General features: G+C 49.4%; 2 protein-coding genes, 1 long non-coding RNA gene and 1 pseudogene across 7 annotated transcripts; 3 read left to right on the top strand and 1 right to left on the bottom strand.

The window, feature by feature from the left end:
• The first annotated feature begins 20,487 nt into the window (after positions 1 to 20,487).
• On the top strand, positions 20,488 to 23,174 carry LOC103629103 (uncharacterized). Of its 2 annotated transcripts, none has more exons than XM_023300613.1 (2): positions 20,488 to 21,135; positions 22,942 to 23,174. In XM_023300613.1, the coding sequence occupies exons 1-2, from the start codon at positions 20,730 to 20,732 to the stop codon at positions 23,001 to 23,003; spliced, it is 468 nt and encodes a 155-aa protein (XP_023156381.1). In that variant the 5' UTR covers positions 20,488 to 20,729; the 3' UTR covers positions 23,004 to 23,174. The 2 variants fall into 2 exon arrangements, with proteins under 2 accessions (XP_023156381.1, XP_008648525.1); XM_008650303.2 differs by lacking the exon at positions 22,942 to 23,174 and adding an exon at positions 21,220 to 21,449.
• A 46,214-nt stretch (positions 23,175 to 69,388) lies between these two features.
• LOC103632318 (uncharacterized) lies at positions 69,389 to 75,304 on the top strand. The gene is made up of 3 exons (XR_555823.3): positions 69,389 to 69,924; positions 70,009 to 70,095; positions 71,760 to 75,304. It is a non-coding gene; the product is annotated as an uncharacterized lncRNA (long non-coding RNA).
• Positions 75,305 to 88,403: 13,099 nt separating this feature from the next.
• Positions 88,404 to 126,482, bottom strand: LOC103632317 (ABC transporter B family member 28). 2 transcript variants are annotated; one of them, XM_008654139.4, is made up of 16 exons: positions 126,015 to 126,480; positions 125,713 to 125,900; positions 125,041 to 125,064; positions 123,990 to 124,091; positions 123,659 to 123,749; positions 122,765 to 122,865; positions 122,544 to 122,594; positions 110,924 to 111,052; positions 93,489 to 93,551; positions 93,153 to 93,408; positions 92,572 to 92,720; positions 92,410 to 92,499; positions 89,796 to 89,930; positions 89,647 to 89,703; positions 89,494 to 89,550; positions 88,404 to 88,930 (listed from the first exon to the last, which is right to left on the bottom strand). In XM_008654139.4, exons 1-16 carry the CDS (start codon positions 126,394 to 126,396, stop codon positions 88,694 to 88,696), a joined length of 2,112 nt encoding a protein of 703 aa, XP_008652361.1. In that variant the 5' UTR covers positions 126,397 to 126,480; the 3' UTR covers positions 88,404 to 88,693. The 2 variants fall into 2 exon arrangements, with proteins under 2 accessions (XP_008652361.1, XP_008652362.1); XM_008654140.4 differs by lacking the exon at positions 110,924 to 111,052 and having other exon boundaries at positions 126,015 to 126,482.
• Positions 126,483 to 128,956: 2,474 nt separating this feature from the next.
• LOC100272677 (hemK methyltransferase - RHOMBOID protein pseudogene) lies at positions 128,957 to 131,708 on the top strand (annotated as a pseudogene). 2 transcript variants are annotated; one of them, NR_158705.1, is made up of 5 exons: positions 128,957 to 129,342; positions 129,471 to 130,217; positions 130,568 to 130,770; positions 131,116 to 131,257; positions 131,411 to 131,708. The product of NR_158705.1 is annotated as a hemK methyltransferase - RHOMBOID protein pseudogene, transcript variant 1 (transcript). The 2 variants fall into 2 exon arrangements; NR_158706.1 differs by having other exon boundaries at positions 129,471 to 130,770.
• The last annotated feature ends 11,814 nt before the right edge of the window (positions 131,709 to 143,522 follow it).

Raw genomic sequence — 143,522 nt, 5'->3', positions numbered from 1 at the left:
TATTTCTTTGTTGTCCGGGAGATAGTACAGAAAATCATCTTCATTACTTCCGTTAAATACTAAGGTTCCTTTCGAATATTTCAGCTTTTGAGCATAATGCCTTGCTTCCGCGATTTCATCTTCGGACAATTTCTTCCCTGAAGCATGTCGATAAATGTAATCAGCAGCTTCGGCCTGCGCTTCAGAGGCAGGAGATCTTGCCCTTTCTGCCATATCTTGCCCGGCCATTTTTTCCTCAGGCGCGGCAGGCTTTGCCGCGACGGGCGCTGGAGGCCCAGCTTCGGCTTCAGCCTGAATTTTTGTAGCTTCGGCTTCTGCTTGTCCAGTTTCGGTTTCGGCTTGCGCTTTGGTAGCTTCAACAATTTTCTTTGTAGGAGCAGGGCTCAAGGCCTTTGTAGTCTCTAGCACATCATCCAGCACGTTGGCCATCCTCCTCCTTTTGGGAGTTGCAATAGGAGCTCTATGCATCTTCGGCAAATCTGCCGCTGCCAGTGGGCTCAGGATTTCTGGCATTTCTATCACTCTTTCCACCTGTGGCTCCTTGGCCATATCATCTTTAGCCTCGGATGGCCCAAATGTAGGTACCTTCGGCACTACAGTCGGCTCATCAGTGCTCTGCACAATCGGAACAACTTCTTTTACTTCGACAACTGAAGAGGTCCCTTTGCCAAATTCAAGTATCACGGTCGGTTCAATATAACGTGGCCGGTGAGTCAGAACCTTCATCTTCGGCCTTCGGAGGAACACACAGTGCTAAAGGCCTTCTGACACTCTTCAACGCCGCTATCAATTTCCACCTTCGGCCTTCGAAGGCCGAAGGTGGACCAGATGGGGCGTTGGATAACTTCCTTGATATCTTCTCTTTTCTTTAAATCATTCTTAACATAAAACCACTCCTCCATCCAGGCCCTGGGCCATCTCTTCTGGAATGTTGGCACCGGGTGGCTTGCATTGGGGCGAGCAATAAATCCATAACAATCGAAGTTGTTGTGGTACTGTTCTTTGTCAGTAGCCTTCGTCTCATACAAAAGCTCGTGCATACTACAGAAACATTTTGCACTTGGCTCTAGCCCCTGTCTCCTTGCAGCCCAGACAAAAATCCCCATCCTTATTATGGCTTCGGGGGTGATCTGATGAAGGAAGATCTGGTATATCTTCAGCACTTCAACCACAAACTAGCTCAAAGGGAACCGAAGACCTGCCTTTAAGAAGCTTCGGTATATAACAACTTCGTTTTCCTCTGGAGCAGGGGCAGCACTGTCTCCTCCAACTCTGACAATAGACATGTCGTGAAAATATCTCCCCCTAATGGCATCAATGTGACTTTGCTTGATAGTTGATTTTCCGAAGATAGTATGGCTTGGGCGCCACGACCGATCCTCAGAGTCTTCACCCCCACTTTCCAGGTCATAACTATCACTGTCATCAGAATCTTTGGATAAACCCTCCAGAATCTCCTTAGCGATTTTCTTTGTATTTGTTTTTGCCATGGACTCAATAAATCCAGCAACGTAAGGATCCACAACTTTCTTTTCTTCAAACAACTTTGTTTCCTCAGTTAGCTTCGTCTCCGTAGTCACCTTCTTTTCCTCAGTCATCTTTTCCCCAGACATGGTGAAAACGCGTCCTTAAACTGAAGCTCGAAAAGCTTGAAAATCATGCGAGAGCTAGAGAGAAAGAGCTAAAAAGTTTGAGAAAATAACGCGAATGCTAGAAGTGGCGTATCAAATGTTGTCGGTGTGGGTTCATATTTATACGCCCAGTGCGTTGCAACTTGGAGGGCCCTATCTATCATTCACCATTGCTATTCTAGCAAAGGGAAGGTGTTTTTTCGAACCTTCGGCTTAAGGCCTTCGTTCATGTCGCAGTCTGAATTCGTTGTTATAACGAATTAATACTTTGAGGGGCTACTGTTGGGGGCCTTCGTCTTCTGAAGGTCCTCAAAAACATGATTTAACAATGTTTTCCAAGTGAAATATATGTACAGGAACCTTCGGATTTGGAATGAAGCTGTCCATAATATGGAAAGCATGATCGAGACGAAGGACGATCGGGACGAAGGTTGAATTAATTCCAAAGCTATGCGCAAGGAAGCTTTGGCTCAGTAGCAGAAAAAGGAACCGACTTAAAGAGGAAAAGGCTATTTAGTCCTCGATAGATTGTCCTTAAGTCAATTGTATACATGAAGGGTATGAATGTAATTTTATACAGGTTGTGCCCTGTGCCTATAAATAGATGAACAGTACCCCCGTACTGTTCACGCTGACTTGTATTCATTCGTGCGTCACGCTTGGACTTTTGCCTTCTGTCAAGCCGAAGGTATAAATGTAATTCAATATTGTTCTTATTAATCCAGAATGATATAATAAAGATATATTCATGATGTCATATGATTATTCATGTTATCTCTCATGTTTCATATGCTTCTTCTTCCATTAACATATACTGTGATGATGAAGGTACGTCCTTCATTACCTTCGTTCGAAGACCGTTATATCCTAAGGGAAATAATGCTTCAAAGGACGAAGGACATTAACCATTAACCTCTTTTTGTGTTGCTTTGTTCTTAATTCATAGCATTTGAGAACAAGTCCCCAACAATAACATCCTGTAGAGGTTGCACACTTTACCCACGAGTCGTGATCCCTTTTTTGCCTTCGGTCGATCAAACCCTCAAACACTACCACGGTGAGTCGACAAGGTTTCACTACATAGCCTTTACAAAGACTCCCTTGGTGCATAGCTCCTCGTTAGGTTTCGCCAGTTGTACAAACGCAGTACACCCCCCCAAGGTGGGTGACTAACAAAACCAAATCGAATGAACCTCTGCAACCCCCTTAGCAGAGCGAGCACTACGCCCTAACCCCCATTGACGGCCCTCCGACAAAGCCAACTACACCCCTAGGTTCATCTAATTATGCAGCTAAGGGCGTCCCATTCCACCCTCATGGTTGCACTGTTATCCCGGGTGGTCACTCAATGAATAGGTCCTTACGGAGAGGTACTTAGGAAAATAGCCTGAGTCCCCTAAAGTATCATAAGATCATCATCAGGATAACATCATTGTATCATAAATATCCGCATCATGTTCGTTGATTAAGTTAAAGCAATAGCATAAAGCGAACCCTGATAACCCAAAAAGGTAAACAAGGATAAGTTAAATACAAGCTAGTCAATCCTTAGGTTTCCATAAAGTAATGCGGGACGGTGAATTATAAAGTAAGTAGGACATAATAGGTCAGAGGACACTTGCCTTCACCAGGTTGTTGCTCAGGAAGATCTTCAGCAACACACATAGGAACCATGGGTTGCTCGTTGTCTAAATAAAGCGATCATACATTCAATACATTTGGAAAATGGCAAATGAACAACACACCAATCATATACAAACAATGGAACACATCTCAAAAGGAAAAGTATAAACTAAAAAGGGAGTGTAGGGTATAGGGTGAACTGATCACACTTAGTAGTTTGTTATTCTCTAAGTGTTATCTATCTCCATGATTACATAATCTGATTCTACTCATTTTAATGAGACATAAAAGTTAAACTAGGGATAAATTCATATACTACATTTTATTAATCTCACAAGATTAAATATCCATTTAAAACTAGGGTTTTCCTTTTTATTCATCTTATTAAACAAATAAATGAACACATAAACTAACATATAGCTTAGACATAAAATTAGAGTGCACAGACTGTGGATGAACATAATTTATTTGAACAGAGAATATTCCTATGAACATTTTGCAATTTGAATCACTAAATTTGGAGTTCATATGAAAAAGATCTGAAATAAACAAGTTTTTAAGTTTGAAATACAAAATTAGGTCCAATTATGTGATTATTTAAAAGGTCGGGGTTCTGTTTATAAGAATCCAGGGGCCTGCGCGCAAAATCAAAGGATGATGGGTTGATTCTCATAAACCCGAGGGGTTTCTTAACAAAATAACCATATCAGGATTCCTCGGCCGCTAGATCCCGGATCGATGGTCGAGATTAGATCTATCCTATTTAACCCTAGACCGCCAGATCTCGGATGTACGTTTGGGATCCAACGGCCAGCGCGGTCGGGGCGGCCGGGCCTATGTGCGGCGGCGCCGCTTGTTCCCGCGGTGTGGTCTCGTTAGAGATGAGGACACGGCCACAGCAAGGCCCCTAGGGGAGTGGGGAAGAACTCGGGCGCACTAAGGGCGACATGGCAGACTCAGTCGTGGGCACGACACCGGCGCAGGGGCACCAGAAGGCACATACCACGGTGGAGCGGCTCAACGGCAGCGTAAACTTGCTCTGGCGAGCAATTACGCGGATACTAGGGTAGTAACTAGGGAAATAAGGGCATGGGAGGGTTGCTCACCTTGAGTACAGACTCAGGAGCGCTTGATCAACGACAGGGACGCAGGGAAACCTCGGGTCGACGGAGGCGGGGCTTCGGCTGCACGGAGAGGACACCCATGAGCACGGACCGGGCAAACCGAGGGGTGTCCCGGGTTGCGGGTGATAAGGCGAAGCTTACCGAGGCAACGAACGCGGCGAGTGCTCGATGGAGATCGCAGAACGACCGCGAGACCACGTCTAGCGGCGGCAGAACTCCCTGGACGCGCGTGCGGTGCGAGGCGAGTGCTGAGGGCTGCGAGTGTGCGAGTGAGGGAAGAGGAGGGCGAGCGGGTGTTTGGCAGCTAGATAAGGGCCAAGATGGGGATGGGCACGGCCTCAGCGTGCGTCGTGGGTGAGGAGTCCACGAGGACGCGCGGGTCGTGCGCGGGCGGTTCGAAGGGGAAAGGTCCAACAAACGAGACCCACCGGTCAGCGAGAGTAGGGGAGTAAATGGGCGGCCGAGCTGATGAGCGGGGCCCGTGGGATAGTGAGGGAAGGGACGCGCACGCGGAGGAGATCGGCACCGACAAGTCGGCCCCACTGGCAGCGAGAGGGTGAGGGGGAAGAGAGAGGGCGCGAGAAGGCGCTGACTGGCGGGGTCCGCCCGTTAGGGAATGCTGGCCCGCGGGCACGGGCGCGCGCGTGGGGCTGGGCCGGATGGGCTGATTGGGGCAAATTGGGGTTTTCTATTTTTCTGGAATTTCTAATTGCTTTTCCATTTTATTTTCTCTAGGGTTTTTAATTGAAATTCAATCCAAGTTTCAAGTTCAAACCAATTCAAACATGTGCATCAATTTAAAGGGTAATTTAGGCTCAGCATGATGCAACAATTCATGACTGTCATAGTTCTGACAAAACTAAATAATTAAACCCTCACCAAATTAAGCTAATTCTACTCAAAATAAAAAGGGAGAGAGAGACTAGAGAGAGACAAAAGGTAACACCTGAATTTGCTAGGTATTTAGAAAGAAATTTTATACCCCCAAATTTAGGGTGTTACAAACTATTGCTAAAGACTTGTTTATATGCCAAATTTATGTTGATGATATTATATTTGGGTCTACTAATAAGTCATCTTGTGAAGAGTTTAGTAGGATTATGATATAGAAATTTGAGATGTCAATGATTGGAGAGTTGAAGTATTTCCTTGGATTCCAGATCAAGCAACTCTAAGAGGGCACCTTCATGTGCCAAACTAAGTACATTTAAGACATACTCAAGAAGTTTGGAATGAAGAATGACAAACCCATCAAGACTCCCATGGGAACCAATGGGCATCTCGACCTCGACACGGGAGGAAAATCTGTAGATCAAAAGGTATACCAGTCGATTATAGGTTCTTTACTCTATTTATGTGCTTCACGACCGGATATAATGCTTTCTGTATGCATGTGTGCAAGGTTCCAGGCAAATCGTAAGGTAGTTCACCTTAGGGCCGTGAAAAGAATCATGAGATACTTAGTTTACACTACTAAGTTTGGGCTATGGTACCCCAAGGGATCTACCTTTAATTTAATTGGGTACCCCAAGGGATCTATTTTTAAGGGGGTAGAATTTGTGACACCCTAAAAAAAATCCTATTTTGGCATTTAAGAAAATCCTCTAAAGATTTAAAATCTAAAAGAGACCATAATAAGGATTTCCTCACCTTTTAGATTATTCTCCTAAGACAAACTAATGTGAAATTTAGATTTTTGAATTCTAAAACTAGAATTGAATTTAAGTAAACAAATAAATATATATATATATATATATATATATTATCCTTTATTGAGTAAAAGTGTTTATTAGATAAAACTATTAGTAATGAATTACATATAGAGTTAGAAGCATTTATGTGCATGAGCAAGACAATAAATAAATTAAAATAAAAACATTTGCGTTCATGTTGAGTTTTATAATCTTCAAATCTGAACTCTGAATAAAATTTGAACTTGAATTAGAATTTGAAAACTGAAATTTGGAAAGGAAAATCAAAATAGAAATAGGAAATCAGAAAGGAAAAAGAGAAGATCTGCCACTACCTGGGTCGAATCCCTCATTTGGCCAAGCCCAGTAATATTTCTCCACCGACCCGGCGTAGGAAACCCATGCTCGCTAGCAAAATCCAAGCGCCGATGGGCAGACCCCGTCTGCCAGCCTCACTCCGCGCCCACGGGTTCACCTATCACTAACGTCGCTGGCCCGCCCCAGTCTCTCTATGTGTAGCTGTCGCTGGTGTCACCGATCTGTGGGCCCCTTCTGTCAGCATGCCTCTTCCACCTCAATTCTGTTATGGTTGGGTTGTGGCCGCAGAGGATCCCGGCGGGGCCCGCGCCATGCACCCGGGGTCGCCCATCTCCTCGCGAAACCCCCCACCATACCACCTCTGGCTATAAAGCCACGAACCCTCGTGCATGCATCGAGCGCTGATCTAGCGGGGGATGGAAGAAAAGGCCAAGGGCCGCCATGGCCACCTTGTCGCCGTGAGCGGAATGATGTGTGTGCGCCGCCGTGCCAGGGTTCCATCCACACCATGCCTCAGCCTGCAATAGATGGACAAGGAGAATTAGCAAGACACGAGTAATGTTGGTGCACCATTTTCAAGCATAGTGGGGCAATCGAGCTAAAGGAATTCATCGCTGGACCTAGCGTCGTCGCGGTACCATGCCTCACCGTGGGCCGAATTCCCCACAGCACCATAGCAGGTAAGAAGTACTCCTCTAGGCCCGCCTAGACTGTCATACCCGCGTTTTACAGACCCGGGCGCGAACCAATCATCAAGTGTGCTGGGACCAAGTCTTACACATATGATGACTCATGGTACAGAAACGGATGTCACAACATTAATATATAACGGAGTTCTGTACAAAATAGTTAAATAATTACATCATATGAACACAATGATCCAGCAACCCAAAGTTGACTCGGAGACGATGGTCTAGACCTCTCACGAACACATCGCGTCATCCTTCATGTTCCTCATCCTGGGGTACCTGTTCTTGACCTGGGGGATGTGAGTATAGCAAGGGTGAGCTCACATACATTCATCACTCAACAAGTTGTGGGGAATAATGTGCATAAACTCACCAAATGTGCGAGCCCATGTGAACTGTAAGGCTTACCAAAAATGATGGTTAAATTTAAAGTTAAGGATTGCTTTTAAAGTTGGTCAAAATTTTATTAGCAGTTACTAAGTGTAAGATACCAACCTAAGTAAGTAATAGATCAAAATTGATAACAACACCCCCAATGCAATGCATATGACAAATTAAGTTTAATTCCATAAGTTAATCATGTGAGGGCCCGAGCCACTCATGACCGTGAGCACGCTGATATACCAGTTTTACACTCTGCAGAGGTTGCGCATCTTTACCCACAAGTCGTGTTACCCATTTGCCATGGAATTGATCAGACCCCATACACCTCTACCAAGGAAGCGAGGCAGGGTACCACTACGGGTACCACTACGAGGCCTTTACAAAGTTCCACTAGCTTCAGAAAACCCACTACAGTTTCTAGGAAGGGCAATATAGGAACCCTCATCCGAAAAGCCATCGCTGCATGATCGACCCGAGAACCTCCCTATACTCAACTCCCCTACTAGCCTTGCCCCTTTTGGGTAAGGTAGTCATCCACTAGCTTTTCTAATTAGTCAGCCAAGGGCGTCCCATACCACCCTTGTGGTAGCACTGTTTTCCCGAGTGGTTCTCCATGTTCTAATTAACAATATGATCTTATCATGAACAATAACTAAACAACAACATAATTGGAACATGATCATAATGAAACATTAGTTTCCCAAAATCAGGTAGAGCAATAGCAAATCTACCCGATAATTTATCTGTTTGCAAGTTGGGGGATAAACAATGCTTAGGAAACCTATTGGGTCCCATCAAAATTAACCTGAGCATGTCACAGTGATTAACAACGAACATTATTAGGTAAAAGGAGTGATCAAGGGCACAACTTGCTTGGGTCTCGAGATTCCAGGTACCAGGATGATCTTCAGATTCTCATGACCTCAGTGCTATTCATAGCAATACAACAAACATGGTATAGGAAAAATTAACATCATAACAAACATAATCACAAACTGCATAATATTATTCTACGTGCCGTAACGAGATCGTAGCTTCGAGAATCACTAAATTCAGAGTTACAGTTAAAGAGGTATGATTTTCTGAAGATTTAAATGTTGGGTACAAAAGAAATTAAGTGCAAATTTTATCCTAGATTTCATAATAGTATAAAGTTAGTAGATGATAAACAATATTAATATGAGATTAATGCAACTGGAATGGATCAAAAAAGAATTAAGATGAATTAATTATGAATTAAACAAGTTTCTAGAATTATTTATATACTAGAAAAAAATTTGAATTATTTAATCCCCTTTTATCCACCTATTGGACTGCGGCCACAATTTCTGAGAAGCTCAGGGTTGTTTTTACAAAGGAATGGGCCTTTCTATGATGATTCCTGAATGGAATAGGAGCGCGTGTTAGTTTGTATTTTCCCCGGGGGTTCATAAGCAAAACTGCGACAGTCAAGGTCTACGGAAGTAGATCAACCGTTCGATCTACTCGGGACGCTCCAGATTAGTCGCGTATTAGGCCGAACCGGTATGCGGCAATGACCATCGGATCGAGTTCGAATGGCCTAGATATTATGAAGAGCGATGTAATCTTATTCCTCCATTCCAAATTGGATGGCCCAGATTCATGTTATCCCATAGTCTACTGAGATCTAATCTGCACCGCTATCCCATGATCCAACGCTTCACCTTCCTTCCCCAGCCCGTCAGCAGAGCACGGCGGCGCCGCCCGCGAGACAAGGCGGCGAACGGTCGGAGTCGGTCGATCTGGCGCCCCGATGGGGCAACCCGAGCGCGGATGGGTCTAATTCATGTAGAACGATGAGCCGAATTGGTTGGAGTGCTTACCAAGGGTTTCTATGGTGAAGAGTTGGTCGGCCACGACGTGCTGTGGATTCTGCGGCGGCAATGAATGAAGGCGAGCAATTGGTGGTGTTGGGGGCCTTCGTCTTCCGAAGGTCCTCAAAAACACGACTAACATATTTTCCAAGTATAATATATGTACAGGAACCTTCGGACATGGGATGAAGTTGTACATAATATGAAAAGCGTGGTTCAGGAGAAGGATGAACCAGTTCCGAAGCTACCCGTGGAAAAGCTTCGGCTTAGCGGTGAAAAATGAAACCGACTTATAGGGGAAAAGGCTATCTAGTCCTCGATAGATTATCCCTAAGTCAATAGTAAATGTTAAGGGCATGAATGTAATTTTACACATGCTGTGTTCTGTGCCTATAAATAGATGAACAGTAGCACCGTACTGTTCACGCTGACTTGTATTCACTCGCACGTCACACCTGGATTTTTACCTTCTGTCAAGCCGAAGGTATAAATGTAATTCAATATTGTTCATATTTATTCATGATGATATAATAAAAATATTCTAATGATGTCATATGATTATTCATGTTGTCTTTCATGTTTCATATGCTTCTACTTTCATTATTATGTACTGAGATGATGAAGGTACGTCCTTCATAACCTTCGTCTGAAGATCATTATATCCTAAGGGAGATAATGCTTCGAAGGACGAAGGTCTTTATTTATTAACATTTTGTGTTGTCTTGTTCTTAACTCATAGCATTTGAGAACAAGTCCCCAACATTGGCATCCACCTCCGGTGAACTCATTCGACCACCTTCGGCAAGCCGTGACCTTCGTCATGCCACCTTCGGCAAGTCGGGACGCTCCAGATTAGTCGCGTATTAGGCCGAACCGGTATGCGGCAATGACCATCGGATCGAGTTCGAATGGCCTAGATATTATGAAGAGCGATGTAATCTTATTCCTCCATTCCAAATTGGATGGCCCAGATTCATGTTATCCCATAGTCTACTGAGATCTAATCTGCACCGCTATCCCATGATCCAACGCTTCACCTTCCTTCCCCAGCCCGTCAGCAGAGCACGGCGGCGCCGCCCGCGAGACAAGGCGGCGAACGGTCGGAGTCGGTCGATCTGGCGCCCCGATGGGGCAACCCGAGCGCGGATGGGTCTAATTCATGTAGAACGATGAGCCGAATTGGTTGGAGTGCTTACCAAGGGTTTCTATGGTGAAGAGTTGGTCGGCCACGACGTGCTGTGGATTCTGCGGCGGCAATGAATGAAGGCGAGCAATTGGTGGTGTTGGGGGCCTTCGTCTTCCGAAGGTCCTCAAAAACACGACTAACATATTTTCCAAGTATAATATATGTACAGGAACCTTCGGACATGGGATGAAGTTGTACATAATATGAAAAGCGTGGTTCAGGAGAAGGATGAACCAGTTCCGAAGCTACCCGTGGAAAAGCTTCGGCTTAGCGGTGAAAAATGAAACCGACTTATAGGGGAAAAGGCTATCTAGTCCTCGATAGATTATCCCTAAGTCAATAGTAAATGTTAAGGGCATGAATGTAATTTTACACATGCTGTGTTCTGTGCCTATAAATAGATGAACAGTAGCACCGTACTGTTCACGCTGACTTGTATTCACTCGCACGTCACACCTGGATTTTTACCTTCTGTCAAGCCGAAGGTATAAATGTAATTCAATATTGTTCATATTTATTCATGATGATATAATAAAAATATTCTAATGATGTCATATGATTATTCATGTTGTCTTTCATGTTTCATATGCTTCTACTTTCATTATTATGTACTGAGATGATGAAGGTACGTCCTTCATAACCTTCGTCTGAAGATCATTATATCCTAAGGGAGATAATGCTTCGAAGGACGAAGGTCTTTATTTATTAACATTTTGTGTTGTCTTGTTCTTAACTCATAGCATTTGAGAACAAGTCCCCAACATTGGCATCCACCTCCGGTGAACTCATTCGACCACCTTCGGCAAGCCGTGACCTTCGTCATGCCACCGAAGAAAGCTTCTTCAGGACTAGGGGCTGCACTGCAGCCACTGGACATCAACCAGGAAACACTGCGTGAAGCCAGAACTCAAAAAAGGAAGGCTACAAGTCCAACGCCTCAGGAGGAGGAGCTGGACCAAGAAATAAGGGACCTCGAAGCCATCCATCAACAGGTCCAGAGAAAGAAGGAGAAGATGCTTCGCCTCTCTGATCTACAGAAGAAGATCAACGAAGCTGCTGAGGAAATGTGTCATCTCACTCAAGATGACCAGGACCGACGACCTCAATGCAGAGAGCTTCGTCAGGACAATTCCTATGATGATGATGAGTGGTATGATGATTTCCACCATGGAAATTTTGCTCTTGATGATGCTTCTCCTATGTCAGCAGAACTGCAGGCTACCCTATGACCCCCATCATACAAGCCACCCTAGCTCCCCATGTATGATGGGCACTCAGATCCGAAGCAGTTTCTGATGAGCTACGAAGCAACCATATCTTCGTATGGGGGCAATACCGCAGTCATGGCGAAATCCTTCGTCATGGCAGTCAAGAATGTTGCACAAACTTGGTACTCCTCCCTTCAGCCAGGAACAATTACATCATGGCAGAAGCTGAAGGACATGCTGATCACTAGTTTCCAAGGGTTTCAGACGAAGCCGTTTACTGCACAAGCTTTGTTCTAGTGCACGCAAGACCACGAAGAATACCTCCAGGCGTATGTCCGAAGGTTCTTGCGTCTGAGAGCACAAGCGCCCACAGTGCCCAATGAAATCGTCATTGAGGCCATGATCAAGGGTCTTCAGCCAGGACCTATGGCTCAATACTTCGCAAGGAAACCCCCTTAGACTCTGGAGAAGCTGCTTCAAAAAATGGATGAATACATCCGGGCCGATAATGATTTCTGCCAAAGAAGGGAGGAAGCTTATAGGTTTTCTGAGATGACTAGGGGCTTCTAAGGACGAATCCACCCTAGGCATGTCAGATCAATCCACAACTCCAGTCAGAGTGATGATAGAGGAAGCCAGTTTCAGAGGCCACAGCAAAGCTCACAGTCTTCAGGGCAGCAGCAGAGCTCTTTCAGGCCACCAGCTCCAAGGGGTAGAGGTGGCAGGGGCTTTGGAGGAAGATATGGAGATCAACCTAGGAAACTCTACTGCTTATTCTGTGGTGAGGACAAGGGCCATACTACAAGAACATGCCAGGTCACCATCCAGAAGCAAAAAGAGATTGTCGAAGTAGAAGCGCGGCAGAATCAGCCTAAACAGGTTTTACACACAGCTTCGTGCTATTCTCCCTATATACCAGAATACGTGGGCAATCAACCTGCAGCTTCTATTGCTTCGGCAAGTCATTCACAAGCTTCCTGGCCTCAGCTCCCACTACCACCACCAGTGCCACCTACTCATACCCGAAGCCAGCAGACAGAAGGGCACCAGCACGCCCAACAACAGCGCAACTTCAGGGAGGAGTCCGAAGCTCGTACAGTCAACAGCACTATACCAGAGTCGAAGCATATATACTTAGAAATATCCCACTTTTGATGTACATTTATCTTTTATGCCATTTTATTTTCTGTGTGAGAAATAAGTAATGAAGAACGTAATTTCAATTTCTTGTAATAATTGTGCCTACACCAGAGTGAAATATATCTTCCTCATGGATTTACGAAGCTCGAAAGACGTTTCTAAGGGAACAAAGTGAATTTCGAAGCTCAAAAGTCGTTCCTAAGGGAATGCAGAGCCAAAAATTATGATCTGAAGCTTCAAAAGTCGTTCTTAAGAGAGCGCAGTCTAAGTTTTCTGCTCAAAAGTCGTTCCTAAGGGAATGCAGTGCCAAAAAATTACAATCCGAAGTTTCAAAAGTCGTTCCTAAGGGAGCACAACATAAGTTTTCTGCTCAAAAGTCGTTCCTAAGGGGATGCAGAGCTTAAATGCCACCGAAATAGAAGGTGAAGAAGCTCAAAAGTCGTTCCTAAGGGGATGCAGAGCTTAAAGACTCAAAAGACGTTCCTAAGGGGATGCAGAGTCTTGTGTTTTCCAGTGTGGGCGCGTGGGTGTGTATCTTCTGCATTCTCATCATTTTGCATCATATCACCATATCATTTCGCATAACATTACATCATACGTCATATTGCATCGACTGCACAAGAATTGAATACAAAGCCAATCTTCAGCAAATGCTTCGTCAAAATGAAAATGTGTTGAGGCACGAAGCAAGCTTCAGGAAATACAGTTTTATCAGAGAAGCCAATCTATAGTTTTATCTCTTTCTTTACGAAGCATGAAAAGAAGGGAAGGTGTTTTTTCGCCGAAGGCTCAAAAACGGTATGTGTGTAAATTTCATGCATCGTAAAGAAATATATTACAGTAGTTCACATGTCTCATCAATTATTTCATACACCAAATGTCACCAAGTATTTTTACAATAAAGTTACGAAGTATTATTACATCAAAGTCTACTCTTCACTAAGGATCTTTTTGCAGCTTCGTTTAATAATTTGTCGACAACTTCGTCGATAATAGAATTTGCAAGGCTCATAACGTCCAATGCTTCCTTCATTTCTGGGTCAGCCATGGGATTGAACGGCTCTGGCAGCGGTGATAGCTCAGCTGTAATAGAAAAAACTATTAGTTCGAAGCCATAAAGCATGTACCGAAGTTAAAATTCAACAAACAATACCTATGCGCCTTTCGCGTTCAGCAGCCTCTTCAGTTCGCCTAACTTCTTCTCGGGCGTCATGGGTGTCTTTTTCATTCTTTTTTATAATTTCGTGGGCCAATTCTTGGCCACCGTTTACCCAGACATCAGAGTAAAACTTTCCGCCCATTAAAGTTGCTTCGGCTGAAGGGTCCTTCGTGTCGCTTAAGGAGAAGGCGGCTTCGGCTTGAGCTACAGCTTTCACGTGTTCGCATCCAGCCTTCTCTAGAATGGCTGTGATTCCTCGGGCGCCGGAGAAAGCACAAATATCGCCGCGGTCATTCAAAATTTCCTCAAAAGCTTTGGCTTCCCCGCTTATCCACTCAATGACACCTTCGGGGTTGCCTCGAATAAACTTCTCCTCAGAGGAGTAGGCACCAACTTTTGCAAAACTATTTTTCAAATTTTTCACACAGTCCAAGGATTTTTCGAAGCATCTTTCCTTGGACTCGCGAAGCTCCTCAATATTTTTCTCTAGCCTAGCCTTCCACCATTCACTTATCTCTTGGCTGGCCTTCACGACTTCACAATTTTCTTTAGCTTCGGCCAGTTGTTTTTGAAGGTCTTCAACTTCAGCTTTTTGGGCTTCGGCCTGAGCATTGTACTCAGCTTCGTCTTCTTTTATTTTACTCACCAATGAAATTAAAATTTTGTCTTTTTCTAGACCTTCGTTTCTTAGCTCAATTACCTCTGAGCGAAGGTTACTAAGAGCTATTGTACAGCTTTCATCTTCGGCGCTCTTTTGTGCCATCAAGGCATTGCTTAGAATCAAGCCCTACAAAGAAAAAGAAAGAATTAAGCATGACAATAAAATACTTCATTTCCAACTTTAAAGTCGACTTATATACCTTTATACTTTTGTATGCAAGGCTATCAACAAGATCATCCTTCGACATAGCCGAAAGGCCTTCCTCAAGCTTTGGAAATCCCATACTTTTAGCTATCTCCCAGCAAACTGATATTTCTTTGTTGTCCGGGAGACAGTATAAGAAATCATCTGCGTTAGTGCAATTGAACACTAAGGCCCCTTTCGGATATTTTAATTTCTGGGCGTAGTGTCTGGCCTCTAAGATTGCTTCTTCGGATAATTTTTCCCCGAAGCATGTCGAACAATGTAATCAACATCTTCGGCTGGGGCTTCGGGGATAGGAGATTTTGCTTTTTCTGTCATACCTTGCTCTGCTGCCATGCCGGTATCTGAAGTTTGCTGATCAGCTTTATCTTCAGGCACGGCAGTCTTTGTCTCAATGGGCGCTAAAGGCCCAGCTTCGGCTTCGGCCTGGACTTTGACAGCTTCGGCAATTTTCTTCATAGGAGCAGGGCTCAAGGCCTTTGTGGTCTCCAAAACAGCGTCTAGCATGCTGGCCATCCTCCTTCTTTTGGGAGTTGCGGCATGAGCCTTTTGCACTTTCAGCAATTCTGCCTTTGATGGTGGGCTCAGAATTTCTGGCATTTTCACTATTTTTTCCAATTTTGGTTCTTCGGCCGCATCATCTTTGGCTTCGGCTGGCCCAACTGTAGGCACCTTCGGCACTACAATCGATTCTTCAGCGCTCTGCACGATGGGAGCAGTTTGTTTTGCTTCGGCAGTTGAAGAGGTCCCTTCGCCAAATTCAGGCACTATGGCCGGTTCAATATACCGTGGCCGGTGGGTCAGAACCTTCACTTTTTTGCCCTTTGGCACAACAGTGGTGGTCGAAGCGGCAGTCTTTCTCTTCTTTCCTTGCCTTCGTAGTGGGTAGTGATAATCAAGGTATACGAAGCCAATCGCATCAAACACCCTGTTCAATCTTTTCTTGCCTCGACCCCCGAAGGCTGCGGACAAGGCATCATCTTCGGCCTTGGAATATGTCCTAAGCAGCTCGTCGCTGGTAGCTTCAATACATTTCAACCAATCATCATTTGGTTCATCAAACTTCTCTATAAATCTGAAGGTATATTTCAATAGAACGAGTCCACCTTCACTGGATTCGGTAGTAGTCTCCTTCGGCATATCCCAGCTTTCCACAAGTGGCCACACTCTAAAGGCTATGTGCTCTTGAATTATATACCTTGTGCCAATGAAGGCACAAACATTGCTAAAGGCCTTCTGGCATGCTTCGACGTCACTTTCAATAGTGACCTTCGGCCTTCGAAGGCCGAAGCAAGACCAGATGGGGCGCTGGATAATCTCCTTGATGTCTTCTTTTTTAATTAGATCATTTTAACATAAAACCACTCCTCATCCAGGCCCCGGGCCATCTTTCCGGAATGTTGGCACCGGGTAACTTGCATTGGAGCGGGCAATGAACCCGTAGCAACCGAACTTGTTGTGGTATTGTTCTTTGCCGATAGCCTTCATCTCGTATAACAGCTCGTGCATATTGCAGAAGCATTTCGCGCTCGGCTCCAGCCCCTGGCTTCTTACAGCCCAGACAAACACCCCCATCCTAATTATAACTTTGGGGGTAATCTGATGAAGAAAGATCTGGAATATCTTTAATACCTCAACCACAAATTTACTCAGTGGGAACCGAAGGCCTGCCTTCAAGAAGCTTCGGTAAATAACAACTTCATTTTCCTCAGGAGCAGGGGCAGTGCTGTCTCCTCCAACTTTGACAATAGACATTTCGCGAAAATATCTTCCTCTCATGGCATCAATATGACTTTGTTTGATAGTCGATTTTCCGAAGATGGTGTGGCTTGGCCGCTAGGGCTGGTCCTCTGAATCTTCATCCCCACTTTCCACATCATAACTATCACTGTCATCAGAATCTTTGGACAAACCCTCCATTATCTCCTGAGTAATTTTCTCTGTATTCATTTTTGCCATAGACTCATAAAACCCAGCGATGAAAGGATCCGCAACTTTCTTCTCTTCATACAACTTCTTCTCCTCAGTTATTTTCTTCTCTTCAGTCATCTTCTTCTCCTCACTCATCTTCTCCTCAGATTTGGAGCAAACACGCCTTTAAACCAAAGCTCAAAAACCAAGCAAGGGCTGGTGAGCAAGAGTTACAAATTTGAGAAAAAAGCGCAAATAGCAGAAATGGTGTATCAAATGCTGCCGTTGTGTGTTCCTATTTATATGCCTAGCGCTTTGCAACTTGGCGGGCCCCGTCTGTCATTGACTGTCGCTATTCTAGCGAAGGGAAGGTGTTTTTTGGACCTTCGGCTTAAGGCCTTCGTTCACGTTGCAGTCTGAATTCGTTGTTATAACAAATTAATACTGCGAGGGGCTACTGTTGAAGGCCTTCGTCTTCTGAAGGTTCTCAAAGACACGACTAACATATTTTCCAAGTATAATATATGTACAGGAACCTTCGAACATGGGATGAAGTTGTACATGATATGAAAAGCGCGGTTCGGGAGAAGAATGAACCAGTTCCGAAGCTACTCGTGGAAAAGCTTCGGCTTAGCGGTGAAAAACGAAACCGACTTAAAGGGGAAAAGGTTGTCTAGTCCTCGATAGATTATCCCTAAGTCAATAGTAAATGTCAAGGGCATGAATGCAATTTTACACATGCTGTGTTCTGTGCCTATAAATAGATGAACAGTAGCACCGTACTGTTCACGCTGACTTGTATTCACTCGCACGTCACACCTGGATTTTTACCTTCTAACAAGCCGAAGGTATAAATGTAATTCAATATTGTTCATATTTGTTCATGATGATAAAATAAAATATTCTAATGATGTCATATGATTATTCATGTTGTCTTTCATGTTTCGTATGCTTCTCTTTTCATTATTATGTACTGAGATGATGAAGGTACGTCCTTCATAACCTTCGTCTGAAGATCATTATATCCTAAGGGATATAATGCTTCGAAGGACGAAGGTCTTTATTTATTAACATTTTGTATTGCCTTGTTCTTAACTCATAGCATTTGAGAACAAGTCCCCAACAGGTGGCGCATCGGTCGATGATTTCACCCGAGGAGGCCACAGATAGGTGCGGGGTCCCCATTTATATAAGCCTGAGGCCAAGAACGAAAGTTTCGCGAGGTTGTTGAGATTGAATACTGGATTCCGTGGCGGTCTGTTGCGGTCGATGCGAGGTCCGGGGGAGGGAAGGAGAGTCCGACGCCATGCGCCCACACGACGGTGATGGTGAGGGGGGGGGGGGAACTTGAGACGCGGGTGTGGGGCTACCGCGAGGGCCCACCTAGTCGGCGCCAAGTGAACACGCGCGCCCGAGAGTCCGAGTGATCGACATGACGACCCCACATGTCAGTGTGTACACGGCTGGGTTATGCGGCAGAGGGGCTGAGGCAGGGATTTACTTGTCCGCGGGATAGAATTCTAGCCCAGCCAAGGCACTTATTCCAATAGAATATTATTTTATGTAATACTTTCAACATGAGATACACACCATATTTATTCCAATAGAATATTATTTTGGGTGTGTAGTCAAATTAAAGGTATATTCCAATGTTCATAACCCTTTGTTTTGATAGAAAACATTTTCCAATGTCTTATCTTCATTAGGTTATGATTTAGCTAATAATATTCTATTATGAGCATCTACTTTATAAAGAGTGAATTCTAAAGTTAAATCATTTATCAAGGGCACTTATTGTGATGACTTTATTTATTATTATTATTTTTTATCCAATTTTGGGCTTTACAAATCCTACCCCTTAAAAGAAATCTCGTTCTCGAGATTCGTAAAAAAGGATGTATCCCAATTTTGCCTCAAAACATCTGCGCAAACAAAAATCTCAGCATGATGCACCACTCATTAGTAAAACGTAGGGTCATATAAACATTATTATTATTATTCCTACAATAGTAAATACTAGCTACTAACTAAAGTAATATTTAGGTCTTACAAATACTTAAAAACATATAAATATATATATGGATATATACTCTAATCTTGTTGTTCGTTGACTTCTTCACCGGCTTCTTCACCTTCAACCGGCACCTCTTCTTGGTTTTCATGTTCACCAGGTTTAGCTTGTACTTCTGCATGGTTGACCTGCCCCCGGTTGACAGATAAGGGCTGACTCTTGCCTGCCGAGGCTTGACCCTGCTTCATCGGAGCCGAAGTAGTGTAGGTAGCCCTGTTGGGACAATAATTGGCATAATGTCCAGCCTATCCACACTTGAAGCATAACCTGTTTGTGGATGTATTAGGAGCAACAGGTCCCGCTGGGGTGCTTGCTTGAGGAGGAGCAGTTTGTGTCTGTTGAGTTTGCTACCTGGAACTGCCACGAGCAGGTGTACTTTGAGTAGTAGTATAACGGGGATGGGAACTACTTCCAGCATGTCCCTGGTTAATAGCCCTTCTCTCCAAATTCAACCCTCTTGTTTTCCAGAGCAATAGCTTTGTCCAGTAGTCTCTGGAAAGACGAGAATGTGTGTGATATCAGCTGGTATTGTAATGGCCCAATCAAACCTTCTAGAAAGAGTGTCTACTTCTCTTCGTCATCAACTTCCCCATGAGCATATCGAGATGACTGGATAAATTTGTCCATGTATTCGCTTACGGATGTAACACCCCAGGTGTTTATCGTCTGCTCGACCATGAGTGCGGACTTTAACACGTGATAGCGGTGAATAAAATGGACACTAAATTTTAATCATCTTCGTCTATCACGATTTTGATATCGTGTCTGTCTCCATCTGTCTAAATTGTCACTAATTTATTTTTGCAAAATTCAGACTTTAGTAATCTTTCGAAACATCGAATCCAATATCGTTTGGGTTGAGCCATCGATGTCTTGCCAAACTCTAATCCTTGACATCAGATCTTGTTCCTTAAACTTCGTTTGAAATTCTTTCACGCTTGCATTGCACGTGTCTCTCTGTGGCCTGGCATCATGGCGCGTGGCAGGTGCTAACCGGTGTCTAGACAACGCACAGCCTTTCGCCCACGTGAACGTTGCGTGACGTTGATTCCGAAATTATCACAATTTTGATGTTGTATCGATTTCGCATATTTATTTCGCGAAATGTCGAGTCTTGTGTATGTTTAAAATTTATGGATTAAGAGAACATGAATTTGGAGTGTCGACCACTCTTGTGATTTTTGACCCAAGTGAATTTTATTAGAAGCTCGGCGACAAGAGTGTTGATGCGAGATTAAATTGGAGCGAGATAATTAGAGCTGATATTGAGTATTCATAATTAATCTGTTTCGTTGTTCAGACTACAGATAAAATTATCGGGTTTCGAATCGAATCAAATTAAGCACAGTCTTAATATATTGAAGTTGATATCGTTTGGTTTGGTCCCTGTGTTCCTCGCCCAGATCCAAATTTTCGAATATAGATAACGGGTAGTAGTTATCTGACACTAAGAATATTCACCAAGTCGAACACTGTCCAAATATTGTCATCGATCTTGTCTTCGTTCGAACAGTTTCTACATCTTTTAAACTCTAAATCCTGAAACTATGTTTACCTGTACGTATTTGTTTAGAAAATGAAGAAGTAAATTTCATTTTCCCTTACGTCGACCACCAGGCTTCTAGCCTCTTCTTACTCCATTCCTATCTCCTTGTGGTCAAATCCTTATCACCAGCTATGGCCGTCAAAACCCACCTGCCCTCTCCATCTCGGCACCTGGGCATCAGCCCCTACGCCAGAAGCTAGGACACTGTCCCCTTGATGTTTCCCATGGCCGCCTCCAGCTCCTCCCATGGCGCCTCTCCTGTATCTCGGCACCTGGGCATCAGCCCCTACGCCAGAAGCTAGGACACTGTCCCCTTGATGTTTCCCATGGCCGCCTCCAGCTCCTCCCATGGCGCCTCCTGTATTTCTCTGGCCGTCAGCTGTGGCGCTCGTCGTGGGCGCTGCCTGCCGTGCCCCTGTCCAGTTCTCCACGTCGTCGCTGAGCTCGCCCCTGCCCAAGTACGGTCGCCTCTGTTCCCTCCTCTCTGTCCGTCTGGTGGCAAGTCATCGTCGACCCTGCCATGGTGCTGGCTGCCGCAGCACCTGCGTCCTTGCTTCACCGGTCCGCCTAGGTCCGACCATGGAGCTCGCCCAACTCCTTAGCCACCTCTACTCGTCTCTCTCTATCTCAGTTCGAGCAGCAGCACGCTGGGGCAGACATATGTCCGCGACGCTCGCCAAGTGCTCGATGAAATACCGCAGCGAGCTCCACCTCGATCTGTGCAGCCCCAACCCGCGACGTCACAATACCCTTGGTGAGCCCTCTCTGTCCTGCACCCCTCGATTCGTTAAATATCAAATCAATAAAATGTGCATTTAAATATGTTTGTAAATCGCAGCCCTCTGTCGATGTCGCGCATCGCGAGCTTGACAAAAATCCCAAGCCCGTGGACAGCACACGCGCGACCCGAATTTTATTCTGCCAGGTTGTTTAATGTGATTTTCTATCCATTCGATTTGTCGATGTTGTGTATATGTGTGGTTGAACGGAGTACGCGAAAGATGAATTAGTAGAATCCGTCGGTGGCACTTGTTAATTTGAAATACAAGCGAGTACATATGCGTGTTACATGTGTGTTTATAATTATAGTGCTCCAAATAATTTGAATGTAGTTAGTAAATCGATTGTTGGTCTAATGAATTATAAAATGATGAAGCATTTCTAAGTATCAAGAACATGATACTATAGAGCCTAATTAGGAGCTAAAATTGCATGCTCACAGTTTTATACTGCATGTACAGTTTCTGCCGTGCTATTTGTTTGACAAACTAAAGTGCATTTTCTGTAGAAATATACTATAGAAAAGTTGTAGATAACTTATTTATATTGGTTGTGTTAAATTTCATGACAATAGGTCTAGTAGTTTAGGAGTTATGATTTTACCAAGTCCAGTTTCAGATCCTGTCCAAATTCTGTACTGATTTCGAAATTTGCCTTGTTTGACTAAATTAAACTGAGAATCAGCTCTTAGTAATTATAGAAGAATTTTAGTACTGTTTCTAATCTTTCTAAAAAGTCTTAGATCACCCTTTTTAGTGGTCTAGAGACCAAGTTACATCTGTTTGAACTATAGAGTCTGAATCTGTCCAAATCTGGAAAGAGAAGTCTGTTTGTATTAACTGACTTTTATATGTATTGAATTAACCTAAGATGATTATAAATGAGTTGTAGACAATTTTATTAGCTTTCTAAAAAGTCTAGAATCACATGTTTTGGATGTCTAAATCTCTAGTTATGGATTTTTAAAGTGAGTAGTCGAAATCTACCCCTATCTGGATAACATTGTCGTTTTAATACTGTTTGGCCTAGCTAAGTATTGAATCACTTTGAGATGATAATATCAAAGTTGTAGAGGACTTCCTAAGCTTTCTAGAAAGTCCTTGTTCACCACTTTTGGATGAATATTTTGTGAGTTATGAGCAAAACCGTTGACTGTTGTGCTGCTGTCCAGAAAAATCTACATGTGGTAAATTGATTGTTTGGCGTCATTCTTGTTTGGCTTGATAGAATTAGTTAATTTTTTATTATTGAAGACTGGTTGAATATAGTGGTTATAGTAATCCATGCTATGCTTTAGTAGTATGATATTCTTTGTTAATGACCGGTTAAATACCTTAGATAAATATTTATTAGTGCAACATAATTCATCTTCATGTGGGGTAGTAATAATGTGTTTCAAATTTTGGTCGGTTATCTAATTGTATGTATTGTATAGCAGTAGTAATCTGTTTGCATAGGTAATTTTTATGGAAACCCAATACGGTTATTTAAATAACTCATATTCCAAGTTTGAGTATCCTAGGATAGCAAGTCTAAATGTATGATCTATCAATGTTATGCTCTAAAACTTAAGATCTGTGTTTAATTATTGTTGCTTGCTGTTTGAGTTAAGTCCGATTATCTCGATGATTATGATTACTGTAAAGTCATAGTTATCTAGTGTGCGCTCATAGTAGATGTGATGCATCGTCACTAAGTGTTTAGTTCGCTTTCATGAAGCATTATTTAGTCCTGCTATTCCTTCTTATGTTCATACATGCACATTATGTATTTCATTTAGGTACGTTAATTAATCACGTAAGGCGGAGGACCAGAGCTGAGTCGACCACAAGATGCTGTTAAGCATGGGCTACTCCGCATGATGATGCTGATGGACAACCCTAGAGATGGAAAATCTAAACAAGTGCCAAAACAAAAGGATGGTCGTCAAGTGATCGTCGGCTAACAAACACTAACGTAGTGTTTATTCTAGGCAAGCCCCGGTGCATGGATCCTGCTGACGTTTGCTTGCTTCCGTAGGGGGTTTGAGAGCAGCCGACGTCATGGGCGCACGCGGGGAACCATCATTACCTGTTGTCGAAGTAACCTTAGATGGGACACCGGTCTTGTTCCTTCATAGCCTGAGGCAGCTAGCTAGGAGTGGGGTAATGATGTATCCCCTGTAGCGTAATCGGTCCGAGGCCGAGGTCGGGCGAGGACGTGACTCCTCCCGAGGCCGAAACTGAGGCCGAGGCTTGGGGTCGGGTGAGGCGGAGACCTTCTCCCGAGGCCGAGGCTGAGGCCGAGGCCTGAGGTCGGGCGAGGCGGAGACCTTCTCCGGAGGCCGAGGCTGAGGCCGAGGCCTGAGGTCGAGCGAGGCGGAGCTCCCTGTTGCGCCCGAGGCCGAACTCGTGGGAGATCGTGACTCAGTTTTGTCCTGGTGGTTGGCACAGTAGCCGGAGCGGGGCGAACAGTGCTGTTTTCCTGTTAGATTGGTCAGTAAAGGGGCGAAGTGACTGCGGTCACTTCGACCTTGCCAACTGAGGCACGCGTGTCAGGATAAGGTGTCAGGCGATCCCCGCATTGAATGCGCATGCGATACGGTCGGCTGGTAAGGCGATTTGGCCAAGGTCGCTGTACGACAAAGTTTGCCCGAGCTTAGCCTCGGGTGAGACGGGGGTGCGTCTGCCGACTGAGGGGACCCTCAGGTGAGGCGTGAATCCGTCCGGGACTACTGTTCCCGCCCGAGGCTGGGCTCGGATGAGGTCGCGTCCCTTGGTAGACGTGGCCTTGACTTGAACCGTGCTTTAACAGCCGTGCATGGTTGGTTCTGAAGATGTTTCCTAGCCGGATTAAGGAGCATTGGGGGTACCCCTAATTATGGTACCCGACAGTAGCTCCCGAGCCTCGAAGGGAGTGCGGGCACTCGCTTGGAGGTTCTGCCGGACTTTTGCGAGGGGACCAACCCTTCTCGGTCATGTTTTGTTCCGATGGGTGCGCGCGAGTGCACCCGTCGGGTGTAGCCCCCGAGGCCTCGGAGGAGTGGTTTGACTCCTCTGAGGTCTTAATTCTTTTTTGTGATGCCTCGGTCGGCCTTGTTGCTCCCTCATGCGGCCTGGCCGTAGCCCGGGTGCACGGTCAGGCTCCGAGTTTTCACGCTGGTTTGTTGACGTGGTCAACAGTTCGGCCGTAGCCTGGTGCGAGAGCGGCCCCCGAGCCTCTGCACGGAGCGAGAGGACGATCAAGGACCGTCTCGACTTTTATTGTACGCCCCTTCGTCGCCTTTCCACAAGGAGGAAGGGGGGAAAGCGCCATGTTACCCTCGGAGGGCACTGAACATGGTGTCTCCAGTGAGTTGCTAGCGGGTTATCCGAGTGGACGCCCGAGCCCCGTTCAATAAGGGTCCGCTAGTGGCCCAGAGGCGCGCTCCAAAAGTACCTGCAGGTGATTTGCCGGGCCCGGACCCATTCGATAGGGTCTGAGGGCTCGATGCCTCCCTCTGGTGGGATTCCGTTACAAATCGTTCCCGCTGGTCTCGGAAATGTCCTAGGGTACCTCGGGAGCATAGCCCGAGCCTCGGCCATGTAACGGACGTACCCAGGGTCATCCCTGACTCTGCGTGCTCTGGGGCGGCTGTCGAACCCTTCCGAGGGGCCAACCTTCGAACCCCTGATCAGTAAAGGGCACGGAGCCCGAGTGCTCTGGGGCGGTTGCCAAACCCCGGAGGGCACAACCTTCGAACCCCTGATCAGTAGGAGGGCTCGGGGCCCGTTTCCTTCGCTGGGAAGGTTCCTTTTTCGAAATATCCCCTTTCCCGGTCTCTGTGGCAAGAGAGAGAGAGGGAAAGAAAAAGGACATGAATTTAAATAATGTGGCGCACCTTTTCTGACGCAGTCATTATGACGTAGGTGAAACGACGCCCGCTTCGCCTACCGGAGGTGTCGCTTGCCCTGCTAAGGAGTTAATGCGACGGGACGGGCGATTCGCAGGACGTCTGTTGCGCGTGCGCGAGCCGTTCGAGGAACAGAGCACGGGTGCGTCGTCTTTACTCCGTGGGAGAGGGCTCCCCTACCGTTTCAGGAGAGGGTGCGAGCCTGTAGGTGATTGGACCGCTGCTTCCGCCCGTCTGTTGCTGCAATTACTGCCGGCCCGCCTCCGATCATATCAGTCGTCGTGCCTATCCCCGCGACTGACTGACCCGTGATCGTTGCACTCAATTGACACTGTTGGGTCACGCGCAGGGCTGCCTTAAGTCGCGGCACTGGTTCTACAGTCGAGTAGACGCGACATTGGCGTGAGTGGCAGTGCGGTTTCCTTGCACGTAGTAACCGGCGCGCTGGTTACATGACATGCGGGCCCGGGCCTCCATGCTGGACCGCCGGATGCGACGAAGCCGAAAGGGTGCACAACCGTGGTGCGGTTGCATGCTTCCTGCGTGGCGGTCTGCCGTTTCGACCACTAGTTTCGGCGAGGATGGGGGAATGCTTATAACTGCGGGGCGGTTACATGCTTCGTGTGCGGCAATTTGGCTTCTTCCGTTTCGGGTCAGCTCGCATGCATGTTGGACCCAGCCTCCGTGTCGGGGGGGGGGGGGTGAGAACCTGGAGTGCGTCGGTGGAGACTTTGCCCGTGACGCTTGGGGGTGCGAGTGAGGAGATCTGCCTTTAAAAAGGGGTCAATCCCCCGGGTAGTAGCCATGCCTTCGCACTCTTCGCATTCATCGTGCCCTTCCACCTTCCGAGCCCCCAGTTGAGGTGCACCTGCGTTGCTTTCTTTTTGCTGCTGTTTGAGGAGCGTGACCCCATGGGGGTTGGCACTCTTCAGTCACCGCTCGGCTTCAAGGATTTTCATCACGCAGCCCGGCTGCAGTCCCTCACCAATGGTCACCCGTAGGGATGATCACTAGCCTTGTGGTGGGGAGAAGCAAGTCGGGCTGCGGCCTCTGCCCCGCCCTTAGCTTCAAGGATGTTCATCATCCGGGCTGGGGAGGAGGGCACGTTGAGTCGGGGCCTGCTCTCGCGTGGGCCGGTGACCCGCTTCTTCCTCCAACATTTGGGGGAGAAGGGCATCCTCCATCCCTGCGAAGGAGACATCCTCCGGCCATGCGGGGGAAGGCGAACTGCTGCTGCCTGGTCAGGGTGTAGCTATCCGTCCTCCACCCGGGCGACGGTCGTGCCGTGCGCAGGTGGCTGCTGTCGCCGGTGCTGAAGTGGTGGCCGCCGCTGGGGAGGCTTCCCCTTGCCGAAGCGGTTGCCTCTGCCGACGAGACCGTTAGTGCCACCTGCGCTCTGGACCTCCGGCTCTTTGGCTTTAATGGCTGGTTCTCGTCCCCCGTGAGGGGATGTGAACGAGGGCTTTTCAGTAGTAGCGTTTGCCCTGAGGCCATCGCTGCTGCTGTCTAGCCGCCCGAGGTGGAGGTCGTTGTCGCACTGCTGGTGGAGTGGTCGCCGACGAGCCACCCGGAGTTTGTTATCCCGCAGGCCTTCTGGTGTGGAGGTTGTTCATTCCTGCAGGAATGGACCCGGAGTCCCGTTTGTAATGGTACCCTCTTGAGAGCAAGATGTAATAGCTTTAAGTACTAGACATCTCCCGTAGGTCGGGACAACCGCCGAGGGCGCTGGCGACGTCTAAGTCTAGGTACCATCGTTACCCCAAGTACGCGTGTTTGTTCTTTGTGGCTGCTGAGGCCTGAACATTTTGGGTATAAAGCCGTGTTTCTTTCCTCTTGTTTCGAGCATTAGGACTTGTTCGTTGGTACCAGACTCACTTATCCGAGTGTGAGCTACCTTTCGCGGAAGGTGACGAGTGAGGTATCCGTATCCTGGAGGCGTAGGAGTCCCTCGGCCTTGCCGCTCAAGGTCTCTCTCGCTCGTCATTAAGATTCCGCTATCGACGCAGTCGAAAGGCACGAAAGTCGTTTTGGCGGAAAACTTTTCCGAGGAAAATTTTGACGCAGAGGGGGCTTCTCCTTTTCTAGACACGAGGCGACCGTTCGGGCCAGGGCCCTTGCGGAGGGCCTGGCTGTGGTCGTCGGGTCTGCCCGAGCCATGGCCTCACAGCAGCGTGCCTGGACCGAAGATATGTTTTGGCCGCTCTGTGACTTTGTTTTTGTCTCCATTCTTCTCCTTGCATCTGAAGAAGGTTGTCCTGCTATCTGCAGGGTTCGAGACGGCTCTTAACAAGTCCATCAAGAACTGCAAAGCGCTTGCCGAGGCGACTGAGCAGAAGGAGGCCGACCGTGTGGCCATGTCCGAGACCATCTCGGCTTTTTGCTTAGCCTTCAGCCTCAACGGCGTCCCCTCGGGTAGCTCCCCCTAGAGTCATCTGTGGGCCATGGGCGGCCATGTGCGCAACAGACTCCACGAGGTGCTGCACCACGGCGTTAGGCGGGCCTTCGCCGTGCTCGCTTCCCACTACGACGTGGATCTGGAGCGGGTCAGCGAGGGGTACTGCTTACCCGACGAAGAGGAGGCTGCCTTAGCTGAGGTCTAGAGGCTTGACGCGGCTGTCGAGGGCCCAAGAGCGGCGCTGGCTTCCTCCTTTGAGGTGGAGGTCCTTCCGCCTGTGTCGCCGTCTGAGGCCGTGCCAGATTCTGCCGAGGGTGGAAACGACGCCGTGGGTGCCGCTCCTCCCCCTGCCGATGTCTGAGCCTGCAAGAACAGTTTGTTCTAAGTATGCCCATGTTTTTTATGGCCGCTGAGGCCTAAACATTTTAATTGTCGAATTATAAAGCTGTGTTTTCTTTCCTCTCGTTTCGAGCGTTAAGACTTGTTTGGTAGCAAAATCCCTTGTCTGAGCGTGAGTTACTTTTCGCGGAAAGTGATGAGTGAGGTATCCGTATCCCGAAGGCGTAGGAGTCCCTCGGCTCGGTCGGCCTTGCCGCTTACGTGTTCTCTCGTTGTTTTTAGGATTCCGTTATCGATATAGTCGAACAGCACGAAAGTCGTTTTGGTAGAAAGGTTTTCGAGCGTTAGGACTTGTTCGGTAGCAGAATCGCTTATCCGAGCGTGAGTTACTTTTCGCGGAAGGTGATGAGTGAGGTATCCGTATCCCGGAGGCGTAGGAACCCCTCGGCTCGGTCGGCCTTGCCGTTCAAGGTCTCTCTCGCTCGTGTTTAGGATTCTATTATCGATGCAGTCGAAAAGCACGAAAGACGTTTTAGTAAAAGACTTTTCCGAGGAAAATTTTGACGCAGAGGGGGTTCCCCCCTTCTAGCCCCCGAGGGAAGGTCGGGCTTTGCCGAGGCAAGGCTGATTCTTCCTTGATGGTTAGACTTTATTTACGCATGTAAAGAAAAGCGAGATACATGAACGACTTGAAACATTTTAAGGGTAAAAGCGACGTAGCTGTTGGATGTTCCAAGCGTTGCTGTAGACCTCGCCTTGATCGTTGGCCAGCTTGTATGTCCCAGGCTTCAAAATCTTGGCGATGATGAAGGGCCCTTCCCAGGGAGGAGTAAGCTTGTGGCGCCCTCGGGCGTCTTGTCACAGCTGAAGTACCAAGTCTCCCACTTGGAAGCCTCGGGGCCGAACCCTTCGGGCGTGGTAGCGTCGCAGAGACTGCTGATACCGCGCCGAGTGTAGTAAGGCCACGTCCCGAGCCTCTTCCAGCTGGTCCAACGAATCTTCTTGGTTGGTCTGGTTGCTTTGGTCGTTGTAAGCCTTTGTCCTCGGGGAACCGTATTCTAAGTCCGTGGGTAGGATGGCCTCGGCCCCATAGACTAGAAAGAACGACGAGAAACCCGTGGCCCGGCTCGGCGTCGTCCTCAGACTCCAAACCACCGAGGGTAGTTCTTTTATCCACCGCTTGCCGAACTTGTTGAGGTCGTTGTAGATCCTCGGTTTTAGTCCCTGCAAAATCATACCATTGGCGCGCTCCACCTGCCCATTTGTCATTGGGTGAGCTACGGCGGCCTAGTCCACACGGATGTGGTGGTCTTCGCAGAAGTCCAGGAACTTCTTCCCAGTGAACTGCGTGCCATTGTCGGTGATGATGGAGTTTGGGACCCCAAAGAGATGGATGATATTTGTAAAGAACGCCACCACCTACTCGGACCCGATGCTGGTTAAGGGTCGGACCTCGATCCACTTGGAGAATTTGTCGATGGCGACCAGCAGGTGATTGAAGCCCCCGGGTGCCTTCTGCAAGGGACCGATGAGGTCCAGACCCCATACGACAAACAACCAAGTGATGGGTATTCTTTGCAGGGTCTGAGCGGGCAGGTGCGTCTGTCTCGCGTAGAATTGACACCCTCGGTAGGAGCGTACAATCCTAGTGGCATCGGCCACCGCAGTTGGCCAGTAGAAACCTTGTCGGAAAGCATTTCTGACGAGGGTCCGAGGTGCTGCATGGTGACCGCAAGCCCCGAGTGTATCTCTTGTAACAACTCTTATCCTTGGTCGACGGATATGCATCGTTGGAGAATGCCTGAGGGGCCGCGGTGGTACAACTCTTTTTCATCACCCAGTAAAACGAACGACGTGGCGCGCCGAGCCAGTCGCCGAGCTTCGGCCTTGTCGAGGGGCAGCTCTCCTCGGAGGAGATATTGTAGGTACGGGGTCTGCCGATTTTGGTTTGGCGCAACCCCATTCGCTCTCCCTCGATGCGCAAGGCCTCACCCTTGGCGGCCGAGGGTACCTCGGGCTGGGCCGAGGTCTCATCGGGTTCGGGTGCGTCGTCGAGTTTCACGGATGGTTGATATATGTCCCTGGAGAAGACGTCCGGGGGAACCGTCGTTCGCCTCGAGGCTATTTTAGCCAGCTCATCCGCAGTCTCGTTGTACTGCCGAGCAACATGGTTGAGTTCCAGCCTGTGGAACTTATCTTCCAAGCGCCGAACTTCGTCGCAATAGGCCTCCATTTTTTGATCACGGCAGTGGGAGTTTTTCATGACTTGGTCAATGACAAGCTGTGAGTCGCCTCGAGCGTCGAGGCGCCGAACCCCTAGCTCGACGGCGATGCGCAACCCGTTAACCAAATCCTCGTACTCGGCCACGTTGTTTGACGCCGGAAAATGGAGGCGCAGCACGTAGCGCGCATGTTTCCCGAGGGGTGAGATGAAGAGCAAGCCAGCACCTGCTCCTGTTTTCATCAGCGACCCATCGAAGTACATGGTCCAAAGTTCGGGCTGGATTGGAGCTGTCGGCAATTGGGTGTCGACCCATTCAGCCAGGAAGTCTGCCAAGACTTGAGATTTTATGGCCTTCCGAGGGGCGAATGAAAGTGTTTCGCCCATGAGCTCCACTGCCCATTTTGCTATCCTACCCGAGGCCTCTCGGCACTGGATGATCTCTCCCTGGGGGAAGGATGACACCACAGTCACCGGATGAGACTCGAAGTAGTGTCGCAACTTTCACCGTGTCAGAATTACTGCGTACAGTAGCTTCTAGATTTGTGGGTAGCGGATCTTGGTCTCGGATAGCACCTCACTGATGAAGTAGACCGGCCTCTAGACGAGCAGTGCATGCCCTTCCTCCCGTCTCTCTACTATGATCGCGGCGCTGACCACCTGAGTGGTTGCGGCTACGTAGATCAAGAGGGCTTCTCCCGCAGCGGGGGGCACCAAGATGGGCGCGTTAGTAAGGAGTGCCTTTATGTTTCCGAGGGCTTCCTCGGCCTCGAGGGTCCAAGTGAAGCGCTCGGCCTTCCTTAAGAGGCGGTACAAGGGTAATCCTTTCTCGCCAAGGCGCGAGATGAAGCGGCTCAGAGCCGCAAGGCATCCCATGACCCTTTGTACTCCTTTTAAATCTTTGATGGGTCCCATGTTGGTGATGGCCGCGATTTTCTCCGGGTTGGCCTCGATGCCTCGCTCGGAGACGATGAACCCTAGGAGCATGCCTCGGGGGACTCCGAAGACACACTTCTCGGGATTGAGTTTTACGACTTTTGCACGCAGGCACCCGAAAGTCACTTCGAGGTCGGAGTGGAGGTCAGAGGCTTTTCTTGTCTTGACAACGATGTCATCGACGTAAGCATCGACCGTTCTGCCGATGTGCTCTCCGAACACGTGGTTCATGCACCTTTGGTAGGTTGCACCTGCATTCCTCAAGCCAAATGGCATAGTAGTGTAACAATACATGCCAAAGGGTGTGATGAAAGAGGTCGCGAGCTGGTCGGACTCTTTCATCTTGATTTGGTGATAGCCTGAATAGGCATCAAGGAAAGACAGGGTTTCGCACCCAGCAGTGGAGTCCATAATTTGATCGATGCGAGGTAGAGGGTAGGCAACCTTTGGACATGCTTTATTTAAACCAGTGTAGTCTATGCACATCCTCCATTTCCCACCCTTTTTCTTTACAAGCACAGGGTTAGCTAGCCATTCGGGATGGAATACTCTTTGATGAACCCTGCAGCCATCAGCTTGTGGACCTCCTCGCCTATGGCCCTGCGCTTCTCTTCATCAAAACAGCGCAGGTGCTGCTTCACGGGTCGGGCACCGGCTCGGATATCCAGCGAGTGCTCGGCGACATCCCTCGGTATGCCTGGCATGTTCGAGGGACTCCACGCAAAAATTTCAGTGTTTGCGCGGAGGAAGTCGACAAGCACTGCTTCCTATTTGGGGTCGAGCTCGGAGCCGACCCTGACGTGCTTGCAGGCGTCGTTGCTAGGGTCGAGGGCGATGGTCTTAACCGCCTCGGCTGGTTCGAAGTTGCCGGCGTGGCACTTCGCATCAGGCGCCTCCTTGGAGAGGCAATCCAGGTCGGCGATGAGGGCCTCGGACTCGGCGATGGCCTCAGTGTACTCCACGCATTCCACGTCGCACTCGTAAGCATGGCGGTACGTGGATTCGACGGTGATGGTTCCGTTGGGGCCTGGCATTTTGAGCTTGAGGTACGTGTAGTTGGGGACGGCCATGAACTTGGCGTAGCACGGTCTTCCCAACACCGCGTAATAGGTTCCTCGGAAACCGACCACCTCAAACGTGAGGTTTTCCCTGCGGAAATTGGAGGGAGTTACGAAGCAGACGGGCAAATCAAGTTGCCCAGGGGGCAGGACGCGCTTACCGGGGACGATCCCGTGAAAGGGTGCTGCACCGGCCCGGATCCTGGACAGATCTATCCCCAAGAGCCCTAGGGTCTCGGCGTAGAAGATGTTGAGGTTGCTGCCTCCATCCATGAGGACCTTGGTGAGCCTAGCATTGCCGATGACGAGGTCGACGATGAGCGTGTACCTTCCTGGGCTCGGCACATAGTCGGGGTGGTCGCCTTGGTCGAAGGTTATGGGCTTGTCGGACCAGTCTAGGTAGACCGGCGCCGCTACCTTCACCGAGCAGACATCCCGGCGCTCCTACTTGCGGTGCCGAGCCGAGGCGTTCGCCACCTGTCCGCCGTAGATCATGAAGTAGTCGTGGACCTCCGGGAACTCATATTCCTTGTCGCCCCCCTTCTTGTTGTTGCCTTGGTCCTTGCCACCTTCTGCCGAGGGTCCCGCCTTGATGAAGTAACGCCGGAGCATGTCGCACTCCTCAAGGGTGTGCTTGACGGGACCCCTGTGATAGGGGCACGACTCCTTGAGCATCTTGTCAAACGTGTTGACTCCTCCGGGAGGCTTCCGAGGATTCCTGTGCTCGGCAGCAGCGACGAGATCCGCGTCAACGGCGTCGCGCTTTGCTTGCGCCTTCTTCTTGGCCTTCTTTTTCGAGCCACGCTGGACGGACGCCTCGGGGGCGTCTTCCTTCTGTCTTCCCTGAGACTGCTTGTCCTTCCGGAAGATGGCTTCGACCGCCTCCTGACCAGAGGCAAACTTGGTGGTGATGTCCATCAATTCGCTCGCCTTGGTGGGAGTCTTGCGCCCCAGTTTGCTCACCAGGTCCCGGCACGTGATGCCGGCGAGGAATGCCTCGATGATGTCCGAGTCGGTGATGTTGGGCAGCTCGGTGCTCTGCTTCGAAAACCGCCGGATGTACTCTCGCAGGGATTCCCCTGGCTGCTGGCGGCAGCTTCAGAGATCCCATGAGTTCCTAGGGCGCACGTACGTACCTTGAAAGTTTCCCACGAAGGCCTTGACCAGGTCATCCCAGTCGGAGATCTGCGCAGGAGGCAGATGCTCCAGCCATGCCCGGGCAGCGTCGGAGAAGAAAAGGGGGAGGTTGCGGATGATGAGGTTGTCGTCATTCGTCCCTCCCAACTGGCATCCCAGTCGGTAATCTGCAAGCCACAACTCTGGCCTTGTCTCCCCTGAGTACTTGGTGATGGTAGTCGGAGCTCGGAACCGGGCCGGGAACGACGCCCGTCGTATGGCCCGGCTGAAGACCCTCGGACCTGGCGGTTCGGGCGAGGGGCTCCGGTCCTCCTCACTGTCGTAGCGTCCTCCGCGCCTGGGGTGGTAGCCTCGGCGCACCCTCTCTTCGAGGCGGGCTCGACGGTCGCGGTGGTGCTGCTCGTCGCCGAGGTGATCCGGGGCTGCGGGCGTCCCGTCCCGTGTGCGCTCGGTGCAGACCGAGGCCTCCCGCACGCGTCGGGAGGGCGTTGCGTGATGCTCTGAGGGGCACCCTTGCCTTCGAGAGGCAGAGCACTCGGCTCGTCGAACTGTGGCATCTTCCAGAAGATCCTTGAGTTCGCCCTGGATACGCCGTCCCTCGGTGGTGGATGGCTCCGGCATTGTTCGGAGTAGCATCGCCGCTGCAGCTAGACTCTGGGGGAGCCCTGCCCTGGCATCGTCAATGATACGGCGCTGGACGTCTCAGGCCCGATCACGCGCTCCTCCTGCAAGTGCTCAGCATGCCCACTTCTGCTCTATGTTTTGTCGGAGCTGCACAAGCCGCCCCGCTTCTTCATCGAGCTTGGCCTACATCTCGCGGAATTGCTCGAGCTGTGTGTCCTGACCCCCGCAGGGACTGGGACCACAGCTAGCTCCCGCGGGATGTCAACGCGAGACGCAGGCACAGGGGCGTTGTCATCTTGCGGCATGCCGAGGTGGTTGTTTTCGCCGTGATCCCCCTGATCGATGTGGAAACACTCGCGACTTGGGTCGCAACCCTCGTCGTCGAGGCTGTGGTCATCGTCGGAGCAGCCAGAGAGGCAGTAGTCACATGCGGACATGAAGTCTCGTATGGCACTGGGATCACTGAGTCCGGAGAAATCCCAGCCGAAGTCGAAGTCGTCGTCTTCCTCGGAACCCGCGGGTTCGGAGGTTGAGACAGCCATCAGTCGGTCCCAAGATGACCACATATGATACCCTAGGGGTCGCTTGGTGGATCGAAGCTGAATCTAAAAGGGATAGGGTGGAAAACGGACGGTACCTTTTGGTCGATGGATGGTGGTGAAGTCGCGTCAGGGACGGAATGCACTGTTATCTCAGGTACGAGGCTGACGCCGAGCAGGTCCCTCGCAAGGGTGCTGGCATCATCAGTCCGCTTGGGGTTGGCACGTTGCAGGGAAGCGACACCCGTCGTTGTCTTAGGTGCGAGGACAACAACCGACATGTCCCCCACAGGGGTGCCGGCGTCGTCGACTCGCTCTGGTCCGGCAGCCGACGAGGTGCCGCCTCCTGCATGGCCACGGTTGCCCCGTCTCCTCCTCCGGCGAGGAGGGTGGCGGGACAAACCCGGGTGTTCCTCTTCTACCACGGGGGAAGTCGTCGGCGAGTTCGCCGCCGCCGGGCGAGCCGACGACCGTCGTTGCTGTGGCGCTGCGAGGGGAGCAGTGCCATGTCATAGCTGCCATCGCGGGACATGAACTCGAGACCCCCGAAGCGGAGCACCGTCCCCGGCTGAAGAGGCTGCTGGAGGCTACCCATCTGGAACTCAACGGGAAAGTGTTCGTTAACACGCAGCGAGCCCCTACCTGGCGCACCAACTGTCGGCGTTTCGGACCCGCGAGGACCATCAACCGACCAGTGAATTTGTTGCTGTGTGTCCCTGCCCAGATGGGTTGATGCAAGATGGAACACAAGAGGTAAATGAGGCTTATGTTATCTCGCACCAGGGTGCTCGTAGTAGGGGTTACAAGCGTCGCGAGAGAGCGAGGGCGAGAGCGAGAGAGAGAGAGTCCCTGCGTGCGTCCGTCTCTGCCCGTCTCGTCTGCCCCGCCTCCCTCTATGTCAACGTGTGTCCATGTGAGCGTCTGCCCACCTGAACGTGCCTTAGGAAGGCCCTGGACATCCCCTTTTATAGATACAAGGATATGCCCAGCTGTACAATGGGGTGTAGCTATGTGCTAACGTGGCTAGCGGAGAGGCGCCTTGAGCCCTGTACGCGTGTTAACGTGGTTGTCGAAGAAGTGCCTTGAGCCCTGTAAAAGCATAGCTGGCGGTACGGCATGGATCCTCCTGACGTTTGCTTGCTTCCGTACGGGGTTTGAGAGCAGCCGACGTCATCGGCGCACGCGGGGAACCATCATTACCTGTTGCCGGAGTAACCTTAGATGGGACACCGGTCTTGTTCCTTCATAGCCTGAGGCAGCTAGCTAGGAGTAGGGTAATGATGTATCCCCTGTAGTGTAGTCGGTCCGAGGCCGAGGTCGGGCGAGGACGTGACTCCTCCCGAGGCCGAGGCTGAGGCCGAGGCTTGGGGTCGGGCGAGGCGGAGACCTTCTCCCGAGGCCGAGGCTGAGGCTAAGGCCTAAGGTCGGGCGAGGCAGAGACCTTCTCCCAAGGCCGAGGCCTGAGGTCGAGCAAGGCGGAGCTCCCTGTTGCGCCCGAGGCCGAACTCGTGGGAGATCGTGACTCAGTTCTATCCTGGTGGTTGGCACAGTAGCCGGAGCGGGGCGAACAGTGTTGTTTTCCTGTCAGATTGGTCAGTAAAGGGGCGAAGTGTTTGCGGTCACTTCGACCTTGCCGACTGAGGCACGCGTGTCAGGATAAGGTGTCAGGCGATCCCCGCATTGAATGCGCATGCGATACGGTCGGTTGGTAAGGCGATTTGGCCAAGGTTGCTGTACGACAAAGTTTGCCCGAGCTTAGCCTCGGCCGAGACGGGGGTGCGTCTGCCGACCGAGGGGACCCTCAGGCGAGGCATGAATCCGTTTGGGACTACTGTTCCCGCTCAAGGCTGGGCTCGGATGAGGTCGCGTCCCTTGGTATATGTGGCCTTGACTTGAACCACGCTTTATCAGCCATGCATGGTTTGTTCTGAAGATGTTTCCTAGCCGGATTAAGGAGCATTGGGGGTACCCCTAATTATGGTACCCGACAATGGGTAAGCTTTGCCTCGGTCGGACCAATACCAGAAAGGCCACCACACAATGGGAGTGGAGAGATGGTGAGAGTAGCGTGTACCCTCCATGGCAAGAGGCTGGACGGTGGTGTATTTGTGCTCTCGGTTGGCGTGAACCCGTTCTGGTCTTGAAAAACCCGGTGGCGAGTTGACATATGCAAGGGTTAAGTGCTACATATGTCGTGTGGTTGGAGATCCCCAGCTGGGTATTAATCGATTTGGATTGCTGCTACTTCTCGGATATGAAGACTTGGTCACTGCCCTGCAATCTAAGTCATGGATGCAATCATAATGAGCAAAAAGTCATGTTGTATTGATTAATGTGATGATGAAATTAGACTAGATGCAAACAAGGTCTATTAATACATAATCTAGCATTAAAATGTTGAAAGTAAAGACTCATTTTAGTAAGCTTTCTGCAAACTATTAATGTTGATTCTTGCTAAAAGCCTTTCCTTGATTCCGAATCCAGCATATCCTTGAGAGTCTTTTTCCTTAGTCGGGTAAGACTTGTGAAAGTACACTTCTGTCGGCGTTTCGACCCCGAGGGGTCCCTGGACCGACGAGTAAATTGTCGTTGCGTGCCCCAGCCCAGATGGGTTGGCGCGAGACGGGACACGAAGGGGGGAAAAACCTCGGCTCCGTGTTATCCTGCGCCAGAGTGGGTGCGCTTGCAGTAGGGGTTACAAGCGTTCGCAAGGGAGAGAGGGAGTCCCGCGTGACCACCCTCCCGTATGAGGGCCCTGGCCCTTCCTTTTATAGATGCAAGGAGAGGGTCCAGGTGTACAATGGGGGTGTAGCAATATGCTAACGTGTCCGGTAGAGAGGAGCCAGAGCCCTATGTACATGCCAATGTGGCTGTCGGAGAGGTGCTAGAGCCCTGTGTACGCGGTGTCGTGGCCGTCGGAGGAGCGTTTGAGCCCTGTAGAAGCACAGCTGTCGGGGCTGTTGGGACCTTGCTGACGTCTCCTTGCTTCCGTAAGGGGCTGAGAGCCACCGTCGTCATGGACGCACGAGGGGAGCCATCATTACTTGTTACCGGGGCGAGCCTGGATGGGACGCCGGTCTTGTTCCCCCGTAGGCTAAGCTAGCTAGGGGTAGGGTAATGATGTACCCCCTGCGGCGTGGTCGGTCCGAGCCCAAGGTCGAGCGAGGCGGAGACCACCTCCTGAGGCCAAGGTCGGGGTTGGGCGTGGACGCGATTCCTTCCGAGGTCGAGGTTGAGGCCGGGCCCTGGGGTCGGGCGAGGCGGAGACCACCTTCCGAGGTCGAGGTTGAGGCCAAGCCTTGGGGTCGGGCGAGGCAGAGACCACCTTCCGAGGTCGAGGTTGAGGCCGAGCCTTTGGGTCGGGCGAGGCGGAGACCACCTTCCGAGGACGAGGCGGGGGCCGAGCCCTAGGGTCGGGCGAGGCGGAGACTTCTCCTGAGGCCGAGGCCCAAGGTCGAGCGAGGCAGAGCTTCCTGTGGCGCCTGAGGCTGTACTCAGCTGCTGTCAGCCTCACCCTGGCGGGTGGCACAGCAGTCGGAGTGGGGCAGGCGGTGCTGCTTTCCTGTCAGGTCGGTCAGTGGAAGGGCGAAGTGACTGCGGTCACTTCAGCCCTATCGACTGAGGACAACGTGTCAGGATAAGGTGTCAGGCGATCCTCACATTGAATGCTTCTGCGATACGGTCGGTTAGCGAGGCGATCTGGCCAAGGTTGCTTCACTGCGAAGCCTGCCCGAGCTGGGCCTCGGGCGAGTCGAGGGTGCGCCCGTTGCTTGAGGAGGTCCTCGGACGAGGTGTGGATTCGTCTAGGAGTACTGTTCCTGCCCGAGGTTGGGCTCGGGCGAGGCGAGATCACATCCCTTGAGTGGACAAAGCTTTGACCTGGATCATTCCCATCAGTCTCTGCGGCTTGCGCTGATGGTGATTACCAGCCGAGTTTAGGAGTGTTGGGGGTACCCCTAATTATGGTACCCGACAGTAGCCCCCAAGCCTCAAAGGGAGTGTTGGTACTCGCTTGGAGGCTTTGTCGCACTTTTTTGCAAGGAGACCGGCCTTCCTCGGTTACATTTTGTTCTGGCGGGTGCGCGCGAGCGCACCCGCCGGGTGTAGCCCCCGAGGCCTCAGAGGAGTGGTTTGACTCCTCCAAGGTCTTAATGCTTTTTGTGATGCCTTGGCCGGTCTGGTTGTTCCCTCATGCGATCTGATCGTAGTCCGGGTGCATGGTCAGGTTCCGAGTTTTCAGGCTGGTCGGTTGACGCTGTCAACGGTTTGGCCGGAGCCGGGTTTGCGAAAGCAGCCCCCGAGCCTCTGCACAGAGCGAGAGGACGATCAAGGACTGACTCGGCTTTTATCATACGCCCCTTCGTCGCCTTTCCGCAAGGAGGAGGGGGGAAAGCGCCATGTTGCCCTCGGAGGGCGTCGAACATGGTGTCCCCAGTGAGTTGCTAACGGGTGATCCGAGTGGACGCCCGTGCCCCATTCGATAAGGGTTGGCTAGTGGCCCAGAGGCGCGCTCCAAAAGTACCTGCAGGTGATTTGCCGGACCCGGTCCCGTTCGATAGGGTCGGAGGGCTCGATGCCTCCCTATGATGGGATTCCGTTACAAAATCGATCCTGTTGGTCTCGGAAATGTGCTAGGGTACCTCGACAGCGTAGCCCGAGCCTCGGCCATGTATCGGACGTACCCAGAGTCATCCCTCGCTCTGCGTGCTCTGGGGCGGCTGTCGAACCCTTCGAGGGGCCAGCCTTCGAACCCCTGATCAGTAGTGGGCGCGGAGCCCGAGTGCTCTGAGGCGGCTGTCGAACCCTTCCGAGGGGCCAGCCTTCAAACCTCTGATCAGTAATGAGCCTGAAGCCCGAGTGCTCTGGGGCGGCTGTCGAACCCTTCCGAGGGGCCAGCCTTCGAACCCCTGATCAGTAGGAGGGCTCGGGGCCCGCTTCCTTCGCGGAGAAGGATCCCTTTCGAAATATCCCCTTTCTCGGTCCCTAAAGCAAGAGAGAGAAAGGGGAAGAAGAAAAGGATACGAATTTAAATGATGTGGCGCACCTTTTTTGACGCGGTCATCATGGCGGAGGTGAAACGTCGCCCGCTTCGCCTGCCAAAGGTGTCGCTTGCCCTGCCGTGAAGTTAATGAGACAGGACGGGTGGTTCGCGGGGCAGCCGTTGTGCGAGCCGTTCGAGAGACGGAACATGGGTGCGTCGTCTTCGCGCCGTGGGAGAGGGCTCCCCTGCTGCTCCTGGAGGGGACGTGAGCCTCCAGACGATTTGACTGCTGCTTCCGCTCGCCTGCTGCCGCCATTACTGCCGGCCCACTTTTGGCCATATCGACCGTCACGCCTCCTCCCGCGGCTGACTGACCCATGACCGATGTGCTCGGTTGGCACTGTTGGGCCATGCGCAGGGTTGCCTCGAGTCGCGGCACCGGTTCCGTAGTCGAGAAGGCGCGGCATTGGCGCAAGTGGCGGTGCAGTTTCTCGCACGTAGTAACCGGCACGCCGGTTACATGACGTGTGGGCCTGGGCCTCCATGCTGGATGCGTCGAAGTCGAAGGGGTGCGTCTCCGTGGTGCGGTTGCACGCCACCTGCATGGCGGTCCGCCCTTTCAACCGTTGGTTTCGGCGAGAGTGGAGGAGTGCTTGTAACCGCGGGGCGGTTACACGCTCTGCGCGTGGCGGTTTGGCTTCTTCTGTTTCGGGCCAGCTTGTATGACGTGTGGGACCCAGCCCCGTGTCGTAGGGGGAGGACCCTGGGGCACGTCAGTGAAGACTTAGTCCGCGACGCCTGAGGACGCGAGTGGGGAGAGCCACCTTTTAAAAAGGGATCGACCCCCCGGGTGGTAGCCATGTCTTCGCACTCTCCTCATTCATCGCATCCTTCCACCTTCCGAGCCCCCGGATGGGGAGCGCCCGCGTTGCCTTCGTCTTGTTGTTGGAGGAGCGCAACCTTACGGAGGTGGGCACCCTTCAGCCATCGCTCGGCTTCAAGGATTTTCATCAGGCAGCCCAGCTGCATTCCCTCACCGATGGTCACCCAGGATGGTGACCACCAGTTCGATGGTGGGGAGAAGCAAGCCGGGCTGCGGCCTCTGCCCCGCCCTCAGCTTTAAGGATCTTCATCATCCTTGCTGTGGCGGGGGGCGAGCTGAGCTGGGGTTCCACCTCCCGCATGGGCCGGCGGGCCACCTCCTCCTTCAGCATTCAGGGGAGAGGGCGCTCACCGGCCTAGCGGAGGGGGCGAACTTTGGCAACGCGGGGCCGTTCGGCCGCAAGCGTCGTCAGCTCCAACGTGCCTGGCTTGCTGGCTCAGCTGGCTCTAGCGCTGCTTCCGGTGCCACCTCCCACCGCTAGGGCGGAGCGTGGCTGTCCGCTCACCGTGGGGCGGCTGTTGCGCCGTGCGCACCGGAGGACCGTCCAGGACGTCGCACGCCGCTAGGGCGGCGTTCGTGTTCTTGGATTGTCATGTCCCCACTCCGGCACGACGCCTCCCCGCGGAGGTCGGTGCCTGCCCGTCTAGGAGGACTTGAGTGGGGATCCGCCAGTGCACTTTGGGGCGGTGCTGGTGGGCAGGTGGCTGCCGTCGTTGGTGCTGAGGTGGTGGCAGCCGGAGAAGGTTTCTCCGTCGACGAGACCGTCGGCGCCACCCACGGACTGACCTCCGGCTCTTTGGCTTTGACAGCTTGTCCTCGCCCCTCGAGTGGGGACGTGGACGAGGGCCTTGTCGCAGCAACGTCTGCCCTAAGGTCATCGCTGCTGCTGTTTAGCCGCCTGGAGCGGAGGTCGTTGTCGCTGCTGTTGCAGTGGTCGGCGGCGAGCCACCTGGAGTTTGTCGTCCCACAGGCCCTCCGATGTGGAGGTTGTTCATACCCGCGGGAGTGGAACCGGAGTTCCGTTAGTAATGGCACCTTGAGTGCTGGTGTGTGTTCATTGTGGCTGTCGAGGCCTGAACATCTAGGTATTTGAGTGTAATACCGTGTTTCTTCCTCATTTCGAGCGCTAGGACTCGCCTGTCGGCTGGCTGGACCGCTTAACCAAGTGTGAGTTGCCCTGTGCGGAAGGTGACGAGTGAGGTATCTATATCCCGGAGGCGTAGGAGTCCCTCGGCTCGGTCGGCCTTGCCACCCAAGGCTTCTCTTGCTCAGTTAAAGAACCCTCGGCTGCTCTGCGATGAGCCGGAGCCAGAGGCAGCGGTGTCAGCGTGGACAGAGGCGGAGCCAGCTCGAGAAGAAGCTTCGTTGGCCCGAGAGCACGTGGCCTCCCTGGACGAAGAGGTGCAGCAGCGGCGGCTGGAGCTTGGCCAGGTCGTCCGCTGGTGAGACCAACCCCGGAGTCAGGCTGCCGAGGCCATGAGCCGGGCTGATGTCCTCGGGGGACAGCTGGCTGAGGCTACGGAGCGGCTGGTCGAGGTGTTTGCCCGGGCCGGGACCCTTACAGAGACCTTGGCTATGATGGCCCGAGCTTGGTGCTGGCTTCCTCCTTCGAGGTGGAGATCCTTCCACCCGCGTCGCCGTCCGAGGCCGGGCCAGATTCCTCCAAAGGTGGAGACGACGCCGAGGGTGTTGCTGCTCCCTCTGTTGATGTCTGAACCTGCAGGGAGAGTTTGTCTGTAGTGTGTGTATGTTTTTCGCGGCCGCCGAGGCCCAAACATATCATTGTCGTGTTGTAAAGCTGTGTTTCCTTTCCTCTTGTTTCGAGTATCAGGACTTGTTCGTCGGTAACAGAATCATTTATCCGAGCGAGAGTTACTTTTCACGGAAGGTGATGAGTGAGGTATCCGTATCCTGGAGGCGTAGGAGTCCCTCGGCTCGGTTGACCTCGCCGCTTACGTGTACTCTTACTCGTTCGTAGGATTCTGTTATCGATATAGTCGAGAAGGCACAAAAATCGTTCTGGCAGAAAAGTTTTTGAGCGTTAAGACTTATTCGGTTAGCAGAATCGCTTATCCGAGCATGAGTTACTTATCGCAGAAGGTGATGAGTGAGGTATTCGTATCACGGAGGCGTAGGAGTCCCTCGGCTCGGTCGGCCTTGCCGCTTACGTGTACTCCGTCGTTTTTAGGATCCCGCTATCGAAGCAGTCGAAAAGCGCGAAAGATGTTCTGGCATAAAGACTTTTTCCGAGGAAAATTTTGACGCAGAGGGGGTTCCCCCTTCTAGCCCCCGAGGGAGGGTCGGGCTTTGCCGAGGCAAGGCTGACCCTTCCTTGACGGTTAGACTTTATTTGTGTATGTATAGAAAACGAGGTATATGAACGACTTGAAAACATCTTAAGGGTAAAAGCGACGTAGATGTCGGATGTTCCAAGCGTTGCTGTAGACCTCGCCTTGATCGTTGGCCAGCTTGTATGTCCTGGGCTTCAAAATCTTGGTGATGATGAATGGCCCCTCCCAAGGAGGAGTAAGCTTGTGGCACCCTCGGGCGTCTTGCCGCAGCCGAAGCACCAAGTCTCCCACTTGGAGGTCTCGGGGCCGAACCCCTCGGGCGTGGTAGCGTCACAGAGACTGCTGATATCGTGCCGAGTGTAGCAAGGCCACGTCCCGAGCCTCTTCCAGCTGGTCCAGCGAGTCTTCTCGGCTGGTTTGGTTGCTTTGGTCGTCGTACGCCCTTGTCCTCGGGAAACCATATTCTAAGTTTGTGGGCAAGATAGCCTCGGCCCCATAGACTAGAAAAAACGGTGAGAAACTCGTGGCTCGGCTTGGCATCGTCCCCAGACTCCAGACCACCGAGGGTAGTTCCTTCATCCACCGCTTGCCGAACTTGTTGAGGTCGTTGTAGATCCTCGGTTTAAGTCCCTGCAGAATCATGTCGTTGGCACGCTCCACCTGCCCATTTGTCATGGGGTGAGCCACGGCGGCCAGTCCACCCGAATGTGGTGGTCCTCGCAGAAGTCCAGGAACTTCTTGCCAGTGAACTGGGTGCCATTGTCGGTGATGATGGAGTTCGGGACCCCGAAGCGATGGATGATGTTGGTGAAGAACGCCACCACCTGCTCGGACCTGATGCTGGTTAGGAGTCGGACCTTGATCCACTTGGAGAATTTGTTGATGGCGACCAGCAGGTGCGAGAAGCCCCCGGGTGCCTTCTGCAAGGGACTGACGAGGTCCAGACCCCACACAGCAAACAACCATGTGATGGGTATTGTCTACAGGGCCTGAGCGGGCAGGTGCGTCTGTTTTGCGTAGAATTGACACCCCTGGCAGGAGCGTACAATCCTAGTGGCGTCGGCCACCGCGGTGGGCCAGTAGAAACCTTATCGGAAGGCGTTCCCAACGAGGGCTCGAGGTGCTGCGTGGTGACCGCAAGCCCCGAGTGTATCTCTTGCAATAGCTCCTGCCCTTCGGCGATGGATATGCATCGTTGGAGAATGCCCGAGGGGCTGAGGCGGTAGAGCTCCTTTTCATCGCCCAGTAAGACGAACGACTTGGCGCGCCGTGCCAGTCACCGAGCTTCGGCTTTGTCGAGGGGGAACTCTCCTCGGTGGAGATATTGCAGGTACGGGGTCTGCCAGTTTCGATTAGGCGTGACCCCATTCCGCTCTCCCTCGACACGCAGTGCCTCACCCTTGGCGGCCGAGGGTGCCTCAAGCTGGGCCGAGGCTTCCCCGGGCTCGGGCGTGTCGTCGGTCTTGACGGAGGGTTGACGTATGTCTCTGGAGAAGACATCCGGGGGAACCGTTGTCCGCCCCGAGGCTATCTTAGCCAGCTCGTCCGCAGTCTCGTTGTACCGTCAGGCGACGTGGTTGAGCTCGAGTCCGTAGAACTTGTCTTCCAGGCGCCGAACCTCATCGCAGTAGGCCTCCATCTTCCGGTCGCGGCAGTGGGAGTTCTTCATGACTTGGTTGATGACAAGATGCGAGTCGCCACGAGCGTCGAGGCGCCGAACCCCTAGCTCGATGGCGATGTGCAACCCGTTAACCAGAGCCTCGTACTCGGCCACGTTGTTTGACGCCGGGAAATGGAGGCGCAGCACGTAGCGGAGGTGCTTCCCGAGGGGCGAGATGAAGAGCAGGCCCGCACCTGCTCCTGTTTTCATCAGCGACCCATCGAAGTACATGGTCCAGAGTTCCGGTTGGATCGGAGCTGTTGGTAGCTGGGTGTCGACCCATTCAGCCACGAAGTCTGCCAAGACTTGGGACTTGATGGCCTTCCGAGGAGCGAACGAGATTGTCTCGCCCATGATCTCCACCTCCCATTTTGCTATCCTACCCGAGGCCTCTCGGCACTGGATGAACTCCCCCAGGGGGAAGGATGACACCACAGTCACCGGATGAGACTCAAAGTAGTGTCGCAACTTTCGCCGCGTCAGAATTACTGCGTACAGTAGCTTCTGAATTTGCGGGTAGCGGGTCTTGGTCTCGGATAGCACTTCGCTGATGAAGTAGACCGGCCTCTGAACGAGCAGTGCATGCCCTTCTTCTCGTCTCTCGACTACAATCGCGGCGCTGACCACCTGAGTGGTTGCGGCTACGTAGATCAAGAGGGCTTCTCCTGCAGCGGGGGAACCAAGATGGGCGCACTTGTGAGGAGTGCCTTTAAGTTTTCGAGGGCTTCCTCGGCCTCGGGGTTCCAAGAGAAGCGCTCGGTCTTCCTTGAGAGGCGATACAAGGGTAGGCCTCTTTCGCCGAGGCGGGAGATGAAGCGGCTCAGAGCCGCAAGGCATCCCATGACCCTTTGTACTCCTTTCAAGTCTTTGATAGGCCCCATGTTGGTGATGGCCGCGATTTTCTCCGGGTTGGCCTCGATGCCCCGCTCGGAGACGATGAACCCCAGGAGCATGCCTCGGGGGACTCCGAAGACACATTTCTCGGGGTTGAGTTTCACGCCCTTCGCCCTCAGACACTTGAATGTCGTTTCAAGGTCAGAGAGGAGGTCAGAGGCTTGTCTCGTCTTGACTACAATGTCATCGACGTAGGCCTCGACCGTTCGGCCGATGTGCTCTCCGAACACGTGGTTCATGCACCTTTGGTATGTCGCACCTGCATTCCTCAAACCAAATGGCATAGTAATATAGCAGTACATGCCAAAGGGTGTGATGAAAGAAGTCGCGAGCTGGTCGGACTCTTTCATCCTGATTTGGTGATACCCTGAGTAGGCGTCGAGGAATGACAGGGTTTCACACCCAGCAGTGGAATCCACGATTTGATCGATGCGAGGCAGAGGGTAGGGAACCTTCGGACATGCTTTGTTTAGACCAGTGTAGTCTACACACATCCTCCATTTCCCACCTTTCTTTTTCACAAGCACAGGGTTGGCTAACCATTCGGGATGGAATACCTCTTTGATGAACCCCGCAGCCATCAGCTTATGGATCTCCTCGCCTATGGCTCTGCGCTTTTCTTCGTCGAAACGGAGCAGAGGCTGATTCACGGGTCGGGCTCTAGCTTGGATATCCAGCGAGTGCTCGGCGACATCCCTCGGTATGCCAGGCATGTCCGAGGGACTCCACGCAAAAACCTCGGCGTTCGCGCGGAGAAAGTCGACGAGCACTGCTTCCTATTTGGGGTCAAGCTTGGAGCCGATCCGGACTTGTTTGGAGGCATCGTTGCTGGGGTCAAGAGGGACGGACTTAACCGCCTCCGCTGGCTCGAAGTTGCCAGCGTGGCGCTTCGCATCTGGCACCTGCTTGGAGAGGCACTCCAGGTCGGCGATGAGGGCCTCGGACTTGGCGAGGGCCCCAGCGTACTCCACACACTCCATGTGGCATTCGTACGCGTGTCGGTATGTGGATCCGACGGTGATGACCCCGTTGGGGCCCGGCATCTTGAGCTTGAGGTAGGTATAGTTGGGGACGGACATGAACTTGGCGTAGCACGGTCTCCCCAGCACCGCGTGGTAGGTTCCTCGGAACCCGACCACCTCGAACATGAGGGTTTCCTTTCGGAAGCTGGAGGGAGTCCCGAAGCAGACGGGCAGATCGAGTTGTCCAAGGGGCTGGACGCGCTTCCCGAGGATGATCCCCGTGAAAAGGCGCCGCACCGGCCCGGATTGTGGACAGATCGATCTGCAAGAGCCCGAGGGTCTCGGTGTAGATGATGCTGAGGCTGCTGCCTCCGTCCATGAGGACCTTGGTGAGCCTAACATTGCCGATGACGGGGTCGACAACGAGCGGGTACTTTCCAGGGCTCGGCACATGGTCGGGGTGGTCGCCTCGGTCGAAGGTGATGGGCTTGTCGGGCCAGTCTAGGTAGACTAGTGCCGCCACCTTTACCGAGCAGACCTCCCGGCGCTCCTGCTTGTGGTGCCGAGGCGTTCGCCAGTTGCCCACCGTAGATCATGAAACAGTCGTGGACCTCGGGGAACTCCTCTGCCTTGTTGCCCTCCTTCTTGTCGTTGTCATGTCCTTTGCTACCTTCCGCCCGGGGCCCGGCCTTATGGAAGTAGCGCCGAAGCATGACGCATTCCTCAAGGGTGTGCTTGACGGGACCCTGATGATAGGGGCACGACTCCTTGAGCATCTTGTCGAACAGGTTGGCCCCTCCGGGAGGCTTCCGAAGGTTCCTGTGCTCGGCGGCAGTGACAAGATCTGCGTCGGCAGCGTCGCGTTTCGCTTGTGACTTCTTGCCCTTTTTCTTCATGCCGCGCTGGGCGGACGCCTCGGGGACGTCTTCCTGCTGGCGTCCCTAAGGGTGCTTGTCCTTCCGGAAGATGGCCTCGACCGCCTCCTGACCAGAGGCGAACTTGGTGGCGATGTCCATCAACTCGCTCGCCCTGGTGGGAGTCTTGCGACCCAGTTTGCTCACCAGGTCATGGCAAGTGGTGCCGGCAAGGAACGTGCCGATGACATCCGAGTCGGTGATGTTGGGCAGCTCGGTGCGCTGCTTCGAAAACCACCGGATGTAGTCCCGTAGGGATTCCCCTGGCTGCTGGCGGTAGCTTTGGAGATCCCAGGAGTTCCCAGGGCGCACGTATGTGCCCTGGAAGTTTCCAGCGAAGGCTTTGACCAGATCGTCCCAGTTGGAGATCTGCGCAGGAGGCAGATGCTCCAGCCAGGCTCGGGCGGCGTCAGAGAGGAACAGGGGGAGGTTGCGGATGATGAGGTTGTCATCATCCGTTCCACCTAGCTGGCAGGCCAGCCGGTAGTCCGCAAGCCATAGTTCTGACCTTGTTTCCCCCGAGTACTTGGTGATGGTAGTCAGGGCTCAGAACCGGGTCGGGAACGGCGCCCGTCGTATGGCCCGGCTGAAGGCTTGCGGACTAGGTGGTTCGGGCGAGGGGCTCCGATCCTCCCCACTGTCGTAGCGTCCCCCACGCCTGGGGTGGTAGCCTCGGCGCACCTTTTCGTCGAGGCGGGCTCGATGGTCGTGGCGGCGGTGCTCGTTGCCGAGGCGACCCAGGGCCGCAGGCGTCGCGTCCCGCGTGCGCCCGGTGTGGACCGAGGTTTCCTGCATGAATCGGGAAGTCGCGGCGCGATGCTCCGGGGGGTACCCTTGCCTTCGGGAGGCAGAGCTCTCGGCCCGTCGGACCGCGGCATCCTCCAGGAGATTCTTGAGTTCTCCCTGGATACGCCGCCCCTCATTGGTGGATGGCTCCGACATCGCTTGGAGTAGTATTGCCGCTGCAGCCAGGTTCTGGCCGACTCCACTGGAAGCCGGGGGCAGCCTTGCCCTGGCATCGTCAGTGATACGACGCTGGACGTCCTGGGCCTGATGACGCGATTCTCCGGCTAGTGCTCGGCCTGCCCACTCCTGCTCGATGTTTTGCCAGAGCTGCACAAGTTGTCCTGCTTCCTTGTCGAGCTTGGCCTGCATCTCGCAGATTTGCTCGAGCTGTGTGTCCTGACCCCCCGCAGGGACTGGGACCACAGCTAGCTCCCGCAGGATGTCAACGCGAGGCGCAGGCCCAGGGGGATCATCGTCCTCCGGCATACCAAGGTGGTTGCCTTCGTCGTGACCCCCTAGATCGACACGGAAACATTCGCGACTTGGGCCACAACCTTCGTCGTCAAGGCTGTGGCCATCATCGGAGCAATCGGAGAGGCAGTAGTCACACGCGGTCATGAAGTCTCGCATGGCGCTAGGATTACCGAGCCCGGAGAAATCCCAACCAGAGTCGGGCTCGTCGTCTTCCTCAGAGCCCGGGGGCCCGTAGGTCGAGACGGCCGTCAGTCGGTCCCAGGTTGACCACATATGGTACCCCGGAAGGTTAGGATATGCCTTTATGAAAGCGCTCACCGAAGCAGGGTCGCTTGGTGGATCAAAGCTGAATCTAAAAGGCACAGGGTGGAAAACGGACGGTACCTCTCGATCGATGGACGATGACGAAGTCACATCGGGGACGGACTGCACCGTTATCTCAGGTACAAGGCTAACGCCCAGCAGGCCCTTCGTGAGCGTGCTGGCATCATCTGTCTGCTTGGGGTTGGCGTGTTGCGGGGAAACGACGCTCGTCGTCGTCTAAGGTGTGAGGTCAACGCCCGACGTGTCCCCCGCTGGGGTGTCGGCGTCGTCGACTCGCTCGACAGCCGATGAGGTGCCGCCTCCTGCTTGGCCATGGTTGCCCTGCCTCCTTCTCCTGCGGCGAGGAAGGCGACGGGACAAACCCGGATGCTGCTCTTCCGCCATGGGGGGAAGACGTCGCTGAGTCTGCCGCCGCCGGGCGGGCTGACGGCCATCGTTGTCGTTGTCACGCTGCGGGGGAAGGAGTACCATGTCGTAGCTGCCGTCGAGGGACATGAACTCGAGACTCCCGAAACAGAGCAGCGTCCCGGGCTGAAGAGGTTGCTGGAGACTACCCATCTGGAACTCGACGGGAAGCTATTTGTCAACACGCAGCAAGCCCCTACCTGGCGTGCCAACTGTCGGCGTTTCGACCCCAGGGGGTCCTTGGACCGATGAGTAAATTGTCGTTGCGTGCCCCAGCCCAGGTGGGTTGGCGCGAGACGGGACACGAAGGGGGAAAAACCTCGGCTCCGTGTTATCCTGCGCCAGAGTGGGTGCGCTTGCAGTAGAGGTTACAAGCGTTCGCGAGGGAGAGAGGGAGTCCCGCGCGACCACCCTCCCGTATGAGGGCTGTTGGGGACCTTCGGCATCCGAAGGTCCTCAAAAACAGGATTTAATAGCGTTTCTGGAGTATAATGTGTGAACAGGTATCTTCGGACTCAAGTCAGGCATCACAGTAGACCAGAATAATACGAAGGTTAGTGAAGCGCCGAAGGTGTAAGCAGGAAAGCTTCGGCGAGACAGCAGCAGTTGAAACCGACTTAAAGATGAAAAGGCTATTTAGACCTCGACAGATTACTATAGGATTATTATTAAGTGTAAAGGGCATTAATGTAATTTTGTGCGGGCTGCGTCCCGTGCCTATAAATAGGTGAACAGTACTCCCGTACTGTTCACGCTGATTTGGCATTCGCTTTTTGCGTCACGCTTGTACTGTCATCTCATTCCGATTGAAGGTACACTTGTGATTCAATGGTATTTCTGTTTATACCTAATAATAATATATAATTGTTCATGTTGTTTTTTACATCCTTTATATTTCATCCTTCGTCATTGTTTAATGAATTTATGAAGGTACGTCCTTCATAACCTTCGTCCGTAAACCATTATATCCTAAGGGAAATAATGCTTCGGAGGACGAAGGACCTTAACGATTAACATTTTCTATGTTGCCTTGTTCTTAACTCATAGCACTTGAGAACAAGTCCCCAACATTGGCGCCCACCTCCGGTGAACTCACTTCCACTCTCAGTTTTTTGAACACCTTCGGCGATCATAAACCTTCGTCATGGCGCCGAAGAAGGCTTCAGCGACTGGGGCTGCAGCTCTGCAACCACTGGACCACAATCAGGAGACAGTCTCCCTGCGGGAGGCCCGAAGCCAGAAAAGGAAGGCTGTCAGCCCGACACCACCAAAAGACGAGATAGATCAAGAAATCAGAGATTTGGAGATGCTTCATCAACAAGTACAGAGGAAGAAAGAAAAGATGGCCATGCTAGCTGAACTGCAGAGGCAGATAGACGAAGCCTCTGAAGAAGTTCGTCATCTTACCCAGGATGAGCAGCACCGAAGGCCTCAACACCAAGATCTTTATCAGGAGGGTTTCCCCAACGAAGATGACTGGTATGACAATTTCCATCATGGGAATTTTGTTTTTGATGATGCTTCTCCTCTGTCCGCTGAGCTGCAGGCTACACCTTGGCCTCCGTCCTACAAGCCACCCCAGCTCCCTGTATTCGATGGCCACTCAGACCCGAAGCAGTTTTTGATGAGCTACGAAGCAACAGTATCTTCGTATGGTGGCAATGCTTCAGTCATGGCCAAATCTTTCGTTATGGCTGTCAGGAGTGTGGCTCAAACCTGGTATTCCTCCCTTCGACCAGGAACGATCACTTCGTGGCAGAAGCTGAAGGACTTGTTGTTAACTAGCTTCCAAGGATTTCAGACGAAGCCGGTCACTGCTCAGGCTCTGTTCCAGTGCACCCAAGATCACGAAGAATACCTTCAGGCGTATGTCCGAAGGTTCTTGCGTTTGAGGGCACAGGCACCAACGGTGCCCAATGAAATTGTCATTGAGGCCATGATCAAGGGGCTTCGGCCAGGACCATCAGCTCAGTACTTCGCTCGGAAGCCTCCTCAAACTTTGGAGAAGCTGCTCCAGAAGATGGACGAGTACATTCGGGCCGATAATGATTTTCGCCAAAGAAGGGAGGAGGCTTTCAGGTTTTCTGAAATGACCAGGGGCTTCGGAGGGAGGTTCTACCCGAGGCACGTGAGGTCAATTCATAACTCTACACAAAATGATGATAGAGGAAGCCAACAGCAAAGGCCACAATGTTCCTCACAGGCTTCGGGGCAACAACAAAGCTCCTTCCGACCACCAGCTCCAAGAGGCAGAGGCGCCAGGGGCTTTGGAGGAAGATTTGGCGATCAACCAAGAAGAATCTTTTGCTTATTCTGTGGTGAGAACAAAGGCCATACTACCAGGATGTGCCATGTTACTATTCAGAAGCAAAAGGAAATAGCTGAAGCAGCAGCACAACAAGCTCAGCCGAAGCAGGTCATGCATACAGCTTCGTATCATTCGCCCTACATCCCAGAATATGTGGGCAATCATCCTGCAGTTTCTGTCGCTTCGGCAAGTCAGCCTCAAGTTTCCTGGCAACAGCCTCCGCCTCCACCTCCGTTGCAACAAGGCCAGCAGCCAGAAGGGAGCCAGTATGCTCCACACCAGAGGGACTTCAGAGAGCAGTCTGAAGCTCGTACAGTCAATAGCACTGTGCCAGAGTCAAAGCACATCTATTGACGAATATCCTACCTTAATAGCAATCTTTTTCATTCAGTTTTATTTTCTGTAATAAAGGACATTGTTTAGGTTTCATGTAATTAGTTTCGTTGATTCCTACAAGGAAAATATATTTTCTTCACAGGCATATATTGATTAAAATTCAAAGACGTGATGACAAAGACGACCTTCGAACTATCGAAAATTCTTCGAAGCAACAAAAAGTCGTTCTAAGGAACGCAGAGTAAGTTTACCGAAGTCACAAAAAGTCGTTCCAAAGGGAGCGCAGTGTAAGTTTTCTGCTCCAAAGTCGTTCCAAAGGGAATGCAGAGCATACAGCGAAAAGTCAACGCTGATACCGCCTAAGTAAAAGGCGAAGCGCGAAAAGTCAACGCGAATACCGCTGAAAGTAAAAGGCGAAGAAGCTCCTAAGGGAGGCTTACAGCGAAAAATAAACGCTGATTCCGCTGAAGTAGAAGGCGAAGAAGCTCCTAAGGGAGGCTTATAAAAGATTGTGTTTTATTACAGGGATGCGTATGTATCTTCGGAGTAAACATCATCTCACATAACATAACATCATCGCATCATTTCGCATAGCATAAGCATCATACATCATTTTGCACATGGCACAAGAGGTGGACACATTATCAATCTACGGAAGAACGCTTTGAAAAAAGAGAGAAATCAGTCACAAAAAGATACATCATTGATCTTCGGAAGGGTAGCTTCGGAAAATATTTTTACGAAGCTTGGATATTATTCATCAGAACATTGGATATTGTTGTGACAATGAAAAATTCTTCTTCACGAAGCATGAAAAGAAGGGAAGGTGTTTTTTCGTCAAAGACTCAAAAAGCGGTACGTGTAAAGTTTCATGCATCGTAAAGAATTGACTAACAAAAATAGGTATATTACATTTGCGGTTACAAAATGTTACAGTATATTACATTTCAGAAGTTTTCACAAAAATATTTAATCTTCTCTCAAAACGACTTCTGCAGCCTCATTCAGGAGCCGATTGACGACTTCGTCCATAATATCTTCGGCCATCTTTTTAATTTCGTCGTCTCCTTTCGGCTGAGGGCCCGAAGACGTTTTAGCAGGATCTGAAGTAAGACAGGAAACGGCTACATTGTTATTACAAATCGCAAACAAATTTTAAAGGCTAAAGATTACAACACAATAAAAACTATTAGTTAGTACCTAATTGACCTTCGGCCTCTGCGCTCTTTTCAGCAGCCTCAGCTACTTCTCTAGCATCATGAATGCCCTTTTCACTTCTTCGAATAATTTCTCCGGCCATTTCTCGGCCACCATTATCCCAGATATCAGTAAAAAATTTTCCACCAATTATACTAGCTTCGGCCGAAGGATCTTTTGTATCTTCAAAGGACAAAGCAGCCTCGGACTGTGCTAAAATTTTCACATGTTCGCAGCCCTTCTTCTCTAAGATGGTGGCAATCCCTCTGGCACCATAGAAGGCACATATATCTCCTCGGCTATTTAGAATTTCTTCGAAGGCCTCAGCTTCGTGGTCGATCCACTCGATGGGACCTTCGGGATTGCCTCTCGTAAAGTTTTCTTCGCTTGAGAAGGCGCCAACCCTGGCGAAGCTAGCTTTTAACTTTTTAACACATTCTATAGATTTGTTATAGCACCTCTTTCTGGACGAACGAAGCTCTTCAACAGTTATTTCTAGGTGATCGGCCCATTGGTCGCTGAGTTCTCGCTTTGTTTCTTCAAGTATGCGTTCTTCCTTGGCTCTGGCCAGTTGTTTCCGAAGATCTTCAATTTCCCGCTTTTGAGCTTCAGCTTGACCTTTAAAAGCAGCTTCGTCTTCCTTTATTTTATTTATCAATGAGTGCAACATTTTATCTTTTTCGAGACCTTCGTTCCTCAGTTCAATAACTTCGGAACGAAGGTTGCTCAGGGCTATAGAACACCCTTCGTCTTCAGCATCTTTCTGTGCCCTGAGGGCATTGCTAAGTATCAGGCCCTGCAAAGAGAAATGTGTCTGCGTCAATAGGTTTAAACAAACGAAAAATTTTGGACTCAACAAAAAGTACAAAGATTTCATTTGTCGCACCTTTAAGCTATTGTAAGCTAGGCTGTCGGCCAGATCGTTCTTCGATAGCACCGAGAGCCCATCTTCTAAAGTTGGGAATCCGAAGCTCCTGCTCATCTCCCGACAGACAGAAATTTCCTTGCTGTCGGGGAGACAATACAAGAAGTCTTCTTCTCCACTGCCATTGAATATTAACGCCCCCTTTGGATATTTCAGTTTTTGGGCGTAGTGCTGGGCCTCTTGCTCTTCTTTTTCTGATAGTTTTTTCCCCGAAGCATGACGAACAATATAATCACGAACTTTGGGGGATGCTTCGGGGGCAATGACACCGGTTTCTTCAACTAAAGTTGGCTTTGTTATTTTTTCTGCCTCACTTTCCAAGGATTTTATCTTTACAGGCTCCGAGGGCCCAGCTTCGGCTTCAGTCTCTTGCCCTGGAGCTTTAGAACCAGAAATTTCAGTTGTTATTTCAGGGATGACAGCAGTCCTCTTCGGAGGTGTGCTTGAAGATTTGATCGTTTCCAGTACATCTAGCACATTAGCCATTCTCTTTCTTTTTGGAGTCACTGCTGGCACTTTTTGATTTTTTACTGTCTCAATGTTTGCTGCAGGACTCAAAACTTCTGATGTTTTGGATCCCTCAGTTGCTTCTTTTACCTCTTCCATTTTTTCTGTGGACGGCGCTTCGGCCTTCTCTTTCGTTTCTGATAACAAAATCTTTGATTGTTCCAATTCTATCTTTGTTGGCACTTCGGCCGTTTCTGCGACTTCTGGCAGCATGGTTGGCTCGGCTGGTTTTTCGGCTTCGGTGGCCGAAGAAGTTTCTCCGGTAAACTCAGGCACCGAAGCTGGTTCAATATAGCGCGGCTGATGTGTAAGGACCTTTAACTTCTTTCTTTTCGGTTCTGGCTCGCTAGGAGCAGTTGCAGCTTCTTCTTTTGCAGAGGTTGTGTTTTTTCTCTTCTGCCTTCGAATGGGATAGCAATAGTCAGGGTAGACAAACCCGATTGCATCAAATACCCGATTTAGCCTCTTCTTTTTTCGGCCTCCGAAGGCTGCTGACATTGCAGTGTCTTCGGCCTTCGAATAAGCCCCAAGCAGTTCATCACTTAAATTTTCAATACTTTTTAACCAGTCATCATCTGGCTCAACAAACTTATCTCCAAATTTAAAAGTGTACTTCAACCTGATAAGCCCACCTTCGTCGGCCTCTTTTACGGTTTCTTGAGGCATTTCCCATTTCTCCGCGAGCGGCCATACCCTGAAGGCAATATGCTCTTGCACTAAGTCTCTCGTTCCAATGAAAGAGCAGACTGCGCCGAAGGCTCTCTGGCATTCTTCGGCAGCTTCATTCATTTCAACCTTCGGCCTCCGAAGGCCGAAGCTTTGCCAGATAGGGCGCATAATTATACCTTTGATATCTTCTCGTATTGTCAGATCATTCTTCACATAAAACCATTTTGTCATCCAGTCGCCGGGCCATCTCTTTCGAAAGGTTGGCACGGGGCAGCTTGACCCGGACCGAGAAACAAAACTGTAGCAACCAAAATTATTGTGATACTGTTCCTTACCCCAAGGTTTTGTCTCATATGATAATTCATGTATATTACAGAAGCTTTTTGCATCAGGCTTCAGACCTTGGCTTCTCACGGCCCACACGAAGATGTTCAGCTTTATAATTGCCTCGGGGGTAAGTTGATGGAGATAGATTTCGAATATTTTCAGCACCTCCACAACGAAGCTGCTCAAGGGAAATCGCAGTCCAGCTTTCAAAAAGCTTCGGTACACTACAACTTCATTCTCTTCGGGATGTGGGCAAGTTTTTTCCCCTTCGTCCGCCCTCACAATGGATAAATCCCGGAAATACCTTCCTCTCATATTAACAAGATGATTTTCTTTGATAGTTGATTTACCATAAACTGAATGGCTTGGTCGCCAGGGACGATCTTCGGAGTCTTCCCCACCACTGTCCACATCATAGCTGTCACTGTCACCAGTATCCTCAGACAAGCCTTCCAGAATCTCCTTGGTGATTTTTTCTGTGTTGGTCTTTGACATCGCTATAAGAAACCCCATATTTTTTTCTTCGTCGAGGCTCAGTTTCGTCTCAGCAGCAGTCTTCCTATCTTCGGACATCTTCGGAGACACTAAAAAACTATTTTCAAAGCCGAAGCTTCAAAACTAAAAGCTTAGCAAATCGTAGTGCACAAGAGCTAAAATTTGAGTGAGCGGAAGCAGTTGGCCAGAGAGCGTGTCAAATGCGTTTGCGGTGTGGCCGTATTTATACGCCAAGTGCGTTGAAAATTGAAAGACCCCGCTTGTCAGTGAATGTTGCTATTCTAGCAAAGGGAAGGTGTTTTTTCGGACCTTCGGCGTAAAGCCTTCGTCCAGATCGCAATCTAAATTTATCATTTTGAACAAATTAATATTGCGAGGGGCTACTGTTGGGGACCTTCGGCATCCGAAGGTCCTCAAAAACAGGATTTAATAGCGTTTCTGGAGTATAATGTGTGAACAGGTATCTTCGTACTCAAGTCAGGCATCACAGTAGACCAGAATAATACGAAGGTTAGTGAAGCGCCGAAGGTGTAAGCAGGAAAGCTTCGGCGAGACAGCAGCAGTTGAAACCGACTTAAAGATGAAAAGGCTATTTAGACCTCGACAGATTACTATAGGATTATTATTAAGTGTAAAGGGCATTAATGTAATTTTGTGCGGGCTGCGTCCCGTGCCTATAAATAGGTGAACAGTACTCCCGTACTGTTCACGCTGACTTGGCATTCGCTTTTTGCGTCACGCTTGTACTGTCATCTCATTCCGATTGAAGGTACACTTGTGATTCAATGGTATTTCTGTTTATACCTAATAATAATATATAATTGTTCATGTTGTTTTTTACATCCTTTATATTTCATCCTTCGTCATTGTTTAATGAATTTATGAAGGTACGTCCTTCATAACCTTCGTCCGTAAACCATTATATCCTAAGGGAAATAATGCTTCGGAGGACGAAGGACCTTAACGATTAACATTTTCTATGTTGCCTTGTTCTTAACTCATAGCACTTGAGAACAAGTCCCCAACAAGGGCCCTGGCCCTTCCTTTTATAGATGCAAGGATAGGGTCCAGGTGTACAATGGGGATGTAGCAATATGCTAATGTGTCCGGCAGAGAGGAGCCAGAGCCCTATGTACATGCCAACGTGGCTGTCGGAGAGGTGCTAGAGCCCTGTGTACGTGGTGTCATGGCTGTCGGAGGAGCGTTTGAGCCCTGTAGAAGCATAGCTGTCGGGGCTGTTGGGACCTTGTTGACGTCTCCTTGCTTCCGTAAGGGGCTGAGAGCCACCGCCGTCATGGACGCACGAGGGGAGCCATCATTATTTGTTACCGGGGCGAGCCTGGATGGGACGCCGGTCTTGTTCCCCCATAGCTTGAGCTAGCTAGGGGTAGGGTAATGATGTACCCCCTGCGGCGTGGTCGGTCCGAACCCAAGGTCGGGCGAGGCGGAGACCACCTCCCGAGGCCGAGGTCGGGGTCGGGCGTGGACGCGATTCCTTCCGAGGTCGAGGTTGAGGCTGGGTCGGGCGAGGCGGAGACCACCTTCCGAGGTTGAGGTTGAGGCCGAGCCTTAGGGTCGGGCGAGGTGGAGACCACCTTCCGAGGTCGAGGTTGAGGCCGAGCCTTTGGGTCGGGCGAGGCGGAGACCACCTTCCGAGGCTGAGGCGGGGGCTGAGCCCTGGGGTCGGGCGAGGCAGAGACTTCTCCTGAGGCCGAGGCCCAAGGTCGGGCGAGGCGGAGCTTCCTGTGGCGCCTGAGGCTGGACTCAGCTGCTGTCAGCCTCACCCTGGCGGGTGGCACAACTGTCGGAGCAGGGCACGCGGCGCTGCTTTCATGTCAGGTCGGTCAGTGGAAGGGCGAAGTGACTGCGGTCACTTCGGCCCTGTCGAGTGAGGACCACGCGTCAGTATAAGGTGTCAGGCGATCCTCGCATTGAATGCTCCTGCGATACAGTCGGTTGGCGAGGCGATCTGGCCAAGGTTGCTTCACTGCGAAGCCTGCCCGAGCTGGGCCTCGGGCGAGTCGAGGGTGCGCCCGTTGCTTGAGGAGGTCCTCGGACGAGGTGTGGATTCGTCTAGGAGTACTGTTCCTGCCCGTGGCTGGGCTCGGGCGAGGCGAGATCGCATCCCTTGAGTGGACAAAGCTTTGACCTCGATCATGCCCATCAGTCTCTGCGGCTTGCGCTGATGGTGATTACCAGCCCAGTTTAGGAGTGTTAGGGGTACCCCTAATTATGGTACCCGACAACTTCGTACTCAGGGTTTTCGAACCCATGTTGTTGCAGGTACTAGATTTGGGCTGCTGTTGATGGTGCTAAGTGCCGGTGGGCTCGGCCTTCTATAGGTTAAAGTAGCTCTTCTATGCTTCTTATTGAGGATTGTCATTGAGCTAGCATATATTTCAAACTTATAAATAATTTATAACATTTCAAAGTTTATTTCTGTTGGGGGCCTTCGGCTTCCAAAGGTCCTCAAAAACAAGATTTAACAGTGTTTCTGGAGTATAATGTGTGAACAGGTATCTTCGGGCTCGAGTCGATATCACAGTAGGAGAAGCCCAAATAATACGAAGGTTGATACAGCGCCGAAGATGTGAGCAGGAAAGCTTCGGCGTGGTAGCAGAAAAGGAAACCGACTTAAAGATGAAAAGGCTATTCAGACCTCGGTGGATTACTATAGAATTACTACCAAATGTAAAGGGCATGGATGTAATTTTATATGGGCTGTGTCCCGTGCCTATAAATAGGTGAACAGTACCCCCGTACTGCTCACACTGATTTGGCATTTGCTTTTGCGTCACGCTTGTACTTTCACCTTCTTTCAAGCCGAAGGTACATTTGTAATTTGATATTATTTCTACTTTTCTATAATAATAATACAGAAATGAATTGATAATAATACATAATGGTTTATGCTATCTTTTGTGTCTCATATGATTCCTTCTTCATTATTATATGTTGAATTTATGAAGGTATGTCCTTCATAACCTTCGTCCGAAAATCATTATGTCCTAAGGGAAATAATGCTTCGAAGGACGAAGGGCTTTAACATTTAACATTTCTTGTGTTGCCTCGTTCTTAATTCATAGCATTTGAGAACAAGTCCCCAACATTGGCGCCCACCTCCGGTGAACTCACTTCCACTCTTTGAGTTTTGAACACCTTCGGCGATCATAAACCTTCGCTATGGCGCCGAAGAAAGCTTCAGCAACTGGGGCTGCAGCTCTGCAACCGCTAGACCCCAATCAGGAGACTTTCTCCCTTCGGGAGGCCCGAAGCCAGAAGAGGAAGGCTGTCAGCCTGACACCGCCAGAGGATGAGCTAGACCAAGAAATCAGAGACATGGAGATGCTTCATCAACAGGTGCAGAGGAAGAAGGAAAAGATGGCCAGACTAGCTGAACTGCAAAGGCAGATAGACGAAGCCTCTGAAGAAGTTCGTCATCTTACTCAGGATGAGCAGAACCGAAGGCCTCAGAATAAAGACCTTCATCAGGAGGGTTTCCTCAACGAAGATGACTGGTATGAGAATTTTCACCATGGAAATTTTGCTTTTGATGATGCTTCTCCTATGTCCGCTGAGCTGCAGGCTACACCTTGGACTCCGTCCTACAAGCCGCCTCAGCTTCCCGTATTCGACGGCCATTCAGACCCGAAGCAGTTTCTGATGAGCTACGAAGCAACAGTATCTTCGTATGGTGGCAATACTGCAGTCATGGCAAAATCTTTTGTTATGGCTGTCAGGAGTGTTGCTCAAACCTGGTATTCCTCCCTTCGGCCAGGAACGATCACTTCATGGCAAAAGCTGAAGGACATGTTGTTAACCAGCTTCCAAGGGTTTCAGACGAAGTCGGTCACTGCTCAAGCTCTATTCCAGTGCACCCAAGATCACGAAGAATACCTTCAGGCGTATGTCCGGAGGTTCTTGTGTTTGAGGGCACAGGCACCAACAGTGCCCAATGAAATTGTCATTGAGGCCATGATCAAGGGACTTCGGCTAGGACCTTCAGCTCAGTACTTTGCTAGGAAGCCTCCTCAAACTTTGGAGAAGCTGCTCCAGAAGATGGACGAGTATATTCGCACCGACAATGATTTTCGTCAAAGAAGGGAGGAGGCTTTCAGGTTTTCTGAAATGACTAGCGGCTTCGGAGGAAGATTTTATCTGAGGCATGTTAGGTCAATTCACAACTCTACTCAAAATGATGATAAGGGAAGTCAGCAGCAAAGGCCACAGTGCTCCTCACAGGCTTCGGGGCAACAGCAAAGCTCCTTCCGGCCGCCAGCTCCAAGAGGCAGAGGCGCCAGGGGCTTCGGCGGAAGGTTTGGAGATCAACCAAGGAGAATATTTTGCTTGTTCTGTGGTGAAAACAAGGGCCATACCACCAGGATGTGCCATGTTACCATCCAGAAGCAAAAGGAGATAGCCGAAGCTGCAGCACAACAGGCTCAGCCGAAGCAAATCATGCACACTGCTTCGTATCATTCGCCTTACATCCCAGAATATGTAGGCAACCACCCTGCAGTTTCTGTTGCTTCGGCGAGTCAACCTCAAGCTTCCTGGCAACAGCCTCCGCCTCCACCACCGCTGCAACAAGGCCAACAGCCAGAAGGGGGCCAATATGCTCAATACCAAAGGGACTTCAGAGAACAGTCCGAAGCTCGCACAGTCAATAGCACTGTGCCAGATTCGAAGCACATCTATTGACAAATATCCTACCTTGATAGTAGTCTTTTCCATTCAGTTTTATTTTCTGTGTAATGAAGGACATTTTTTAAAATTTCATGTAATACTTTCGTTGTTTGCCACAAGGAAAATATATTTTCTCCACAGGCTTAAGTTGTTGAAGCTTAAAGATTTGCGATAACAAGGAGGACCTTCGAATTATCAAAAATTCTTCGAAGCAACAAAAAGTCGTTCTAAGGAACGCAGAGTAAGTTTGTTGAAGTTACAAAAAGCCGTTCCAAAGGGAGCGCAGTGTAAGTTTTCTGCTCCAAAGTCGTTCCAAAGGGAATGCAGAGCTTACAGCGAAAAATAAACGCTGATACCGCCTAAGTAAAAGGCGAAGCGCGAAAAGTCAACGCGAATACCGCTGAAAGTAAAAGGCGAAGAAGCTCCTAAGGGAGGCTTACAGCGAAAAATAAACGCTGATTCCGCTGAAGTAAAAGGCGAAGAAGCTCCTAAGGGAGGCTTACAGCGAAAAGTCAACGCTGATTTAAAAAGATTATGTGTTTTATTACAGGGATGTGCGTGTATCTTCGAAATAAATACCATTTTACATAGCATAACATCATCACATCATTTCGCATGGCATAAGCATCATACATCATGCTGCATATGGCACAAGAAGGGGACACAATATCGATCTTCAGAAGAATGTTTTGAAAAAGGGGAAAATCATGCTAAGTCACAAGGAGATACACTATTGATCTTCGGAAGTGTAGCTTCGGAAAATATCTTCACGAAGCTTGGATATTCTTCATCAGAACACTATGGATATTGTTGTGATAAATGAAAATTCTTCTTCACGAAGCATGAAAAGAAGGGAAGGTGTTTTTTCGTCAAAGACTTAAAAACGGTACGTATGTAAAATTTCATGCATCGTAAAGAATTGAACCATAAAAACAAGTATATTATATTCAGGGTTACAAGATGTTACACATATTACATTTCAGAAGTTTTTACAATAGCACTTAATCTTCTCTAAGTATAACTTTCGCAGCTTCGTTCAGGAGCCGATTAACAACTTCATCCATGATAGCTTCAGCCATCTTTTTAATTTCGTCGTCTCCTTTTGGGTGAGGGCCCGGAGACGCTTTAGTAGGATCTGAAGGAGGACAGGATACGGCTACATTGCTATTACAAATTGCGAACGAAGTTTAAAACCAAAAATTACAACACAATAAAAACCATTAGTTAATATCTATTTGCCCTTCGGGCTCTGCGCTTTTCTCAGCAGCCTCTGCTACTTTTCTAGCATCATGGATGCCCTTTTCGCTTTTTTGGATAATTTCTCGGGCCACTTCTCGACCACCATTATCCCAGACATCGGTGAAAAATTTTCCACCAACCATGCTAGCTTCGGTTGAAGGATCTTTTGCATCTTCGAAGGACAAGGTAGCTTCGGATTGCGCTAAAATCTTTACATGCTCGCAGCCCTTTTTCTCCAAAATGGTGGCAATCCCCCTGGCACCCGAGAAAGCGCATATGTCTCCGCGGCTATTTAAAATTTCCTCAAAGGCCTCAGCTTCGTGATTAATCCATTCGATGGGACCTTCGGGGTTGCCTCTTGTAAAGTTTTCTTCGCTCGAGAATGCGCCGACGCTGGTGAAGCTAGCTTTCATCTTCTTAACACACTCCATAGATTTGTCATAGCATCTTTTCTTGGACGAACGAAGCTCTTCAACAGTTCCTTCTAAATGATTTGCCCATTGGTCGCTAAGTTCTCGCTTCGTTTCTTCAAGTATGCGTTCCTCTTTAGCTCTGGCCAGTTGTTTTCGAAGATCTTCAATTTCACGCTTATGAGCCTCAGCTTGACCTTTAAAAGTAGTTTCGTCTTCTTTTATTCTATTTATCAATGAATGTAATATTTTATCTTTTTCGAGACCTTCGTTCCTTAGTTCAATTACTTCGGAACGAAGGTTGCTCAGGGCTATAACGCACCCTTCGTCTTTGGCATCTTTTTGGGCCCTGAGGGTATTGCTAAGTATAAGGCCCTGCAAAGAAAAATGTGTGTGCGTCAATAAATTTAAGCAAACGAAAAATTTTGGTCTCAAGAAAAAATACAAAGATCTCATTTTTTGCACCTTTAAGCTATTGTACGCCAGGCTGTCGGCCAGTTCGTTTTTCGACAGCACCGAGAGCCCGTCTTCTAGTGTTGGGAATCCGAAGCTCTTGCTCATCTCCCGACAGACAGAAATCTCCTTGCTGTCAGGGAGACAATACAAGAAGTCTTCTTCTCCGCTGCCGTTGAATATTAACGCCCCCTTTGGATATTTCAGTTTTTGGGCGTAAAGCTGGGCCTCTTGCTTTTCTTTTTCTGATAATTTTTTCCCCGAAGCATGTCGAATAATATAATCAAGGACTTTGGGGGATGCTTCGGGGGCAACAGCACTGATTTCTTCAACAAGAATTGGCTCCGTCATTTTTTCTTCCTCGGTTTCCAAGGATTTTACCTTCGTGGGCTCTGAGGGCCCAGCTTCAGCCTCAGTTTCTTGCTTTGGAGCCTTAGTATCAAAAATTTCAGTTTTCGCTTCGAAAGTTTCAACAGTCTTCTTCGGAGTTGTGCTTGAGGACTTAATTGTCTCCAGAACATCTAGCACATTGACCATTCTTTTTCTTTTTGGAGTCACCGCTGTACCCTTTTGGTTTTTTATTGTCTCAACATTTGCTGAAGGACTTAAAACTTCTGATATTTTTGATCCCTCAGTTGATCCTTTTGCTTCTTCCATTTTTTCTGTCGATGGCGCTTCGGCCATCTCTTTGGTTTCTGGTAACAAAATCTTTGGTTCTTCCAATTCTGTTCTTGTTGGCGCTTCGGCCATTTCTGCGACTTCTGGCAGCAAGGTTGGCTCTTCAGCCTCGATGGCCGAAGAGGTCTCTCCGGTGAACTCAGGCACCGAGGCTGGTTCAATATAGCGTGGCCGATGTGTGAGGACCTTTATCCTTTTTCTTTTCGGTGCTGGCTCACTAGGAGCAGCTGCAACTTCTTCTTTCGCAGAAGTCGTGCCTTTTCTTTTCTGCCCTCGAATGGGATAACGATAGTCAGGGTAGACGAACCCGATTGCGTCAAACACTCGGTTCAGTCTTTTCTTTTTCCGGCCTCCGAAGGCTGCTGACAATGCAGTATCTTCGGCCTTCGAATAAGCCCCAAGTAGTTCATCACTTACATTTTCAATGCTTTTTAGCCAGTCATCATCTGGCTCAACGAATTTATCTCCGAACTTGAAAGTATACTTCAGCCTGATAAGTCCACCTTCGTCAGCCTCCTTTATGGTCTCTTGCGGCATTTCCCATTTTTCCGCGAGCGGCCATACTCTGAAGGCAATATGCTCTTGGACCAAATCTCTCGTTCCAATAAAAGAACAAATAACTCCGAAGGCTCTCTGGCATTCTTCGGCAGCTTCATTCATTTCAACCTTCGGCCTCCGCAGGCCGAAGCTTTGCCAAATAGGGCGCATAATTATACATTTAATATCTTCTCGTGTTTTCAGGTCATTCTTCACATAAAACCATTCTGTCATCCAGTCGCCGGGCCATCTCTTCCGAAAGGTTGGCACGGGACAGCTTGACCCAGACCGAGAAACGAAACTGTAGCAGCCAAAATTATTGTGATACTGTTCCTTACCCTAGGGTTTTGTCTCGTATGATAATTCGTGTATGTTGCAGAAACTTTTCGCATCAGGTTCCAGACCTTGGCTTCTCACGGCCCACACGAAGATATTCAGCCTTATGATTGCTTCGGGGGGTAAGTTGGTGAAGATAGACTTCAAATATTTTCAGCACCTCTACGACAAAGTTGCTCAGGGGAAATCGTAGTCCAGCTTTCAAAAAGCTTCGGTACACTACGACTTCATTTTCTTCAGGGTTCGGACAAGTCTTTTCTCCTTCGTCGGCCCTCACAACGGACAAGTCCCGGAAATATCTTCCCCTCATGTTGACAAGATGATTTTCTTTGATACTTGATTTGCCGAAAACCGCATGGCTTGGTCGCCAAGGGCGATCTTCGGAGTCTTCACCACCACTATCCACATCATAACTGTCGCTATCATCAGTATCTTCAGACAAACCTTCTAAAATCTCTTTGGTGATTTTTTCTGTATTGGTCTTCGACATTGCTATAAGAAACCCCAGGTTTTTCTCTTCAGAGAGACTCAGCTTCATCTCGGCAGCAGCCTTCTTATCTTCAGACATCTTCGGAAACACTAAAAAACTGTTTTCAACACCGAAGCTTAAAAACTTAAAAAGCTAAACAAGTCTTGGTGCGCAAGAGCTAAAAATTGAGTGAGCAAGAGCAGATGGCAAGAGAGCGTACCAAATGAGCTCGCGGTATGCTCTTATTTATACGCCCAGTGCGTTGAAAATTGGAAGACCCCGCTTGTCAGTGAATGTTGCTATTCTAGCAAAGGGAAGGTGTTTTTTCGGACCTTCGGCTTAAGGCCTTCGTCCATGTCGCAATCTAAATTTATTATTCTAACAAATTAATATTGCGAGGGGCTACTGTTGGGGGCCTTTGGCTTCCGAAGGTCCTCAAAAACAAGATTTAACAGTGTTTCTGGAGTATAATGTGTGAACAGGTATCTTCGGGCTCGAGTCGATATCACAGTAGGAGAAGCCCAAATAATACGAAGGTTGATACAGCGCCGAAGATGTGAGCAGGAAAGCTTCGGCGTGGTAGCAGAAAAGGAAACCGACTTAAAGATGAAAAGGCTATTCAGACCTCGGTGGATTACTATAGAATTACTACCAAATGTAAAGGGCATGGATGTAATTTTATATGGGTTGTGTCCCGTGCCTATAAATAGGTGAACAGTACCCCCGTACTGCTCACACTGATTTGGTATTTGCTTTTGCGTCACGCTTGTACTTTCGCCTTCTTTCAAGCCGAAGGTACATTTGTAATTTGATATTATTTCTACTTTTCTATAATAATAATACAGAAATGAATTGATAATAATACATAATGGTTTATGCTATCTTTTGTGTCTCATATGATTCCTTCTTCATTATTATATGTTGAATTTATGAAGGTATGTCCTTCATAACCTTCGTCCGAAAATCATTATGTCCTAAGGGAAATAATGCTTCGAAGGACGAAGGGCTTTAACGTTTAACATTTCTTGTGTTGCCTTGTTCTTAATTCATAGCATTTGAGAACAAGTCCCCAACAATTTCTTTAAATCACTTCTGTAATCACTTCTGTAACTTTTGTAATAAATAAATTCCACTGCAAAAATGTTGGTGTGTGATTTGTGTTTACTTAATCTTGCGATCTTGGTTGTAAGTGGTTTATTTGGGGTCCTTGGGACACTCGGACGGATCCTGTTAAGTTATCTGGTGCACATGCATAGACGTCTGAGGTCTTTGAGACAAGGTCAGGTGCATGTGGGCCCAATAACTTGGGAGGTTCTGCCACAGCTGGTATCGAAGCAAGATTAAGTATAATATGGTCACATACATATTTTCAAAACAAAGTTTTGGTTTCGAAAACCTATTTTCAACTAAACATATTGTTTGGTTTTGAAAAACATATTTGAAAAACTATAATGCTAGCGACATCCTCTGTTAAGCTTTAAAATTAAGAAGTATCAGGTGGCTTAGATCAAAACACTCACCCACAACTGGGGGAATATTGCATACATGTGTAATGTTATTTTTGAGGCCATTCAGTTTTAAATGGATTGACACTTAAGGTAAGGTGAGATGTGAGATCATGACCGAACAACTGTCGGTCTAGGGGAGTGCTTAATTGTGGCGCTTGATTATATACATGTTACACATATGTATATATGAAGGCTGCGATATGGAGTAATTACTTTTCTGGGAATTCAGTACCCCATGTGTGTGTATGGGTACACAGACATGAGAATACTGATAAGTGTAATGTACTTGTAATGACGCACCTACGCTCAGGTAAGAAGGTGAGTTACCATAATGGGCTGCCCTATGGTTAAAGTGTGGCAGCGGCGCCTATGCGCGGCTCGGCGCTTAATGAAGAGCTAGCCTCCATATAGAAATATATGAAGTATAAATTGTGATAAACTGTCATGTGTGGATCTTGCATCATGGGAAATGGATTGTGATGGATTTTTCTGCAGGTACACTAACCTCGAAAATGTATGTGTAGCTGACGATTAGCAACATATCGAGAGAGACGTAAGTATGCCACCGACATAGAACGCTATTGCCACATTAGATTGGCAAAATTTTGTGAGGACAAATAGGACAAGCATGCATCCTGATTGTTGCATTGTGTTTGTTGTTTGCGCACAAAAATGCTTCCCTCACCTTTATTCTAATAATTGGTGATCGTGAACGAACATGCTTTTCTCATCTTTATTCCGATAATAAATAATTGGAAAAATGTGTGAAGCATTATTCTCCTATAAGCAATTTTTAGTTTTGTTTGTTATGTCCTTTAGACATATGTTTATGTGGTATGTGGTTCTTCTTAGTTTGACCGCTAGTGCAACTTGTGTTTGTTTTTGTGCTTGTGTGCTGGTAGAAAGCGGGTAGTTTGTTTGCATGAACCCAAAGCTAGGCCATGTCCTCACCTAGGAGCCATGACCCAAATCGATGTTAATTCCCCGAAATTTGTCCCCAGTTTCCAAAAGTGGACGAGTCTGAATTTCCATTGTTACTTTAGGACCAAGCTTATCTAAATAGGTGTTTAGGTAATATTTTCATAGAAAATAAATGCAACTAAGCTTAAGACAAGGATCTCGAGTACGTGTTTTCGTCGTTTATTACGTGACTCTTCAGTGGTCATGTTGTCCTCCTAAGCTTCGACTTGTTAGGTTGGTGCAAACTGGTATCCCTATTCCAGTTTGCCTCTGCATGAGGATCAGATTGTCAGTTTCTCAATCTAACCTAGAAAAGGAATGCCTAGTCGTTTTCTCGAATTTAATGCCAATGGTTTCCTCACAGCTCTTGAAGGCATATTAATTTAATCTTCCGATCGTTTTTCCTGCGTACCTAATCAGACGCTCATCCTTGACCTTGAAATTGCTGCGATGGGCATAGAAATATGCTTGGGGCTGAAATAACAGTCTCCCATCGTACTCCCTCATCAACCAATTTAGGTTTTGGCAATCTCGTGTTCCTTTCACTGGGCCAGGACCTATTTGTCTCTCTACCTGTAACCATTCTTATAGGTGGAGTCTCTTTTGTATATTGTCATCCTGGCTCAGTCTATTTGTTAACGCGTAAGATTTCTTATTGGTTACGTCTGGTAATGGTGTTATGACTGAAACTGACGGTGCCGCGACGAAACCGAGGGCCTCCTGTGGGTGATCAACACATGGTTGCGCTACTTGGCACGTGCTGGTATCACAGTTAGTAGTCATAATCCATTATGAGATTATATCGATATGTTATCTTTGCGCAAATTGTTCTTACCACGTGAGATTCATTATCGGTGCTAGTTCAATGATGGTGTCCTAGTTAATAACTTATGGTGCCGCGTAAAGCCGAAAGTCTCATGTGGCGGCCGACACATGGTAGTGTTGTTCGGTACGCTGGTATCAAAGTTTCTGGTTATGATCCATTATGGAACTACACTGATATGTTATCTTCTGTAGACTGCTTCCTTGAAATAATTTCTATGTTGTTTGTCAGAATGATCAAGCCACATATGCCATCACTGTTGGACCAAAAGAGTATATAACTCTGATGTATTTCTTAAGTAAAGTTCTTACCAGTTCAGAAGTTTTCACCGAAAATCAAAACCTATCTGTGTCTAATCGTGTGATAAAATCACCCTTTTCATGTGGGGACTCCTTTTTCTTGATCTTAGTGGCAACTGCACACATGGAACCTTATCTGTTCTCCTGTCACATATCATCTCTATTACCGACATCTCTAATTAGCTTAAAGATGATACATGCTATACCCACTTGAGAAACAACATCTTGAGATACTTGTCTTCGCTTGGAACAACCTTATGCTATCGCTGATATGGACAGGAGCTACATGTCTCTCTACTCTTAGAAGTCTTTCGTTCTGAATCTCGGGACGAGATTCTTTTAAGGGGGAGGGTTGTAACACCACAGGTGTTTATCGTCTGCTTGACCATGAGTGCGGACTTTAACACGTGATAGCGGTGAATAAAATAGACACTAAATTTTAATCATCTTCGTCTATCACGATTTTGATATCGTGTTTGTCTCCATCTGTCTAAATTGTCACTAATTTATTTTTACAAAATTCAGACTTTATCTTTCGAAACATCGAATCCAATATTGTTTGGATTGAGCCATCGACGTCTTGCCAAACTCTAATCCTTGACATCAGATCTGGTTCCTTAAACTTCGTTTGAAATTCTTTCACGCTTGTGCTACACGTGTCTCTCTGTGGCCTGGCATCGTGGCGCGTGGCAGGTGCTAACCGGTGTCTAGACAGCGCACAACCTTTCGCCCACGTGAACGTTGCGTGACGTCGATTCCGAAAGGATCACAATTTTGATGTTGTATCGATTTCACATATTTATTTCGCGAAATATCGAGTCTTGTGTATGTTTAAAATTTATGGATTAAGAGAACATGAATTTGGAGTGTCGACCACTCTTGTGATTTTTGACCCAAGTGAATTTTATTAGAAGCTCGGCGACAAGAGTGTTGATGCGAGATTAAATTGGAGCGAGATAATTAGAGCTGATATTGAGTATTCATAATTAATTTGTTTCCCTGTTCAGACTACGGATAAAATTATCGAGTTTCGAATCGAATCAAATTAAGCACAGTCTTAATATATCGAAGCTCATCTCGTTTGGTTTGGTCCATGTGTTCCTCGCCCAGATCTAAATTTTCGAATATAGATAACGGGTAGTAGTTATCTGACACTAAGAATATTCACCAAGTCGAACACTGTCCAAATATTGTCATCGATCTTGTCTTGGTTCGAACAGTTTCTACATCTTTTAAACTCTAAATCCCGAAAGTATGTTTACCTGTACGTATTTGTTTAGAAAATGAAGAAGTAAATTTCATTTTCCCTTACTCACGTCGACCACCAGGCTTCTAGCCTCTTCTTTCTCCATTCCTATCTTCTTGTGATCAAATCCTTATCACCAGCTCTGGCCGTCAAAACCCCGCTGCCCTCTCCATCTCGGCTCCTGGGCATCAGCCCCCACGCCAGAAGCTAGGGCATCGTCCCCTTGATGTTTCCCATGGCCGCCTCCAGCTCCTCCCATGGCGCCTCTCCTGTATTTCTCTGGCCGTTAGCTGCGGCGCTCGCCGTGGGCGCTGCCGTGCCCCTGTCTAGTTCTCCACGTCGTCGCTGAGCTCGCCCCTGCCTTAGTCCGGTCGCCTCTGTTCCCTCCTCTCTGTCCGTCTGGTGGCAAGTCACCGTCGACCCTGCCATGGTGTTGGCTGCCGCAGCACCTGCGTCCTTGCTTCGCCGGTCCGCGTAGGTCTGACCATGGAGCTCGCCCAACTCCCTAGCCACCTCTGCTCGCCCCTCTCTATCTCAGTTCGAGCAGCAGCACGCCGGGGCAAACCTATGTCCGCGACACTCACCAAGTGCTCGATGAAATACTGCAGCGAGCTCCACCTCGATCTGTGCAGCCCCAACCCGTGACGTCACAATACCCTTAGTGAGCCCTCTCTGTCCTGCACCCCTTGATTCGTTAAATATCAAATCAACAAAATGTGCATTTAAATATGTGTGTAAATCGCAGCCCTCTGTCGATGTCGTGCATCGCGAGCTCGACAAAAATCTCAAGCCCGTGGACAGCACACGCGCGACCCGAGTTTGATTCTGCCAGGTTGTTTAATGTGATTTTCTATCCATGCGATTTGTCGATGTTGTGTATATGTATGGTTGAACAGAGTACCCGAAGGATGAATTAGTAGAATCCGTCGGTGTCACTTGTTAATTTGAAATACAAGCGAGTACATATGTGTGTTACATGTGTGTTTATAATTCTAGTGCTCCAAATAATTTGAATGTAGTTAGTAAATCGATTGTTGGTTCTCATTTGGTTGTTTGAACTCTAATAAATTATAAAATGATGAAGCATTTCTATGTATCAAGAACATGATACTATAGAGCCTAATTAGGAGCTAAAATTGCATACTCACAGTTTTAGACTACATGTACAGTTTCTGTCGTGCTATTTGTTTGATGAGCTAAAGTGCATTTTCTGTAGAAATATACTATAGAAAAGTTGTAGATAACTTCTTTATCTTGGTTGTGTTAAAATTTCATGACCATAGGTCTAATAGTTTAGGAGTTATGAATTTTCGAGGTCCAGTTTCAGAATCTGTCCAAATTCTGTATTGATTTCGAAATTTGCCTTTTTGACTAATTTAAACTGAGAGTCAGCTCTTAGTTATTATAGAAGAATTTTAGCACTGTTTTTATTCTTTCTAAAAAGTCTTAGATCACCCTTTTTGGTGGTCTAGAGACCAAGTTACATCTGTTTGAACTATAGAGTCTGAATCTGTCCAAATCTGAACAGAGAAGTCTGTTTGTATTAACTGACTGTAATATTTATTGAATTAACCTGAGATGATTATAAATGAGTTGTATACAATTTTATTAGCTTTCTAAAAAGTCTAGGATCACTTGTTTTGGATGTCTAAATCTATGGTTATGGATTTTTAAAGTGAGTAGTCGAAATCTGCCCCTATCTGGACAGCACTGTCGTTTTAATACTGTTTGGCCTAGCTAAGCATTGAATCACTTTGAGATGATAATATCAAAGTTGTAGAGGACTTACTTAGCTTTCTAGAAAGTCCTTGTTCACCCCTTTTGGATGAATATTTTGTGAGTTATGAGCAAAACCGTTGACTGCTATGCTGCTGTCTAGAAAAATCTACATGTGGTAAATTGATTGTTTGGCGTCATTCTTGTTTGGCTTGATAGAATTAGTTAATTTTTTTTATTATTGAAGACTGGTTGAATATAGTGGTTATAGTCATCCATGCTATGCTTTAGTAGTATGATATTCTTTGTTAATGACCGGTTAAATACCTTAGATAAATATTTATTAGTGCAGTATAATTCATCTTCATGTGGGGTAGTAATAACGTGTTTCAAATTTTGGTCGATTATCTGATTGTATGTATTGTATAGTAGTAGTAATCTGTTCGCATAGGTAATTTTTATGGAAATCCAATACAGTTAATTAAATAACTCATATCCTTATTCCAAGTTTGAGTATCCTAGGATAGCAAGTCTAAATGTATGATCTATCAACGTTATGCTCTAAAACTTAAGACCTGTGTTTAGTTATTGTTGCTTGTTGTTTGAGTTAAGTTCGATTATCTCGATGATTATGATTACTGTAAAGTCATAGTTATCTAGTGTGCGCTCATAGTAGTTGTGATGCATCGTCACTAAGTGTTTAGTTCGCTTTCATGAAGCATTATTTAGTCATGTTATTCCTTCTTATGTTCATACATGCACATTATGTATTTCATTTAGGTACGTTAATTAATCACGTAAGGCGGAGGACCAGAGCTGAGTCGACCACAAGATGCTATTAAGCATGGGCTACACCGCATGGTGATGCTGATGGACGACCCTGGAGATGGAAAATCTAAACAAGTGCCAAAACAAAAGGATGGTCGTCAAGTGATCGTCGGCTAACAAACACTAACGTAGTGTTTATTCCAGGCAAGCCCCGGTGCATGCAATCCCTTCCTTGTGTTTTTAAATGATTTTTACACACTTTAAGTCTAGTGAAATGTGCATTAAGTTTATAGGAGTTGCTTGGAAACCCTTTGATGCATTGGCTACCTTGAAATCCATTCCTTTTATAGATACTTATGGTGAAGTATCAAATATGATTTACAAAATTGCTTAGCCCTGCCTAGAGGAAAATCTTGCAGATAGAGTTTGTCCTTTGCACTAATGCCTAACTCAGGTTTATCCTAAGGAAGGATGGCTCTACCTACAAGAATATTTTCACCAGGATCATTGGGAGATCTAATGCAAGGTTTCCTATGATGTTTTAATCATCCTAAGGAACACAAACAATCCTAAGGATGGAAGTACTTAAATCGAGACTTGGGCTAGGAACAGGTGATGTTCTACCCAGGTTGATTAAGGATTATAGGGAATGTAGGCTTGTTGATCGAGGACCTTTTAACTGGCCACATGCCTCGTCATGGGTAAGCTTTGTCTCGGTCGGACCAATACCAGAAAGGCCACCACACAATGTGAGTGGAGAGATGGCGAGAATAGCGTGTACCCTCCGTGGCAAGAGGCTGGACGGTGGTGTATTTGTGCTCTCGGTTGGCGTGAACCCGTTCTGGTCTTGAAAAACCTAGTGGCGTGTTGACATATGCAAGGGTTAAGTGCTACATATGTCGTGTGGTTGGAGATCCCCAGCTGGGTATTAATCGATTCGGATCGCCGTTACTTCTCGGATATGAAGACTTGGTCACTGCCCTGCAATCTAAGTCATGGATGGAATCATAATGAGCAAAAATCATGTTGTATTGATTAATGTGATGATGAAATTAGACTAGATACAAACAAGGTCTATTAATACTTAATCTAGCATTAAAATGTTGAAAGTAAGGACTCATTTTAGTAAGCTTTCTTCAAACTATTAATGTTGATTCTTGCTAAAAGTCTTTCCTTCATTCCCAAATCCAGCATATCCTTGAGAGTCTTTTTCCTTAGTCGGATAAGACTTGCGAAAGTACACTTCGTACTCAGGGTTTTCGAACTCATGTTGTTGTAGGTACTAGATTTGTGCTGTTGTTGATGGTGCTAAGTGCCGGTGGGCTCGGCCTTCTTATAGGTTCTATACTTCTTATTGAGGATTGTCATTGAGCTAGCATATATTTCAAACTTATAAATAGTTTATAACATTTCAAATTTTATTTCTTTGAATCACTTCTGTAATCACTCCGATAAATATAATGTAAATTTGTTGTAACTTGTAACTTTTGTAATAAAGAAATTCCGCTGCAAAAATGTTGGTGTGTGATTTTTGTTTACTTAATCTTGCGATCTTGGTTGTAAGTGGTTTATCCGAGGTCCTTGGGACACTTGGACGGATCCTGTTAAGTTATCTGGTGCACATGTATAGCCGTCTGAGGTCTTTGAGACGAGGTCAGGTGCATGTGGGCCCAATAACTTGGGAGGTTCTGCCACAACAGACATGCCTCCCTGTTTGAGATATAAGAATTATTTCTTTTTAATCTTCATAAGACCAGCAGGAATATGGTAAATCTTTGAATTGAGTGGAGAATTCTGCCCAGGTGATGGTGTTGGCAGCAGCATGAGCAGTGCAATATGCATCCCACCAATCCGTAGCTGGGCCGGTGAGGCGACCTGATGCATATAACACCTTCTCTCTATCAGAGAACTAAGCCATGTTGAGCATCTTGGCCACAGACTTTAACCAGTCATCAGTTTGTAGTGGATCCGAGGGGTTAGAAAATGTGGGTGGCTTGTGACTCATAAACTCACGGTGCTTATCCTTGGGTGGAGCTACTGGTGGTGGTGGAGGTGGTGGTGGTTGTTGTGCCTTTCTAGTTGTTCTTGCCTCATCTCATGACACATTTCCAGCCATTCCGAACACATCTCCTTGTGTTCTTGCCTCATCTGAGTTTGCATTTCATTCATCGTGTTTGCCATCTGCTGCAACATCTGCATCTTAGCGACAACCACTGGATCTGTCCCAGCCGGTGGAGGATTCGGAGGATTCATTTCTGGTTGTGGTTTTCTAACAATCCTCTTGCTATGGTGGTTAGTAGGTAGATCGATACCGCCTCCCTTCCTGGTATTGACCATCTGGGTTAGAAATATGTACGGTAAGATAGTTTTGCAAGGGAAATTATTTAGTAGGCAAACACATAGGCTAGTGGCTGGTCATAAACTGAAGGATCATGGCGAGGCCTGATCTGTTGTTTTTATGTCTAAATTGGGATAACTAGGCTTATAAGGTGAATTTCTAAAGGTAAGATAGAAGTTGTCAAGATAAGATAGATATGTGATATTTTAATGGGGATGATCTATGTTGTCTAGTTATTCTATAAATATTCTCCTTTATGCCTAGATGTATATGCAAATGCAATTGTGGACATTACTCCACAACTCATCACACTCAATCAAAGATCCAAATCAGACAAGTATCATAAGAACAACCATTCAAGTACGTACATACCTAAAAAATAGTTTTGTTTTTGTTCCTAAGAGTAGGTCGCCTATTCCTAAAGGTCACTTTAGGCACATGATTTCAATGTGTGAAATCCACTTTTGTCTTTAGAAGTGAAAAGGTAAGAGTAATCAGAGTAAAGCAGCAGTAGATGAGAATAGACTAAGAAAAGTTTAGAAAGAATCAGAGTAGCAAAGGTAAGTAGGTAAGGGTTGTGTAGTTCTATCTAGGTTTTGTCCTATAGTCAACATTCCTCTGATACCACTTCTGTCACACTCGGGTTTTAGGGACCCGGGCGCGAACCAATTGTCCTAAAAAATATGACTAACCATATGTTTTCAGCATAATTATGAATAGTTACAGGAAGCTTTGGCTTTAGAATGGAAAACTTCTCTCATGACAGAACAAAGGGAAGTAAAGAGTGGGCGACAGAGCTAGAAACCAAAGGACTTCGGCTGGACATGTTGACGAAGCTCAAGTATGATAACGATTGAAGAAGGATAAAGACCATACAGTCCTTAATAATTCTTTCTAATATTATAGATAGTTACCAGGGACATAAATATACTTTTATCCGGGCTGCGTCCCGTGCCTATAAATAGATGAACAGTAACACCGTACTGTTCACGCTGGATTGTAATCACTCTCGCATCACCCTCGTTCTCTCACCCTTTGGCAAGCTGAAGGTACCAATGTAATATGAATATTGTTGATGTTTATTCATGTTTATGGAATATAAGAATAAATGGATCATTGATACATAACAATTATTATCTCTTTTGTATTTCTTCGTTTTCTTATTTGCATTCACGTTAATATGTTGAAATGATGAAGGTATGTCCATCATAACCTTCGTCTGAAGATCATTATATCCGATAGGAAATAATGCTTCGAAGGACGAAGGTCTTTAACCATTAACAATTGTGTTGCCTTGTTCTTGATTTATAGCATTTGAGAACAAGTGACCAACATTGGCGCCCACCTCCGGTGAACTCACTTCCACGACCTTGGGCAAAGCATCCACCTTCGACATGCCGCCGAAGAAAGCAACGGTGCCAGGGGCTGCCCTACAGCCACTGGACACAAATCAGGATGCACTCTCTCTGCGAAAGGCCAGGAGCCAAAAGAGAAAGGCCACTAGCCCAACTCTTAAGGAGGAGCAAATTGACCAGGAAATTAGGGATTTAGAAGCAATCCATCAACAAGTGCAAAGAAAAAAGGAGAAGATGTTTTGCTTAGCTGATCTTCAGAAGAAGATTGACGAAGCCACTGAGGAGATGCGTCATCTTACTCAAGATGATCAGGACCGAAGGCCTCAGCACAGGGAGCTTCGTCAGGAGAGCTCATTCAACAAAGATGAATGGTACGATGACTTTCATCATCGTAACTTTACTTTTGATGATGCTTCTCCTCTGGCAGCAAAGTTGCAGGCCACCCCATGGTCACAATCCTAGAAGCCACCTCAGTTGCCCATGTATGATGGGCATTCAGATCCAAAGCAATTCTTGATGAGCTACGAGGTAACAATATCCTCGTACGGGGGCAATGATGCTGTCATGGCAAAATCCTTTGTCATGGCGGTCAGAAGCGCGGCCCAGACCTGGTATTCCTCCCTTCGGCCAGGAACAATCACATCATGGCAGAAGCTCAAGAATATGCTAGTCACCAGTTTCCACGGTTTTCTGACGAAGCCGGTCACTGCTCAGGCTTTGTTTCAATGCACGTAAGACCGTGAGGAATACCTTCAGGCGTATGTCCGAAGGTTTCTGCGTTTGAGAGCACAAGCACCTACAGTGCCCAATGAAACTGTCATTGAGGCCAGGACCTACAGCCCAATATTTTGCTAGGAAGCCCCCACAAACCCTAGAGAAGCTCCTTCAGAAGATGGATGAATACATCCGAGCTGATAATGATTTTCGCCAAAGAAGGGAGGAAGCGTACATGTTTTCTAAAATGACCAAGGGCTTCGGAGGAAGACTTCATCCCGTGCATGTCCGGTCAATTCATAACTCCAATACCAACGATAAAAGGGCCAATAATGCTCAGAACAGCCATCATAGCTCACAGTCTTCGAGCATGCAGCAGACTTCTTTCAGACCACCGGCTCCGAGAGGCAAAGGAGGAAGAAGCTTCAGTGGAGGTAGGTTCAGCAATCAACCCAGAAAGTTGTACTACCTCTCTTGTGGCAAGGACAAGGGTCACACAACAAGGACATGTCAGGTCACAATTCAGAAGCAAAAGGAAATTGCTGAAGCCGAGGCGTGGCAGGGTCAGCTGAAGCAAGTCCTCCACACTGCTTCGTGCTACTCTCCATACATCCCAGAATATGTAGGAAATCAACAACCTACGGCTTCTGTCGCTTCGGCAAGTCATTCCCAAGCTTCCTGGCCTCAGTTGCCACCACCACCACCGCTGGTTCACAATCAGCAACCAGAAGGGCACAATCATACTTAGCAACAGCGCGACCTTCGAGAGGAGTCCGAAGCTCGCACAGTCAACAGCACTGTGCCTGAATCGAAGCACATCTACTAAAGGGACTACAGTGGCTCGACCAAGGAATATGTTGATCTAAAGTATCTTAAGTCTTTCTACCTTTATTTTTTCTTGCAAGAAAAATAATACAGGAGGGATTAACTTTCAACTTGATGAATACTGTCGTTACACCATCGAGTGTGACAGAATTAAGTTCCGAAGCTACAAAGACGTTCCTAAGGGAGCGCAGAGTAAGTTCCAAAGCTACAAAGACGTTCCTAAGGGAGCGCAGAGTAAGTCCGAAGCTCAAAAGTCGTTCCTAAGAGGATGCAGAACTTAAATACCACCTAAATCAAAGATGAAGAAGCTCCAAAGTCGTTCCTAAGGGGATGCAGAGCTTAGCTCCAAAGTCGTTCCTAAGGGGATGCAGAGCTTAAATACCACCTAAATCAAAGGTGAACAAGCTCCAAAGTCGTTCCTAAGGGGATGCAGAGCTGAATTATCACCTAAGTAAAAGGTGAAGAGACTCCAAAGTCGTTCCTAAGGGAATGCAGAGTCTGAGTGTGTTTTTGTGTGGGTGTTCATCTTCGGTATAAACATCATACTTCATCATACCATCACATCATATCGCATAGCATTACATCATACATCATATCGCATCAGCGAAAAAATTGAGAGGGAAAAATGCTCCTCCGAAAACATCTGTTGGATTATGAAAGAATGTGTTGAAGCATAAAGTATACCTTCGGCAGACATATTTTTACACAGCAGGGAAATCTTCGTCAGCAATTTTATTATACAACAGTTGTGGCAAAGCATGTGGTATTCAATCAATAAAGGGGACAATCTTTCTTTGCGAAGCATGAAACGAAAGGGAAGGTGTTTTTCGCCAAAGGCTCAAAAAACGGTACGTACGTAAGTTTCAGGCATCGCAAAGAAATATATTACATTAATTTACATACAAATACTTGATTTTTGTCCCGTGCACATGGTGGCAATAACATACAAGCATTTACAGTTTCTAGCATACAAGAATTTAATCTTCTTTTAGAATTTTCTCAGCGGCTTCATATAATAGTCTGTCGACAACTTCGTCGACGACTTTGTTAGCAATCTTCATCACATCTAAAGCCTCTTTCATAGTTGGGTCACCCTCAGGGTTGTATGGCTCCGGTGGTGGTGTTGGGACCATGCTTCATCGCCGAAGGTCCTGCAGGAAGAAACAGCTTCTGCAAAAGCTGCTTATACGTAATGCCGAAGCTACCACTCATGAAGCTTCGGTGTTATAGCGTATCCGAAGATGAAGGATCGAACCGACTTAAAGATGGAATGACCTTTTAGTCCATAAGGGTCTGAGTCATTATTGTAAACTTTTATAAGGGGTATGATTGTAATTCCTTACAGGTTGTGTCCTGTGCCTATAAATAGTGAACATTATTCCTTTACTGTTCACGCAATCCTGTAATTGCAAACGCATTGCTCGGGAATTATTATTTTCTGCCAAGGCGAAGGTATAAATGTACCTAAACATTATGTTTTGATATTTAGGTTCATATAATAAAATATGTGAATAATGTTATCTATTTTTGATACATCTTTCTCTAATGTTTCATGTTTTATATTTTATTTCATATTATTTTGTAAGTCTAATCATGAAGGTGTGACCTTCGTGATATTCTATTCATGGTCTTCGTCCGAAGTTCATTAAATCCTTGGGGAGATAATGCTTCAGCGGACGAAGCGCATTAATATTTAACATTTTATGTTGCCTTGTTCTTAATTCATAGCATTTGAGAACAAGTCCCCAACAGGTGGTGAAAGGCCGACTGTAATAAAAAAACATAATGGTGAATTTCGAAGCTAGAAACAAACAACAAGACAAAAAAGTTTTAAAAGGATATCAATAATCATTGCGCGTTCAGCAGCTTCTTTAGCTTGCTTTGCCTCTTCGCGGGCATTGTGAGATTCTTTTTCACTCTATTTTATGGCTTCATCGACCATCTCACGGCCACCCTTCATCCAAACATCAGAATAGAATTTCCCGCCAATCAAAGAAGCATCGGCTGAAGGTTCCTTTGTGTCGTCTGCTGAGAAGGTGTCTTCTGCTTGGACTGCAGCCTTAATATGTTCGCAGCCGGTTTTTTTCTAAAATTGCTGCAATCCCTCGTGCACCGGCGAAGGCACAAAAGTCCCCACGGTCACTGAGAATTTCTTCAAAAGCTTCGACCTCTTCGCCAATCCATTGGATAACCCCTTTGGGATCACCACAGATAAATTTTTGCTCTGATGAATATGCTCCCACCTTTACGAAGCTATTCTTCAGTTTCTTCGCGCATTCCATGGATACTTCGTAGCATTTTTCTTTAGAATCCCGAAGTTCTTCAATATTCTTCTACACCCTGGCTCTTTCCATTTCACTTATTTCTTGCTTAGCTTTCGCAACTTCGAAATTTTCATTTATTTCAGCAAGTTTTTTCTGTAAATCGTCAACCTCGGCTCTATGAGCTTCGGCTTGTGCGTTAAGCTTGGCTTCGCTGGTTTTCAGCCCATCCACTAAGGAGAGCAATATTTTGTCTTTTTCAAGAGCTTCATTCCTCAGTGTAATAACCTCTGATCGAAGATTTCCAAGAGCCAACTAGCAGCTTTCATCTTCTACTTTCTTCTTGGCCTTTAAAGCCTTGCTCAGAATTAAGCCCTACAAAAACAAAGGATGAGCACCTACTGATAAAGAAATAAGCTACAAAAATAATCTGTCCTCCAACAAGTTAAAATATTCTCACCTTCAGACTGTTATAGGCAAGGCTATATGCAAGCTAGTCCTTCGTCATTGCAGACAAGCCTAGTTCAAGCTTCGGATATCCTACATTGTCTGCCATCTCCCAACAAACATGTATCTCCTTATTGTCTGGCAGACAATAAAGGAAGTCATCTTCATCATCGCCACTATACACCAAGGACCCTCGAGGGTACTTCAGATCCCTGGCATAATGTTGCGCTTCGGTAATTTGCTCCTTCGATAATTTTTTCCCTAAAGCATGTCGCACTACGAATTCCAATTCTTTGATAGACGCGCCGGGGCAGGGGATTCAGATTCTTCAGCACCACCTTCTTTTTCCAACATTAATGGTGCTCCGACAGCCTCCGAAGGTCTTGTTTCATTACCTTCTTCAACAGCCTCCGAAGATTTTGCTTCGGCGGGGACTGATGGTCTAGCTTCAGCAGTGGTCTGCGCTATGGTAGCTTTGCTAGATTTCTTTAGGGTTTCGCCCTCTGCAGCAGGTGCTGAAGCAGGAGTTGACGCCTTTACAGATTCTATAATAGCGTCTAATACGCTGGCCATCCTTCTTCTCTTCGAAGTTACTGAAGCAATCTTTGGTACCTTCGGTAGTTCTGTTTCTTGCAATGGACTCAAATCTTTCAGCTGCTCTGCTTCTATCTTCGGTTTTGGCTCTTCGGCCAATTATGTCTTAGCTTCGGCAGGAGCAGGGTGACTTGACTCAAAAGCAGAAGAAGACCCTTCAGCAGGCCTCGGCTCTTCGGCCGTCTCAGCGCACTTGGGGCGATATGTCAAAACTTTAACTTTTTCGGCTTCGGCGTAGTAGAAATCGTCGAAGCAGTAGCTCTTCTTTTCTTCCCTTGCTTTCATGAAGGATAACAGTAATCTGGGTATACGAAACCAATGACATCAAAAACCCTATTCAACCTTTTCTTGCCTCGACCTCTGAAGGTCGTCGTCATAGCATCATCTTCGGTCCTTGAATAAGCACCAAGCAATTCATCGTTGGTTGCTTCAATGGCATCTAGCCAGTCATCGTTTGGCTGATCAAATTGGCTCCTGTATTTGAATGTATACTTCAAATAAATTAAGCCACCTTGGCTAGACCCAGCAGCAGCCTCTTTCGGCATCTCCCACCCACTTCCGAGTGGCCACACTTTGTAAGCAATATGCTCCTGGACTAAGTCCCTGGTGCATATGTAAGTGCATACTCTGTTAAAAGCAGCTTGGCACGTTTGTATGTCATTCCCAAGGGCAAGGGATGGTCTCCTAATGCCGAAGTGAGACCATATAGGACGTTAGATAATCCCCTTGATGTCTTCCCTTTCAACCAGATCATTCTTCACATAGAACCATTCTTGCATCCAAGCTCCCGGCCATCTCTTGCGAAATGTTGGAACTGGGTTGCTCACCTCACAGCGGGTTACGAAGCCGTAGCAACCAAAGTTGTTGTGATATTGCTCTTTTCCGGTGGCCTTTGTCTCATAATACAATTCATGCATGTTGCAGAGGCATTTTGCATTTGGTTCTATCCCTTAGCTCCTCATGGTCCAAATATAAATCCCCATCTTGATGATGGCTTCGGGGGTAAGCTGATGAAGGTAAATTTTGAAAGTTTTTAGGATTACGACCAACATTTTATCTAGAGGAAACTGAAGCCCTGCTTTCATGAAGCTTCTATAGACAACCACCTCGTCAGCTTCGGGCAGAGGGACATTATTCTCTCCTCCAGCCCTCACAATAGAAATGTCACGAAAGTACCTTCCCCTCATCACATCAATTTGTCCTTGCTTGATCGTTGACTTCCCGAAGACAACATGGCTTGGTCTCCAAGGTCGATCTTCGGCACCCTCATTCTCACTTTCTGCATCAAAGTCTTCACTGTCACTGGAACCCTCAGATATCCCAGCTAGTGTCTCATGCGCAATCTTCTCTGCATTTGTTCTTTCCATGGCTTCGTAAAACTCGGACATCGCCGGGTCGACAGTCTTCTTTTCGTCAACCATTAAATCAAACCTTGTTGAAATACCGAAGCTTAAAATCCGATCAAAACTCGACAAAGCAAGAAAGTTTAAAATAGCGAGTACAACGTAAGCAACTGAAATGAGAACAAGAAATGCTTTCAATACGAGCTCCTATTTATATGCCTACCGCCCCACGATTTGGTGGGTCCGACATGTCAGTGTCGTTCGCTATTCTAGCGAAGGGAAGGTGTATTTTCGGACCTTCGGCTAAAGGCCTTCGTTCGTGTCGCAGTCTAAATTTGTTACAAGGAAACAAATTAATACTGCGAGGGGCTACTGTTGGGGCCTTCCTCTTCTGAAGGTCCTCAAACATGTGACTAACCATATGTTTTTAGCATAATTATGAATAGTTATAGGAAGCTTTGGCTTTGGAATGGAAAACTTCTCTCGTGATAGAACAAAGGGAAGTAAAGAGTGGGCGACGGAGCTAGAAACCAAAGGACTTCGGCTGGACATGTTGACAAAGCTCAAGTATGATAACGACTGAAGAAGGATAAAGACCATACAGTCCTTAATAATTCTAGCTAATATTATATATAGTTACGAGGGACATAAATGTACTTTTATCCGGGTTGTGTCATGTGCCTATAAATAGATTAACAGTAACATCGTACTGTTCACGCTGGATTGTAATCACTCTCGCGTCACCCTCGTTCTCTCACCCTTTGTCAAGCTGAAGGTACCAATGTAATATGAATATTGTTGATGTTTATTCATGTTTATGGAATATAAGAATAAATGGATCATTGATACATAACAATTATTATCTCTTTTGTATCTTTGTTTTCTTATTTGCATTCACGTTAATATGTTGAAATGATGAAGATATGTCCATCATGACCTTCGTCTGAAGATCATTATATCCGATAGGAAATAATGCTTCGAAGGACGAAGGTCTTTAACCATTAACAATTGTGTTGCCTTGTTTTTTATTTATAGCATTTGAGAACAAGTGACCAACACCAATCATCAAGTGTGCTGGGACCAAGTCTTACACATATGATGACTAATGGTATAGAAACGAATGTCACAACATTAATATATAACAGAGTTCTGTATAAAATAGTTAAATAATTACATCATATGAAGTCAACGATCCAGAAACCCAAAGTTGACTAGGAGACGACGACTTAGACCTCTCACGAACACATCGTGCCATCCTTCATGTTCCTCATCCTGGGGTACCTATTCTTAACCTGGGGGTGTGAGTAAAGCAAGGGTGAGCTCACATAAGTTCATTGCTCAACAAGTTGTGAGGAATAATGTGCATGAACTCACCAAAGGTGGGAGCCCATGTGAATTGTAAGGAATACCAAAGAGGTTGCTTTTAAAGTTGGTCAAAATTTTATTAGCAGTTACTAAGTGTAAGTAGATACCAACCCAAATAAGTAAAAGATCAAAATCGATAACAACACCCACAATGCAATGGATATGACAAATTAAGTTTAATTCCATAAGTTAATCATGTGAGGGTCTGAGCCGCTCATGACCGTGAGCACGACTGATATACCAGTTTTACACTTTGCAGAGGTTGCACATCTTTACCCACAAGTCGTGTTACCCATTTGCCACGGAGTTGATCAGACCCCATACACCTCTACCAAGGAAGCGAGACAGGGTACCACTACGAGGCCTTTACAAAGTTTCACTAGCTTTAGAAAACCTGCTACAGTTTCTAGGAAGAGCAATATAGGAATCCCTCATTCGAAAGTTATCGCAACGTGATCGACCCGAGAACCTCCCTATATGCAACTCCCCTACTGCCCTTGCCCCTTTTGGGTAAGGTAGTCCTCCACTAGCTTTTCTAATTAGTCAGCCAAGGGCGTCCCATACCACCCTTGTGGTAGCACTATTTTCCCGGTTGGTTCTCCATGTTCTAATTAACAATATGATCTTATCATGAACAATAATTAAACATCAACATAATTGGAACATGATCATAATAAAACGTTAGTTTCCCAAAACCAGGTAGAGCAATAACAAATCTACCCAATAATTTATCTGTTTGCAAGGTGGCGGATAAACAATGCTAGGGAAACCTATTGGGTCCCATCAAAATTAACCTAAGCATGTCACAGTGATTAACATCAAATATTATTAGGTAAATAGGAGTGATCAAGGGCACAACTTGCCTGTGACTCGAGATTCTAGGTACTAGGATGATCTTCAGATTCTTGTGACCTCACTGCTATTCGTAGCAATACAACAAACATGGCATAGACAAAATTAACATCACACCAAACATAAGCACAAACTACATAATATTATTCTACATGCCGTAACAAGATTGTAGCTTCGAGAATCACTAAATTCGGAGTTACAGTTAAAGAGTTATGATTTTCTGAAGATTTAAATGTTGGGTACAAAAGAAATTAAGTGCAAAATTTTATCCTAGGTTTCATAACAGGATAAAGTTACTAGGTGATAAAAATATTAATATGAGATTAATGCAACTAGAATGGATCAAAAAGGAATTAAGATGAATTAATTATGCATTAAACAAGTTTCTAGAATTATTTATATACTAGAAAACATTTTCTGAATTATTTTATCCCCTTTTATCCACCTATTGGGTTGCGACCACAATTTCTGAGAAGCTCAGGGTTGTTTTTACAAAGGAATGTGCCTTTCTGTGATGATTCCTGAATGGAACATGAGCGCGGGTTAGTTTGTATTTTCCCGGGGGGTTCATAAGCAAAACTGCCACAGTCAAGCTCTATGGAAGTAGATCAACTGTCCGATCTACTCGGGACGCTCCAGATTATTCGCGTATTAGGCTGAACTGGTATGCGACAACGGACATCAGATCGAGTTCGAATGGCCGAGATATTATGAAGAGCGATCTAATCTTATTCCTCCATTCCAAATTGGACGACCTAGATTCATGTTATCCCATAGTCTATTGAGATCTAATCTGCACCGCCATCACACGATCCAACGGTTCACCTTCCTTCCCCAGCCCGTTAGCAGAGCACGGCGGCGCCGCCCGTGAGACACGACGGAGAACATCCGGAGTCGGTAAATCTGGCGCCCCGATGGGGCAACCCGAGCGTGGATGGGTCTAATTCGTGTAGAACAATGAGCCAAACTGGTTGGAGTGCTTACCAAGGGTTTCTATGGCGAAGGGTTGGTTGGCCACGGCGCATGGCGGATTCCGCGACGGCGATGAACTACGACAAGCAATTGGTGGCGCACCTGTCGATGATTTCACCCGAGGAGGCCACGGATAGGTGCGGGGTCCCCATTTATATAAGCCCGAGGCCAAGAACGAAAGTTTCACGAGGTTGTTAAGATTGAATACCGGATTCCGCGACGGTCTGTTGTGGTCGACGCATGGTCCGGGGGAGGGAAGGAGAGTCCGACGCCATGGGCCCACACGGATGTGACGGTGAGGGGGTGAAACTTGAGATGTGGGTGTGGGGCTGACGCGAGGGCTCGCCTAGTCAGCGCGAGGTGAACACGCGCGGCCGAGAGTCCGAGTGACCGACATGAGGACCCCACAGGTCAGTGTGTACACGACTGGGTTGTGCGGGAGAGGGGCCGAGGCAGGGAATTACTAGGCCGCGGGATAGAATTCCGGCCCAGCCAAGTCTGTCACCTTTCTTTTTCTTTTTTTTTCTTCTTTTCTGTTTTCTTTTCCATTTTGAATTTGAATCCAAATCTGTTCTAAATTCAAGTCTAATGCACAAATGGAACACCAACATAATGTGTAATAATTATATTAATCTATTTAGTTACTTTATTTAGTATTATTATTTTATTTTAGGTAATACTTTCAACATGAGATACACACCATATTTATTCCAATAGAATATTTTTTGGGTGTGTAGTCAAATTAAAGGTATATTCTAATGTTCATAACCCTTTGTTTTGATAGAAAACATTTTCCAATATCTAATCTTCATTAGGTTATGATTTAGCTAATATTATTCTATCATGAGCATCTACTTTATAAAGAGTGAATTCTAAAGTTCAATCATTTATCAAGGGCACTTATTGTGATGACTTTATTTATTTATTTATTTATTTATTATTATTACCAATTTTGGGCTTTACATATACCTCCACCACGTTCTGCACTAGTCCGCGCGAATGATTGGGCTCGGGAGGGTTGAATGGTGGGTCGTCGAAGGATCACCCGCCGCTGGTGCATGCCGTCGCCATTGGGTAATATCGAAGGGGAGGAAGAAGGTCCTTCAGCCGTCCGATCTGGAGTGTGTGGATTAGATTAGATCGGGTATAGCCTCTTCATCCAACTAAATCTACATCGTCCGGTTCTGTCTGAACAGGGGAGATTCGATCTCCATATACCTGTTCAACCATTGTATCAGGGCCATCGGATTCAATACAATAGTCCCGATTCACTGATACCCTTTCGACGGGACGGTTTTCTAAAAGAGCCCCTAGACTTTTGCTGAACTTACCCGTAGTTCAGAACGTTGATAAGATCATTGCACAGAGGTCCTAGAATTTATGAATTAAACTCCAAGCTCTCTGGTTTTTGTGTCCACAGTCCATAGGATACCAGGAATTAATTAATATTTAAATGTTTTCTAGTAGGAAAATATTTCTAGAAACTTGTTTAAATCATAAATAATCCATTTTAACTCAGTTTTTATTCATTCCAGTTGCATCAGTCTCATATTATTATTATTTATCATCTAGTAACCTTGTATTACTATAAAACTTATGGTTAAAATCTTGTACCTAATTTGTTTTATAGTAGACACTTAAACCTTCAGAAAATCATAACTTTATACTCGTTACTCCGAATTTAGTGGTTCTCAAACCTGCGATCTCGTTATGATGCGTAGATCGTTATTATTCAATGTGTTCTCATGATTGATGTGATGTTAATTTTGCCAATACCATGTTTGTTTGTATTGCTATGAATAGCGGTGAGGTTACGAGAATCTGAAGACCAACTTGGTACCAGGGAATCTCGAGTCTAAGGCAAGTTGTGCCCTTGATCACTTTTCTTTACCTAATAATGTTCATGTTAATCACTGTGACATGCTCAGGTTAATTTGATGGGACCCAATAGGTTTCCCTAGCATTGTTTATCCCACACCTTGCAAACAAAAGAACTATTGAGTAGATTTGCTATTGCTCTACTAGGTTTTGGAAAATTAATGTTGTATTATGATCATGTTCCAATGTTGTTGATGTTTTAATTATTGTTCATGATAAGATAATTATGTTAATTGGAACATGCAGAACCACCCGGGAAAACAGTGCTACCACAAGGGTGGTATGGGACACCCTTGGCTGACTAATTAGAAAAGCTAGTGGAGGACTACCTTACCCAAAAGGGGCAAGAGCGGTACAGGAGCTACGTATAGGGAGGTTCTTGGGTCGATCATGCTGCGATGGCTTTTCGGACGAGGGATCCCAATATTACCCTTCTCAGAAATTGTAGTGGATTTTTTGAAGCTAGTGGAACTTTGTAAATGCCTCGTAGTGGATCCCTAGCCATTCACCTCGAAAGTGTCTAAGGACCTTGCAAACCCTGTCTAGACATAATACACTACTTGTGGGTAAAGGGCGCAACATCTGCAGAGTGCAAAACTGGTATATCAGTCGTGCTCACGATCTTGAGCGGCTCGGACACTCACATGACTAAATTATGGAATTAAAATTAATTTGTTATTTGCGTTGCATTGTGGGTGTTATTATCAATTGTGATCTCTTATTTAATTGGTTTGGTATCTACTTACACTTAGTAACTGCTAATAAAATTTTGACTAACTTTAAAAGCAATGCTTATCTTTAATCATCTTCTTTGGTAAGCCTTACACTTCACATGAGCCCCCATCAGTGAGCTCATGCACATTATTACCCGCAATTTGTTGAGCGATGAACGTATGTGAGCTCACCCTTACTGTACTCATATCCCCCAGGTCAAGGATGAGGAGCATGGAGGATGTTGTGATGAGTTCGTGAGTGGTCTAGACCGTCGTCTCCTAGTCAACTATGGTTGCTGGATCATTATCTTCGTATGTTGTAATTATTCAACTATTTTATATAGAACTCCGTTATATATTAATGATGTGACATTCGTTTTTGTACAATGAGTCATCATATATGTGAGACTTGATCATAACACACGTGGATCGCGCCTGGGTTTGGACCCCTAAATCCGGGTGTGACATACTGACAGCTCCTCACACCGCGGTTGCCCCTTTCGGGTAAGGTAGTCCTCGTGCTCACAACCAAGTAAAGATAGTTGAATATTGTAAACTATTGTTGTTATAGCTCTTGGTGTATTTGACTGCAAGATAGTTGAGACAGCCCGGGACAACCACATCCTCTGGTGTCCTCCTCGTCCATCTAATTCTAACGGACAGATAGAGATGACACTAGGATGGTTACGTCCCATTCTCAGATCATAAACTAACGGTGTGTTTGGTTGCGAGACACCTAGGGATAGTCAGGACATGGACGTTTTCTGGCGTCCCCTCTCGTCCCTCTAATTTCGAGGGACAACTAGGAACAATACTAGGACAGTCTTGTCCCAACGTCTGACTCTGAACCAAACAACCTTATCTAAGGGTCATCTCATTTTGTCTTGTCCCATCACTGCAACCAAACGCACTCTAAATAGCCTTATCTAAGGGATCGTTCCATCCCATGCTGTCCCATCATTACAACCAAACATAGAACTAATAAATAAGGAATGCAAGTGAGGATAAGAAGTTTGTTGTCCTTTGTTTAGGTTAATATATTATAAAGTTCGATACATACATGTGTTTTCTGATTCATGTGTTGCTTCTGTGGATAAGAAACAACCTATAACCAAGGCCACATTCAGAAGGTGGGTTTTTTTTCATCTTCTGTTTTCTATATTTTACCCATGAAATTCATTCTGATTTCCACGAGAATTCCTATGTTCCGATGGGCCCTGAAGGAAAATAGAGTAATATATAGAATCCCCTACATTGCAGTCGATCCGTTCCTCGCAGTTGACGTGTGATTACTCGAAAGCAAGTCTCTGTGTCCCGACAAGTGATGCATAACTGCCTCCCTTAGCAACCAGTTCTCGGTGTGTCCCCAGTTCAGTTATCCTGCCCTCTGAACAAACAGCAATTCGATGTGCATTCTGTACGGTACTCAACCTGTGAGCAATGACCAGAGAAGTCCTTCCCTTCATCAAGTGATTGAGAGCTTCCTGCACGAGTCGCTCACTTGTCGCGTCCAGTGCACTAGTAGCCTGCAAATAACATAAGTTTGTAGGTATATTCGCGGTGAAGGAGAACATTCTGCAATATATGTCGTTTTAGTTTTGTTATCAGCTAAACTTCTCTAACTTTAACAAAGTTTTAACATAAATTACACAGATCAGTTTCATTAAATCCACTATGGAATGTCCTGAGAGTGCATTTACTCCACCATGTCAAATGTTTTTCTATAAGTTCACTGGTTAAGGTTAGAAAAGTTTGGCTTAAGCAAAAATCTAAAACGTTTTAGATTTTGGAATGGATATATGCCACTTTAATATAGATTCGTTATTTTGAAACTTTTTTTAAAAGGTTAACGCTGATCTACACCACATTTGTCTATTGAAAGCTTGTCTATGTATCATGTCTGTAGTATAGAGTATCGGCACATGCATCTAGTCCTGCAAATGGTTAAAAAGGCAACGCATGTACTCATGTTTTTGTCCTTTTTTCCCTAGATCAATGTGTTCATAGTTTTGAGTTACCTGAATCAATGACACATTGTTTGGAAAACGAAAAGAATAACAAAGCTAGTTGAAATGTAAGAATATCATACCTCATCAAGTATTAGAATAGGAGCATTTTTCAAGAGGGCTCGTGCAATTGCAATCCTCTGCAAGGCAACAGATAAGAGTGTACATTGACAACAGAATTATGAACCCTATGGAATAATTATGAACTTCCTTCAATTGTGAATGTAGCTGATTACCTGCCTTTGTCCCCCACTTAGGAGACTACCTCGCTCTCCAACAAGAGTATCATACCCCTAAAATACCAAACAAGGATATTAGCATATGACTAGAAGATAATTACTGCCAATCAATGGTGAGCTAAAGCCAATAATAAAGATTTCCGTACCTGTGGAAGAGAGATGATGAATTCATGAGCATTGGCAGCTTTAGCAGCTTTTATTATCTCATCCTTAGAGACAACATCATCTGGGAGACCATAAGCAATATTTTCTCCAACAGACACGGAGAATAGGACCGGATCCTTCATGAAAGAAAAATATAAATTTCTCATAACACTAGCTACTAAAAATAAACAGCTACTTCCTTTACGGCTCTACATACTAAAACATGTTTGAAACATGGCTGACCAATGAGGCACAACTATGCCTACTAATTTGTATGATAAATGTAGGTTGAAACAGTGGAGATACAACGATTGGTGCAGGGAGAGGCGAGGTCGACGCAACGGGGACAGTCGCCGATGATGCAGGAAGGAAAACACTTGCGACGTCAGAGGAAGGCACGAGCCATCGGTGCTCGATGCGACAAAACCAAGTGTGTCCGCCGCCGTGAAGGCCCATGCGGGCTCGACCTAGGCTGCCATCGGCCATCCGGGCGGGGGCAAGGTGGGGTAGAGGACTCAACGGTGCCGTGATCGGTCAGAGATACCCGATCAAGAAGCCTCTGAATGTATTTCTCCTAAGAGAGATAGAAGCCGCCAGGAGTAGAGGAAACCATATTTCCAATAAAATATTGAAAAGGGCCAAGAACAGACATAAGAAACCGTTCACTAAGATGTCCTTCAAGGCAATATACTTAGAATCATCCCTAGTAATAATCATGTCATCAACATAGAAGAGAAGAGTCCTACCACAATATGACATGTGCACAAATAAAGCAGGATCATGAGCACTGGTAGAAAAAACAGTAACAATGACCACAGAAGGTAAACGTTGAAACCAAGCCCAAAGAGCCTGCCTGAGACCATAGAGGGAACAACGAAGATGACAAGCCATGCCCTCAGAAACATAATACCCAGGTGGTGGCTACATATAAACCTCATCACGTAACTCACCATTAAGAAAGACATTCATGACATCAGACTGAGAGATAGACCACTCATGAACAGGGGCCACAACAAGGAGGGTGCGGACAATGTGGTTTGGGAATGTGGGATGCTCCATGCCAGAATCTCCTTGAACGGAATAAGGAGTGTCTTCTATTTTGTTAGACTCCCGGTACGGTTCTGGGGCTAGTCCATGTGTAATGACCCGTATACCCTCAGTGTAATGGGCTTGGCCCAATTACATGGCTTATATATATGCACTCCTAACCCTAGTTTGGGTAAGGGTTTCCCACACGGTACAGAGCTAGGTTAATTTTTCTCCCTCCCCACCCTAGTCGTCGGCCACCCTCTCCCCTTGCCCATCCGCCAGCGCCCTGTCCCCTACCGGCGGCCCAGCCCCTCACACCGGCCCCTGCCTATCCGCCGGTGCACCAGCCGCGCTCCCAGCCACCGCGCCACCCCCTGCGATGTCACCACCAGCCCCATGGCCAACTTCCCCGCCGCCGTCGTCCTAGGCGTGGGCCAGCATTGCGCCGCCGCTGTCCCAGACGCGGGTCGGCTCCCCGCGAGCGCGACCATGGCTCAGTTGCTCGCCCCCACACCGTCACGACCCTGCGCAGCCTGCTCCCTGCCACCTGGAGCAGCAGTAGGGACTTCCCCGACGGCCTCCTTCCAAGAACTCACCCCGCAGCAGCAGACGCACACTCGTAGCTCCCCGCCCCCCCCTCACGGAGCCTGCGTGGGCCGACATTGTCGCGTCCTCGTCGAGCTCCCCGCCCGTCTCTTCCGCGCTGGTCGCCGCCATCACCACCATCCATGCGACCGTCAGCGCGCCACCCTCGTCTACTACGACAACGTCAGCGCAGTCTACCTCTCCACCAATCACGTGCAGCATCAGCGCACGAAGCACCTGTAGATCGATCGTCACTTCGTCCGCGAGCGTGTCGCCGCTGGTGACGTTCGGGTTCTCAGCGTCCCCACCACGCTGTAGTTCACCGACATCTTCACCAAGAGGTTGTCGTCGAGTGCCTTCGCCGAGTTTCGATCCAGTCTCAACATCTGTACAGGATAGAGTTGAGACTGCTTGGGTTGTTCCGCTACGGTTTTGTGGCTAGTTCCTATGCAACTACCTGTATTCCCTCAGTGTAATGGGCTTGGCCCATTTACTGGCCTTATATATATGCACTCCCAACCCTAGTTTGGGTCAGGGTTTGTCACACATTGGATTTTTTTCCTGGAATAAACTAAACCCAAACATGACTGAACTACAGCTGAAGCATTGAGCCTCTTCACTCTAGGAAATTTCAAACTGAGCAAAGAGCAACTGAACCTATCTGTTTCCTGAAAACCACCTAAAAGCCAGTGCCAATGTGTACAGAAAATGCAAGAAGTCACATGCGCTCTAGAAACCAGGGGCTCTATGTGTGGCAATCAGGTCAGCTAAAAAAGGGCACATCAGGCCATAATCAACCCGGTTTGAGTAGCAGCTACATTATGTCAATTTGTTGAATGTCTGATTGCTTTAGTTACTCAGATTCTTTTACTTACGGATATGGATTAACATGTTCAACCCTATATCCATCGCATAATAGCAAGTGAAAAATGAAATTTATATCCTTGAAATAAGTATAGTTATAGCAGCAAAATACATGGTGTGGAAATTGCAATGATATACCTGATTGACTAGAGATACTACTCGAGACCATTCCCTTTTGTCAAATACACGGATGTCTTCTCCTGCGACAGTGATGGAACCTTGAGTTGGCTGCAAAAATGGAAAACACTCAAAATATTGCTACAATGAAAAACTAGTATCACTATATGTAGGACACAATACCTCATAATACCGTGCTAGAAGTTGTACCACTGTGCTTTTCCCAGCACCACTAGGCCCGACAAGTGCTGTGACTTTTCCACACTCAATTGTAAGGTCAAGGCCATTTAAAATCTCCACATTAGATCTCAATGGATAAGAGAAATGGACTTCTGTCAGAAACACATGACTACATGAGCAAGTAGAACTGAAGTCATCCAAGAATGTTATGTTAGTGCATTAGAGGTTGAATGTTGCATGTTCTATCGACATTACAAAAACAATCAAAAGAAATAATGTTCTATCGAGGTAATGATACACTGGTGAGTTACCAGTACTATTCACAAATTTGATGTGTGAACATATTTCATCTTAAGTATGTTTTTAGATAAAGAAGGTGAAACAATATTTTAGAAAAGATGAGCTAATGACACAATTTTAAGTTACGAGGATATTCAATCATGACCCATAAGCTAAGGAACAATACGCTATATAGTAATAATATATAAAGCATACAAAAGGTGAAATATAGTATAAGCTTAGATATAAGGGCACCCTAGATGTAAAGACAAATGTCACCAGACCAGATGTAATAATAATATGACCTTTCAGACGAATGTCACCAGACCAGGCTAGATTACTACAGCTACTGGATGATTTCAGCTCTGACATGAAATGTTTGTTAACAGATCCATTTTCATACACTCCATTGGAATCATCAAACTCTTTGCCATCAAGTTCTTTGGCTAAACCATATGCAAGTGAATCATCAATGTCCTTCGCTGAAAGAATAGAATTTATTCTCTCTACGGAAGCCAATGTGCCACGCAGATCACCAAGGGTATTAACAGCTCCTTGAACCTAAAATATATGATCAGCATAATTAAATATGCAATGAAATAACAGGAAACTACAAAAGGTTCTCAAAAATTACTACTTACAGCAAAGGTTAATGTGAAGGTGTAACCAATAAAAGATACCATGGTTCCAACAGATAATTTGCCCTGAAATGATAAATCATCATATTCTTTTTTATTCAGTGATCAGTCAATCCAAGCTTGACAGAATCAAATTAAATTCAAAACACAAATAAGGTACTAAATGACTATAACTATTACAACAAAGTTTCTCCATGCATACAGTCCCGACATAGGTACAGATTGTGCTCCATAAAAAAGACAAACAAATCACTTATATATTCCCTCCGTCCCAAAATAAAATCTGTTTTTCCTTTTGTTATGCATGTGGCCGTCGATGGTGATCACTGGGACGAGAGCGCTAGAAAATCGCCGTCGTCGTCGTGAGGGACAACGTCGAGGTTCGTGGTAGTGCATTCTGTTGTTTGATAATCGGATCACCAGTTCTGTTACAGCTTTTAGCCCCTCTCGACACCACGGCTTACAACTCACCCAAGACGCCCACACCTGGCCAGTATTCCTCAACCGGCACACCACACCTTACGCCCTCGAGTCCAGAGGCTCTCGTTGACTCTGTCAGTCTCCCCTTCATCAGTGCTCCTCTTGGCTGTCACCCTGGTTGTCGGGCATGACATCTGCCCCCTCTCGAGCATTTGCTTGTCCCCAAGCAATGGACTGAGGAAAATGTTGGCGCACCACATACAAGTCTTCCCAAGTAGCCGAGTCACGACAAATGTTGCTCCAACAGATAAGAACTTGTGGAACAGCCCGGCCCCCTTTTTTAACTAGTTGTCGCTCCATAATTTCATCAGGCACCACATCATGTTGGGCCAACTCGTTGTACCTGGGTATTGGAAACCCTAACCCTAGAATAGGGTGGGGTGATATATTAATAGGCTTGGAGTTGGGCCAGGCCCATTACAGAGGGGGCGAGAGGGTAATTACACAGGGAGAGTTCCAAACCCTAACGGGTATTTTAACACCCCCCGCAGTCGCAACTCTATCCTATACATATGTTGAGACTGGACCGAAAGCCTAGGAATACACTAGTCGGTAACCCCTTGGTAAAAATGTCAGCGAACTGCAGCGTGGTGGGGAAGCTGAGAACCTGAACGTCACTTGCAATGACATGCTCGCGATCAAAGTGCAGGTCGATCTCCACATGCTTCGTGCGCTGATGCTACACTGGATTGGTGGAGAGGTAGACGACACTGACGTTGTCGCAGTAGACGAGGTTGGCGCGCTGAAGGGGGCTGTGGAGCTCGTGGAGGAGCTGGCGCATCCAGGAGGCCACTGCCACGCCGTTGGCCACCGTGCGGTACTCAGCCTCAGCGCTGGAGCGGGAGACGACGGGCTAACGCTTGGCAGTCCAGGAGATGAGGTTGGCACACAAGAATACGGCATAGCCAGAAGTGGACCGGCGCGTATCGGGGCAGCCGACCTGTAGAATAGAATAGTGCTTGATCTATTGCATAGAGTGGGGTACATATATAGAGAGACTCAACCCTAACCCTAATGGGCCGGCAGCCCAACGGTGGTGCTGGCCCACACACTCTCACACACACAGTCTAATACGGCCCAGTCAGCGTTGGTGTAGACCATAGCTCCGACGTCGGGGATAGTCGGAGGAGCAGGTCGTAGTCAAGGGAGCCACGGAGGTAGCGCAGGATCCGCTTGAGAGCGGTGAGATGGAGCTCCCGTGGGGTGTGCATATGTAGGCACACCTGCTGAACAGCGTATGCGATGTTGGGTCGGGAGAAGGTGAGGTACTAGAGCGCGTCGATCAAGCTCCGGTAAGATGTCGCGTCGGCGACTAGGGGCCCGTAATCCTCATAGAGCTTTGCCTGAGTGTCGACAGACGTGGAGCAGGGATTATAGTCGGACATGCCAGCCTGCTCCAGGATGTCGATGGCATACTAGCGTTGGTGCAGGAAGAGACCCTAGGGCCGGCGTTCAGCGGTAATGCCGAGGAAGTGATGGAGGGGACCCAGGTCCTTCATCGCAAACTCCTGTTTGAGGGCGATAATCGTCCGCTGTAGGAGATCGGCGGTGGATGTCGTGAGCACAATGTCGTCGATGTAGAGGATGAGGTAGACGGTGTCCTCGCCACGTCGGTAGATGAAGAGTGACGTATCCGACTTGGGCTCGACGAAGCCGATGGAGGAAAAGTAGGAGGCGAAGCGGCTGTACCAAGCTCGCGATGCCTGTTGAGGCCGTAGAGGGAGTGGTTCAGCCGACAGACCAGATCCGGGTGAGCGGTGTCGACGAAGCCGGTGGGCTGGCTGTAGTAGACAGTCTCCGTCAGAGTGCCATGGAGAAAGGCATTCTTGACGTCGAGCTGATGGATCGCCCAGTCTCGGGAGAGGGCGAGGGAGAGGACGGCACGAACGATGGCGAACTTGACGGCGGGGCTGAAGGTCTCGTCGTAGTTTACTCCGGGGCGCTAGGTGAAGCCCCGAAGGACCCAACGGACCTTGTAGCAATCGAGGAGACATCCGAAGTCAGCTTGTGGCGAAAGAGCCAATTGCCGGTGACCACATTGGTGCCCGGAGGACGTGGCACCAGGCCCAGGTGTGGTTGGCCAGCAGGGCCGCGTACTCCTCCATGGCCCGACGCCAGTGTGGGTCAACGAGGGTGGTGCGAACGGAGAAGGGGACCAGGGAGGAGTCCTGTGGAGTAGTGATCGTATCAGCGGCCAGAATCAGCCTGTCAACAGGCTGAAGGCCACCTGCGGCGCATCAAGTCACCAACGGGTGGATGTGCCCGGGGTCACGGTGAATGGCGACCAGGTGGTACACCGATGGCTCAGAGCGAGGAGCCGGGGGCCGCGGGCATGGCCAGCTCGCGGGGATGGTAGACGACGGCGGAGTCGACGAATCGGGTTGCGCTCGTCGAGGGGCCCGGGCCCATGGGCGTCGAGGGAGGAGCGCTCTCGCGGCGGTGGTAGACGCGACCGAGGTCAGCGAAGCAAGTCCCACTCGTCGATGGGGTCGGGGTCGACGGGGCCGCGCGTGGCGCAGGCGGGGTCGACAAGGCCGCGCGTAACGCGGGCAAGGTCGACGAGGCCGCGCGTGGCGCAGGTGCAGGCGACGAGGCCGCACGTGGCGCGGGAAGAAGTGCAAGCGGGGGCGTCGAAGCCGCGTGTGGCGCGGGCGGGGTCGACGGAGGATGGGTACGGGGATCAGACTTAAGGAGGGAATCTAGATCAGTGGTTGGGGAGGAGCCAGCAAGGGGAAACACATCTTCATCGAAGACGACGTGATGGGAGATGATGATGCGATGAGAGGTGAGGTCAAGATAGCGATGCCCCTTGTGGTCAGGAGAGTACCTAAGGAAGAGGCAGCGAGTGGAGCGGGGAGACAACTTATAAGGAGCAGTAACGGAAGTGTTGGGATAGCAGGCACAGCCGAACACGCGAAGGTGGTCGTAGGAGGGGGTTGTGCCGTACAGGGCCAAGTGGGGATGGGGTGGTTCACTGCCTTCGATGGGAGGCGGTTGAGGTGGGTGGCGATGTGCAGGGCCTCTGCCCAGTAACTGGCAGGGAGAGACGCCTGGAAGAGAAGGCAGAAGATCATATTGGTGGTGGTGCGAATCATGCGCTCGGTCCGGCAGTTCTAGGAAGAGGTGTAGGGGCACGAGAGACGCAACTGAACGCCACTGGTGAGAAAGAACGAGCGGGAGGCGTGGTTGTCGAACTCGCGGCCATTATCGCACTACAGGGCACGGACCGGGCGACAGGACTTATTGGAGACCCAGGCATAGAAATGTGTGTGGTGAATGTGTCGGACTTCAACCGAAGAGGAAAAGTCTAGAGAAATGGGAAAATCATCCAAAATCACCAAATAGTATTTGTATCCAGAAAGACTGAGTACAGGGGAGGTCTAGAGATCACAATGAACCAGGTCAAAAGCCTGCTCAGCCCGAGAAGAAGAGGTAGTAAATGGGAGACAAGTATGTCGGCCTAACTGACAAGCATGACAGAGACCCTCAAAATGTCCCCTATTACAAGAAGAATCAAGACTACTGAGAAGCTTGATCATAACGTCAAGTCCTGGGTGGCCGAGACGACGATGCCAAGTGGTGGAGGTGGAGACCCGGACGGGTGGTGGAGACGCGCCGGTGGAGGAAGGCCGGAGCGTGTAGAGGGGTCAGGTGCTGTCTGTCACAGCGGGCGAGAGGGGTCCTGGTGGCCAGATCCTTCACAGAAAAACCAGAGGGGGTCTGTAAGGAAAATGGACCCCGGGCTATTTGACTAAATAGATTTTGGTGTTTAATGACCAACATAACCTGTGGACTAATGAATTTGCTAGTGTTTGTGTATGTAGTTCATAGGATGCTAAAGTTACTTGGACCAAGACATTGAGGAAAGCAACACCTCAAAAGAAGACATTATGAAGATCAAGTGAAGTCTAAGAAACAAAGTAAGTGTTGCCTGCAGACTGTCTAGTCTGGAGCACCGGACTGTCCGGTGCCACACATCGGACTGTTCGGTGCACCAAGGAACAGTAGCCCAACGGATAGTTCCAGGTGGCACTATGGAGAGAAGACCACCGGACTGTCCGGTGTGAAGTCCAGAGTGTCCGGTGTAAAAAGCCTGCACGCCAACGGTCGTCTGCGGTATCAGACCAATGGCTAGTCGCACCGGATAGTGAACAGTGCACTGTCCGGTGTGCCGCAGAGAGCAGCAGCTTTTCTCCAACGGCTAGAATTGTGTTGGGGACTATAAATACCACCCAAACCGATCATTTCAAGGTGTGGGAGCCTAAGCAACATACTAAGGAATGTAGTAGACATTCCCAAGTGCTCATACACCCAAGTGCCTAATAGAATCACTCGGTGATTAACGTAGGTGCTTTGCGAAGTGCTTAGGTTAGTTAGACCGCTTTAGCGCTTGCTCTAGGTGAATCCTAGTTAGTTGAGTGAGTTTAGAAAAACCACACAACCCCTCGGCTCTTGCGCGAGCCGTTATAATTGTACCGATTGGAGCATGAGTCTTGCGAGACCGTGACAACAACGTTTGTGTCACGGCCGCCACCGTGTACCGGAGGGAACGAGAGCCGCGGCGTTTTTGGCCAGAAGCTCGATAGTGGAGACGGTGGGTAGCGTCCGAGACGAGCCGGAAGCGGAGCACCACTTGCGCGTTGAGAAGGCCCGCAGCTCTCTACGGAGTTACTCGACCGAGGTGCTTGGCCCTCCGTGGGCTTCCCTTTGCGTAGGGGCACCAACGAGAATTAGTCGGGACCTTGCGCGGTTCCGGATATCTCGGTAAAAATACAGGCATCATCCACGAGAGTTTGCATCTCTACCTTACTCTTTAGCTTCCGCATTTATATTAAGCATTTAAGTTTCAATATTGTCTTTATACTTGTATTGTTTTAGATTGAAACTTAGCCATTGCGGTCGAGATAGCAACACTTAGACAAAACCTAGTTTGCACATTCTAATTTGATTAGTTGCATAGGTTTTGCTCTAAAAATTTATTTGTGGCCTAGTTTAGTGAAAGTTTTAGAAGTACTAAATCACCCCCCTCTTAGGCGTCACATGTTTCCTTCAATTGGTATCAGTGCCTGGTTTGGCTCATTTGAAACGCTTTAGCTTCACCGCTAAAAGAGACGACGCTTTTTAGAGAAAGGGGATGGAGCTATAGGCGACCACACTTCGACGGCACTAACTTCCCATATTATAGTGCTAGAATGGCTTGTTACCTAGAAGCTATTGGTCTAGATGTTTGGAGAGTCACTCGTGACGGGAAGAAACCACCCAAGAATCCCGAAAAACCCACCACGAGTGAGGAAAAAGAAATTCATTTAAATGCTAGAGCCAAAATTTGATTGTATGAATCTCTTATCATGGATATTTTAATCAAATTTTTACATTGAAAAATGCTAATGAGATTTGGCTAAAATTGCATGAGTTCCATGATGGCACATCCAATGTCCGTGAGCAAAAACATTATCTAGTCATCTAATGAGTATAATTCTTTTGCTATGAAAGATAATGAGCTTGTTAGAGATATGTATTCTCATTTGAATCTAATCATCAATGATCTCAATTCTATTGGCATTAATAAACTAGGTGATGCGTGATGGAATAAGTCTTGAGCATCTAGAGGACAGCCTGCTTTTGACTGTCCTCTGTAGTCCTTTAGCATCTAGAGGACAGCTTGACTGTGCATCTAGAGGACAGCTTGACTGTCCTCTGTAGTCTCTTTAGCATCTAGAGGACATCAGTCGCTTTTTGACTGTCCTCTGTAGTCGCTTTAGCATCTAGAGGACAACAGTCGCTTTTGACTGTCCTCTGTAGTCTCTTTAGCATCTAGAGGACAATCCTGTTGTGTAGTATGTGTGAGAAGGTGTGGTAGTGCAGCCCCTAGGGCTATAAATATGTGTCCCCAACCCCTCTAAGGGTATGGCATTGTATAGTGTTTGAGGAAATAAACAGAAAAATTGCCCCAACTCATAGTGTCATCCTCTTGATGAGAGTTAGAGTCCCTCTACTTACAATTGGTATCGGAGCCAAACTATCCTGCAGCCTAAACATCTCTTGCTCATCTCCTTCCCGTGCCTCTCCCCACACTCAGTCGGCAGCAAGAGCTCCAACTGTTCCTTCCTCCCCTGCTCAGACGAGCAGCCTTTCGTCTGAGACAGCCTCTTCCACACGCAGCGACCCCTCACTAGCCCACCATGTCCCTACGCTCGGCCACTTCGAGTGCGCGGCGCCAGCAGGAGGCCGAGGTCGCCGCGACACAAGAACGCGAGCGAGCAGCTGCAGCGACAGCGGCGAGGGCAGCATGGTTGGCGGCGGCGGAACTGGCAGCGGCGAGAGCGGAAGTAGAAGCAGCGGAGGCGGCGGATGCTGCACGTGCGGCGGCAACAGAGCTCGATGTTCTGCGCGGCAGTAGAGCTGGCAGCTCTGCTTCTGTCGACGACAACACCGACGAAGAGCTCAGGTTGGCGAGGGAAGCAGCGCGAGAGCAGGCGACACAGTGGGCAGCCGCGCATCCCCATGGGGGCGCGCGTGGCGGCAGCCCGGATAGGCGCCGAAGCGCTGACGGCGCTCCAGGCGGGGGCGCACGCGGCGGCAGCCCAGACGGGCGTAGACGCGCCGGCGGTGCTCCCGGCGGCGGCGACCGAGTCGACGGAGATCGCGGCCTCTACAGGCGGCGCGGTTCTCCCTCCCCGGATCGGTACCATGGTCGCCGCATGGCCCAGGCCATTGTCAGGGACATCGGTCCCGGCGGTGGGTGGCCTACCCTCACCAAGACCAACTACGTCGAGTGGGCCGCGGTGATGAGGGTACGGCTCCAGGTTCGCCACATGTGGGAAGCAGTTCGTTACGACGACGTCGACTACCACGAGGATCGGCGGGCGCTGGATGCCCTCATTGCTGCAGTCCCGCCCGAGATGCAGTTTTCGCTTTCCCAGAAGCGGACTGCCAAGGAGGCCTGGGACGCCATCGCTGCGACCCGCATCGGCAGTGATCGTGCCCGCAAGACCACACTGCAGACACTTCGCAAGGAGTGGGAGAACCTGGCCTTCAAGCCAGGTGAGGATGTTGATGACTTTGCTCTCCGCCTCAACACTCTGTTGCAGAAGATGGTGCAGTTCGGCGACGACACCTACGATGAGGAGAGAGCTGTTGAGAAGTTCTTCCGTTGCATCCCCGAGAAGTACAGGCAGATTGCTCGCTCGATCGAGTCTCTGCTAGACCTCTCCACGATGACGATCGAAGAGGCGATTGGTCGCCTCAAGGTGGTCGACGGCGACGAACCACAGGCTCTCTGGGCCTATCACTATCGGCGGGAAGCTACATCTCACTCGGGAGCAGTGGGAGGCCTGCCAGGGTGACAAGAAGAAGGGGGAGTCCTCCTAGACACGAGGCCGCAAACGCGGCAAGCTGCGCAAGGCGCGTGGAGGCGCCCAGGCCGGGGCGCGAGGACATGTTGAGGGTGGTGCACGTGGAGGTGCCCAAGGCAGCGCCGTCGGCAACAAGAAGCCGGCACGAGACGACGGCTGCCACAACTGCGGCAAGCTTGGCCACTGGGCCAGGGATTGTCGGCAGCCACGACGTGGCCAGGCCAACGTCGCACAGGTGGAGGCGGAGGAGGAGGCCCTGCTCCTGGCACATGCAAGCATCGAGCCATCTCCAGCGGCACCGGCCGCAGCGGCACTCCTCCACCTTGATGAGTCGAAAGCACGCGCTTTCCTCGGCGATGGCTCCAACAAGGACATGATCGAAGGATGGTGCCTCGACACCGACGCCACTCATCACATGACCGGCCGACGGGAGTTCTTCACCGAGCTTGACTCTAGCGTCCGAGGTTCCGTCAAGTTTGGGGATGCCTCCGGCGTAGAGATCAAGGGCGCTGGCTCAGTCGTCTTCACCGCCGCGTCTGGTGAGCACAGGCTGCTCATCGGAGTCTACTACATCCCCGCGTTGAGGAACTCTATCATCAGCTTGGGACAGCTGGATGAGAACGGTTCGCGCGTGGAGGTCGAGCACGGAGTCATGAGGATCTGGGATCCCTCTCGTCGCCTTCTTGCCAAGGTACGCAGGAGTCCAAATCGGCTATACATCCTCAATGTGAAGGTGGCACAACCTTGCTGCCTTGCTGCTCGTCGAGACGACGGGGCATGGCAGTGGCACGAGCGCTTCGGACACCTTAACTTCGAGGCCCTGAAGCGGCTCAGTGCCAAGGAGATGGTACGAGGCCTGCCGTGCCTTGACCATGTGGAGCAATTCTGCGATGTCTGCGTGCTGACAAAGCAGAGACGGCTCCCCTTTCCCCAGCAGTCGAGCTTCCGAGCCAAGGAGAGGCTCGAGCTCGTGCATGGGGACTTGAGTGGCCCGATGACACCAGCCACACCGGGAGGACGACGCTACTTCTTGCTGCTCGTCGACGATCTCTCCCGCTACATGTGGGTGATGATCCTTGGCAGCAAGGGAGAGGCTGCGAACGCCATCAGGCGTGTGCAGGTCGCTGCGGAGGCGTAGTGCGGCCTCAAGCTGCGCGTGCTGCGCACCGACAACGACGGCGAATTCACGGCGGCTGAGTTCGCGTCGTACTGCGCGGATGAGGGCGTTCAGCGCCACTACTCCGCGCCGTACAGCCCGCAGCAGAACAGCGTCGTCGAGCGATGCAACCAGACGGTTGTGGGGATGGCTCGGGCTCTCCTCAAGCAGAGAGGAATGCCATCTGTCTTCTGGGGAGAGGCGGTGGTGACAGCGGTTTACATCCTCAACCGCTCGCCCACCAAGGCTCTCAACGGGATGACACCATACGAGGCTTGGCATGGGCGCAAGCCGGCGGTCTCTCACCTACGGGTCTTCGGCTGCCTCGCATTCACTAAGGAGCTTGGCCACATCAGCAAGCTCGACGATAGGAGCACCCTGGGGGTGTTCATTGGCTACGCGGAGGGCTCGAAGGCCTACCGCATCCTTGACCCAAGAACACAGCGTGTGCGCACGGCGCACGACGTAGTGTTCGACGAAGGGCGAGGATGGGCGTGGGACAAGGTGGTGGACGACGACACGACTCCGACGTACGACTTCACCATCGAGTACGTCCACTTTGAGGGAGCTGGGGGAGTATGCAACTCTTCTCCGAGCAGGTCTACCCCAGCCCCCAAGTCTCCACCGACTCCAGCGCCAAACTCTCCAGCTCCTGCTACAACGAGCTCTTCACCACCACGCACTCCAACCACGACTCCGGCTGCAGCGAGCTCTTCGCCACCATGTACTCCAGCACCGACGGTACCCTCTCCAGGAACGTCCTCTCCGACACCAGCTCGTGTCGAGCACGACCCAGTGGAGCTCGTGACCCCTCTGTCCCGCGACGAGGAGCGCGTCGACGCGTGCTACGACGGCGAGCCGTTGCGGTATCGAAGGGTGGAGGGCCTTCTCATCGACCTGTCGGTACCAGGCCCTGCATCTCGCATTCTGGCAGGAGAGTTGCATCTTGCATGCGACGATGGTGAGCCTCGGTCTTTCGCGGAGGCCGAGAAACATGCGGCTTGGCGTGCCGCGATGCAGTCGGAGATGGACGCGGTTGGGACGAACCGCACCTGGGAGCTCGCTGATCTCCCTCATGGTCATCGCGCGATCACCCTTAAATGGGTGTTCAAACTGAAGAGGGATGAAGCCGGCGCCATCGTCAAGCACAAGGCTCGCTTGGTGGCACGCGGTTTCCTACAGCAGGAGGGGATCGACTTCGACGATGCTTTCGCCCCCGTGGCACGGATGGAATCCGTGCGACTCCTCCTTGCGCTATCAGCCCAGCAGGGCTGGCACGTTCATCACATGGACGTCAAGTCGGCGTTTCTCAATGGCGACTTAAAGGAGGAGGTCTACATACACCAGCCGCCAGGTTTTGCGATCCCTGGCAAGGAGGGCAAGGTGTTGCGCCTGCGCAAGGCTCTCTATGGCCTGCGACAGGCACCGAGGGCGTGGAATGCCAAGCTGGATTCCATGCTCAAAGGAATGGGTTTCACGCCAAGCCCGCACGAGGCGGCCATCTATCGGCGGGGCAATGGAGAAAATGCCCTGCTGGTGGGTGTCTACGTCGACGACTTGGTGATTACCGGCGCCAAGGATGCAGAGGTGGCAGCGTTCAAGGAAGAGATGAAGGCCACCTTCCAAATGAGTGACCTGGGGCACCTCTCCTTCTACTTGGGAATTGAGGTGCACCAGGGGGACTCCGGGATCACACTTCGCCAGACCGCCTACGCCAAGCGCATTGTTGAGCTGGCTGGGCTCACCGACTGCAACCCAGCTCTCACTCCGATGGAGGAGAGGCTGAAGCTGAGTCGCGACAGCACGACGGAGGAGGTGGACGCTACACAGTACCGGCGTCTTGTGGGGAGCCTTCGCTACCTCGTCAACACACGGCCTGACTTGGCATACTCCGTCGGCTACGTTAGTCGGTTTCTGCAGCGACCGACGACGGAGCATGAGCAGGCTGTGAAGAGGATCATCCGCTATGTTGCGGGGACTCTCGACCACGGTCTCTACTACCCGAGGTGCCCTGGGGAGGCACACCTTGTCGGGTACAGCGATAGCGACCACGCCGGCGACATCGACACCAGCAAGAGCACAAGCGGGATCCTCTTCTTCCTCGGCAAGTGCCCCATCAGCTGGCAGTCGGTCAAGCAGCAGGTGGTGGCCATGTCCAGCTGCGAGGCCGAGTACATAGCGGCGTCCACTGCTTCGACTCAGGCTCTCTGGCTGGCTCGACTGCTCGGTGATCTCCTCGGGAGAGACACTGGAGCGGTGGAACTCAGGGTGGACAGCCAGTCCGCTCTGGCATTGGCCAAGAACCCTGTGTTCCATGAACGGAGCAAGCACATCCGGCTGAGATACCACTTCATCCAAGACTGCTTGGCAGAAGGGAGCATCAAGGCGCGCTACATCAACACCAAGGATCAGCATGCAGACCTGCTCACCAAGCCCCTTGGGAAGATCAAGTTTGTTGAGCTTTGCTCCAGGTCCGGGATGGCCCAACTTTCTCACAAGACGACGCCCAAGACTTAGGGGGAGAATGATGGAATAAGTCTTGAGCATCTAGAGGACAGCCTGCTTTTGACTGTCCTCTGTAGTCCTTTAGCATCTAGAGGACAGCTTGACTGTGCATCTAGAGGACAGCTTGACTGTCCTCTGTAGTCTCTTTAGCATCTAGAGGACAGCAGTCGCTTTTTGACTGTCCTCTGTAGTCGCTTTAGCATCTAGAGGACAACAGTCGCTTTTAACTGTCCTCTGTAGTCTTTTTAGCATCTAGAGGACAATCCTGTTGTGTAGTGTGTGTGAGAAGGTGTGGTAGTGCAGCCCCTAGGGCTATAAATATGTGTCCCCAACCCCTCTAAGGGTATGACATTGTATAGTGTTTGAGGAAATAAACAGAAAAATTGTCCCAACTCATAGTGTCATCCTCTTGATGAGAGTTAGAGTCCCTCTACTTACAATGCGTACATTGTGAGGAAAATTATCTCCCTACTACCACAACAAAGATATGAGAGCATCATCACTATCCTTCACAACATAGAGGACTTGAATACAATGACCCCGACCATTGTGATTGGAAAAATTGCGGCCTTTGAGATGTCGTGAAAAATGTGTCGGGCAAAGGAGCCAACTTCCTCAAGGCCATATGTGTTTGCATGTGATGAAAGAAAGGGCAAAAAGAAGGCTCCCACTTCAAGTTCCTCAAGTGAAGAAGAGGAAGAAGAAAATGATGATGATGAAGATAATCAACCATCAACATCATCCTTCGAGGACGAAGAAAAAATCCGACGCGTCGGAATGTTAATAGGGATGATCCGCAAGATTAATCTAATGGGTGTGCCCCTGCAGGTAGAAGATCTTCTCTTTAACATTGACAGAAAAAAGCAAAGTAAGAGAGGATGCTTCGCATGCGGGGAGAAGGGCCACTTCAGGGACAGCTGTCTAACTATGACCGAACCCAAAAAGGGGAGGAGCAAGGCAAGGCGCTAACAAGTGTCAAAACTTGGGATGATTCTTCAAACGAAGATGAACCTCAAAGGACGTGCAGCCACCGGATTCATCACGCTCATCACAGTCATCACGCAAGTGCCTTATGGCAAGAGGTAAAATGAGTATTCCATCTTCTAGTGATGATAGCAGTATTAACGATGAAGGTGAGGGAAAGCCCTCCGTAGATGAGGTTGAGGAAGCCGTTAAATTTTTCCAGAATGTTTGCACTAAGCAAAAATCTCAACTTAAAACTTTGAAAAATAAGTTGATTGTCTCTCAAAATGATTACAAAGGTTTGCTAGAAAAATTTGAAACATTTGCAAATTCTAATTGTGAGCTATCAACTAAAATTGAGCAATTAGAGTCTAGTGCTCCATCCATAGCTACCGATGATGGCCTTATTAAAAAGAATGAAAAACTTAAGACTAAGTTAGCTAGCTCCCAAGAATATACATTTTTCGGGATTTAAGCGAAGTCTGGCTTCGCGCATGCTGGCAAATGATTCTGCGAGGTCTGAGAGATGGTCTTCTTTGTTTTTACTTACGACGACTATGTCGTTTATGTATGTGAAAATATTGCGACCCATTTGGTTCCCTAGGATGCTCTTAGTTAGTCTTGAGAATGTGGAGCCGTCGTTTTTCAAGCCTTCGGGCATGCGCACAAAACAGTATGTGCGAAGGGTGTGATGAAACTTGTTTTTGCCTTGTCTTCTTCCTTCATATAGATTTGATGGTAGCCGACAAACAGTCAAGCAGAGACATCACTTCACATTCTGCCGCTGAGTCGACAATCTTATCTATCCTTGGTAGGGGGAAGTTGTCTTTCGAGCAGGCTTTGTTGAGACTATTAAAGTCTATGCACATTCTGCATTTTCCATTTTTCTTCTGGACCATCACAACATTGACAAGCTAAGTGGGGTAATCGATTGGCTCGATGAACTTTGCCTCCAGTAGGCGGTGCACTTCTGCCTTCGCTGCTTCAGTTTTCTCATCGGACATTTTTCGACCTGACGAGGGCAACGTTTCGGCCTGACGAGGACAACGTTTTGGCCATCTCCCGGAAAAGACTTCGGGACCAGCTCACCAAGTTGAACCGGCCCCTCGAGGGGCTACTGTTGGAGTGAAGGCCGTTCGCCCCCCTCGTTCGGTTTTCTTTAACATAAATTGGACAGGTTCTATCACAGACACAGGAGGCGAAGGGTACTTCGACCGTTACCGAAGACGAGGTCTCTGTCCAAGAACCGTCAAAGGCTTTGAAGCGAAGGGATCACCCGTTTAAAGCGGGGGTTTCTCATGACTTCGCTCAGTGACGCCGCCAGCTTGGGCGGTTCCGAGCCGCAGCCTTCGCAACAATCGAAGACCCAGCACCCCAGAGCAAAGAGTGTCACGCACAGGCGAGGACCGCGTCGTTCGATGGCGGGGCCCATGCTTAGGGCTGACAATGGGCTCTAAATTTTACACGATAAGATTTAGGTATCGGGTCGGATTAGGATCGGGCCCTATTTCTATTCGTTTTTGAACTAAAAAATATTTAGGGCTCTACTATTTTGTGAAGAAACATTTGAATCATGATCCATTACCACCCCTACCCATGTTGCGTCCTGCTGACCATTCGGGATAATTTGTAAGCCCCTCCCTGGGGTAGGGTTTATTGTGTATTTAATCAAGTTGTACTAACATCACTGTAATGATCTGTAATGACCCCGTGGGGGGATATTCTGGGTTGTAGCAGGTAACCGGGGGCATAATTGTACTTAGAAAGGCAAGTCCACCCACCTAGTTACCTATAAATACCCCCACATTGTACATTGATGGGACACTCTGATCAAGACGCTACAGTTCCCTGCCTACTGTTTTGTTAAGCATCTGAATACTCCCTTATCCTAGTGTTTGGGCCCGCTTGACCACGTGTCAATCGGTTCCAACAACGAGTACTTTGTGCAGGTCCCACCCTGCGATTCTACAATTTATCACCAGCGCGTCTGCATGGGGCGCACTGAGGAGGTCGACATCTCTTGCATCGAAGGTGAGTGGCACGTGGGACCACTTCGTTTGGACGATGGGCCCGGTGGGGGCTACATGGTTTACCCTTCGATAGTGGTCTTTCTTTTGTCGTTTGGTTTCAAACTCAGAGCTGGACCCTCTAGTGATCATGTGGATTACTCCCCTGAAGGGTTGATCGGTAAAGTCTTCTTGCTTAGATAGTGGGGGGGTAGGTGTTGGTTTGGATGCTGAGGCGGTGGAGGTGGCAGCGCTAGCATTTCTTGGTGTTGAAGGTGTTGTTGCTGTGGAAAGAGGTTGGGGTTTTGCTGCTAGGGGTAATAGGGGTGTTCGTTTTGGAATTGATGCTGGTTGTATTGTTGGGGCTGATAGGTATGAGCGATGACTCTTTGATTGTCAGCTGGTGTGGCCCTAGCCATTCGGTCTTTTGTTGCTTTGGTCTCTGGGCAGTCTCTGGATGGATGTGTCGAGTCTTCGTCGTGGAACAGGCAATAGAATCTTCTCTGTTGTTGAGGTCTCCGACCCCTGCCTCTGCCTCTGGTCGTGTTGCCACCGCGGCCTAGTTATGGAGGGTAATCTTGACATCGAGGGGGGTTCTCTCCTAGTTGCTGCTGGTTTGCAATATTGTGTACCTGGAGCTGGGCACAGTCTTGCCGGGCTGAGTCCTGCTGTGAAGGCCCTATCCATGTTCTGCTGGATTGCGGGGTCTCCTTAGGTTCTCGTTGAGACTCGACTTTTCTCTTGTGGAGCTCTTCTGATCGGGCATACTTTTTGAAGAGTTGGTACAACTCTTGCAGGTTAGTTTGTGGATCCCTTATGCAGTGGCTGTATAAAACGCTAACCGAAGGCCGCTGATTGCATAGTGGATGGCTATATGGTCATCAACCGAAGGCAGCTGTGATTTCAGCAGGAAAAACTTTTTGTAATATTCTCGAAGAGTTTCTTTCTCTTGCTGCCTACGGAGCGAGAGTTCTGCCAAAGCGTCTGTCTCGGTTCTGTAACATTGGAAATTCAGTAGGAATTTGTCGCGAAGTGTCTTCCATGAATCAATTGATGACAATCTTAAGTACCATGTGAGAGTTGCGCCCTCAAGGGCTATGATTAATGACTTGGCCATGGTGGCGCCGTCCCCCCAGATGATGCGATTGCAACCTGATAGCTCATGATGTACTGAGTAGGGTATGCACTACCATTGTACTTTGGGTAGGTGCCTACTCTAAAGTTTTGCGGCCAAGGGGATGCCTGGAGCTGTGGTGCAAAGAGAGCTTCGTTCATCAAGGTAATTTAATACTTGGAAGGCAGCTAGTGCGAAGACTGGCATGCGGGGGTGACGAAGGTTTATGTTGAGTGCGAGACTGCGGGGGCCTACTGCTAGTGGTGGGGGTCCTCGCCCTGCATTTCTACGATTTGCTGTTCCAGCTCTCTGGCTTTCTGCTCTTCTTCTAGGATCATCTACCTGACTTTGGCTTGCATGTTGATGCCATGGCGCTTGGTCGCGAGTATCTCCTTCTGTTTTTGCATGTGATTGTTTTTAATGCGAAGTGCTCGTAATTTTAGCTGGTCTTCAGCTGAGATACCTAGGACCTCGCCATCCTCCATGATATCGTCAGACTCTGAGGGGTAAAACCTGGCGGAGGGTTCCGAGAGAGGCCCATAGAGCTGCACGTGTGAACGGTGCCTTCGGGGTGGGTGGGTTCTCTGTGTGAGGACGCTTGTTTTAACTGCTCCATCGTTTTCGGGTGCCACTTGGGGAACTTCGCCGACGAGGGTCGCCTTGCCTTTCTTCTCAACGAGGGTTGCCTTTGCCGCATCGTCCAGAGAGGTGGTGGCCTTGGAAGTCGTTTTCTTGGGGACCCTCGCGGGTTTGTTTTTGTCGTAGCACGAACGGTGGGCACCAAATGTTGGGACCGACTTACACGTGGTCAGGTGGGCCCAATCACTCGAGAAAGAGGGGACACGAGTGCTCAAAAAACAATAAGCAGGGAACTATAGCGTCTTGTTAAGCGTGTCCCATCAATGTACAGTGTGGTTGTATTTATAGGTAACCAGGTGGGTGGGCGTGCCCTTCTAAGTATAATTATGCCTCCGGTTACCTGCTATAGCCCTAGAATATTCCACCCTATGGGGTCATTACATGTCATTACGATGATGTTAAGTACAGCTTGATTAAATACACAGTAAACCCTACCCCAGGGACGGGCTTACAAATGGGCTCGAATGGTCAGCAGGACGCAGCATGGGCACCGCCATCGGACGGCGCGGTCCTCGCCTGTGCGCGACAGTCTTCGCTCTGGGGCGCCGGCTCTTCAATCCTCACCAAGGTTTTGGCTCAGAACGATCCAAGATGGCGGCGGCGCCTTCGCGAAGTCATGAGGAGCCCCCCTCGAAGCCTTCGACGCTTCTTGGACAGAGACCTCATGTATCTGTGATAGAACCTGTCCAGTGTATGTTAAAGAAAACTGATCGAGGGGGGCGGATGGCCTTCGCTCCAATAGTGGGCTAGAGCAGTCATGAGGCGGAGGCCCATCACGGCCCACAAGGCTTTGGTTTGAATGACATAGACCCTATCTGTGATAACCTCCCTGCATTCAACATCATGAACAGGGGAGAACGGCGCGCATTGAATGCCTGTACTGAGCGGTGCCCCTAAAGTGGCATCCTTGGCAGGAATCCCTCCAGTAATTCCTTATATAGAAAAACAGTATTGATTATGTAAAAGGCATAACAACTAAAGTGCTAATTCAACCACTAATGTGACTAGAGATTAAGAAGTTTAGATCAGCTCTAGAAAAAAAGACAACTTCAAACTAAGATAACTAGAGGTAGAAGCACATAGGCTTATATTTTCAATTTTACCATTTTGCACCACCATCTTTTATGTTAATAGAGGCAACAAAGTGCATCGCTTTTACTAAAGAGAAATTAATGTAAAAAGAAGAGTAATACTTATATGCAAATGAATCTATTGCTTACCGCATTGACCTTTCTACCGCCAAGAATGTAAAGTGCCATTAGGGAGACATAGACGACTACTCGAGTTAATGATTCATTAGCAGATTTCAGCACTCCAAGTTTTGTGCCATTATTTTGGTAAGCATGTGCCTGTAAAAACAAAAAAAATGAAATGGTGAGTAGACGAAGTATCACTATACTACCAGTGTACCGAATGGGTGCATCAAAAAACAATCTATTCGGCAAAGGCGATGGCCAATGTTTCGCCTCCCGCCGTCGTTCCAGCTCCCTCCCTCCCCGCGCTGGTTCCCACCCCGGGCCCGGCGGCCAACGTTTCCCCTCCTGCCGTCGTCCCTGCTCCCTCCCCACTTTAATGTGGTGTAGGGTCTCCCCTCCGAGTGTGGAGGCTGATTCTGATGCCCAGATGAGGGTGTTCAGGGGCACGTCCGGCTCCGTTGCAGGTGATGAGCGACCAGTGCGCATTGGGTCGTGCGTAGCTGTGCTGTCTGGCGATCAACCACCTCGCCCTCGACGGCGACGACACCATAAGTGGTGTTACTCTAGGGGTGGTTGTAATCCCTCTCGTGTTCCTACGGATCTAGTGGGTAATGAGGAGACCCCTTCAGAGAGCGTGTCGGCTGTTCTGTGGCCGCCACGTCGCGTTGTCGGATGGACTAATGAGATGGAAAGAGCTTTGGATGATCTCCGACATGCTGTTGTGATCAGGATCGTCAGTGATCGGCAGGAGGTCTCTACTACAGAGGTTGCATCAGCGATCACGTCGAAACTTCTTGTGGAGGTGCTCTCATTAGTGTTGAGAAAGTTGTCCAAGTCCAGTTTCTTGCTTGTGCTCCCAAATGCAGCCCGGGTAGATGACTTAGTTGGAAGATGGGTGATTATCAGGTCTGGTGCCATGTCTCCGTTCTCTAAGGGATGGTCCAAGTTGGTCAATTCCTCAGGATCGAGTTTGCCTTTCTTGGTTGATTTTGAGTTTAAAGGGGTTGCATGTCCATGCTTGGGAAGTGTCTTTCGTGGAGCACCTGCTTAATCTGGTGGCTTGGATTCATCAAGTGCACCCAGACATGTTAGAACTTAAGGATCTGGATTCCTTTAAGTGCTCTGGATGGTGCCCTAACCTAGCGGCCATCCCAAATGTTGTTGATATGTGGATAGTGGAACCTGCAGAGGTAGTGTTGGAATGGGAAACCCAAACCCTAACTAGGGTTGGGACTGGTATATATATCAATAGATGTTGGGCCTGGCCCATTACACAAGGGTGTGACAGTAATTATAAGGCGCTAACCCCAAAACCCTAGACGGGTACTCTAACACCCCCTAATCGCAACTCTATCATATACAGATGTTGAGACTGGAGCGAAAATCGGCGAATACACTCGACGGTAACCTCATGGGGAAGATATTGGCGAACTGCAGTGTGGTGGGGACGCTGAGAACCCGAACGTCACCGGCAGCAACAAGCTCGCAAACGAAGTGCGGGTCAATCTCCATGTGCTTCGTACACTGACGTTGTACGGGATTAGTGGAGAGGTAGACCGCGCTGACATTGTCGCAGTAGACGAGGGTGATGCGCTGAAGAGGGTTGCGTAGCCAGGAGACCTCTGCCACGCCGTTGGCCGACACCGCGGTACTCGGCCTCTGCACTGGAGCGAGAGGCTGCCGCTTGGCGGCCTAGGAGATGGGGTTAGCGCCCAGGAACACGGCATAACCGGAAGTGGACCGACGCGTATCGAGACAGCCAGCCCGGTCAGCGTCTGTGTAGACCATGAGCTCTGACGTCGGAGAGGGTCAGAGTAGAAGGTCGTAGTCGAGGGAGCCGTGGAGGTAGCACAGGATCCGCTTGATAGCGGTGAGATGGGGCTCCCGCGGGGTGTGTATATGCAGGCACACCTGCTGGATGGCGTAGGCGATGTCGGGCCTGGAGAAGGTCTAGAGTGCGCCAGTCAGGCTCCGGTAGGACGTCGCGTCAGTGACATGTCGTCTTCAGAGAGCTTCGCCTGATTGTCGACAGGTGTGGAGCAGGGCTTGCAGTCGGACATGCCAGCCCGCTCCAGGATGTCGATGGCGTACTGGCGCTGATGGAGGAAGAGACCCTGAGGCCAGCGCTCGACGGTGATGCCGAGGAAGTGGTGAAGGGGCCCCAGGTCCTTCATCGCGAACTCCAGTTGAAGGGCGAGGATCGTGCGTTGTAGAAGGTCGGCGGTGGATGTCGTGAGCACAATGTCGTCGACATAGAGCAGGAGGTAGACGGTGTCGTCCGCGCCGGTAGATGAATAGGGACGTGTCCGACTTGTCCTTGACGAAGCCGATGGAGGCCAAGTAGGAGACGAAGCGATTGTACCATGCCCGCAGCGCCTGCTTGAGGCCGTACATGGAGCGGTTCAGTCGGCAGACCAGATCCGGTCGAGCGGCATCAACGAAGCCGATGGGCTGGCTACAGTAGACATTCTCCATCAAAGTGTCGTGGAGGAAGGCATTCTTGATGTCGAGCTGATGGATCACCTAGTCTCGGGAGAGGGCGAGGGAGAGAACGGCTTGAACGGTAGCAAACTTGACAACGAGGCTGAAGGTATCGTCGTAGTCCACTCCGGGGCGCTGGGTGAAACGCCGAAGGACCCAACGGGCCTTGTAGCGGTTGAGGGAGCCGTCCGAGGTCAGCTTGTGGCGAAAGAGCCACTAGTCGGTGACCACGTTACTGCCTGGAGGACACGGCACTAGGTCCCAGGTGTGGTTGGCTATCAGTGCCATTTACTCCTCCATAGCGCAACGTCAATGGGGGTCGGCGAGGGCGGCACGAACGGAGGAGGGAACAAAGGAGGCGTCCGGAGGAGTGGCAGTCGTGTCAGCCGCTAGGATCAGCCGGTCGACGGGGCGGAGAACGCCAGTTGCGCGTCGAGTCACCATCGGGTGGACATGCCCAGGGTCGATGTGGATGGCGACCGGGTCGTACACGGGAGGCTTGGTGTGGGCCAGCGGGGCGTCGGGAGCCGAGTGAGTGGCTCACTCGCAGCGGTGGTAGACGAGGGCAGGGTTGGCGAAGCGAGCCGCGCTCGTCGACGGGACCGAGTCAACAGGAACTGAGGGAGTGGCCCGCTCGCGACGGCGGTAGACGAGGGCAGGGTCGGCGAAGCGGACTGCGCTCGCGACGAGGCCGCGCATGGCGTGGGATGGGTCGACACAGCCGCGCACAGCGCAGGCGTGATCGACAGGGCCGCGCGTGGCGCGGGCGTGGTCGAAGGGGCCGCGCTAGGCAGGCAGGGTCGACCGAGCTGCACGTGGCATGGGAGGAGGCGCGAGCGAAGGCTCGAGGCCACGCGTGGCACGGGTAGAGGCGCGAGTGAAGGCGTTGAAGCCACACGTGGGCAACGGCGCAAGGCGGGGGCACCTAGGGTGGACAGGGAACCGGATTGGACTCAAGGAGAGAGTTGAGATCGGTGGTAGGTAGGGCTGGAAACGAGTCGAGCCGAGCTCGGCTCGGCTCGGTGCAGCTCAGTGGCTGACCAAGCTCGGCTCGGCTCGGCTCGCCCATTTCACGAGCTGGGGACAGGCTCGGCTCGAAGGTGGCTCGCGAGTCGGCTCGGCTCGGCTCGTGAGCCACACCCTAATATATATATAATTGCATTATCTAGTGAATTATTAGTATATAAATATAAATATATAGATATCATTCATCATTATGAGTAATCTAAATTATTAATTGTCATATATTTATCATGAAACGTTAAGAAACAAACTGACTATCTATAAAATTACCCAATATCCATCGTTATTCTACATATTAAGTAATTTGGCAAAGCTCGCGAGCCGGCTCGCGAGCCGGAACGAGCCGGCTCGGCTCGCTAGCGCAACGAGCTCTAAATACTGGCTCGGCTCGCGAGCCGAGTCGAGCCGAGCCGCTCCGAGCTCGAGCCGGCTCACGAGCCTCGAGCTTATTTTCCAGCCCTAGTGGTAGGGAAGGAGCCAGCAAGGGGAAACACATCTTCGTCGAAAACAACGTGACGAGAGATGAGTATGTGGTGGGTGACGAGATCAAGACAGCGATACCCCTTGTCGTCAGGGGAGTAACCGAAGAAGAGGCAGCGAGTGGAGTGAGGAGATAGCTTATGGGGAGCCGTGGCGGAAGTGTTGTGAAAGCAGGCACAGCCGAACACACGAAGGTGGTCGTAGGAGGAGGTTGTGCCATACAGGACAAAGTGGGGAGTGGGGTGGCTCACCGCCTTCGAGGGGAGGCAGTTGAGCAGATGTGTGGCGGTGTGCAGGGCCTCTGCCTAGTAGCTGGCAAGGAGAAACGCCTAGAAGAGAAGGTAGCAGACCATGTTGGTGGTGGTGCGAATGATGCGTTCAGCCCGACCATTCTGGGAGAGGTGTAGGGGCACGAGAGACGTAACTGGACGCCATGAGTAAGGAAGGAGCGAGAGGCATTGTTGTCGAACTCGTCGCCATTATCACACTAGAGGGCACGGACCAGGCGACGGAACTGGGTGGAGACCCAAGCGAAGAAGTGGGTGAGGATGGTGAACGTGTCGAACTTCAGCCAAAGTTGAAAAATCCAAAGAAAATGGGAGAAGTCGTCCAGAATGACCAGGTAGTATTTGTAACCAGAGGCTGAGGACATGGGAAGTCCATAGATCACAGTGGACAAGATCAAAGGCTTAAGTAGCCCAGGACGTGGAAGTGGAATAAGGAAGACGAGAGTGAGGGTCGAGCAGGCACAGCAAGGTCTCGATCGCTAGGGAGGCAAGCACAGTGCGAGGAAAGACGAGCGGTCCAGGCACGTGACGGCCTGGCTAAGGGTGGATCTCGACGCAGTCACGAAGAACAGGGTTCATGGCCGGATTGAATGCCATGAAAGTGTCGCGAACAAGTTGGTCGTCGTGAAGAAGGACACGCACAGCGAGTGCCGCGGAACTGAACGGAGCCTGGAAGGAGGTAGCGCCAACGGCCAAGGCAAGAGGGAGGGGCCCCCCGGTGGTGGGAGGAGACATGCCACGAAGAGTCCTCGTGGGCGAGCCCGTCCACACGAAGGGGTGCCCGAACCAAGTGACGAGGAGAGCCACATCCGGCGCGGTGTACGTGGGGAGAAGGCTGGGATGTCCGCTACAGCCACAGTGGAGAAAGTGGCCATGGCGGTTGCATCTGGGTCCGGTGAGGGGAGTGTTGGAGCATTGTTGACCCAGATCTGGCCTGAGAGGACAGGGGAGAGCAGTAGAGGACCAGACGACGGCTCGTAGCAGGGGACCGGAGGCCGGGTGAGTGCCGGAGGCAGGGGCATCGGCTGGAATGACCGTCGGTGGGGGCGCCACGAGTAGACCAGCGAAGGTTGGATAGGGGTGGGCAGCGTGCCGACCGGCGGCGTGGGCGCGGGTCCGGGCGAGGAACGTGCGCGGATGGCAGTGCTGGGCGCGGAGGGAGGGGAGGTGCCGTAGCAGATGACAACGGCCCTGGGCGGCAACGCACCAAGCTTGGGGTGGCCGGCAGCTGAGGAGAACTGTCTGGCGCGCGGCGACTCAGCGTCCTAGAGGCGCCTCGCCTGCGGATCTACAGTGTGGCGTCCTAGAAGCACTCGCACGCATCCCAGCGATGGCATCCCAAGCCTCCTTGGCAATCCGATTCTGAGAAAGCGAAAACTGCATCTCGGGCGGGACTGCAGCGATGAGGGCATCCAGCACCCATCGATCCTCGTAGTAGTCGACGCCATCGTACCGAAGTGTTTCCCACATGTGGCGAACCTAGAGGCGTACCCTCATCACCACGACCCACTTGATCTATTTGGTCTTGGTGAGGATAGGCCACCCACCGCCGGGACCGATGTCCCTGATAGCAGCCTGGACCCCGCGGTGACCATGGTACCGATCTGTCATGTTCGGGCGCGTCTACACGAGGCGCCACAGGACTCGTGATGTACGTCGAGCACAGGAACGGGAAGCGCGACACGCGAGGGACGTACAGGGAGCAAACACAATCAGTAGCTAGGAGGAAAAGTAGGATTTGTTATTATCTGTTAGTTCCTAAAATAGGGGAGTTTGTTCAGTAATTTGGTTGGGCCATAGGCCATATATACCGTGAGACCGGATGGTGGAAATTAATCAAGAATATTGCCATCTCTATTCTATCTTCTTCCTCTCTACCAAAGCCGGCGATCAGGGCAACACAGCCTGATCGACGAGGACGGCTAGGGGGCATAACCCAGCCGGCGACAACGGACCACGACTACGATCTCCGTAGTCGGGGACCTGCTCACTTGGGCATTACAGCCCTTGACACGATCCGAGGAGGGAGAGTCGCGCCGCCTATAGAGGCCACGATCTCCGTCGACCCGGGCGCCGCCACCGAGAGCACCGTCGGCGCGTCCGTGTCTGTCTGGCTTGCCGCCACCGAGAGCATCATTGCCGCGTCTGTGCCCGTCTGGGCTGCCGCCGTGTGCGTTCTCGCCTGGAGCACCGTCGACGCGTCTGCGCCAATCTAGGTTGCCGCCTCACGCGCCCCCATGGGGGTGCGCGGCTGCCCATTGTGCCGTCTGCTCTTGCGCTGCCTCCCTTGCCAGCCTGAGCTCGTCGTTGGTGCTGCCATCGCCGGAAATAGAGCTGCCGACGGTACTGCCGCGCAGAGTCTCGAACTCTGCCACCGCCGCACGTGCAGCATCCACTGTCTCTGTTGCTTCTACTTCTGCTCTTGCTGATGCCAGTTCCACCACCGCCAGCCATGCTGCCTTACAAACTGCACTACATGTAACACCTCAAATCCATCAATTAAAAATAATACATTACTAGTCGTTAAACTTACTAGGGGTAAATCAAAATTTTAGAATCAAGTGCTTGATTTTATTTACTTTTAGAGAATGATTTTTTTGTTTGCTAATAATTGATTGATGATTTTATTTATAGAGTCCATTATTCGAAACCCAATTTATTAAAATTATAGACTTTGGTCTAAAATATAAATATATCGTATTCAAATTATAAATATTATTATTAGGTTTATTATAATTTTTGAAATATTTAAAATATACTTATTTATATTTTCTATGGATAACCTATTAAAAACGATTTTGGAATTTCAAAAAAAATGCTTGGCCGATCTGCTCCCCACGGAATTTCTCCTTTTCTTTATTGGCCGTGGGCCTCTCTCATGTGCATGACGTGTGGGTCCCAATAGGCATATCTCTTCTCTTTCCATCTCAGTTCCATCGTTCTCCTTTTTCCATGAGCAGACGCGCCGCCGCCTGTACTCCTTCTCCCTCCCCTACTCTCTCTCCTCTATCCTATCTCTCTCCCTTGCTCTCTCTCACGCACGCACCAGGAGGCCGCCTGGATACCGCGCGCGCTGCCCAGGCCGACCGGCGCCCAGCGCGCCCGACCACGGCCGAGCCGCCCCGACGGTGCGACGCCGCGCCACCTAGCCCGAGCCGTCGAGCTCCCTGCACGCAGCGACGACCCGCGCGCCCCTGCGCGCATCCTGCCGACCGAGCCCGAAGTCCAACCGACGCCCACGTAGACCGTTCGCTTCGTCGTAATGGAACTTCAATGCCGACTGTTTTTTTTTCTCCCCATTACCTCCCTCTATTAGTGGAGAAAACCGACGTCATCAATGGCCAGTGAAGGCCGCCGGCGCCCCATGAGCTCCCTGACGTTCCCTTTCCTCTCCCCTCCCTCTCTCTATAAAAAGGGACAACAGAGCTCTCTCCCATCCTTCCTACCCGAGCTCTCTCACATTCCTCGCGCTCTCTCTCTCGCCGTTCGTCGCCGGAGTTTGCCGCTCGTCGTTGGAGCCCGCAGAGTTCGCCGGAGCCACGTATTCGCCGTCCGTAGTCGAGCCCCTGCTTTTCTTCACCCGGCCAAACCCCGTCGATCCATCCCCGTCACACGCACGAACCCGAGGTTGATGACGACCCAAATTTATTTTATGTATTTTATAAAGTGCTTTTTGATTCGATTCATGAGTTGTATATTTTGTTTGTTGTATTATGAACACATATGATTCCGATTTATGTATATGTGTGCGTTATGGAATTTATTAGAGATATGCGATTAGTAGTGCACCGTGTTACTTCATGTTAATCGACGCATTGATTTTGGTTTAGAGAAATATGACGTAGATTTAATAGTCACACGTTGGTGATAAAATTACTAGATAAGAATTTATAGTAAAAAATTTGGTCACGATAAATTTTAGAAACTATTTGGAGAATTATAGGTGCATTTTAAATGGATTTGGAAAATGGTATAGATGTCATATGAATATTATAGGATTTTTAGATGATTTATCTAATTATTTTATTAGCATTTTCTTTTTAGAAAGAAAAGAGAAAATATCACCAGTAGTGTGGTAAATAGATTTTTGCTAGTTAAATAATCTTGTTCGCAAATTGAGCACTTAGATTTTTAGATTAAACAAAATATTAGTTTATATAAAAATATCCTCACTTGTGTTATAAAAAGTCCAATTACTAATTTATGTAGATTTTTAGAATATTAATATTATTAAATTCATTTTTGCTATACTAACTAATTTGAGTTAGAGGTAATAAAAGGTATTAATTTATTAGTATTAAAAGACAATAAGTATTATTTATCTCCATTGATGATGTTAAAATAAATTAATACTAGTTAAAACTATATTTATTACACCCACTCATAAATTCACCATTAGGATTCACAATAATAGCCACAATTGAATTAATAAGTATTTACACAATTAGTACGTAATTAAGATATGATTAGTGCGATGTGTTATTGTGTGCTTAATGACGTATTGGAGTATGTTTATGAATGGTGCATGTTTATTTATTGGTGTATGTTTTATTTTTGTATGTGCGCTATGCGACTCTATTAGAAGCGGATTGTGCGATAGGCGATCCGAACTCGTTCGAGGACGATCCGCAGGACTCGCTTGAGCAAGGCAAGTGGATTCTCCCTCTGCATATTCTGTTTGTACCTATTCATTGCATACAATAATGTTTACTTTTTGATATACTGCATAATTTGTTGGGTTATAACCTAATTAAGGATTTTCTAGATTTACTACCTGTATTCCTTGTTTAACCTGGGAAAATAATTAAGCTGTGCAAGATTCATGCTACCGCTCAACTTAATGATTCTTAATGTCACTCTTTAATTGGTTTTAATGTTCCAAAAATGTTAATTGGCAATTATGACATTAACCCGATGGTTAAGATAATTTTATTACAAATTTAATTGGAACATGGAGTGACCACCCAGGATAACAGTGCAACCACGAGTGCTATCATGGCTCTGGCTTTGGTAAATAGCTCTATATGCTTAGTGCCTAGCAACCTTACCTGAAAGATGGGCAAGAGGGGGAGCGGTAGGTGCTGGCAGCCCACGTTAACATGGGGTCGTATTCTTGGCTAAGGTACTTCACCCAGGGGGCCACCACCATCGTCTTAGAAACCTTAGCGGGTTGCTTTGTATTAAGTGTGTTTTGTGAAAACCTCATAATGGATCCCTAGCCATTCACCTCGGCAGTGTCTAAGGGTCCGATCAACCCGGGCTAGATGGGATACATGGCTTGTGGGTAAAGTTGTACCACCTCTGCAGAGTGTAAAACTGATATATCAGCCGTGCTCCCGGTTATGAGCGACCTGGACTCCTCACATGATAATTGAACTTAAAGATGGACATAAATTGAGATCCGATGATCTGCCAACAATTTGCTTAAGTGGTTTCACTTAAGTGTTTTTGTTATATTCATAATCCTTTGTTTATTTGGGATATTTGGGATTCACTCTTATTAGTAAGACAGGTGTTGATAATAAAATGTTCACCAATTAAAATGCTTACTGCTCAACCTTAGCCTCACCTTGTTATACCTGCATTAGTTTTTCCCCCACTTGCTGAGCCCCGACCATAAGTGAGCTCACCCTTGCTTATTTTGATCAGAGGGTGATGCTGGAGACTTTGATGGAGTTTTTGACGACGAGGAATTCTAAGTCTAACGATACGCCGGTCAACTTCCTGTGGAAGATTGCCCAGTTGTTTATTTCCGCTTTACTTTGATGTGACACTTGTTAAAGATACAATGTTTCAGATGATGTAATAAAGTATTATACTCTCTTTACGCCTTTATTGCATTGTCTTTTGATATATTACACTTGTGACGTCAACATATGTGTGGAAATGGATCCTGGCACACATATGGTATGCGCTCGGTTCTACCCCCTGGAACCGGGTGTGACACTACACATTACACAGTGAACACACTATCCTACAAACTGCACTACACAGAGGTGTTGTTGTACTCTAGTCAAAAGAAATACTGCAGCAAGTTGTTGTCCTCCAAAAGTTGAAAAGGAGATGTTGTTGTCCCTGCTGCAGCAAAAGCTAAAAAGGAGATATTGTTGTCCCTACAGCATGCTGCCCTTGCAGTCAACAAGGCTGAGATGTTGCTGCTATCCTTTTTGTAAGCAATGGGACTCTTACTCTCATCGAGAGGATGACACTATGAGTCAATACAATTTTTCGTTTATTTTCTCAAACACTATACAATGTCATACCCTTCTAAGCGTTAGGATACATACTCATAGCCCTGGGGGTGGGGGCTACCGAGCATATGAAATATATTGTCCTACTACTAACTGCACTACACATTACACAGTGAACACACTGTCCTACAAACTGCACTACATAGAGGTGTTGTTGTACTCTAGTCAAAAGAAAGACTGCAGCAATCGGTTGTCCTCCAAAAGCTAAAAAGGAGATGTTGTCCCTGCTGCAGCAAAAGCTGAAAAGGAGATGTTGTTGTCCCTGCAGCACGCTGTCCTTGCAGTCAAAAGACTGAGATGTTACTGTTGCTGTCCTTGCAATCAAAAAACTAAGATGTTGCTGCCGTCCTTCACACAGACCACGAGACTTATCTATATTATACTACTATATTAAGAACCTAATGTGGGCATCTGGTGCTACACCACGGCTTCACCCTCCCCATGTCAGCGCCCGCAAAAAATAGTGTAGAACGAGCACTCGAACCCACACCCCTCTGCTCCAGAAATTTGGGGCTAACCACTAGACCACACATACCTTAGTGTTTACAAGTAAACAAAAAATATATTTGTAGCTTAGGTGCCGCTCACCATGCTCCCCCGCCTCGTTGTAACGCACGGGCACATACATAGTTCCAACATAAGGGTAGATGACCCGGAATTATAGTTTAAGAAATGTGGAATTTTATGAAAGTTTAGAAGCAAAATCTTCAAGTTTTGGGCTAGTATTGTGAATATAGATAGGCAGTATGTACTTTAATATGTGTGTGGGAGAGACAGGGACATAGGCTATTGTGCTACTTTAATATCAGTGAGGGAGAGACAGGTACATGAGCTACTACGCTCCAGCCTTCTAGCCCAAAAGTCCATAAAAGCACACTTCAGAATATGTAAAATATTGAAATCGCAAGGAAATTGGATCTGTTTTAAATTGCTCAGCCCATGGCTAAGTACCTCAACATGCATCGTCCTTAGTCATGAGAATTTCTTAAAACTACAGTGAATGCCAAATATAACAAAATAATACTCCCTCCGGTTTTTTTATTTGACGTTTTTTAGTGTAAAGTTGTATTAGCCGACGTCAAATAAAAAAATGGAGCTAGTACTAAGCAACTCATGCCTTACCAAATTGTCAAACAAAGAAATTTGTCGTTTTTCACCACCAAATGATCGAACCTGCAAATGATTTTTTGAATCAAGGATAACATAAACCACAACAGTTAATACTTAACAAGAGTATAAGATGAGAGTAGATGGACCATTTCATCAGTAATACAAAAGAATGAAGCTTGAAATTGAATTAATGATTAAATGTGCATGTTTCAGGAAAAAACTATGGCACTCACAGTACGAATAGCTGAAAATGTCTCTGATGCACAGTCTGATATGCGTGCTTGCACGATTCCATAAGATTTAAAAGTGGGAACAGTTGACCTCTTGAAAATAGCTGATTAAAGAACAAAAACTGGCATGTCAAAGGATATGCAAATGTTTTTCGTGATATCCAACTAAAACTATCAATACCACATCAACAAAATACTTCTTTAGAAGAATGTAGTAATCTCAGTTGCCAAAATCTAAGAAAAATCATTCATGAAATACATAATAACATAAAAGGTATACTGGGGTGGGTTGGACAGGAAAACTTCAAAATAAGTTCTAAGCTATCCTACAAAATGACATAACATTGCTACATTTGAAAAACAAATCCTATGACATCCTAGAAAATGATATTAAATATTTGTAAATTTAGCATGCACGAAACAAGAAACAAGTAAATCAATTTGTACCAAAAAACTGATAACCCGAAGTAAAACCAAAAAAACATCAGCAGAAAGTTGGAATTACTTTTTATACAGAAAGATTGCATCATGAACATTTACACAATTAAAACACATAGATAAACATGATTTGTAGAGATATGTTTAGACAACTTAGAGAACACAATTGTTTGTATTATCTCAATTTAGAGCCCTATTGGGCTTTCCACTAGTGTTCCTCAACATATCCAATATATTCTCAAGCAAAATCAGAAATACGGCTCAGAAAATATTGCATTTTAAGTTCATTGAAGTATACAGAAGTATAGGTTTTGATGGATATGATCTAATTCTATCATTATATAGTTAATTCTAACATTATATCCTAAAATAGCTAGGTGTTTTATATTCATCACATATATCATTATGTCCCAACAGTAAGTAAGACATGATGCTGGCAGTAAGTTTTTAGAATATTACCAACTAGCACGGAGACGGACACCATAAGGAGCCCAAGAACTGGAGCTAGCTCAGTTGATAGTGTGAAAAGTATACAAAGTGTACCAATGATCTAAAAACCAAAAGTAGGAGAAAAAAATATTTTAGCAGACCCTTACCAGAAATAAGGTGTAGGTAAATGAACCACAAAGTTAATTCAGTATTATGATCAAGAAAACAAAATGTCAAATATGGTTAAAGTAAACATTTTAATATCATACTGGTACAGCTCTGAAATGTTGTGATTGTACTAATCAAACTCTTAGTATTTAGCAGTATCAACCTTACATTCTCATAGTGTAAAATTTCTTGCCTCAGAGAGTGCCCTCAGTCCACGATCTCTGGATATGTTATCACTTACAACACTCTTCAAGGAACCCAAATCAGATGTCAACAAACCGGTCAATTCACCAACCTGCCATCAAACAGTAAGATATTTATCTCAAAATATGAAGAGGCAATTTCTTCCCAATTTATCGAGTCTAGAAGGCACAATTTTTATATGTTTTCATGGATGATACATACAGCTAAGGATTCAAGCTTGAGGCAGAGATAGACAAAAACAAAACCATTCTTAGAGAATTTCCCTTGGATGGGCGTGCATGGAAAGCAATATTCATGTGCCCAAACTATCAGCAGGCTCTAGATCCCCTAATAATATCACTATTGTTGATGCCTTAGATATACTTATTTTATTTTTCTCTTTCTTTTCCTTTTTTGTTGGTAGCTCATGTTGGAACAACTCTAGCCCAGCTCAACTTGTTTGCAACCAAATGACTTTGTTCTTGTTGTAATAAATTCAGATAAATTGAAATAGCTTATTGCCATATACTACTTTGTTTGTTAGAACACATGGAATTTTGGCATACTAATTAATAAATTTTATATTTACTAATTGTTTATTAAAAATGATTTTATAATAACTGCATATAATATATGCATCTTATTCATTGTATTTTAGACAAAGTAAGCTAAATCGGTGATACTGTACTAGAACTGATCAATACAAGAAAAGATGACAATTTCATAAACTGCAAAAAAGATAAAAACCATCTAGCATTTTGTTGAAAGCTGGTTTTTCATCTAATCTTGAATAAATCATGTAAAATTCTTCGTAATCATACAGATTAGACCAATGTTAATGCTATGCATGCCATTATAGAAGTATCACATGTTGCCAGTATCAATGGAAACAAGAACCATATATTTTATTTCTAATCTACAGTACTATTGGTGATATTTCAAAAAGTACATACTTTTAAGTCACAAGTGAGGGATGTGTACTTTGTTAATGAGGTTTTCTTTCACATAACTACCATGATTAAGTATGAAGATGGTGCTGTAATTGCTAGAAAATATGTTACCTTGTGACGATCAAAAAATAACATCTGCAAAAGGCAAAAATAAGAAAGTTTAGACGGGGTTCCAAGCAAGGAGCTATTAACAACAAGAAGTAAATGCACTCTTTTGCTGAGTGGCAAATTGAAAATGTAATGAGAAATGCAGCCTCCAACAAATTCTATGGATAAAGAAACATATGCACTATGACTATGAAAGCAATAGTCATAGACCCATAATACATTGAGAGTTAATAGGCTATACATTAACAGGATTACTAGTACACAAATAGGCAACTAAAGCACAACCTGTTTTAAAGATTTATTTTCATCATCGATGCATAGAATGCCTACTGCACTGGAGTGTTGATATTACATGAATATTTAAATAACTTGCTGCCAGTATCATCCAGGTACGTACTACGTAGTATATTTACCTAGTAGAACTATATTAAATGCTTCTACACCCTAAGAGGGAAAACAATGTGAATCATTCCATCATGACACGGAGAATAATTATATCTCTGAAGGTGTACAAAAAACACTTGATGATAACTTTTTTGAGCTATGGTCAAGGTAACAAAGCCATGCAAGTAATCAGCAAATATCAATTCATCATTCATACAAGCACATCCAATGTTGTCAGAATGCAGAATAAAAAAAAGCATTAATAAAACAGGGGATGTCGGCTGAAAGCACCTTTTGGATCAGAATCCTTCGAAATATCTGGCTCCGCAGCCTTGCCATAACCTGCTCCCAGATGATAGTTATATTGATCACGAATATGATGGTGAAGATGGGCTCCAGTGTGTACAGTATCGCAATCTTGGATAAGAGCCTCCACAATGGCTCGTTCCCCCTCCCAATCAGGGTCTCGAAAAACCTCCCTGCAACAGGAACACAGCACACAGCCAGCCCATTTCAGAAAACCAAACAAGCAGCATCAGCGTCAGCGGCGCATGCGCATCCGAGAGGTCTCAACCAACGCCCTAGTTCCTCACCTGAGAAGAGCGGCATGGAGAGCGTGCAGGTGGTGCAGGCGACGAGCGCGGCGATGCAGACCGCGATGCGGGCCCTGTGTCGCGAGAGCAGCGCCCAGACGCCGGCCCAAGTGACCGCGTCGGAGGAGGATATCGCAGCGGCGACATCGGCTGCCGCGGCGGTGGCGTCGAGAGAAGGCGGCGCGTATGCGGCCTCCGGGCCCGGCGCTGGCGCAGAGATGTAGGCGCACGGCGGGCGCGGGCGCGGGCGCACGAAATGGAGACGATTGCGAGGAAAGAACGATGAGAGCGGGTTTGTAGTGGGAGGGCGAGGGGGTGATAGGGTGGCGCGGGAGGAAGCAGGGGTGAGGAGAAGGCGCGCGCTCCAGGTGGAGATCGCCATGGCGCTGATGGCTTGGTTTGTGCGGATATCTGATGCGGCGATGGGAGGCGGAGACGAGGCGGAGGAACAGGAAATTATATATGCCTGTTGCACGCGTAGCCAAATAGCGGCTATCCGTTGCAGAACTCCACACATCGCAGATGGACAGACATTAGGATGTGCGCAGCGGTTACCGCTAGCAATCCTCCTCCCCTTGCATGCCGTCTGTAGGGGCACCCTACAGCCGCAGCGGTACCCCTACAGTGCCCTTATATGTCGGCCTTCTTCTCTCTCCCCCCAGATCTAGTGTGTCACTGTTCATCACCCTAAACACTATGTTGTGGGTCCACGAGTAATTGTTAGTAGATAAAAAATTGATAGTTAATATAGAAAATGGTATTTTATAGTTGTAGTGGAGTATAGGGTAGTATTTAGGAGAAACCGCTGCGGGAGATGAAAAAATAGGGAGAAAAATAGGGGACAAAAGTGATATAGGAGGAAAAATTTAGGGGTAACGGTTGCGGATAGCCTTAGATATGTACTATCCTGAGTCGTGGTTTAGTTTTACAAATATGAGATAATTAAAAAACTCTACGATACAACCTATAGACTCTAGACCAAAAATATAACTAAAAATAATATGTATAGAGAATTATATAGAGACGGACTCTTCACAGATTGTTCATCTCTTATATTTTTTTCAATTAGCCTATTAAATATCACTCAATAGACCATATCTCAACTACACCACATGTTAATACCGAGGGCGTCCACCGGCGTCACCACGCCTCCACCCTTGCCCTCCCCGTCCCCCGCCAATCTCACAGCGGACTCTCTTCACCACCGCGTCGAAGCCATTCCCCACTCCCCCACTGCGGTCCCCCCTTCCCCGAATTTTTTGCATTTTAGCCCTTCCTTTAAAAAAAATTCACGTTTGGACCCTAGAAAATTTTAATTGCATTTTTGGACCCTTTGCTCGGCGCCATAGCTTATGGCGCCGAGCTAACACAGCTCGGCGCCATAGGCTATGGCGCCGAGGTACGTGCTGCGCTGGCACAAACGGACGTCGTGGCGCCGACGTGGCACCGAGCTCGGCGCCATAGATCTTGGCGCCGAGCTCGGTTATGTACATAAACCTGCCTAGCTCAGTTGGTACAGTGCAAGACTCTAAACCTTGTGATCGTGGGTTCGAGCCCCATGGTGGATGTTTTTTTATACTTTTTGTCTTTGTCGTATTTATTTTTTTTTGTCCAGATTTTTCGTTTATGTCGCATCCAGATTTATTTCTCATCCAGATTTATTTCTTCGGCCTGGAAAGAGCTTGTTGCCGAGACACCAACCATGTAGCAGTAAAAACGGACACGTCAAAGCAACACCAAGGATGTCATATAAAAAACGCCTGTGAGTTCGTTCCTTTACGTGCCTGAATTTTTCAAAGCATGCATGTCACACACAAAAACTGTACCAGTACCAATTAACTTAATTGCTCACATCAGCTTTTCATAAACCATATGCATGCGACGCGTCCTTTGACACACTCGATCGGCTTTACAACATAATCAAATGATATGGCATATAACTCGAGAGGCGTGACACATACATATATACATATATGCGTGTAGTACAACACACCCTTTGGACTATAGACTACTGAGTACATGTGATATGCCAATACGTCATGGCAAAAGTACCATTATTGACTCGGCGCTGTCTGCGCTAGGCATTATTCCAATCCAAGGTGACAAGAGTCGGCCGTACCATTTTTCAAGAAAATCGACCGGTGGTTGACGCGCGAATGATACATGCCACAGTGTGACACGGTACATGCACACACGATCGAGTTCCAAGCTAGCTAGGACTAGATATGAGCGAGCGAATAGGACGCTTAGACTGGTCTAAGCCCCAGGTTTGGCAACGAACAGAAGATGGTACGTACACTCCTCCATCGTACCCTCTCCGATGATCGTCTTGGGGAAAAAAAATTCTGCATGAGAAATAAATCTGAATGAACAAATCAGCGACATAAATAAAAAATCTGGACAAAAAAAATCAGTGACAGACAAAAAAAATTGAATGTACATCATTGGGCTTGAACTCAAGACCACAAGGTTAAAAATCTTGCACTCTACCGACTGAGCTAGATAGGCTTTATGGTTATATATCCGAGCTCGGCGCCATAGATCTTGGCGCCGAGCTCGGTGCCACGTTGGTGCCACGGCGTCCGGGTTATGCCAGCGCAGCACGTACCTCGGCGCCATAGCTTATGGCGCCGAGCTGTCGAGCAAAGGGTCCAAAAATGACATTAAAATTTTTTAGGGTCTAAATGTGATTTTTTTTCCGAAACAGGGCCAAAATGCAAAAAATTCGGCCCCCTTCCCCACCCACTAGAGACCGTGCCCTTCCCCCTTAGGGCTTTCGGTTCCATGTGGATTGAGTGGGATTGGATGAGTTTGAATCCCAAACAAGTCAAACTTTTTCTCAATTTTTTCCAATCTCATCCAATCCATGTGTGTTAGCAATAACCGAACAAGCCCTTACTCGGCAATCTCGCAGCGGTGCCCGCCCCATCCCCGCGGATCTCCCTGTCGCCCCCAACCACCTTCCATCCCTCGTGACCTGTTCATGCCGTCGCCGCCTCGATCCTGTGGATCTCCCTGCCGCCTCCCACGTCCGTGCTCATGACCTGTTCCGCGTCCGCTGTCACCCCCAGATCGCGCGAGGCCCATGTCCACGCAGTCATCGTCGCCGCCCCCTGGCCACGCGAGATGCCAGCGCCCCCTCCACCTTGCGTGAGCGACCCCTTCATCTACCTTCACCACCATCTTCAATCCGCCTCTGCATCACCGCCAAAACCCTACCCACTTCCCTGCTGCCCAACAATGAATCTGCCTCCGCACCACCGCCAAAACTCTAGCAACTATGGCAGTGAACAACATCCGGTTTCAAGTCTTTGGCAGCTATGCTCATGTTAGTCCTTTTGTTTATTGTTGTGTTTCATGATTCCATTCTTTGTTGTTCCTAGTGTGCTCAACAATAAATCTGCACTTTATAACGTCTAATGATCCTGGCCTTGTTTTTTCTCCCCATCTTTTTAGGGAAAATACGTCTATGTTGATGGTGACCGATCTGTTCTCGCAGAATCAGCAAAGGCTTGATATCATTGTTGTTTTGCTTTATCATTTGGGCATTTGAAGCAAAGCTCTATGGAGAAAAGGCAGGGAAATGTTGTCTTTCTCATTTTTGCAGGCTGACGAATTTAATGCAGTGGCAAGAGTTGGGGTTGCTGCTGACCATCGTGGAATCATCTGCAGTCGTCGTGTGTCCACACTCCCTAACATGTTGAGCCTCTTGCTGATCAGATCAGGCTTGAGAAGGAAAATTTGGTTTTAATAAGTGTTCTTGTCTGGTTCGATTAAAGAAAGATTCAGTAATTGTCTTTTTTAGGAACATAGATTCTTCATCTGTGTATAATGTATTTTTATTATCTAGATTGTGATAGTTATTTCAAGGCCTGGTGATCGTATAGCTTGACCATTGATTGATGATTATCTGTTGTCTTAAGGATTGGTACACTGTATGTGTTCTTTGGTGTTGGTGGTACTTTGCTGACTTCTCTATTTATGGTATCAAATATATCTATTGAGTGTTGGTACTTCAGGTGCACTATTTAGACTATTGGGATCAATGCTGTCAGAGCTCATAATAAATTGGACGATATACGAGAACAAGGTCAATTCTAAAATATATGCAGTATTGCAATAGTGGATGGAAACAGAACAAAATAGTTGTTCCTTGCAGGTATTGCAATATCTCAAACCAGATAAAAGTAAATTTTTACTCAGGTATTTTCACCTATCTTATTACAATTCATCAAGGTATTTTCACCTAGCTTATTACAATTCATCAATCTTGCTTCACTACCCATGGTAACTTGATTATTTTCATGCACTAACTTTTTGACGTCCTATTTCTTTTCTTTTCCCCTTTCACCTCAAAACACTCATTTTCATCTCAAAGCACTAATTACCAGATACGCCAATGTCATTTAAATTAATTTTCAGCAGTGCTATTATTTTTTCTGCTATTTGTTTTGGACCGATTAATATTTTGTGTACTCTTCCTATTTATTCGTGGGACTGTAACTGCAAAGCTTGTAACTCAAGTCATATGTGTCTTGTGCCTGCTGTTGTAGCTATGGAGCAGAAAATTCATGTGAACCCACTGAAGATACTAAGCCAAACGAAGTGTACACATATTCAGAATTCTAGCTCAAGCTGCCCTAATCAACTGAGGAGGATAAGGATGCCGTGGATTTTGAGAGGGAGGAGCCCGCCAATTGCCAGAAGTCTGTGCAAGCTGATGCAAATGCGACAGCTGCCCCGTCTAAGGCTGTTGGTAATTATTTTTATTTCTTTCTTTTTTACTGATTTACTATTAGCTTGTTTAGTGAAGACATTCTATTGGTTGTAGTTATCATCAAATGATTAGGTTCAAACATGTGATAAGGCTTTTAATTCAGTAAACGAGACAGAACATCAGTGATATATTACCTTATAGCTTCCCACCATGTGACATTCAACTAAAGTGTTGGAGTGCTAAAAACATGTTATCCATTTGTCATGTACTATTTTGTTTCATTCTAACCAACTAATGTGCTTGCTTTAAACGTAGGGAAGTAATCAATATATTTATTTAAGTGAATATCCATTATAGTTTTATGACAAAAACTTGTCTTTGTAGGCTTCTTCGGGAGGACATTATACACCACATTAATTCTGCTTGTTGCGAGCCATCCAGATGTGTATGAGCCATGTGATGATTTCTTTGCCCTTGTTGATGCACTACTCTCAGACAAAGCACAACTTTTGACACTACAACCAAGGTTATGTATGTAGGTAGTGTCAGATAGTGGTTACGTCGTCACCTCTATTGCAACCATGTTTTGTACACAATATATGTTTTATATATGGTGCACTTGGTTCCGTCTCTATTTCACTTTTTCTCTTACCCTCTTCTTTTCATGCTTTTTCGTCAGACGATGACACTATCATGCAAGGCCCACTATCCTCTTTGTTGTCCTCTCATGGATCCTGGTCCAGTGGTGGAGGCTGAGGAATCAGAAAGGCCCTAGATCATGGCCAGTCATCGACGCAACGGTGGAGCTTATGGCTGGAAGTAATATGAAGAGTCTATATCTGACAAAAAATCATCTAAAATTAAATAGTGAGATAAGCTTTGAATAGCTGATGTAAAATTATGGAGTAACATTGTATTAGTTGTTGACAAAAAATGTGAGAAATTTAGGTCAATAATAATATATGTATTGTTTGTTTATATGTACTTATTGTGCACTAATATTTTATCATATAATTTGTTTGTTGTCGTAACGCACGAGCGTGCATTCCGACGTGGAAACATCTTTTACTCTTTCCTCGACATGCTGATTTGTTTTCCGTTTCCATATTTTTCTCATGCATTCCTATCCATTTCTTTTTTTATTTCTAAATGGTAGATACATCATCTTGTCAAGTCACGTCATAACGTTTCTAGCGTACCCACCCCGAATACAAATGTGTATATACTATTGTCGGGGACCATAATTAGGGGTACCCTTAAGGCTCAATTCTCAGCTAGTAACCCCCATCAGCATAAAGCTGCAAAGGCCTGATGGGTGCGACTAAGTCAGGGATCAGTCCATTCGAGCGACTCGATCACGCCTCGCCCGAGCCTAGCCTCGGACAAGGGCAGCCGACCCCGGAGGATTTCCGCCTCGCCCGAGGCCCCCCTCCAACGGCGAACGTATTACTTCGCCCGAGGCCCTGCCTTCGCCAAGAAGCAACCCTGACTAAATCACCGCGCCGACCGACCAAACCGCAGGAGCCTTAAATGCAAAGGTGGCCTGACACCTTTATCCTGACGCGCGCCCCCCGACAGAGCCGAAGTGACCGCCGTCACTTCGCCGCTCCACTGATCGGCCTGACAGAAGGACAGCGCCGCCTGCGCCACTCGGACTGCAGTGCCACTTGACAGAGTGAGACTGACAGGCAGTCAGGCCCTGCCGAAGGCACCATAGGAAGCTCCGCTTCGCCCGACCCAGGGCTCGGACTCGGGCTCAGCCCCGGAAGACGGCGAACTCCGCTCCGCCCGACCCAGGGCTCGGATTCGGGCTAAGTCCCGGAAGACGGCGAACTCCGCTCCGCCCGACCCAGGGCTCGGACTCGGGCTAAGTCCCGGAAGACGGCGAACTCCGCTCCGCCCGACCCAGGGCTCGGACTCGGGGTAAGTCCCGGAAGCCCGTGAACTCCGCTCCGCCCGACCCAGGGCTCGGACTCGGGCTCAGCCCCAGAAGACGACGAACTCCGCTTCGCTTGACCCCAGGGCTCGGACTCCGCCCTGGCCTCAGCCGACGGCCTCCACTTCGCCCGACCCAGGGGCTCGGACTCGACCTCGGCCACGGAAGACAGACTCGACCTCGGCTTCGGAGGAGCTTCCACATCGTCCAACCTAGGGCGCAGGCCAGCCACATCAATAGGAGGCGCCATCATCACCCTACCCCGAGCTGACTCGGGCCGCAGGGAACAAGACCGGCGTCCCATCTGGCTAGCTCCGCCAGATAGGCAATGATGGCGCTCTGCGTACTCTGTGACGACGGCGGCTCTCAGCCCCCTTACGGAAGCAAGAGGACGTCAGCAAGGACTCAACCGCTCCGACAGCTGTCCTTCCGCCAGGCTCCATCGCTCCTCCGACGGCCACGACATCACACCAGCTGGGTGCCAAAATCTCTCCGGCTGCCACAACGGCATGTACTTAGGGCGCTAGCACTCCTCCGCTAGACATGTAGCACTCTGCTACACCCCCCATTGTACACCTGGATCCTCTCCTTACGCCTATAAAAGGAAGGACCAGGGCCCTCTTAGAGAGGGTTGGCCGCGCGGGGACGAGGACGAGACAGGCGCTCGCCTGGAGCCGCTCGCTCCCTCTCCCGCGTGGACGCTTGTAACCCCCTACTGCAAGCGCACCCGACCTGGGCGCGGGACGAACACGAAGGCCGCGGGATTCCCACCTCTCTCACGCCGGACTCCGGCCGCCTCGCTCTCCCCCCTTCGCGCTCGCCCTCGCGCTCGACCCATCTGGGCTGGGGCACGCGGCGACATTCACTCGTCGGCCCAGGGACCCACCGGTCTCGAAACGCCGACAGTTGGCGCGCCAGGTAGGGGTCTGCTGCGTGTTGACGAACAGCTTCCCGTCAAGCTCCAGATGGGCAGTCTCCAGTAACCTCTCCAACCCGGGACGGTGCTCCGTTTCGGGAGTCTTGAGTTCATGTCCCTCGACGGCAGCTACGACATGATACTCCTTCCACCGTCGCGCGACAACGACAATGGCGGCCGACAACCCACCCGCCGGCGGCGGAATCGACGACGTCTTCCCCGCGTGGTGGAAGAACAACCTTCGAGCTCATCCCGCCCTCTTCCCCGCCGACGGAAGGGAAGGCAGGGCAACCAAGACCAAGCAGGAGGCAGCGCCTCGTCGGCTGTCGAGCGAGTCGACAGCGCCGGCACCCCAACGGGGGGCGCACCGGGTATCGACTTCGCGCTTGAGACGAAGACGAGCGCCGTCTCCCCGCGACACGCCAGTCCCGAGCAAGCGGACGACGCCAGCGCGCTCGCGAAAAGCTTGCAGGACGTCACCCTCATACCCGAGACGACGGTGCAATCAATTCCCGACGTGACTTTATCGCCGCTCGTCGACCAAGAGGTACCGACCGATTCCCATCCTACGTCATTTGGGTTCAGCCTCAACCCGCCTAGCAACCTCGCTTTGGCAGGCGCTCTCATAGAGGTGAGTCCAAACCCTCTGGGGTTTCGCATGCGGTCGCCTTGGGACCGGCTGACGGACGTCTCGACCTACGGGCCCTCTGGGTCCGAGGAAGATGACGAGCCCAGCATCTGCTGGGACTTTTCTGGACTTGGCAACCCCAGTGCCATGCGGGACTTCATGACTGCATGTGACTACTGCCTCTCCAACTGTTCTGACGGTAGCCGCAGCCTCGGCGACGAGGACTGCGGCCCAAGCCGCGAATGTTTCCACGTCGATCTAGGGGGTCCCCCCGAAGGCAATCATCTCGGCATGCCGGAGGACGGTGACCTCCCTAGGCCGGCGCCCTGCGTTGACATCCCCCGGGAGCTAGCTGTGGTCCCCGTTCAGGCGGGGGGTCACGACCCACAGCTCGAGCAAATCTGCGGGGTGCAGGCTAGGCTCGACGAGGGAGCAGGAGCGCTTGAGCCGATCCGCCGGGACGTCGGGCAGGCATGGGCGGGCCAACCCCCGGCCGGAGAAATACGTCATCTGCCCCAGGGCCTCCAGCACCGCGTCGCCGACGACGTCAGGGTCAGGCCACCACCCGCATCTAGTGGGGTCGGCCAGAACCTGGCTGCAGCAGCGATGCTTCTCCGCGCGATACCGGAGCCATCAACCACCAAGGGCCGGCGAATCCAGGGGGAGCTCAAGAATCTCCTGGAAGGCGCCGCGGTCCGACGGGCCGAGAGCTCTGCCTCCCGAAGGCAGGGGTACCCCTCGGAACCTCATGCCGCGACTTCCCGATTCATGTGGGAAGCCTCGGCCTACACCGGGCGCACGCGCAACACCGCGCCTGCGGCCCCGGGCCGCCTCGGCAACGAGCACCATCACCGCGACCGTCGGGCCCACCTCGACGAGAGGGTGCGCCGAGGCTACCACCCCAGGCGTGGGGGACGCTACGACAGCGGGGAGGATCAGAGTCCCTCGCCCGAACCGCCCGGTCCGCAGGCCTTCAGCCGGGCCATCCGACGGGCACCGTTCCCGACCCGGTTCCGACCCCCGACTACTATCACAAAGTACTCGGGGGAGACGAGACCGGAACTGTGGCTCGCGGACTACCGTCTGGCCTGCCAACTGGGTGGAACGGACGATGACAACCTCATCATCCGCAACCTCCCCCTGTTCCTCTCCGACACCGCTCGCGCCTGGTTGGAGCACCTGCCTCCGGGGCAGATCTCCAACTGGGACGACCTAGTCCAAGCTTTCGCCGGCAATTTCCAGGGCACGTACATGCGCCCCGGGAATTCCTGGGACCTCCAAAGCTGCCGGCAGCAGCCGGGAGAGTCTCTCCGAGACTACATCCGGCGATTCTCGAAGCAGCGCACCGAGCTGCCCAACATCACCGACTCGGATGTCATCGGCGCGTTCCTCTCCGGCACCACCTGCCGCGACCTGGTGAGCAAGTTGGGTCGCAAGACCCCCACCAGGGCGAGCGAGCTGATGGACATCGCCACCAAGTTCGCCTCCGGCCAGGAGGCGGTCGAGGCTATCTTCCGAAAGGACAAGCACCCCCAGGGCCGCCCATCGGAAGATGCTCCCGAGGCGTCAGCTCAGCGCGGCGCCAAGAAGAAAGGCAAGAAGAAGTCGCAAGCGAAACGCGACGCCGCCGACGCGGACCTTGTCGCCGTCGCCGAGTACAAGAACCCTCGGAAACCCCCCGGAGGTGCCAACCTCTTCGACAAGATGCTCAAGGAGCCGTGCCCCTATCACCAGGGGCCCGTCAAGCACACCCTTGAGGAGTGCGTCATGCTTCGACGCCACTTCCACAGGGCCGGGCCACCCGTGGAGGGTGGCAGGGCCCGCAACGACGACAAGAAGGAAGATCACCAAGCAGGAGAGTTCCCCGAGGTCCGCGACTGCTTCATGATCTACGGTGGGCAAGCGGCGAACGCCTCGGCTCGGCATCGCAAACAAGAGCGCCGGGAGGTCTGCTCGGTGAAGGTGGCGGCGCCAGTCTACCTAGACTGGTCCGACAAGCCCATCACCTTCGACCAAGCCGACCACCCCGACCACGTGCCGAGCCCGGGGAAATACCCGCTCGTCGTCGACCCCGTCATCGGCGACGTCAGGCTCACCAAGGTCCTTATGGACGGAGGCAGCAGCCTCAACATCATCTACACCGAGACCCTCGGGCTCCTGCGTGTCGATCTGTCCTCCGTCCGAGCAGGCGCTGCGCCCTTCCATGGGATCGTTCCCGGGAAGCGCGTCCAGCCCCTCGGACAACTCGACCTCCCCGTCTGCTTCGGAACACCCTCCAACTTTCGAAGGGAGACCCTGACATTCGAGGTGGTCGGGTTCCGAGGAACCTACCACGCGGTACTGGGAAGGCCATGCTACACGAAGTTCATGGCCGTCCCCAACTACACCTACCTGAAGCTCAAGATGCCGGGCCCCAACGGGGACATCACCGTCGGCCCCACGTACAAACACGCGTTCGAATGCGACGTGGAGTGCGTGGAGTACGCCGAGGCCCTCGCCGAGTCTGAGGCCCTCATCGCCGACCTAGAAAGCCTCTCTAAGGAGGTGCCAGACGTGAAACGTCATGCCGGCAACTTTGAGCCAGTGGAGACGGTTAAGACCGCCCCCCTCGACCCCAGCGGCGACGCCTCCAAGTAGATCCGGATCGGCTCCGGGCTCGATCCCAAATAGGAAGCAGTGCTCGTCGACTTTCTCCGCGCGAACGCCGACGTCTTCGCGTGGAGTCCCTCGGACATGCCCGGCATACCGAGGGATGTCGCCGAGCACTCGCTGGACATTCGAGCCGGAGCCCGACCCGTCAAGCAGCCTCTGCGCCGATTCGACGAAGAGAAGCGCAGAGCCATAGACGAGGAGATTCACAAGCTAATGGCGGCAGGGTTCATCAAAGAGGTATTCCATCCCGAATGGCTTGCCAACCCTGTGCTTGTGAGAAAGAAAGTGGGGAAATGGCGGATGTGTGTAGACTACACTGGTCTCAACAAAGCATGTCCGAAGGTTCCCTACCCTCTGCCTCGCATCGATCAAATCGTGGATTCCACTGCTGGGTGTGAAACCCTGTCTTTCCTCGATGCCTACTCAGGGTATCATCAAATCAGGATGAAAGAGTCCGACCATCTCGCGACTTCTTTCATCACGCCCTTCGGCATGTACTGCTATGTCACCATGCCGTTCGGATTGAGGAATGCGGGCGCGACGTACCAGCGGTGCATGAACCATGTGTTCGGCGACAACATTGGCCGCGCGGTCGAGGCCTACGTCGATGACATCGTAGTCAAGATGAGGAAAGCTTCTGACCTCCTTTCCGACCTTGAAGTGACATTCCGATGCCTCAAGGCGAAAGGCGTCAAGCTCAATCCCGAGAAGTGTGTCTTCGGGGTGCCCCGAGGCATGCTCTTGGGATTCGTCGTCTCCGAGCGGGGCATCGAAGCCAACCCGGAGAAGATCGCAGCCATCACCAGCATGGGGCCCATCAAGGACTTGAAAGGCGTACAGAGGGTCATGGGATGTCTCGCGGCTTTGAGCCGTTTCATCTCACGCCTCGACGAAAGAGGTCTACCTCTGTACCGCCTCTTAAGGAAGGCCGAGTGCTTCACTTGGACCCCCGAGGCCGAGGAAGCTCTCGGGAACTTGAAGGCGCTCCTCACAAAGGCGCCTATCTTGGTGCCTCCAGCTGCCGGTGAAGCCCTCTTGGTCTACGTCGCCGCAACCACTCAGGTGGTTAGCGCCGCGATTATGGTCGAGAGGCAAGAAGAGGGGCGTGCATTGCCCGTTCAGAGGCCAGTTTACTTCGTCAGCGAGGTACTGTCTGAAACCAAGGTCCGCTACCCACAAGTTCAGAAGCTGCTGTATGCAGTGATCCTGACACGGCGGAAGTTGCGACACTACTTCGAGTCTCATCCGGTAACTGTGGTGTCATCCTTCCCCCTGGGGGAGATCATCCAGTGCCGAGAGGCCTCGGGTAGGATTGCAAAGTGCGCGGTGGAAATCATGGGCGAGACAATCTCGTTCGCCCCTCGGAAGGCCATCAAGTCCCAGGTTTTGGCGGACTTCGTGGCCGAATGGGTCGACACCCAGCTACCGACGGCTCCGATCCAACCGGAGCTCTGGACCATGTTTTTCGACGGGTCACTGATGAAGACGGGAGCCGGCGCAGGCCTACTCTTCATCTCGCCCCTCGGGAAACACCTACGCTATGTGCTACGCCTCCATTTCCCGGCGTCCAACAATGTGGCTGAGTATGAGGCTCTGGTCAACGGGTTGCGGATCGCCATCGAGCTAGGGGTCCGGCGCCTCGACGCCCGCGGTGACTCGCAGCTCGTCATCGACCAAGTCATGAAGAACTCCCACTGCCGTAACCCGAAGATGGAGGCATACTGCGATGAGGTTCGGCGCTTGGAGGACAAGTTCTACGGGCTCGAGCTCAACCACATCGCTCGGCGCTACAACGAGACTGCGGACGAGCTGGCTAAAATAGCCTCGGGGCGAACAACGGTTCCCCCGGACGTCTTCTCCCGGGATCTGCATCAACCCTCCGTCAAGATCGACGACACGCCCGAGCCTGAGGCGACCTCAGCCCAGTCCGAGGTACCCTCGGCCCAGCCCAAGGTACGTACCCTCGGCACAGCTCGAGGCACCCTCAGCTCGGCCCGAGGCGCCCTCGGTTCAGCCCGAGGTACCCTAGGCCTCCGAGGATGAGGCATTGTGCGTCGAGGAGGAGCGAAGCGGGGCCACGCCTGATCGAAACTGGCAGACCCCGTACTTGCAATATCTCCACCAAGGAGAGCTACCCCTCGATCGAGCCGAGGCTCGGTGGGTGGCGCGGCGCGCCAAGTCGTTCGTCCTGCTGGGCGATGAGAAGGAGCTCTACCACCGCAGCCCCTCAGGCATCCTCCAGCGATGCATCTCCATCACCGAAGGTCAGGAACTCCTGCGAGAGATACACTCGGGGGCTTGCGGCCACCACGCAGCGCCTCGAGCCCTTGTCGGGAATGCTTTCTGACAAGGCTTCTACTGGCCGACGGCGGTGGCCGACGCCACTAGAATTGTCCGCACCTGCGAAGGGTGTCAATTCTATGCGAAGCAGACCCACCTACCCGCTCAGGCTCTGCAGACGATACCCATCACCTGGCCCTTTGCTGTGTGGGGTCTAGACCTCGTCGGCCCCTTGCAGAAGGCGCCCGGGGGCTACACGCACCTGCTGGTCGCCATCGACAAATTCTCCAAGTGGATCGAGGTCCGACCTCTAAACAACATCAGGTCCGAGCAGGCGGTGGCGTTCTTCACTAACATCATCCATCGCTTCGGGGTCCCAAACTCCATCATCACCGACAACGGCACCCAGTTCACCGACAGAAAGTTCTTGGACTTCTGCGAGGATCACCACATCCGGGTGGACTGGGCCGCCGTGGCTCATCCCATGTCAAATGGGCAAGTAGAGCGTGCCAACGGCATGATTCTACAAGGGCTCAAGCCTTGGATCTACAACGACCTCAACAAGTTCGGCAAGCGATGGATGAAGGAACTCCCCTTGGTGGTCTGGAGCCTGAGGACAACGCCGAGCCGAGCCATGGGTTTCACGCCGTTCTTCCTAGTCTACGGGGCCGAGGCCGTCTTGCCCACAGACCTGGAATACGGCTCCCCGAGGACGAGGGCCTACAGTGATCAAAGCAACCAAGCTAGCCGAGAAGACTCGCTGGACCAGCTGGAAGAGGCTCGGGACAAGGCCTTACTACACTCGGCGCGGTACCAGCAATCCCTGCGACGCTACCACGCCCGAGGGGTCCGGTCCCGAGACCTCCAGGTGGGCGACCTGGTGCTTCGGCTGCGACAAGACGCCCGAGGGAGGCACAAGCTCACGCCCCCCTGGGAGGGACCGTTCGTCATCGCCAAGGTTCTGAAGCCCGGAACGTACAAGCTGGCCAACAGTCAAGGCGAGGTCTACGGCAATGCTTGGAACATCCAACAGCTACGTCGCTTCTACCCTTAAGATGTTTTCAAGTTGTTCATATACCTCGCACCCACGCAAAGTTTAGTCATCAAGGAAGGGTCGGCCTCGCCTCGGCAAAGCCCGACCCTCCCTCGGGGCTAAAAGGGGGGGACCCCCTCTGCGTTGAAATTTTCCTCGAAAAAAGATCTCTTCTGCCAGAATATCTTTCGTGCTTTTTGACTACTTTGAAAAGTGGATCCTGAAAACGACGGAGTACATGTAAGCAGCCAAGGCTGACCGAGCCGAGGGACTCCTACGCCTCCGGGATACGGATACCTCACTCATCACCTTCTGCGATAAGTAACTCACGTTCGGATAAGTGATTCCACGGACCGAACAAGTCTTCACGTTCGGAAGTTCTTCTGCCGAAGCGATCGTTCGAGCCTTCTCGACTGAGTCGGTGACAGGGCCTCATGGACGGGTAAAAGTGCGCGTAAGCGGCAAGGCCGACCGAGCCGAGGGACTCCTACGCCTCCGGGATACGGATACCTCACTCATCACCTTCCGCGAGAAGCAACTCTCGCTCGCACAAACATCCCTGTTACCGACAAAAAAGTCCAGATACTCGAAACAAGAGGAAATGAGACGCAACTTTACAACACAGCGAGGGTGTGTTCTGGCCTCGGTGGCCGCAGGAGACACACGCTACAAGGCAATCCGATCCTGCAGGCTCGGGTCTTGACGCTGGAAGGGGGCAGCAGCACCCTCGGCATCGACGACACCTTCGGCAAGGTCTGACCTAGCCTCGGACGGTGACGCGGTCCGAGGATCTCCGCTCTAAAGGGCGACGTCATCACCGCGCCCGGGCAATCGCTGCCAGGGTCTTCTCCGGGAATCCGGCCAGAGCAGACGGCTCGGCCGGACGCCCCGGGGCCTCGGCCAGCCGTCCTCCGAAGGCGCCAGCCCGACCCGAGGCGTTGGCTGGTCAACTCCAGCGTCGGTCCCGCTAACGGACGACCCGGCTAGGCTCCGGCCAACCAGGTTTCATTTTCGAGCCAACTCTGCTCCTGTTCATGCTGATATCGCTACCCCTGGCCTCGGCTCATCCAAGAGCGGCCAAGGGGTCCATTTAACTAAGCTAGAGGAGCCTCGGACAACAAGGCCGACCGAGCCGAGGGACTCCTACGCCTCCGGGATACGGATACCTCACTCGTCACCTTGACACGGGGCGACTCACGCTTGGTGAAGCGGTTCAGACAACCAACGGGCGAGTCTTAGTGCTCGAAAATGAGGAAAAAAACACGGCTCCGTGCCAAAGTTACATACATGTTCAGGCCTCGACAGCCACAATGAACAAAAACACTGGCATTCAGAGTGCCATTACAAACGGAACTCCGGTTCCACCTCCGCAGGTACGAACAACCCCACTCGATGGGGGAGGGCCTGCGGAGCAACAGAAGACCGACGAACGGCGCGCCGTCGCCCGCTCCAGCAGCAGCGACGACGACGACTTCTGCTCCGGGGGGCCGAACAACGGCAGCACTGACCTCAGGGCGGATGCTGCTGCCAAGAGGCCCCCGCCCATGCCCAAACTCGTGAGGCAAGGACGGGCAGAAGGCCGTAGAGTTGGAGGTCGGTCCGTGGGCGGCCCTGGCTATCTCGTCGGCGGAAGAACCTCTTCCAGCTGCCGTGGTAGACGCCGGCGCCGCGAGCGGCTCCGAAGCCACTCGCGTCCGAGAGCCAGGCACGGTGCAGCTGCCGGCACCACGGACGACGACCGCCCTTCCCTCCGATCACTGAGTGAAGGAGCGGGCCACCGCCCATGCAGGGCCGACCCCAACTCGGCACACTCCCCTCCCCAGCCCTGGTGATGAAAATCCTTGAGGGTGAGGGAGGGGCAGAGGTCGCAGCCCGATCGCTTTCCCCCACCATCAAGCTGGAGATCACCATCTTGGGTGACCGCCGGCGGAGGGGTACAGCCGGGCTGCATGATGAAAATCCTTGAAGCCGAACGATGGCTGAAAGGTACCAACTCCCGCGGAGTTGCTTTCCTCCAACGATGAGGCGGAAAGACGGTGGGTATCCCCCATCCGGGGGCTTGGAAGGTGGAAAGACACGATGCATAAGGGAGCGCGAAGACATGGTCGCCTTCCAAAGGGGGTCGCCCTCCTTTTAAAGGCGACTCTCCCTACTTGCGCCCCCAACTGTCGCAGGCTGAGTCTTCTCCAACACACTCCAAGGTCCTCCCCTGCGGCGCGGGGGCTGGGTCCCACACGTCATGCAAACCGACTCAGAGCAGAAGAAGCCAAACCGCCGTGCGCGATGCGCACAACCGCCCAGTGGTTACAAGTGACCCTCCACTTTGGCGCAGACCAACGGGCGAAAGGGGTGGGCAGCCATGCAGGCGGCATGCAACCGCGCCAAGTGGGCGCGCTTCTCCGACCCCCAACACGCACAGCCTAGAGGCCCAGGCCCACGTGTCATGCAACCGGCGCGCCGAATGCTTCGTGCATGCAACTGCACCGCCACTTGCGCCACCACCGCGCCTCCTCGATTGCGGAACCAATACCGCGACTTGAGGCGACCCATCGCACGACCCAGCAGCGCCAGCCTGGCGCGGCGGTCGGTGCGGCCAAAGATGGGCCGACAGTAATGACGGTGGCAGGCGGGCAGGAGCAGCGGTCACGTCGTCAGCCAAGCTCGCGTCCCATCCGGGGGCAGTGAGAGAACCCTCTCTCACGACGTGAAGACAACGCGCCCGTGTTCCGTTCCTCGAACGGCTCACGCACGCGCAACCGCCGCCCCGCCAACCACTCGCCCCGTCGCATTGACTCCGCGACGGGACAGGCGGCGCCTTTGGCAGGAGAAGCGGGCGACGCTTCGCCTTCGCCATAATGACCGCGTCAATAAAGGTACGCCACGTCGTTCGATTTCGTATTCTTTTCCTTTTTTCCTCTTTCTCTCTCTTGCAACAGGGACCGGGAAAGGGGGATACCCCGAAAAGGATCCTTCCCCGTGAAGGAACCAGGCTCCGAGCCTCCCTACTGATCAGAGGTTCGAAGGCTGGCCCCTCGGAAGGGTTCGATAGCCGCCTCAGATCACGTGGGCCCTACACCCACTACTGGTCAGAGGTTCGAAGGCCGGCCCCTCGGAAGGGTTCAACGACCGCCTCAGGCTACTCGGGCTCCACACCCATTACTGATCAGGGGTTCGAAGGCTGGCCCCCGAAGGGTTCACAGCCGCCTCAGACGCCGAGCGAGGGATGACCATGGGTACGTTCGATACATAACCAAGGCTCGGGCTGCGCTCCCGAGGTACCCTAGGACATTTCCGAGACCAGCGGGAGCGATCTTGTAACGGAATCCCATCAGAGGGAGGCATCGAG

The sequence above is a fragment of the Zea mays genome, chromosome 7 (genome assembly GCF_902167145.1).
Source record: "Zea mays cultivar B73 chromosome 7, Zm-B73-REFERENCE-NAM-5.0, whole genome shotgun sequence".
In the NCBI taxonomy this organism is placed as follows: Eukaryota; Viridiplantae; Streptophyta; class Magnoliopsida; order Poales; family Poaceae; genus Zea; species Zea mays.
The sequence above is the reverse complement of the archived record's forward strand: the minus strand, read 5'-3'. Positions and strand labels throughout refer to the sequence as shown.

Excerpts from the sequence above, each read along its gene's own strand:
- LOC103629103 (XM_023300613.1), top strand. The coding sequence starts at position 20,730 with ATGGCGCCTCCTGTATTTCTCTGGCCGTCAGCTGTGGCGCTCGTCGTG. Across the intron at positions 21,136-22,941 it reads GCGACGTCACAATACCCTTG|GTACGTTAATTAATCACGTA; the intron begins GTGAGCCCTCTC and ends TATTTCATTTAG.
- LOC103632317 (XM_008654139.4), bottom strand. The coding sequence starts at position 126,396 with ATGGCGATCTCCACCTGGAGCGCGCGCCTTCTCCTCACCCCTGCTTCC. Across the intron at positions 89,551-89,646 it reads TAAGTGGGGGACAAAGGCAG|AGGATTGCAATTGCACGAGC; the intron begins GTAATCAGCTAC and ends GTTGCCTTGCAG. Across the intron at positions 88,931-89,493 it reads CTATTCTAATACTTGATGAG|GCTACTAGTGCACTGGACGC; the intron begins GTATGATATTCT and ends TGTTATTTGCAG.